The following is a 143337-nucleotide window of genomic DNA, read 5'->3' on the forward strand; positions in this document are numbered from 1 at the left end:
GATGGAGGGAGCCAGGGACGCAGCAATGGGGTTTGGGAGTTGATTTTAAGTAGGAAACTGGGTCAGTATGGCACAGAGGGGAGCAGGGGACAGCCTGGGTGGAGGAAACTTCCTGCAGAAGGCAAAGGCTACAGACAGTGAAGGCAGCTACCAGAGCCAGGAGCATTATCAAGACAAGACAGACCACGTTGACCATCATGTGTCAAGGTCATTTGCATTTTCAGTATCTCAGACTGATGTTGGAATCAGTTTTGTTCAGATCGGGAAAAATGACTGGTGTCATACACAAACTGTCTCTGTCTGAGGCACTGCACATCCTTAGACAAACACTGCACATTATGAATTGGGAAATGTGGCCTGTTCCAGTGCTCTGCCACTCTCAAAGTAAAGAAGTTCCTCCTCAAGTTTAGATGGAACTTCCTATGTTCAAGTTTGTGCCCATTACCCTTTGTCCTGTCACTGGGCACCACTGAAAAAAGGCTGGCCCCATCCTCCTGACACCCACCCTTTAAGTATTTATAAGCACTGATAAGATCCCCCCTCAGTCTTCTTTTTTCCACACTGAAAAAGACCCAAATCCCTCAGCCTTTCTTCATAAGAGAGGTGTTCCAGTCCCCTAATCACCTTCGTAGTCTTTTGCTGTACCCTCTCCAGCAGTTCCCTGTCCCTCTTGAACCAGGGAGCCCAGAACTGGACACAGTACTCCAGGTGCGGCCTCACCAGGGCAGAGTAGAGGGGGAGGATGACCTCCCTCGACCTGCTCGCCACACTCTTCTTCATGCACCCCAGGATGCCGTTGGCCTTCTTGGCCACAAGGGCACATTGCTGGCTCAAGGTCATCCTGTTGTCCACCAGGACTCCCAGGTCTCTTTCCACCGAGCTGCTCTCCAGCAGGTCAGCCCCCAACCTGTACTGGTGCATGGGGTTATTCCTCCCCAGGTGCAGCACCCTACACTTGCCCTTATTTAATTTCATAAGGTTCCTCTTTGCCCAACTCCCTAGCCTCTCCAGGTCACTCTGTATGGCGGCACAGCCTTCTGGTGTGTCAGCCACCCCCCCCCCCAGCTTTGTGTCATCATCGAACCTGCTGAGGGTGCACTCTATCCCCTTATCCAGGTCACTGATGACTATATTGAAGAGGACTGGACCCAGTACTGACCCCTGGGGAGCACCACTCGTCACTGGCCTCCAACTAGACTCTGTGCCCCTAATCACGACCCTCTGAGCTCTGCCTTTCAACCAGTTTTCAATCCACCCCACTGTCCATTCATCTAACCCACACTTCCTAAGCTGTCCTATGAGGATGCTGTGGGAACCTATATTACATCTCAATCCTTTTTTTCCAGCAACCATCCCATCTGATAGGGCCAAACCCCTCTTCTTTCACCTGCATATGCCTCTCCTCACTTCCTGTGGCCTGACTCATCCTCAGACAAGTCTCAGCAGAAGATTAAAATAGTTGTGTGATGAGGTGACATGCCAACCCCCCAGCCCTATCAGAAACATGGCAAGTGGCAGTCTTGTGTGGGAGGGAAAGGGGCAGCTTCCTCCATCCTGAAGGGAGACTTCCCATGCTGTGCAGCAGAACAGGTCGGGAGCAGTGGCTTGCCATGATGGGTCCCTGCATCACTGTTTCCCTGGCCCCTGCAAAACCTTGTATGACTCCTGGATGCACACTGTGCTGGAATGTCCTTGCAGGCTGGCAGCTGACCTGGCACAGAGCTGCCTCCAGGCTCCCAGCTTGGTACTGGAGGGATCAGAAGATGATTTTGGAAGAAGCAGATGAATTGGGGACTTCATGATCTTGTTGATGAGGAGGAAGTGATGTGCTTTTGGGTAACTCTTGGTGTGATGTGCTTATTTTCAGAAACTGCACAAAGTCCTGTTCCCTGAGTGATTGATCAAGACTGAGCTTCACAGTCATTTCAAGCAGGCATATATAGATACTGCTACTGAAAGCAGTGATCGCACACACAAAAGATCAACCAGACTGAGTCAGAACAAAGCCAAGTATCCTATTACTCTCTGCTTTGCCGGTCACCAGCAACAGCAGCTGCACACAAAATGTTTCAGTACCTGATGTACTGTTGTAGGCTGTCCTACAGTACAACTGCAAGAAGTCCAGGCATTCTTGGACTTCAGATAATGGGATAGATTATCTTTACACCCAGAAAGTTGGCAAGGCACCAGAGTCAGCACAGGGTGTGTTCCCAGAAAGACTGTGGAGTTCATACCTTGTGCCCTAAAAGTTTTATGAGGTTGCCCATAACACAGAAACATGATAGCAGAGGCTGTCGTCAGTCCTAGAAAAGTTCACGAGTTTTTCTTACTCAGGAGCACAAGGTCACTGCGAATGTGTTGGAGCCATAAGCAGAGAGCCAGATCTTGAATTTTCTGCCCCATAATAGAGAGTTCCTCTTTGAAAAACCCAAACAAAACCCCAATGTCACAGTGGCAATAAGCAGTTGCTGTAGTAAGCAGAAGGTGTCTCGCCTGCTGGCTGCCTGGTCCTGCTTGCCAGTGCTCACTCACTTGCTGGATGCAAGAGCACGTGAGGCCACACAGTGATCTGACTGAGGGAATTAGTCTGGATTAAAATTAACGAAGGAAAAAAAGTGTGTATGAGGGATCCATTCTCGTGAAGCCAAGGACAAAGATGACCTCAGAGTGAGAAGTGGTGGCAGGAGGTAGGGGAGGCTGGGACATCTTCGTCTTGCAGGGGGTGGCTTAGCCTGTGATCACCAAACCGTAGTGTCAGCTGCTGTCCCCTGCCAGGGCCAGGCTGCAAATCTTTCTCTCCCTAGCCTCACACAAGCCTACAGACCGAACCGGCTCGTGCAGCTCAATGAATGCAGAGAAGTGTCTCTACATGAACCATTTGCTGCTGGTCGCTTAACACTCAGAAGCGTGAACAACCCGCCTTCTGCCTCTGCCCCAGCTGTGCGCGGTACCTGTGGTCTGGAAACAGTCCATCTGGGCCGTGCCTTTCCCTCTGGGTAGCTGCTGGCAATGCAGAACCTACGGTTTCCCCGTCTGACTGGAAGAGTGGGTTACATTTAGTCTTTTTAAGACGTCTCTAGCTGAAGTCGTTGCATCAAGGACCAAACGGGGGTTGTGTGGCAGGTTGAAGCCATTGTGCCATTTTCCTCTGAGCTTGTGCTATTGCAAAACTCAGTTGGTTAAGAGAATTTGCCCCAAATGCTCAGTGCTGCTGCAGGGAAATAACACAACACAGGACAAAAATACTGGCTTGTATTTATCATTTTTCCACCAACGGTCCCTGATTTATTTGGCATTTCAGACATGCAGAGGACAGAAGCAAACTAGTGTGTATTGCAATGCCTGCATGGATGCCTTGTCATCAGCCTTCGCCATCCTGGTGGTACCTCTCCTAATGTGCAGTCCCAGACACAACCCCTTCATCTTGCCTGAGCCCAAGGATGTGAAAGCTTTTACTGTATTTCATGTGAGATGGTTAAGGATCAGTTTCTGAGAACAAAAGCAATGGGGCTTGTGTGAGCCTCGTCTTCTTACTGGCCAGGAGAAGATAATCAATAATTCAAACTTAAAGCAAACACAGTAAGACAGAGAACTTCACTTGTTCCTCCTTTGGACTTGTTAGAGCACTCTGGTCGGAGTCTTTGTCATTTGCTTTGCTGCTCCACGCTGTGCTGCCTGCTGGGGTTATGTCTTTACTAGGTATTCCTTGCAATGCAATAGTGCGTGGGGCATCACATAGTGATCAGGATGCTGTTAGTTAGGTGTGCTTTAAAAAAAACAATTTAATGTTTAGGATTTCTCTCTGGGTTGGGGAGACTCTGGAGCTACTCCTGGGAGCCAGAATTTTCCCTAGCGGTAGGCATTTCCAGGGTGAAAGCATTTTTCTTGAGGCCATAGCTGTCTCTATCTTTGGTCTCTTACTATGCTGAGCACATTACTGGCTCTTAAATAATACTAAAAATAAGTAATGATTATTATTAATTCCTAGGTTCATTGCTTCCCTGAACAAGGTAGATAACAGTGGTTATTGGTGAGTCTAAAGTCTTGCTGAGAGAATTCAGTATAGAATGAATTTTCTATGCAGGAAAAAAGGGATAATCAATGATGCACATCAATGGCTGGGGATGGGAGGGTCCCAGGTAAAAAATGATTGTGTGGTTCAAGAATCTTCAAACACTGTGAAAATTAGAGGTAAGGTGAACTAACACTTCCCTCTGCTCCCTCCACTTCCGAGAATAGTCAGAGGAAGAACTAAACATTGTAGCTCCTGTTGTCAAAATCACCCCTGGAGAAAAAAACCTCAAGACGTATGATGGGCGTAAGGACAATCAGGCAAATGCAGAGCGCAGAGGTGGTAAATCTTTAAATAAATAAATAAACAAACAAACATCCTTGTGAGAATGTCTGCCTGGAACAGGCACTTAAAGAAGTTTCCAAACCCCAGAAAGTCCATGTTTCTCCCACCTCACACATCTCGCTCTGCGCTTCATCGCTCACAGACAGCAACAGAACCCCCTCGCCTTTGATTTACAATTAAATTAAGAATTACTTTGGTAAAAAGTGGCGCTTTTCCCTGCCTGCTTTGTTTTGTGCCTCCAGGCTGTGCAGACCCCTATTGCTTGCTGTGCAAGAGACAGCGTCATACGGCTTGTGAGGAGCTGCAGGAACTGAAACCAGTTCTATGATTTATAGCACTAATAAGCCTCAACTGCCATTTCTTGTGGTTTCCTCCCAAGTTGTGTTTGATACTTTCTACTTGTACGGTGTTTGTTGTTGCTGCTGCTAGGGTTCAGTTGGCAGGTAACTGTTGCACTATTTCGCAAGGTCTACTCTTTTTTGGCTCTCCTGATTAGAATCATAGAATCATTTAGGTTGGAAAAGACCCTTGGGATCATCGAGTCCAACCATCAACTCCACTCTACAAAGTTCTCCCTTACACCATATCCCCCAACACCACATCTAAATGACTCAAACACATTCAGGAATGGTGACTCCATCACCTCCCTGGGCAGCCTATTCCAGTGTCTGACCACTCTTTCTGTTAAGAATTTTTTCCTAATGTCCAGCCTAAACCTGCCCTGCTGCAGCTTAAAGCCATTCGCTCTTGTTCTATCGCTAATTACCTGTGAGCAGAGACCAGCACCAACCTCTCTACAGTGTCCTTTCAAGTAGCTGTAGAGAGTGATGAGGTCTCCCCTCAGCCTCCTCTTCCTCAAACTAAACAGTCCCAGCTCCTTCAACCGCTCCTCATAAGATTTATTCTGCAGGCCCTTCACCAGCTTCGTTGCCCTCCTCTGCACTCGCTCCAGCACCTCGATATCTCTCTCGTATTGAGGTGCCCAGAACTGGACACAATACTCAAGGTGTGGCCTCACCAGTGCTGAGTACAGGGGGACAATCACCTCCCTCCTTCTGCTGTTCACACTATTTCTAACACAAGCCAGGATGGCATTGGCTTTCTTGGCCACCTGGGCACACTGCTGGCTCATGTTCAGCCGCTTGTCGATTAGAACCCCCAGGTCCTTTTCTGCCAGGCAGCTCTCCAGCCACACTTCCCCAGGCCTGTAGCGCTGCATGGGGTTGTTGTGGCCCAAGTGCAGGACCCGGCACTTGGCCTTGTTGAAGCTCATACCGTTAGCATTGGCCCATCGGTCCAATCTATCCAAGTCTCTCTGTAGAGCCTCCCTATCCTCATGTAGATCAACACTCCCGCTTAGCTTCGTGTCATCTGCAAACTTGCTGATGATACACTCTATGTCCTTATCAAGGTCATCAATAAAGATGTTAAACAGAAATGGTCCCAACACTGAGCCCTGAGGAACACCACTTGTGACTGGCCCCCAGCTGGATTTAACTCCATTGACCACCACTCTTTGGGACTGCCCATCCAGCCAATGCTTGATCCAGCAGATCGTATGCTCATCCAGGCCATGAGCCGCCAGTTTTTCCATGAGAATTCTATGGGGGACAGTGATTGTGTTATTATTATTAATAGACATTTATGTTTGTGGAGTGCCAAAAGGGGTCAGCGAGGCACTGTCCCCCTGCTTCCCCCTGTCATGCTTGGTGCTGTCAGAGGGATGAAAGACACACCCTGCCACAAGGAGTTTACAATCGCATGATGACAACCCCCCTTTCCACATCACCTCCATGGCAGGAAGGCTGCGGCCAGCCAGCTCGTGGTGAGGCTGGTCAGTCTTGCTCCAAGGGGTCTAGCTCATATAGCCCTGCCAAGTCACACCAGGATGATTTCTAAGAGTACACTCCTTGACTTGTTGCTGGAGGGTATCACCTCTGCAGGTGAGCAGCCGCGAGGGAGATGTGGCTGGTGCTTTCTCTCCGGCACGGGTTAGCACCTTGGCTGTGAGCTGCTGCAGCAAAGACAAAGCACATCCTCCTTTTCTGCCATCGGCATGACAGACTCAGTAACCATCAGAGGAGAGGTCCTGTGGACAGTGTGCAGCTGCCTGCTTTAATACAAGCTCTTGAACTGTCCCAGCATGAACTTGCAGGGTTGGCACTTGGATGCCTCACCCTGACCTGAGCAGGTCTCAGTGGTGGGGCTAGGTCCCAGGCTTTTGGTGTCAGGACACAGTTGGCATCAAGAGACTGCGATGCAAGAGAAACAGGATCCCAGTGCTGTAGGGGAGAAAAAGCGGTGCTGGGAGGATTGGAAGTGGAGAGGCTTCTTGGGGAACAGCAAGAGTGAAGGTACTTTGCCTTCACTGTAGTCTGCTGGTTGCAGCAGAGTTGGGTGAGAGAGAATCTCTCTGTACGTTCTGATTTATATGTTTCTCTTCTGCTCACTTTTGGACTGCTCTCTGCCTGCATTCATATATTTGGCTCTAGGAAAGTCTGTAAAAACAACTAAACATTATCACCCAAGGATACTGGAGAGTCTGCTGACACTCACAGCTCTGCTTTGATAATTTGCCTGGTAGAACATGTGTGGAGGATTACAGACTACACCACAAAGATGCTGTGCCATTTTTCCTTGCTCCTGAGCAGTAGTAGCAGTCCATGTCTGGCTGCAGCTGTAGAGACCATGGCACAGCTGCATCTGGGTTTCCCCTGCTTCATCCCAGGCTGCACACAGCATGAGAGGGCACTGGTGGAGGTGGAATTACTGCCTAACCAAGAGGCCACACTGGCTGAAAATTTCAGTGCTGTGGAAGAAATAATAGCTGCCCGTTCTGCTCTGCCTGGATCCACGTGTCTGTGAGAGCTGGGCAAGACAACAGGAGGGTTGAGGAGGAAGGTGATGCTCACAGAGATGAGTGCAAAACTCCCTGCTATTTCCCACCTGCAAAGATCTTCAAAGCTGCTGAGGTCACCACGTTGTCCTTGACAATTGGCCTGTCATCTGCACCAGGGCCACAAAGCCTTTCTTTGTCAGACTCTCCCATCACATTTCAGCTGCCAACTATGCGGCAAACAGAGGGCTATTACATGTTTGCCTGAAGGGCAGAGGAGGGCCCTCAGTGTCGTCTTTATCAGGGCGATGGTGTTGCCATCAAAGCTAGGCAACCCAAATGGCAGAGCACCTGAGACTTGGCAGCACCTTGTGCCCAGGAGAAGATAAAACCTCAGAGGAAAAAAAATATTAAAGGCCTTGTAATATGAAAGTCACAACAGAACTTTCATAACACACCTTTCCATACCTGAGCGAACTACATATCTCTGTTTTCTGGACCTTGTTGTGTTTCAGGATGTGCCTGGATTTGAAAGGCTGGTGGGAGCCCAGCTTCGTCCTTTTTCTGTGGTCTGGCTTCTCAAGGCAGTATGGTAACTTCTCTTGGAGCCTTCCTAGGAAGAGGCACAGAGGCCTTGGCCAGTGGCAAGCCCCAGATCCTCTGCCATAGAGCACCACTGCCACTCCAGAGCTACATCTAGGGATAGTTAAGGCTGTGGCCATAGCATCTCATTGAGCCTTGGCTGAAAAGGGAGCTGAGTCAAATCAAGAGCTCTAGGATCAAGCACTTCCAATATCAAGGGAGTTAGATCCATCTGCTGTTTTTTGGAAAGTAGTAAATAATTGCTTCTTCCCCTTCTGCACACATACACACACAAACACCCACAGACTTCACAGTCTGAAGATCTGCTGTCTTTCCTGCTAGAAGGGCAATTTCTACTCTCATTTTCTATGCTCATTTGCCAGTAAAACCAGCTCTTCTCTCAGATGAGATTTTGAAATAATTCTTGCAGGCAGCTAAGAAGGCTTGCATTTATAATACTTGACATGAATCTTCATGACACTTTACTGGGGTTCATTACTCTTCCATACTATCCCAGTGAAGATGAAGTGGGGCATCCGAGGCCATTCAGTAGGTCAGCAACAGGATCACTGTTCATGGCCCTCTAACTTCTCTTCCAGACCATGCAGGAGGCTCTAACCTGGGTTGACATTGTGAGAAGCTTCACTGCACTGTTTCCATCATCCAATTGCTCGTGGCACAACAAGGCTTTTGAGTCAATCTGCTAGTTATTTATACTTGGGAAAGGTGGAGGATGATTTTCCAGGCATCAGTAGGTAGAGTGGATCAGACAAAACTGCAAGTCACTTTAAACCAAGGAAAATGTTCTGTTGTAAAGTTTTTACAGTTCTGATTCATTTTGTTTGGACTTCTTAAAATTAAGAAATGTTCCTCTTTTTTTTTCTTTTTCTTTCTTTCTTTTTTTTTCTTTCTTTTCTTCTTCTTTATCTCTCCTCCTGTTAAACTTTCCCCACTTTGTAACTGAGGAAGTAAAACAGGGGAGGAGAAGAAAAGGGTCAGAATATATTGGAAAATTCAAGTGGCACATGAAAATAAAAGGCGGGTGAGATTCAGCTGCCTTACCGTGGGCAACAAGAGATATATGAGATACTTCAGGATTCCCTTCAGCTGCAACTTTGCAGAGGCATGGTCTCTGTTAGGTTCTCTGTGACGTCCGCTGCTGTGTGCAGATACCTCGGATGATCTAGCACATCCAAAGGGCAACAGACACCCTTGCTTGAGCAGCAAAATCATCTTGGCTTCTTCTACCTTTGTTGAATAAAACAGAGATTTTCTGACAGATGCATGGAATTTTCAGGATTCAAAAAAACACCCACATATTTTGAGGGACTGAAAAAGAACATTCTCCCTCATACAAGTTATGAAATTCTCCTTGGAATCAGTGTCAAGGCAATAACGCATGTCATAACAGCCCAGCTGTATTTGTTGCCATCTCTATATATGTGCCATTAGCTGGCAGCATGCACAGAACAGAGGTTTCCATAAGCTGTTTTTTTTTTTTATAAAATTACCTCCTAGCGTCTTGAACTCATTTGTGCCTTTAGCTTGTAAGGTGTTCAATACAGGAACCTGGCTTTTCTCTGGCGTGCTCAGTCTTTTGCATATATACATGCTTCAAGGTATTGCATATATATAATTATTCTAACTATCATTTTAAAGTGTATTTGTGTTAAAAATGTGCTTGGTGGTGCTCATGACAGGATATTCACTATTTGCCTGAAAATCTCATAACTTAAATAAGCATTTACCATCAACCTAATCTAATCTAATCATAATCAATACCAATACTGTGGGATCATGTAAAACATGACCCACATGGCAAGTTCTGCCACTTGTTAATTACGTCCTTGGAGGCAGCAGTCAATAACTCCCAAGGGTTAGATGGTTCCTACTTAGTCAGGTGTTTTCACGGAGCACCGCTGACATTCAATAAGGACTTCTGCAACCACAGAAAACTTTATACTATGACGTACAAATTAAAAGGCTCAGGAAAGACAGCAAGTATTAAGAGAATTGCTCAAAAAAAAAAAAAAAAAAGAAGCTGGCCATAGATCCCTGCAGGGAACTGACAAGACAATTTTTCTTTTTTGGAAAAAACATTTAAAAGAGGTTTGTGTCTCATCCAAAACCAACACAGCAGCCTGAAGTAGTACATAAGTCACCGCAAGTACTTCTTTCAAAAAAACTGTCCAAACCTTTGGCTTGAGTACTTCAGCATAGCTCCATAGAAGCTATTCCAGCATCTGGCAGACGAGAATCTGCCCAAATTAGTATGTCCACTGGTACTCAAAGCAGATAATCTTGTTCTTTTCTCTACATTTAATACAAAAACATTTGTGGTGAGAGTAATTTATGAAATAGAAAAACTTTGAAGAAGAAAGGCTAGAAGCAAACATAAGCTCACTGCCTTTTCTTCTCCTGGAGAGAAACTTGTTTTTAATTTTGCCTTAAGATGTTGATTTAAGTGAGCGAGTCTTATGAAAAAACACATGCGGTTGGGCTTTTGTGCCACAGTTTGACCACCTATGTTAGTTAGTTTAGAAGAACACGAGGGGAAAGTTGGATGGCTTGCCTATACTGTATATCTATCCCAACATTCAGTTATTGGTGCTGTTGTTCTCTGCTAATTTCATTGATTTAGCTGCTTATAGTAACAAATTGAATTGTTCATCTATGTGACATGAAGGAAAGGGCCCTGGAAACAGAAACCAGGACTGTTCTGCTGGTGGGAAAGCAAAGGAGGATGCATAGGAGAGGCAAAGAGAAGGGGAGCATTGGAGCCTTGGGCTGTGATCCATAAAGACCTGCTCTGAAGGCAGCATGGAATCCCCAGGGCACCCAAGCAGGGGCCACCTGCCCACACGCTGCTGGGAGGGGCAGGTCCCGGCTCTACGCTTCACGTGAGATCAATGTAAACTCCCACCAACCTCTGTCTACAGGCAAAACTGATGCAACACATCAGCCATGTGGGTACTCCTATGCTAATTGCCTTGCTTGCATCTCATTCAGACTCAGCCTACATTCAGATGATGCTGTGTGCCATGATACGGTAACTTAAGCAATGCGTGCCACTGTGGCTGGAGGTGGCTGTCTCACAGGAAAGATGTGAGAACTGTAAGGGCATGTACTTCTGGTCTATTGCAAATGTGAAATGAAATGGGGGTTAGTTTCTTCCTTGTCTGAAACTCATCTTACTTTACAGTACAACAGATTGAGAGTTTGCACATGGCCAGCGACTCTGTCTCAGGGAAAAGATATTTCTCTACTAGGTGTGGTAGCATTTTTAGCCACTCTAGCGTGGTTATAAGGATACGTCTGGTCATGCCCTCGTATGTTTTTCTTTGCCTCATCTGGTTAGACGGTGCCCCTTTCAGAACAGAGACAAGCAATGTGACATTTCAGGTACTACTGCAATCTTAATTGCGAGTCATCCTAGTAGCTGAGGTGACTAATGTAATAAATACTCACACGTGCATTGATACAGACAGCACACATTGCAAAAATGACTTTGCCAGTCATTTCTCTTAACTAACTAGAAAATACTATGGTATGTATTCTGCCACTGAAGTCTTTGCGGTGCCCCTGAATGGCATAAAGCTGGGCCCCACTCTTAAAAATAGTAGCAAGGTATGAATAAGTGCAGTTTGGTTCACAGGAAAGAGCAAAATATCACCTCTGTAGGAACAGAGGAGCTGGGTTAGGTTTTGTTTCTCTCGCTGACAAACTGCAAAGAAATAGCTTTGTTTCATAATGAAAACTGCATTTAATTCAAAATGAAACATTCAAGCACCCAAAGGAGAAGTGAGAGGACTGAGTTAGATTCAAAGGGGGAGTGCGGAGGTGAGAGGGCCGTCCCTCTCTAGTCTAGTGGCCTGGCCGTTAGGGCACAGCCATGTTCATTTCAGAGGAAGAAGTAGGCTCAGCGAGTCGAAGATGCTAACGTGACCCCAACACTGTGCAACATTAAACACTTAAAAAGGTTTGGGGGTTTTGAATTCAGAGACCTCAGCCTACTTGGTTACCATGGCACACAATCACCGGTAGAAGTCTTTTAACCTTTAATTAAAGATAGACAAAAAGGAGGAAAACCAGTTTAAGCACTTGAAAAATAAAGTATTAAGTAAGACTTTCCTTTTTAAAAGCGTCCATTATTCCTCTTCCCTTAGTTGTTGACAGTTTTTATAGCAATGCTTCCTTTATTTAAGTTCATAGCAGCAGTAGCTGTTCTTGGGGAAAAAGAAACACTCATCGAGATAGACGGGATCTGTTGTTACTACTCATTTTTGGACTCTGCTCTGCTCACTTGAAGACACACGTGTGAGCAAGGGGAGAGAAAAGGACAGCAAAGACAAAAAATATGACTTCCTTTTCTGGTGTTGACTTTTACTTGCAGCCTCACTGATAGAAAAAGACAGGCACAATACATGGCCTTAGCCCGCTTGAGATCTAGGAAATTTGTACCAGTGTCTGCTTCTTTCAGACATTGCTTTCAGGTGTCTCTCTGATTGCAGTTCACAGCTGTGTGGCACAACCTGTACCCCTCCTGTCTAAGCCAGTTTGATTAAAGGGAAGGAGAGAGTACAAGGAGAGAAGCATGTGAGGAAACGACAAAGCAACTAAGAGAGAGGCGGCATCAGGACCCCAGATCTCATCTTTCAAGTGGGTTTCCAGGACTGAGTTGAAGTTGGTGGAGCTAGCAATGACATCTGTATGTCTCCTGGCCAGAAACTGGCCGGAAGGTCTGATCAGCTCAGGTAACTAAGTGCCGACAGCGGCACAGTGGTAACTTTGGTCTCAAAGTTAGCAATGACAACTGTCAGGATGTCTGCTTTCTGTCCACCTATTCTGAGCATCAAAATGGATGTCCCCAGAGGATGATAAGCATGCCAGCAGCCACCAGTTAGGTTTAGCTCCTGGCACACCAGTTTTGGTCCATTGATTTTGGCATTCATCTTGTATATCAGCACTACCTTTGGGTGATATCAGAAAGACTTTCTGTTTGAACTAATCTGGTCTTCCTATCTTTAACTTGTGCTGATTGTATAAGTAATTTTCTTTAGCAGACTGAGCTGTATTTTTTTACCTTGTGAGCTCTAGTATATGGGTCTGCCTGATGCAGTGCTTGTGCAGGATGTGCAATGGCCGCTTCTGCTGCTGTGTCTGCCCTTCTGATTTCCCAGGAGAGTGTTACAGCCGTGAGAGCAGGGGGATCCTGGTGAAGGCACTCTGTTGACAGCACTTTCATGTTCCTTAATAGTCCAATGCTCATTAGCACAGATTGGGGAAGCCAGGTGAACCATTTCCATGTGAGGGTCTCAGGTGAGGGTCTCAGGTGAGGGTCTAGAAAGACCCTTCTGCACAGACCAGGACATGTCAATGGCGGGGACTAAGAACAATCCACCTTAGTATGCAGCACAGAACAACCTTATGGTATTCTCCTGGGAGATAAGTGATGCTGGTTCAAGTTCCCCCAGGCAGAGGAGGAAATTAAACCCAGGACTCCCACATCCTTTATGAGTGAATAAAAAGTGGCTGTCTTCCTCTCAGCTTTGTGAATATAATCCTGACATTTTTTTCCAGGAAAGCAATTTGGTAAGTCCACACTGAATTCGACAATCGTTTCAGGACAATGGAAAAAGCATTTTTCAATGAGAAGAACACTGACTAAAAAAAAATTTCACCTGAACATAGTGACAATAAAACAACCAGACGGACCCCATCTCTCTGCCACTTTATATCCAATAGCTGTGGGACAGGGAGGCTCTAATGCTCGCAGGCAATGGAGGAACTTATCTGGCAATGTGAAATCTTGGTAGGAAAAAACATTCTGAGGGAGTTATGAAATCCCCTGGGAACGGTAGATGAAACCTGAACGCTAGTGGGAGAGCTTTGGGTCCTGACACAACTGCAGTGGTGTACAGGAAAAGCTGTGAGGAACAGACCCACTCTATTTGCTGAGATGTGACCAATGTTTTGATTATAATTAGGTATTAAAGGCACTAAAAGGTTCAAACTCCATGTTTGTAGGAGTTTGAAGAGTGGGCTGTATAAGGCCTTGCTGGTAACTGTAAGACTGAAAAAGGAAGCAGAGGAAAAAGGGTTCTTTACTTCTCTGACCTTTTTTACTGAACTCAGAACTGTGTCTACTGGTGGCCTCATCCAACATGGCCAATAAGAACAGATAGAAGTAAAAATTTGAGCAGTGAGACACTCTGCTACTGCAGAAAACCTACCTGGAGAAACAAAAACAAATGTCAAACAACTGTGGGTTGTTTCCCTGGCAGCCTGTCTTTCCAGTCTTCTCTCGAGAGAAGAGTAGATCACTGTGTATGTTTACGTGTGTGTGTGTGCGTGTGTGTGCATACACGCGGGGCTGAGGATGGGCCTGGGAATAAGTAAACAAGGAAACTTTCAAGGAGCAGACAGCATCCTCAGCCTTGTCGTGAGCAAGTATGCCTGTGATGGCAGGCGGTGTCAGCTGGCGGCTGTTACTCCATCCTGCACTTCCCTTCTTGTTCTGAAGGAATGTGATTGTAGACACTCTCCTCCTTCCTGCTCAGATCTCAGGGCTGGGGAGGACAGACTGGTAACCTCAGCCAGAGGGAAAGCTGAGGCTGTGAGTTTGTGTTTGTTGTCTGCTTTACAGAGGTGGGATGAAGCAGTGGAGGTGTTACTCAAATCCTACAGCATGAGGTCATGCAACTGGCCAGTTTTCTGTAGGGTTAGATGGGGATAGAGGCGCTATGCGTCCTCTTCAGGCACTTCGAAAGGCTGTGGGGTACAGCTAGACCATGAATCCATCCTCAGTAGAGGTAGTGTTTTATTAGCAGTGGCCTTACAGAGATGTGAGTCTGTTTGATTGCCCCCCGTCTGGACAGGGCCTGAGTATTCCTTCCAGGGTAACATGACCGAATCAGTATATGGGCTGTCTGGAGACTTACAGAGCCATGGTTGTTGTCAAATACATCATCAGTGCCACTGAGGTGTGATGTGCAGAAGAGAAGAGCACAGGTGCCAGCCTGTGGAGATGGGACAGCATGGGAGACCATGAGGAGAATAAGCATCGATGATTGTCTGGAAATAGGTTATGTCTCAGTAAAAAATGTTTGGTTTTCAGCTAGATGAGTTCCCTGTTCCATCGCCCTGCTAGGCCACCCAGATGCTACCACCGGCATGAAGGAGCAAATTAAATGTGTGGTTGGAAGTGGAGGGGAGGATGGGACAGTTTCTGTTGGTCTTAACCTACATAACAAACCCATCTAGTGTAACCACGTGAACATAAGGTCCTCTGATCCATTATCTAGGACTTCTTCTAAATGCCACGTGGCTTCATAGCTCCTTTATTTTAGGGAAGGAAGGGACTTCATCAGGTGAGATGCAGAGAGAATTAGGCTGCAGATGACCAGGGCACTGTGCAGGAGCACATACCTGCCTGTGGGACTACAAGGTGGTCCTTAGCAAAAGGTAATGGATCTAAAGGCTAGCACAGAAGCTGCATGTTTGTTCTGACAGGCACTTCCCTCACCCCGCCTCCAGCCAACATGAGCTCATACATACACCTGTATGCACACGCGTGCTCAGGTACAATCAGGTGTAATAAGGAGTGAAAAGGGGCAGAAAAGAGAGCCTTGTCTGGCCCCAGTGGCCATAAAAGAGAATTGCTACCATACTGGCTAACACGGGCTGCAGCGGCCAGCCTTTCTTTATTGTCCCTGCTCTTCGCGCTATGCACTGAGTGCACTAAACATTCTGGGTAGAGAAGGAGCAGAGATTTGCTGAAATTGCCTGCTTGATCAACCTGGCATCAAATCTGTGCAGGTACAGCGGTAATAATACCTGGTGTGCTCAGAGCCCCTTACCTTCCCTGTGGACGGTGCTGTCACTGACTGCTTTTTCCGATGCCAGGCTGGGACACAGGGCAGGAAACAAAGACTTCTGTGATCAGACTGTACCTTAAACCCCTTTGAGTCCAAATGAAGGTCAGTAAGGACAGCAAGAGTGCTTGCTGATGCCTTCGGATGGCAAACTACAGCTCTACGAGAGGCAATACACAGAGATACGGCAAAGTCTTACAGCCTACAAACTCAGCCCTGGAGCCTGTAGCATAATCCCTTTGATCAGCAAGACTGGGGTTACTGTAAGGTCAGGGTTGACATAAAACCAACCAATCAAGCAAGACCACCTACATATTTAAATTAACCTTTTTTCTTTGGGGCAACACAATTTTCTTTAAGGATTTTTTTTTTTATTTTCTGCATGAATCTGTGTGTGGCTCGGTTCGCTTCTGCACATCGTTGCTGTGATAGATGCAGGCATTGTTATTCAGGTACTTTGGCCTGTGATACTGTAGATGAGCAATGAGCAAGGTTGCCAGAGGTTTTGTTTTAAAAAACAACTTTTGACCTAAAGGAAGTTTCCAATAATCATTATGTATTTTCATTAAAAAAAATTTAAAAAATCAAAGAAAACAACCCCCAAACGTCTTTAAATCTTACATGTAATTTAAAAAATGCACAAATATTCTTTCATTTCTTTTTGCAGAGGGGGAACAGAATCAATTTGCCATGGCTATGCCTCCTGCCAATTGTTTAGAATTTCCAGGATTTAATCTTTCATCCATGTGTGTATCCACTATTTACCTTTGAATGAGATAATGCATAATGCATTGAGCTTTATGGAAATGAACCAAGAAAACCTACTTTTTTTGAAAAGGCGAAAGTTGTATTCTCCCTTTATGGCCTAGAAAAATTAGTGCCAATGTTACAACAGTGAAGGCATAGGGATGTACAGGTTAACTTAGTAAGAGCTCAGAGGATGTCACACATGAGCGGAAGCATGTAGAGAGCAGTGGTCCTGCATCCTTCCTCTACTTGAGGCTTAGTACCGGTGAAGTAGCATCACTAATGTTAACATAAGCAGATGGGGGATTTTCACTGTCTTCTACCCCCCAGATGGGACCAGGTCTTTGCTAGTGCTTAAGAATCCCAGGGAGGTTTAGACATTGTGCAGTAAAATGGTCAAAATGTAGAAGAAAGGTGTGGAAGGCTGTAAATACACCTGCTACCAGCAATAGGACAGAGGACCTTGCGGGTAACAGAAGATCATAAAATGGAGGGACGTTTTGAGCAATAAGCACCTACGGATCACTCCACAGGTGTCCTCTGGACACGATTATTCTTGGTTTGAATGCTGCTTTCTGCTGTACTTACAGCCAAGAATTAAGTAACCAAAATGGATTCTGGCTTTTTTTTTTTTTTTCCTTTGCAAAGAAGAGGTAGCAGTAGCTTTGATGTAAATTGGGCACGATGCTATCTCATGCTCTAAGTGTCGGGTCTGTCTGCAACCGTCAGAAGAGAGAAAGCAACACTTTGACATGCCCCTCCTCTCTCTCTGCTTCACACGCACATACGTACATCTATGGAGCCTCAAAGAGCCAGAATCAGCAGAGGTCTTTTAAGAGGTTTCCTGTCTAAGGAGCAGTAGGTGTGTGCAGTAAATGGCCTGCTATGGGGAATTTTGCCTCAGCTTTCTTCTCATGCTAAGATTTGGTGCTTTTTTTCCGTAGTTGAATGTTTTTTCCTAAAAACTTTTACGGGCTAGAGCAGGGATTAGACTCTGCCTGAAGCACATGTGCAGGGGAATTGCTCACTTCTGGCCTACTTATTGGTATCTGGCTAACTGTGACAGAATCATAAAGGAAAAGCAAAGAGGTCATGGGCATGGAATTCAGTGCACAGACTGGATCAAACTCCAACATGCTGCACTACACCAGGAGACAGAAAAATTGGCCATGGCGTCCTAAACTAGCTCGCATTCTCTTACTCAGTGCTCATCTCACTGTCCTTCCTTTACAGAGAGGCCGGAGGTAGCTAGAGGTAGTACCAGGAAATGTAGTATTTAGCTTTTAACAACATCATTCCCTTGTGGCCCAAGGCGAAGAAGGAAGTTGTGATGTGAGGAGCACCACAAACACATAAGGAGGGCTCCCTTGAAGTTGTCCCTGTGGGATCAAGACCATGTTGTGCTACATTTTGCTAGAAATGCTATTCCTTTCTTTTTGGAAATTGTAAGTCTGTGTGTCTTTCTCCTCCCTCTCTCCTAGGGAGAACTGTTACAGTCTCTGAGGGAGCAGAGCTGGAGGACCAGTGTAAGAGTGAAGATTCAGGACAACAGACTGAGTTAATTGCATTTTGCCATGGGGCTAAAGGTCCTGACGGAGGTGTATTTTGCATTGAGAAATCATTCATCAACATGTGAATGTGCTGTTTGATGCCACCTCATCATTCCAAATCAAGACGTTGTCTTTCAAAACAGCTTTTATGTAGACAAAGGCTAGAGGAGATGTGAATTTCATCCAAGACAAGAAAGTAACTCTGACCTTCCCGTCATTGCAGAATTGTAACAGGTGGCTCATAAATGGCCTTTTTTCATCCATCTAACTGGGGAAGAGATGGGAACTCTGAGCCAGAGCTGTGTTGCACACAGAGGAACTCCTGCGTCTGCATGCAGCCCTCTTGATTCCACAGGGGATCTACTCAGGCCCCACAAGCTTGTTTGACTTGGGCTTGAGAAAGCTGACCATGGTAACATCACATAAAGGGCTGTAATTTCTACAGGGAGAGCAATGAAGCTGGGGACTGCTAAAGGAAAACACGGACCTTTGGTTCCGGCAGGAGATGAGAGTAACTTGCTAGCAAGGTCTCCCTCCAGCAGGCAATTTAAAAAATGACCTTGGAGAAGAATACAACAAATTAATCTGTTTCTGATAAGAGGTTTTGGAGAGTCTCTTGCAATTTTATGCATGTTGGCTAGACAGCCTTGCCCCAGCAAGTACCCTTGCCTGTGCCAGGGACACAGATAGCTGCTGACTCTTCCATCGAACTTGAGAGGGGCTTTTAAAAAAGGCTGTTATTATGAAAAGATAGATCAAATTGTGAGGGAATCTGGCAAGGCATCCCTATCATGCTTGTCACTGGCAGTTGTAGGCAGAATGAAAGGAGAAGGACTGGTAGACATGTGTCTTCACTGAGAGGAAGTTTGTGATGAGTGTAAGAAAATTTTGGGAGAGGCCTTCAGCATGCTGGGGAGGGGGTTAGCATCTGGAATACTTTCATGCCCAACACAGGTCTAGAGAAAGGAGGTGGAGTGAGTCTTCAAAGGACAAAGGTCAGCCACTTACAAACTGTCAAGGTGGCTTAATCACCTTGTCAAGGTGACCAAATAACTTGGTCTAGGCCTTACTCTGCCAGGCTCCCTCCTAAACATCATGTTTAAGAGCAGTCTGCTTAATACCAGGTATTTTCCCTTCTTTGCATAAAAATAAATTAGTCATCACTCTACGAGAGGGCTTGGGAGTATTTGCTTCTGAAGAAGAACAAAAATTCCCACAAGTAACTTTCCCAAACAGAGGAGAAGCTGGTTTGCAATGGTGTTCAGAGCTCAGATCCCCATGAACCAAGGAGATGCAGTCTTAGCTAGAGGAGGCTGCTTGAAGGCAGCCTGAGGAATGAGCACCGTCCCTTTCACTACTTATTATTATCCTCTTTTTCCCTTCCTGTATGCCTTTGGCTACCTTCTCGTAGCCAAGCACGTACCCTGCAAATGGACAGCAGTCTCTCAGTGCAGCTTTCCCATGCAGTAATCACTCGCTCACTCTTTTCTTGCTGGCAGGGAGTGGGAGGCGGGCAGGAACCCTGGGGTCTGAGCCTGGAATAAGTAGGAAATAAGACCGTTCCTGTAGTCCTGAAAAGAGAAGATGTCAGGGTGGAACCCCTACAACCCTTTGACGCCGTGCACTAGTCAATGACTGCAGAATCTGGTCTCAATCAAGAGTGATTAATGAACTACCCATGTTTGTCCCTAGCAGATGCTCGTAGTAAGTGTGTTGGCTAAGGTTTGGAGTGAAATAAAATACACCATTTAACGGACAGACACACTTGCAATGAAGATGAGTCACACCGCATAACTTTTTTTGGAGGGGGGAGGGGAAAGGATTTATCCCTCACTGAGTGAAGAAGTTGCTGATTTAGTCAAGTCGAGAACAGGATGCGACACAATGGTGTAGTGCATTGACATTTGCATCTCCGAGTGAGAGTGCTTGTTTTCACTGGAAGAGCAGCAAGACTGCCTTTTGAAACATTTAAAGGTAATTAAGCTTTTGGAGGAAAAGAAGTGAACATATTCTGATGGGAAGCTTTGAATCTCTCTGGACCTACCAGAATGGCTACGGAAAGCCTTCAGCATTTCTATGCGTGCATCTTCTAAAACTGTGTGGTCTGTTTGGGGAGTTGTAAATAAATACATTTGCATTTTACTTTCACCTGATCTACGAGTGATTTCAAGGTAACAGGCTAACAGCAAAACATCGCTGATCTAAAATTAAAAGAATGTGTCCTTCTAAAGCAGGGCAGCTCAGATTGAGAGCAAGTATCAGACGGGTAGGAGAGGATGATGTCTTTTCCACTGACTAGCGTGGACTTGGAGACCTCTCTGGTGTACAGTAAAGGAATAAAAAGCATGCCTGAATGCTTAAGTCCTGAATGAATTTTGCATAAAGAAAAAAAAAAAGCCAACTTTTGCCCCTGTAAGTACACCCCTTCTCTCCCCGCTCTGAAGGCCCTTGGGACTCCAGTACTAATTACTGGTGGCAAAGGAGAGAGAGAAGCCTGTCAGGGTTGTGTGGAACAACCCCTGGGCACATCCAGTCTCCAGACACAAGTTCAACCTATGTCTGTTCCTGGATTTAAAAGCAATATAGAAAAGTGCCACGCAGACACAGTCTAAATGCGCTAAAAGCTAATTGGGACATGAAGGAGGACGTAATTCCTTAGTAATGTGAAGGCAAACATGTACCCTTCCTCCAAGAAAAATAAAACAAATGTTATCTCCTTCCATAAGGGGTGGAATCAAAAGCAATCAAAAAGTTACCCATACAGCACATGACAGCAACACAGTTGGATCCCGGCTCAGGCTTTTAGCTCTCCATGCTGCCACGTGGAGAGAGCAGTGCTCAGCCTGGTGACTCCAGGCCCTCATCCACAGTAAGTTAGATTATTGCCATGGAGTCCTCATGAATTTTGCACGGCGGCAAACTCTGAACCTTACACTACATGTGTGCATTTGTATAGGAGACAGAAAGTAAAATTAAACAGGGTATGTAATTAGGTATTTCATGCCACATCATATTCTACTAGGGTTTAAAAAGCATATCCAGCATTTGCTAATGACCCAAACTAAGGTCCATATGCTTCCACCTGTCTGTCTCTCAATTTCCATATGATACAGAAACCTACGGACGTACATTATGCATTCAAGGTTGGGCAGGATTTGTGCCCCTGCCTGGACATCTTTCTTGTTATGCCCCTCTTCTGGAGAGTTACTCCTGGAAACCAGTGGCACAGCTCTTAAAAACAGTGATAGTGAGGCATCTGTGGGCAGATATGCAAAAATGGCTCACACAAGGGTGGCCAGTTAATCACTTCATTGCTAATGTAGGTAGGCAAAAACTTATTTGGACCATGGCTACTCCACAGAATTTTACAAAATTTGGTTTTATTCTATTCCCTGCCTACCAAATAGCATTCATCTTAGCAAAATCAGGACCTAAGGTGGAGAAGCAGCAGGTACAGGGGCTGTTCTAAATGCCAGGACCCCCTGCCCCGCCTGTGTCCTCATCTGGTTGGCAAGGACCTTAAAACAATGTCAAGTACTCAGAGCCATGGGTGACCGAAGTCACCCAGCCTCATCTGGCCTTGGATAATAAATGGTCCTGGGTGCAGCCAGTCCCTACCGAGAGAGCGGCTGAGGATCTTGGGTGTTGCAGCAGGGCTCACAGCATCGCTGGGGCTGTGACTTGACAGCCGTGGTCAGGAACATCATCTACAAAATGTCTTGAGCACAGACAGAGCCTTTGGAGAAAACGTGACTGGGACTGTGTTCCACCAGCTGCCCAGAACGGAACGGGATATGATTTTATCACAAAGCCTTTGCTAGACAAATTGGTTTTCCGTTTTCCGCACCCGTTGCAAGGACCAGCCTCTTCTTGCAGACAGGCCCCTGGTGTGGCTGAGCAACCTGCTTTCAGGTCTCAAGTTTTCCAGGGCTGGATTTCTACCCAAAGCTGGAGGTGCAAATCTCAGGCTTGGCTCGAGCTGGTAAGGGGAAAATGTCTTATCGTCTCTCTAATGAGCTGGAGCTAAACACAATCTCTTCGACAAAGGTGATAACGCAAACGGGGTTTAGCTTCTCTTTAATATGGTTTGTAAAGCTGCCTTATGCAAACCAGTTTTAAAGAATAGTTGAGTCTTGCCTCTGGTAGCCAAGTGAAACTGCTATTGCCTCTCAGGCAAGAAAAGTGTTTATAGGCAAAGTTTTTTGAAAAGTGTTTATAGGCAAAGTTTTTTGAAAAGTATTAATGTGATTTCCCAGGCCAACGTAGACAGTCCCCCCAGGGTTGAAATGAGCCCCATGCTTTTAAAAAAAGAGCAGAAATAGGATGGATGTTCCAGCTGACTAAAGTTTTCAGAAGATTTTAATCAGCTGGGAATGAACAATAGAGAAACGCTTGCACTACATGAGATGGAGAACCGTGCGGGGCCGGCTCGGTTTGAGGAAGCGATGCAGCTGTGTCAGTGCAGTGCCCCATGTCTGCTTGCAACTCCTGCCTTTGAGGAACCCACAGCAGCACTTGTAGCCCGGGTACCGGGCCACCCACCCACTGCGGTCCCAAGCCAGCACAGCTAAAGCTGGCTCGAGGTCTTTCCGCCCCCACCCTGCGGTCCCAGGCCTTGGAGCAGCAGCAGGTCGGTGGCAAGCGGTAGCTGGTAGATGCCAATGCTGTATTGCTAATTTTCACTTGTGCTGTAAATTGGTGTATGAGAGGAGTCATACCTCAGTGCCACTTGGCTTGATAGCATCTTTTAGTTAAGTGACATTTCCCCCCTCCGCACTCTCTCCCCTCATCCTTTTTAAGGGAAAAAAAAAGAAGAAAAGAAAGGCAGCTTGCATTCTGATGCTGGGTCAGTGGATATGGGATAATTCAAATTCAGCACCTTCCTCCAAGCTATGTGGTACCCAAGGGACAGTATCTTACTCTGCTCCTTCCTATCACTCTGTGCACTTGTAGGGGCTTATGGTATTACTGCAAAACACTCTAGACATGCCCAGCATGAAGAAACAAGTTGAAAGGTACGTTTGGATGCTCCAGACTCAAATCAGATAAACTCACAGGATCCACGTGGCCTCTGACACCAGGTGATTGCAAATGGTAATAAATACAATCCAAATTTAGGTTGGCACATGCTTTCCTAGCAAGGGCGAAAAAATAACTGCATTTTAACAGACTAAGTGGTTAGAGAACTTTGTTAATTCAGACATAAACCTGTTAGCATAAAATATTGCCGGAGGTCTGAAATGGCCTCAGACAGTTTACATTTTTCATCAGGATCGCTGTTAGAGACAACTAACCCTTTCTCTCCCTAAGAATAATGTTGCTTTTCCACAAGGCAACCCAAAAGCCAATCTCTTTGTACACAAGAGAAATGCCTCTAATCTAGACTTTATTAGACTGATCATTATATAATGGCTTTAGAAACTCTGGACAAAATAGAGCAGTGGGTTTAGCTGACGGTAATGTCAGATTGCTGTCAATAATCCTCAGCAGATGCAAACGTGTGACCCTTTTTCCCCTTAATTGTTGAATATTTATTTTTATCTTATAATGTTAATAAGGTTTATTGTGCTGCGGAGAGAGCTGATATCACATGACCTTCATCTTCCTGACTCACAACAAAACCAGAAACATTACGCTGCCTGTCACGTCCTGTTGTTTAATGATAATGTGTAGGTTAGTTGCTTTTCTTCCCCACACAATATTATTTATTCCTTTCGGACTGCCTTCCCTTATTTGGAGTCGCCATCGTGCTGAGCAAAATAGTGTGACTGAAATAGGAGGTTCTGGAGCACCTTTTCAGTACGAGCAGTGTGAACAAAATATATATATATATATATATGTAACCAGTTTTTAGACAGCACTTGATCAATTTATGAATGGCATTATAAGATGTGATTGCCGCAAGAGGAGGGGACTGTATTTGATGAAGCAGGAGGGACCTCGCAATTCAGTCTTCCTAAATAAGACCTAGATAAAAGCCCGAGTAACCCCAGTCTCAATAAACAAAAAGAGACTACGCGAAGGACATGGAGGAAAAAAGCAGACAATTTTCATTTTCTTTGGAACAAAATTAGCTCCACTCATGTATATTTGAGATGGCAGAAACCCAAAGTAAAGGTTTGCATCTGGTCCTCTGTTTGTGCTGTGCTGAGCCAGGATCCCCAAACCAGATAACTCATTTTGGATCAGCCATGTTGGTGTTGCATAGGACGCAGGAGCCAAATTGACGCAGACAGAAGAACGCGATAGCTTGGAGAGTGAGGCTGTAGCGTAGGCTGCACCTTTTCACAGCAATGCAAGGAAAGGTGAGGCTCACACATGGGTGGATTAACTGGATCTTGAGTTCACACAACCGGGAATGAATGGTTGTGGCTCCCAAAGCATGGAGCAACACTGCCGCATGCAGCAACTGCTTCCTACTCCCTCCCATGGCAAGGGGAAAACTGAGGTGTGCCTCAGGTCCAGCACCTCCTGCCAGTCGCCAGGGCAGAGCAAGCAGTGCACCACACTACCCGGTTCTTGGCACCATGTCTAAACTAAGCAGGGATGTGGAAACCCCTGTCAATATGCTTCCGAAGAGCAAGCCCAGGGTGGAAGAGGCACAGAATAGCTGGGAAGTTCAGCCCCTTGGGCAGCTGGCACCAGCCTCCAAAAGCGGCCTGGCTATGAGTGGTCTCACTGGAAGGAAGGGGCCTAACTGTGGAGGAGGTCCCCCACCTTCTGCGGGCAGGCAGGGCATGGCTCTGGCATTGCATCAAGAGCTCGGCAAGGGGCGCAGCGGGAAGCCCAGAAGATTTAGTGTATTGTCTGTGCCAGAAATCTCCAGCTGCGCAGTTCTGAACACAAACTTTGTATATCCTCGAAACAGCGAAGATAAGTAATTTTTGGGTTTGTTATACATTTTAAATGGAGTGAGAGCCCTCAGCTATTCCAACACATTCCCTTTGCAGGTTCATTAATGAGACCTATGGGAATTGGATTGGGTTCTTTTTCACTCTGTTATTTGGACTGTGAGAAAAAAAATTGCAGAAAGGAGAAGCTATTTTCAAGCCAGGACTATTTTTTCTATTTCAAAACTGAAATATTTACCAGGCTTTTGCCGTTAAGTCCAGATATTTGGGGGTATTTATTAGAGTTGTGCAGAGGCTAGTCTAGATTTTTGTGTGTGGTTAATTTTACTTAGATCTCTGTGATCAATTATTTACATTGCTTTTTTAAACATTATTTTATGGTATGAAAATAATATTTCATGGTATAAAAATAATATTTCAGTCCATGTGGTAGTGAAACAATATAGTACTTTTATTTTGTTCAGAGTGCTTTGTAAGCATTAGTGAAATGAATGTTAGGGTGCACTTGTGAATTAGGCAGCACATCCCAATCACAGTGACATGAAAAGCAGGTCTTCCTCCAAAATGGTTTTGCATCACTATAACTATTTTGATGAGGGTGGATCATTCTTAGGATAATAAAAGCTCCGCAACCCCCAAGCCTGGTTGCAGTTATAACCAAAAATGAAAGTACTGTATCTGGGTCTGGCTCTCCCCCAAATACTGGTATCAGCACTCTTCCACTGACTCTAAGCTGGCATAGGCCAGGTCTTGGTTTTCAGCCTGTTACATCAATACTGATGTAGCTAATGTGCGACAGATGTCGTGGTGAAATCATAGATCCATTGAAGTCACTGGCAAAACTCCCATTCATTTAAATGGTCCCAAGGCTTTGCTCAGCACAATTTAGGCTCCATGCGCAATACCCAAAACACAGGTCACCCCCAGTTAAAACATGTCTGTTTCACCCACCCAGGAACAAGATGATCAGAAAGCGGGAGTGTGCACAGCTTCGGGATGTGCTCCTGTAACTGGTGTCCTCAGGAGTTTGTACATGGTGGGCAAATCCAGTGGGGGCAATTGACACAGAAACGCTTCTGCCCACCACCTCTCTTCTGCCATCCTGTAACATCCACATAGCACCTACAGAAGTTACTGCAGTGGGCAAGCAAAGCTTTAGCTACTTTTGAAGCAATTTAGCATTGAAAGGGAAAGAAGAGCTGGTACTGCATTAACTTTCAGCTTCCCTCTGGCTACCTACCAGATGCCTGGGGACTGGACACCTGGAAGCCTTGACTCCACTGTGTAGGGTTTCGCTGGTGGTGCAGGCTCAGGATTCAGTGCACAGCCTCTGGGAATCACTGGGAAATCACACTGCAGTCATGTTCCCTGAGCCAGGAAACAGGCACAGATGCCCACGGACTGCCTTGCACTGCCCCTGCACTCCCCTCCTTTGGAGCTGTGTGTGCCTCTGCGTTGTGTGTGTGGTTATGCAAACAAAAGCGTCCTGTGCTGTGGAGCCACAGTTCCAGCTCTGCTGCATGCAGGGACAAGAAAAGCTGTTCCATATCTCCCTTAGGGAAAAAACAATGATTTTTTTTTTTTTGGTGGCCCTCCGTGAAACAGTTTGTGTGCTCTAAGAAGTGTGCTTACTGCTCTCTGGGAATCCACGGCTGATGTTGATTCCTGACGGCGAGCACTGTTAAAGAAGAAATAGCATCCACCTCTGTATGGGCTGACGTGCTGAGAAACAGCACCATGTGCTCTGGGCTAGGCTTTGTGATGCAGCGGTGCTTTTAATAACCAGTTCATTTAAAGCTAGGCAGGGTATCTCTGCCATACACTGTGGTGAGGTGGAAGCCAGAACCTACTGCACCCCTACAGATAACTTCTTTTATCATTAAAAGAAACCAGCCAGCATTATGGGCTGCAACGGCAAAGATTAGGCCTCTGTTTTCAGAGACCCTCCCATCCTCATGCCAGTTCCTACCCCCTGCCTCAGTTGTCCAAAGTGCTGCAACAGGAGAGTTTGGCAGACGGAAGGGAAGGTGGTATGTCCAGCCCCACCGTGTATGAGGAAAGCTCCTTAACAGTGGGAACGCTGGCTGAAGAGTGAGACAGCTAGATCACCAAGGCAGTATAGTCTGGATCACTTAATGAGATGGGTACGAACCCAAAAATGTATCTTTCTATGTAGTCAAACACTAGGACTTTTATCCAGAAACAATATAGACCACAGTCCCAGGACTGTGGGGAACTCCAGATCTGGAGAGGATTGACCCTCAAAAAGATGAGTGTGTCTAACAGTTCAAGAAGGTTGTGGATGAGGTGAGGATGAATCCAAGAAAGGCCATAGAACAAAATGACTAAGTAGTGGAAAATGTGGCTCATAGTGACAGACTGGAGAAGACACTCCATCTGTTTAGCTTAACGAAGACAAAGTTGAGAGGATGACTTGATCACAGTCTCTAAGTACTGACATGGGGAACAGAAATGTGATAATAGAAGGCTTTTCAATCTAGCTGACGCAACTATAATTTGATCCAACTGGAAGTTGGAAGCCAGACAAATTTTGACTACAAATAAGGTGCAGATGTTTAACAGTGAGGGTAATTAACCAGTGGAACTAATTACCAAGGACTGTGGGGACTATCACCAACAACTTTAAATCAGGATTAGATTTCCTCCCTCCGTCTCTCCCTCCCTCCCTCCCTCCCTCCCCCCCCCGCCAAAGATGTGCTCAAGTTCATTCAGGAATGAATTCAGAGATGTCCTTCACCATGTGTGTTATTCAGGAGCTCGGGCTAGGTAATCAAGCCGGCTCGCTCTGCCTTTGCAATATGCACCCTTGTGATTCTCTGGCCCTTGGAGTACCCTGACACTGCACAGAAAACCTACAGCGCCTGCCCAAACCACCTCATGCTCTTCATTTCATACCCTGGGCTGTTAACCAAGGGGACAAATGGGTAAGAGTGGGAGGAGAAGGGTGTGGGCGATGGGATCGTACATCCCCTTCGTGAAAGCCTGTGCGTTATCTCAGTGATTCAGTTACTTCTTAAAAGACATAAAAAGAATGAAAGAATTAAGACAGCAAATGTAATTGTCTGCCCTGCTAAAAGCATTGCAGACAAAATGAGCTTTCAGGAAAGATACTGATAAAGTGCGCTTTGTTTTCCTCTGGCTGTGGCCGTGCTGAATTTGGCCAGGGCAAAGGACCACCCTAAAAATCAGCAGAGGGAGAAGCAGCCCCCGTCTGGAGTGAAGTCGTTCTGGGGAGTGGCAGTGAACCAACTGGTGGGCTCCTGGCCCACCAGTTATGGACAGCAGAACTGCCACCATCCACGGTCAGGTCCATCTGGGCATTCGATCCAAGAAGAGAAAACAAAAAGCCCAACATCAGCGAAGTCTCAGGTGCAGCGGCCAAGAGGGAGCCATACTGGCTGGCTTGGGGACCTGCGGTGGATGGAACCCTGGCCAGGACATGCACAGTCCCTGGTGAAACCCCTGCTGTGCCCCAGCTCTGGCCTGCCTGCCGCTGGGGCATGGTGGCTGCTGGGCCACGTTGACCCCTCAGCTGAGCTCATGGCAGACGGAGGGGAGGCCATCACGTGAGACAGGGTATAGACAGCCTCTCCACAGCCGTGAAATGGGTGAAATCAAGGAAAGACTAGAGGCGTTTGCGGTGTTGCTGTAGCAGCAATTCCCCCTCCCGACACGGTCGCAGCGCTGGCCTCATGGCAGGACACAGGGCCCAGGCAAGGCACAACAGTGGGGGGACTAAGAGACTGGGGGGGGGCTCTCCCAGGCAAGGCACAGTGTCACCCTGGTCCAGGGTGTCCCTGCTGGCCTTCCAGGGCCTTCTAGAACCTTCCGGTGCCTTTCAGAACCTTCCAGCGCCTTCTTCAGCCCTGCTGAGGTTGAAGGTAACTGTCGTGGTTTAGCCTCAGACGGCAACAAAGAACCACGTGCCGCTCGCTCGGGCCTTCCCAATACGGGAAGAATCAGAAGAAAAAGGCAAGACTCTTGGGTTGGGACAAAGGCAGTTTAACAGAACAGCAAAGGGAACAAGCAAACAACAACAACAACACGGACAGAGGCATATACAAACACGATTACGGAACCGCCGCTCCCCGCCGCTCACCGACCGGACCCAGGACGCCCCAGCCCGCTCCAAGCGGCGACTTCCTGCCCCCTCCACCGGCAGCTCAGGGTGGGCACCGCTCACATGGCATGGAATACCAGGAGAAATTAACCCTATCCCCGCCGGAACCAGGACAGTAACCCTCTCAGAAACAAAGTACTGAGCGGACTCTGCAAGAACCCGGTTTGCCCTGCTGTCCCGTCCCCCATGTCCCTTGGCTGTCTCTCTGGCGGGGCCTGGACTCCCGGGAGCAGGCAGGGCAGGCAGGGTTGGGGGAGAGGGAGGCGGGGGGGGGTTTGTCCTCAGCTGCCGGCTCGCACCTGCCGGCCCTCACAACTGCAATTAGTTGCACCCGGTCGAAGCCAAATTGAGGCCCCTTTTCAAACTGCAACGCTGTGCGTTTTGTTTCCAAAGGGAAGTTCATCTTTTATGTGCATGCAAAATGGATAAAACCCAAGGAAATTCCCCCCCTCCTTCTCTCAGTCGGGCGGGGATTTGTTTAAAAAAAGCAACCCCACCGCTGCGGAGGGGAGATGCAGGGCCTTGAGGTTTATAGCGATCCTTCTTTTACGGCTTGGGAAAGGTGTTGGCGTTTGGTTTTTTTTTCCCCAAAGAGTGGGCTCGGTGTGCGGCCTGCTGGCAGTGAGGGGATGCCCAGTGCGGGTGGGCGAGCTGGGTCCCCTGCCCCATTTGGGAAGCCTGTCCCCTTCATCCCCATCGAGGAGAGGACAGGGAAGGGGGGGGATACACCCCGGGGGGACGCAGCAAGCCCCTCGGGGAGCAGGGTGGGTAGGGACCGACCGATGCCAGGCAGCCTTTCCTTCGCCCTTTCCCTCCTCACTCCCCATTGCTTTTCCTGCCTCCACGTCCCTGTTCGCCCCTGTGCCGATCCCCCTCGCTGAGGAGGCTGCCGGCGGCGGCACGGTGGTCCCCAAGCCCTGCTGAACGAGTTCATCCGAAGGCAGAAGCTCCCCTCCGGGTGAGCGACAGGAGGTGCCGGTTCTGTGGTGTGCGGGGGATCCGGCAGCAACCGCATTAAGAGGATTTATAAGAGAGATAAGGCGCAGCGCTGAGCTTTCCTTGGTAATCGTGCAGCGCGCAATTCGGGACTGTGCGGGGAATTTCGGCGCGGCTGACAGGTACACAGCGCTGATCCAATTGTCCTTACAGGCGTTATTAGCCAAAATAAGGGGCAACTGGAATTAGAAATGATTTCTGGGTAAATGCGTAGCTCCGATTCTGAACAATCTCTCAGCAATAATCCACACGTAATCCTCAATACGGAGAGCCTGCTTTAAAGGCGGATCCATTTTGAGCAGGCCTCAATAATGCATGGATGTCCTGATTCACAAAATAGAAGGGAGGAAGAAATGGGAAAGCTGTGTTTGTTTTACAGCCTTTTTTTCTGGGTTGAATAAAATTTAGGGAAGTGCATGATCCCGTACGTACCAGTTATTAAGAGATTACCTGCTTGGTAATTATTTCTTTGGGAGAATAATTTTACACTACAATGATCATGTATGTATGACTGTTTCAGGCAGGTCTGATGTATTTAGAAAATAAACAAATGAACGAAAATCTCCTCTAATGACTTGGTTTGTGATGTTTATTCCTCAGAACACTGTTTTTTTGGTTTGTTTTTTTTTTTTTTTTTCCCTTTCAATGGAGAAAGTCAGAAACTGGGTAGCCACTGGGACTTAATGTGAGGGAACGAGTGTGCTGATAGTTAGCACCGTCTCTCTTCTCCTCTGTACGTGCTGATGTGAAAGACCGCCCGGTCCAGTGGCACCTGTGCAGCCCCATTAGCAGGACACCCGAGTGCCTGGCAGTCTTTGGTGCATTGTTTGGCCTCATCACAGCCCCACGAAGTGAAGCAGGAAAGCGTGCTGCTCCCAAGAGGCACAAATCCCAGAGAGGAGCAGATGCCCCTTCCCTACTTCTGTGACCATATCCTTGTAATCTTGGTCATAGTCCAGCCCCTGGTCCTGCATGGCCCTGACCCCGGGTGCTGTGAGGCTGGGGTTGAGCCCAGGCCCTGGGAGTCTGAGATGTGAAGCCCTGTCTGTGGTCAGCACCATCACTCCAGGCTCGTCCTTCCTCTCCTCAACTTGGCCCATCAGAGGCAGGCATGGGGAACACCATAAAAGAGCAATGCTTCCCAACACAGTCCTCTTGCCCTGCATGACAGTGAGCCCTGCTGTTCCCTTGGAGGGCTGCTGCGTGCAGGGGGAGGGAGGGTTGCAGGCAGGATTCAGGTCTGGATTACCTGTCATTTGCACATATATGAAACTAGAACCATAGACTCCCAGTTAGTACTGGAGTGAGACCAGAGCCAGAATGAGAGAGAGAGACAGTATCTCCAAACCCATCTACTCATTCTGGGTGTCTTGTGCTGGCATGATACCCAGGGTTGGGTTTTCAGAAGGTCTAATTCCTCTTAGCACCTGCTCAAGCACTTATGCCTTGCTATTTATCTCCTTTGAAGAGTGCTCTTCCTACAACAACTTGATTGCCAGAGAGTGGGCACAGAAGAGTTTGAGTCTGCAACAATTACTTGTGTGAGTAATCCTTGGGTAATCCCAAGAGGTTTTACCTGTCTGACTAAGGATTCTCAGAATATCACCAAATCCTTGGATATATCCTCTAAAAACATTTTTGTCCCATTGCTTCCTCTAGGACTTACAAGGGGACTGGAATAGGTTTTGTAATCTCTGGTATACCTTAATTAACATCCCTGCGACATTTTAAACAATAGGCTCAGCTCTTGGCTATACGATAGAGAAATGTTGGAAACGGTATCAGTTCATCGTGAATCATATTCTCCCAGCTACCTGCTACAGAGGGGAAAGGAGGCATTGCCAAATGCCACAGAAAAAAAAAAAAATCTTTCCTTGCTAGCAAATTCTCAAAAAGCAAATAACATTTTCATAGTTTGTTTACTCATTTGTTCCTCAAAAGAGGCAAAGGAGTCTGTGAATCAGAAGAATTTCCATCTCAAAAATTGCTTTGGCAGCCAGTGGCTTGTAATTTAAGATTAAGTGATTGAATTTCATGCAGCCTTGCTTAAAATTCACTATCCCACACACTGTCACCCTATGCACAAAACCCTCCACACAACAGCCCCCCCCCCCAACATCTACAACATCTACTATAAGTCAGTAAAAAAATGTCCAATCAGCTGGGAGGTCACAAAATGTTCTTAATAAAGACGTTGTCTGCATGACTGCTGGATTTTTCCCCTCGTAGCGTTCGCAGCCTATCAGGCAGTTTCCGTTCCGATGCAATGCCAGTGCCCGGGCTGACTTCAATCAGGCTGCACAAATCAGCGGAGCAGAAATGCCTCCTTCCCTCCATCACCTGAAGCCAATGCTGATTCATCTCTTCAGACCCGTTCCTCCTGCCCCTCCTCTGAATTTGCTGATTGCTGAATCACTTCCCCCTCCTCCCTTTTTTTTTTCCCCTTCCCCCTGTACCGAGTGTCCCACGCTGAATGCGACGCGCTTCGTTTCCAGATCTGACTGAAAGGGAATATGGAAATTAATTGGCTCAGGCTGCTCGCGGGCTTTTACATGTGCCTGTACTCCGTGAACGGTGCCGTGCAATTGCCTTTCCATTGTGGCTCCCCACCAGCCACCTGTCTCCTCGCGCATGCTGCCGTGGCTCCTCTCAGCCTGGGTACCAGAGATGGATGTCCCCTTCCTCTCCCCATTGTGCAGGAGGGAGGGCAGCTGGCAGCCCTGTCCTCGTGATGGCTGGAACTGCCCCTGTTTGACTCCAAATAGGCCAGATTTAGTGAGTTCTCCAGCTTGCGGTAAATAGCGTGTGACTGGTGCTTTGGCGAGGGCTGCACAGAGATGTTGTACAGTGCGGTGTCACTTCTGTTGAAATGGTTATTTGTTTGTGCAGCTGGAAGCAGAGCCCCATTGAAAGAGAGCAGCCAGGGAATGTCCCTCTGCCTTGGGAGGGGGATACCGGGACCTTTGCAGGTCAGAATTTAGTATGGCTCCACGGCTACGCTCCATCCCAAACATTTTCACACCTAGATTTCTGTCTTCCATTGGTTTCATACCGAATTTTCTCATTGGGCTTTCTCCTGACTGTGGAGAATTTGGGTTTCCCTGATGAAGTTCCCCTGTGTCGTGGATGTGGGAATGTTATTACTACCATTGCAGAAGCACAGACTGAAGATGGTGTCCCATGCTGAGCACTGCACACTGTCCTGAGGAGCTCCACCTTGGTCCTGTGGAACTTTCTCAGGTTCGCGAAAAAGACAAAGCTGGGCACAAAGAATGCCTGGTCTCCATGTCATGCATGGGGGAGGCCTGAAAGGAATAAAATCAGCCAGGCAGGAGGGCCATGTCAGGCAGGCCAGGAGCACCTATGTAACAGGAGGAAGGAATGGAGAGACCTGTGGCTCAGAGACAACCCCTCCGGGGCTCTGGGAGTCCCCGGTGCTTGCTGAGGGGCAACGGGGTCCTTTGAAGGGTGGGTGGTGCAAAACTGACTCCAACTAAATCCCTCGCTGGAAGAGCAAAGCTGAGCTCTAATATCTGAGAGAACATTGGTCATTTGTGATGATCGTTTTTTCTTTGGCAGCACTTCCATAAGTGGCGTTTAGAGTCCTGAAGGACTTCTGTGCCCAGAATCTTGGCTAATTTTCCCATCTATAATCAGTTGGTCTAACAAAAGATACTGTCTCTACACACAGACTTTGTTTTACGTGTGTCCTTTGTTATGGTCACCACAAAACTACTTTGAGGTTCCTTGTGCATTTGGCAGGAGATCGGTGGCACAAACACTACAGAAGTCTTCAGCTGCCCCAAACCAGGAATAAGAATATTTAGGTAAAGACACTCCCACCTCACCTATGGCGTCAGCCCTTGTGTCCTCATCTCAACAGGCTGATGGTATGAGCCCCACAAGGTGCTTGTGACTCGTTTGTATTTGTAGGGACTGCGGATGACTCAGACTCTTGCAGCACTGGACGTCTGATGCTGTCTGTGATGTCTCTGGCATGATGCCCATCTTTCTCTTCCATCTTTGAACTGCCTCTTGCCCAAGGACTCCTGGTCTAATTATTAATACAATAGCAAGAAATGAAAGAGCAGGCACATTTGTAATGTGGTATCATTTACAGAGAAGACACAATCTCAGGTACGCTGGATGTCAAAACCAAATGAGAAACTTTTCTAGTTTTATCACAGTTTCTCCCAGAGCCACTGCTACTTGCATTCTGGAAATTTACAGGATGGAGGATTTTGTCATGATATCTAATTCTAATCTGAAGTGATTTACTGTTAAGTTGAAAATCAAGCCTGTACATATCCCCCTCCAAGTGGTTTCTATGACAGTTTCTATTAACCATAAAAATGTCACTTGCTAGGAAGTATCAGCCTTCTTATAGGCTTGGCAATCATCACTACCAGATGCACACTTACTGAATGGAATAAATAATAGTCTCGTACAATTAGCCTAGGATGCAGGACAAGTCTAGCTATCTCTCTCGGCTCCAAAGTGAAGTTTTCACAAGCAAACCCATGTATCAAGAGATGAGGTCTATCTGGATTCTCTGGAGTTCTTCAGAACTTGAAATGTTGTAATGCCTTATGGATAAGGCATAGTGGTATATAAACTTAGGCTAACAGTTTTAGTGCATATCTTTGTGGTTTCAGTCTGTATAAGCAACTGAAATACCGATTTTCCATTGTTCTGATCCAGTTTTAAAAAAATAATTGTCTATTCTGTGGTTTATAATGTATCTTGAAATACACTAATGGCTCTGTGGCATTTCCTGCTGTTGCGCAATCACAGTAAACCTGGTACTGTGCGGATGCGTCGTACACACTTTGTCCCCATCTACCCTTCAAGGAAATGACAGGCAGAGCCTTTCTTGAGACTGGGCGTGTGGATGAGGGCTGCTGTCTGTGGGATGTGTTAGCAGTGTTGAGACAGAGATTTGACTGAATCTGGTCCTCGGGTATGAGCTGAAATGAGAGTTTGGGTTTGCACCATGCTCTGACAGAGATCTTAACCATTACACTCAGGGTCTTTGCTCTTAGCGGGGAACTCAAGAAATCAGCCATAATAATGAAAATGACATTTAATTGGTCCCCACATTTTAAGCCATATTCTGAAGAGAAGTTGTAAAGAAAATTGTAACCCGGACCTTCATTGCTGTGTTTGCATCTGGGGATTGAAATCCAGGGGGGCTGCAGAGCTGAAGCGGTGGATTTGGACTGCATGAGACCCGTTACCCTTGCAGCAGCAGAAGCCTTGGAGCCTTGCAGCAGCAGAAGCAAGAAGGCATGTTGTTTTCACCTGCCTAGAAGGACAAAGCCATATTCTGCTGCTCTTTGCACCAATCTGACTACTGAAGGCCGTGAACTTTGACTTGTGTGTCAGGGAAACAAATCACTGTGATGCAGTTTGCAGCTGGCACAATGAATGGAGATACCAGCAAGTTCTACAGAGCATCTGGATCCCTTGATGAAGGGAGCTTACAGAGCCTGCGTAGATCTGAAACAGTGAGGGGAGAAAGGAAGCATTTGGTCACATTTTTAGAGTAAGGAGACTGTATATTTGAAAGTAGAAGCTCTGAGAGGGAGACATGGGCTATAACTTCAAAAAAGGTGGTAACTATCCACCAGTTCCAAGACAGTTATTCCGGTGTGAATGAGAGCTAATGTCCACTCGTAAGGTGAGCACCATTGATGCAGCTGTTGAGAATCAGGCAAATGGGAGCTCCTGCACTGCACTGGGCAGTGCTTGTGGGAGGACATAAGCTACACAACGGAAGGGTTTAGTTCCTTCTCCCCTCTTTGTCTGCTTTGCAAAGGCTGTTGTGAAAGCAGAAAGGGTTTAAAAATCTCTGGAAGAGTGATTTGCAATCTGTCAATCCTGCTCTAGAAGGAGAAGCTGAAGAAGCGTCTATGAAGCTTAAGAAAAAAAATCTTGAAGAACGACATGACTTCAGCGCAGGCAGAAGGAAAGTATTTCTGATGTTAGAATGCCCTTTGCCTTTTATCTACCAAGTGCGTATATATCCCAGAGCAAAAAAACCCACAATGTGTTCCTCGCCCATGGAATTTATAAAGACTTATAAATTAAAGTTACAATTACAGAATATTATACAACATATAATTCTAAACACTCTTATCAGAAGGAAAAGTGCCTGTGGTCTGTTTGTGACTGCAGAACCCATGATGAATACCTAGAATATTCCTCTCCTGGAAGCACTGTTAATTGTTTTTTCACATGATGAAATTGGTTTGAAGCAATTTCACTGTCCCTTGAAGTCTTGTGAAAACAGAAAGCAAATTATATTAGTATGAGAAAAGATGATGCTCACAGTTCTCTGAGAACCAAAAAGCCACATATATTCTTTAAAGTCTGTGGGATGAGGCTGCTTTTTTTGCTGCAATGTTAAAACATGCACCTTGGAGACTCTCATCTCAGCCAGCATCTGAGCATGCTCTTGCATTTCATCCGATGGCTCAGGAGCAAAACCACCAGCTTTTATTCAGCAACATGTAGCTCCAAAATCAATGTCAGCTTAGCATTTTCATTGCTAACAAACTAAACATATTCACAGATATTATTTGGATTAAAACTTGATAAATTGCACTGGAAGACTCTGATGAAGATAAATTCTCCAACCTGTGAACCTTCTTCTGTGACTGGGACAGATGAGAGAAAAGAAAACAGTAATTTTTGCATGTTTTCATCCCTGCTATCTGTGATGTGGCTCTTGAATGGCCGAATGTCACCAGAAAAACAGTGACTTGGTGAGGACTTTGCGTGGAAAGATCCAATCTAAGAAGTGGGACTTGCAGGCCATGCTGAAAGAATACATCACCTTTCCAAATTCCAATTCAGTGAAAGCTTGGGAATTAATTGGGCCAGGTAGTAAGTGACTTCTCCATACTTCAGAGTGATAGCAGGAACACACATACATACTGTGTGCAAAGGCACTCACTGAGAAAAAATAAAGTTGAGCTAATACCTCTGAAAGGTGCCAGGCTGATAAAAATGGGAAATCAAGACTTTCATCTGCAGAGCAGGTATGCCAAAGGTCCCAGCAGCCCGCACTTCTCCACGTCGTGGAGAACTCAATGACTGAGCTTTGTTTCAGGATTTGTCTCCAAGAGAAGGGACAACTTGGTACCAACTGGATGATCCCACCTCACTTCATGACTGAAGCTTTACCATTATCGTGTATTAGATTTCCCCATAGCAAATAAAGAATTGAAATTGCAATAAAGTATTGAAATTGCAGTAGAGGCTATACATGAATTTTAACTACATCATAAACCATATTTTAGATGGCTATAATAATAAAAATGTTTGAGAGCCAGAAGCTGAAGAGCTGAAGATTTTGCCTTTTTTCAGAAAAAATCCCAAACAACCCAAGCCCCCTCACTCTCCACTTTTAAAACAAATGTGTTCATAGCATAGGTCCATACGAACAGATTTAACGCTGACTTTGTCCCTCTGTATTCAGTCCACCAGGGAGCAGGTAGAGAAAACCAGGAGTTCGTTGGCAAGCCAGCCCGCAGCATTTGCCATGGTGGTATTAAATCAGCCTGCTTGTGGAAAGGGGTCCTCGTCTGAAGATTCCCACTCATGTCCCATTGACTTTATGGATAGTCCTCGGGATCTTGTCTGAGCACATCTGAATGTTTGTACAGCACCTGACGCAAACGGGCCACTGTCCTGCTTCATTTATCAAATGATAAATAACATAATAATACTATAATTGAAGTCACTCATACAGACAGTAATCATCTGGTGATTCAGTATAGCACAGTCTTGCCAGGTGGAAGACTGCACTAAGCTTATGCAGAGATTTCTATCTTGCCCATCAGTTTCGGCACGCTAAATATATTCTGAATTTACGAATGTTGAAGTTTTAAGGTGAGATTTTCTATGCTTGGGCTCAACCCAGAAGTGATTCATTTTCGTAATGCCAGCACAAAACCGTTCAGCCACTTTTGAATTATGTGAGACTGAAAGACAAGGTATTGATAACGTTGCTATTAACAGCCGAATCAAGACTCCCTGACAGCATATATAATAATATTTTTTTATTTATTGAGCAAGAACAGCAATACGGGGGGAGGTGGAAGACGGGAAACTTCCGAGAGTTTATGCCTGCCAGTGAGCAACACCTGATCCAGAAATCAGGCTCTGGCGATGTACAGCGCAGGGAAAGTATGCTTGAATTAATGCCTAAGACCTGGCTGATACATACCTCATAGTTAATCTGGTTACGCGGGGTTTATTTCACAGTCGGAAGTTCTTGCGCTGGAAGGGAGTCCTGCTGGGGTTTTCTGAGCACGCGACTGAATTAATGAATGAGCGAATGCAGCTTGCCAGCCCAGATTTAAATTGCTTACTAGATCAAAATCTGCTCATTTTCTCTGTCCTTTTTCCCAGCCTCTCTGTCTTTTATTTATTAATTTCTTGGAGAAAACAGATAAAGAGCACAGAAAGTGCCTGCGGACGTCATCAAGGCAGCAAATGCAGATAAATGGCTGTTTTTCACGCTGGCCTGAATCCTGATGCGAGGCTTTGAGCCACGGTCCTGGGCAGGGAGGTCCCTGGCAGAGGCTGGTGGGTGGCCACTGCTGGCTGAGGGGCCGGGGGTGTGAGGAGCCGTGGCTGCGTGGCCACCAGCCCCTGTAGCCTGGCTGCCCTGAGCGTCTCACCAGGCCACCAGCAACCCTTTTCTGCAGCCCCTGGGAAGAGGATGGCACGAAAGCAGTGAAAGCCTGCTTTGAAAGGGCAAGAAATAAACCTGGGCTGCTTTGCAGGAAGGCTCATGTGTTTTCTGTCTCTCAGATCCACACTACCTTTGGTATTAGGCAGTTGCCAGACTTTAATGGGTGCTCGCAAACAGGATCTCTGCAATATTTTGATTTATTTGGTCACTGGGCAGACCTCCAGCCTGCTGTCTTGACTGTGGTGTTTGTATTTTAATAGGCGTTTTAAGAAGGCTTGGCTAGGGGTATTTAAGGTAGTCCCTGAGCTTTTATGCGGACTTTCTCAGCCCCGATGAAAAACACAGCACTGAAGAGATGTGGCGGCAGGTTTTTGAGAAGGAAAGAGGCAGGGACTCTGTAAGTGTGGCACCATCGGTGCCCTCCCGAAGCCCCTTTCAGATGAGCAAGCTCCTCTCGCACTGTGGCGGCTCCTTTTGCATCCCAGTGTCTGGACTCCTTAACTCCGTGTCCAACCGTGCTGCGCAAGGCCAGGATGTAGGCAGCCCTCCGCTGCCGAGCTGAGCGGATCGGGAAAAGGAAGGATGGATGGACGCCTGCTCGCCCCCATCGCACTCCCCAGCCCCTGCTTCGCAAGGCCAGGCGTCTCCCTGCCAACCCCGGCACTGGGATGCCCTGCAAAGAGGTAGAGTATTACTGCAGGGATGTCGAGGCGGCGAGAAGTCTCCCTGGATTCCGGTCTGCAGGCTCAGGAGCGAAGAGGATGGGAGACAAATGTCGCTCATTCAAGGTGAAGGGCAGTGGTAGCATGAAGGAAAAGCAGCCTGTGCTCTGTGCTGAAGCCTGGAGACCTTCCTGAAGATTCACTGCTGTTCAGTTTTTATGGCATCTTAGATACGAATTTTAGAGCTTGTGGAAAGAAGAGGCTGATAAAAGAGAGATTCTGCCAATATATCCAGGTATCCTGAGCTGCATTGTCGCTGCTCTTCCTCACCTTCCTCTCCCCGTGCTGCCGACACAGCCTGAGCAGGGATGGATGGCTATGCCGCCTGGTGCAGTGCGGGCGTGCGGGCGTCTGCTACTGCAATATTGACCAGGTTTGCTCTCCTCAGCTAGAGACTCGACTGCGGATTTGAATCCAGGTCTCCGGAGGTGCAAGCCCAGTGGGCAAATGCTCTGCCTGCTGTGGGCTTCACCCTGCCTGTTTGGACCCCAATCTCTGAGGAGGACGAGGCAGGGTCAGCACGAAGGTGGACCTCTGCTACGCACCATCCCAAAGGGAGCCGAAGCCCTTCAGAAACGAAAATCTGCTTTGACCTGAGCGACTCAGCTCTCTAATAAGGCTGGGAGCTGAAGAAGTTTGGACTTTGAAGGGGTCGTGGTGGTCACCTACTTAATTCACTCCAGGAGGCAGTTTGGTCATTGAAAACCAAACTGGGGAGCTGTCCCAGGCTCCTCAACCACAGCCTTGAAGCAATTAAAACAAGGACGTCCGTGGTGGATGATTTCAAAACGCACCTCGGAGCCCAGCATGTCAGTAAGCTCTACAGCTGTTTGGTTGGAGGTTTCATCGAGTGTCTTCTGCCCGTGTGAGGCCCTTTAGAGCCAGCGAGCTGCGTGTGGCTGCCCTCCCTCCTCAACTGCCTCTCCCCGTGGGGCAGGCGGAGGGGCACACAGTGAGAAGAAGACAAGCTCGAGGCCCCATGGCAAGCTTGGGCTGCTCTGCTTGGTGTCCCCACACCCACATACCCCACCAACAGCAACCAGCTGCCCCGAGAGGAAAAGGTGTGATCTCAGTGGATTCACGGAGAAGGATGGGAGCACGAGGATAAATACCAAGGCACCTGGTAAAAGGCTTGCCTGGGCGATGAAATGATCGTGAAGTAGCACATTAATTCAGGAGGAAAGATGCAAAAAGCAGCCCATCATAACTTCAAACTTCACCAGCTTGCTGCATGAAGCATCCCTTGAAATGCTAATTAAAACGAGCTGAGGGAGAGGAGCCTGCTAACAGGATCACAGCCTCTCTTGGATTGAGTAATAAACATGTAGTAGGCATCCATGTTTCCCTGTATGCGTGTTTTCCAAGCTGAGTTGACTGTAAATGTTGCGGTTATGCGAAACCCACACAGAGTAGGATGCAAACACAAACTAGAAAGAGAAGGCAAGGCCTAGTCATGAAGCTGGAAGAGAAAAAACCATGACAGTCTTTCACAAATAAATAAATAACTGCTTGAAATGAGGGCTAATTAACTTGCAATAAACCAACTTAACCACTTAGGGGCAGCGTTAACACAGAGTTAACATGCAAAACAAACCTGTATTTTCTCACCTGGTTAATTTAATATGCGTGGTGAATATTCATGGTGTATGAAATCCTGATACATCAACACATGGAATGATGCAGTCTGTCAAAGCCAGGAGCGTGTGGCAATAAGAGTAACTCAGTCGCTGCTCATGCGGCGTCGACTTTGATCAGTTGGTGTTTCTAAACACATTCATAGAGGTAGGACTTTGCTGCTTTTCCGCTGTCAGGGTCACGGAGTATGTTCTATACAAAGATTAAAACCTAAAAAAGGAGATAAAAAAGGGCTTCACTTAAAATAAACAGAAAGAAGATGAAATAGAAAAAAAAGCTGTCTTTGAGAAATGCTGCTCTTGCATGCAGGAGCTGAAAACCCCATTTTATCTCCATGGCCACATTCAGCGTCACTTTACTTTCAGACAATATGTTTCTTCCTCTAACTCGCATGCAAAAAAGTCCCGGTTCCTTGGATTCCTCTGAAATATTTTCTTGCATAAAAAGGAGCTCAGACCCGCTTTAGGTATGTTTACACTCCCCGATCAGAACAAGTAAATAAAGGAAAGGTGGGTTTTTTTAGTGTGGCTTGACTAACTTGAGTTAGCAGGCAGAGGCAGCAGGAAAACCACAGTAACCTGGGTTTATTTATTATTTTTTTAAAGGAGGCTAGCGGCTTGAATTCAGCCTCAGGTAAAACTCATCTTACCTCACTGCTCTTTTAACCTGAAGTAAGAATAGCACAGTTTTTCCTCTCCTCTTCCTGCCGCCCCCTCTGCCTCGACACACTGTAGGGTTTGTGGCTCATGTGTGGCTCGCCAGTGCCCCAGCATCACCTTTACAGCCACCAGGAGCTCCCTCTGCTCTGGCCAGGGCTGGGGGCAGCTGGAGGCCCAATCCCATGATGTGCCTGGTCCTGGGCAGCTGCCGCAAAGTGCCGAAGCCGTGCTCCCCTGGCAGGGAATGCCGGACCTGTGCACCACCTGCTCAGCAGAAGGAATATGGTCTGGACCCGGTGCAGGCATGTGCTCACATTTCTGCTGAATTAGCTGGAGTGCACGGCGGGGAACGTATGCCAGCTTCATGCTCCATGCTGGCCGAGGGAGGACAGACGATACCTGATCTGGCATAAAGTGAGCTCGGTGCAGAGAGAAGATATTGAACATGGCATAAAGTTAAAGTGGGGTAGGTAAACAATATCTGATCTGGCAGAAGAAGCTGCTGGTACAAAGTTGGCCTGTCAGAACCATTAAAATAAATTTGAACCAGCGGAGTGAGTGCCGCGTGGCCAAAGTGTTTTCACTGCGGTACCAGGGAGCCCAGAGCCAGATTCACTGTGCTATCAAACTCTGCGTTCAGGAAAGGGCTGGGAAACGCCTGCCCACCATCGCTGGCATGCCTCTCTGAGGCATGACCTTGGGGCGGATGGGGAGGAGAGGGGCCGGGGACGTTCACCGTTGCAGATACGGACCTTGTCCAGCATTGCCCAGTCTCCGGCAGCTATTGCAAAGTGGATCCTGCCCTGGCAAAGGGCATCCCCTGGAGTGGGATGTGGTGCTGGGGGTGCTGTGCCGGGGCCAGGATGGTGGTGGGGTGAGGTGGAGGAGGATAGGGATGTGTGGCACCACCACCAGCACCGCTTCTGTGGAGGGAGGGGGCTCAGACCCCAGAGCTGTCGCCCTGCTAAAAGCATTAAACCGACTGAAATACGGTCCCGCGAGGAGAGGAAGCAAGCGAGCTGTCAGAAGTGAGAGAGAAACAACGAGCCCACTGTACAGGATCATCCACAGACCTCCCTTCTCCACTGAAGTGATATTTCTCCTTTCACCTGCCTCAAGTGGATGAAGAAAGTCAATGTTTAGGCACTTGCTTCCTTTGCTCATAAAATTTGAGTGTTGCCCCTGCCTTTTCTTCCAGGAGGGCCAGCGCAGCTTGGGGAGATCCAGTCCCACAGTTCCTAGGATCTGGAAGAAGAATGGCGGGGCTGAGTCGTCATGCGTTATGCCGAATATTTACCCCTCATGCATGCTATTTTATTTTAAATCTAGCGTGTAATATGCTTTGCATCTAGTGTGTTGCTCTTGTGTGTTTTTCCCTTGCCCTGCCTGTCTCTTGCTGGCAGCTGCCATCGCGAAACAAAAGGCAGCTGCCAGTTTGAGTGAACATCTCTCTTGCTCGCTCGCTCTTTCCCCTCTTGCTCTTGGAGCTGATGCAACACTGCTTTGCAGACTGGGTGGCAGGCACTGTTGCAAGGGGGGTTTGCTCCCCTTGGGATGCTTGGGCATGCGGTGCATCTGAGACTCACTGCCAGGGCTCGGAGCCATGTTTAAGCTCTTGAACCTGGCTCAGCAATGGCCAAGAGACGATCGGCTGTCGCCCTGCCAGCACAGCAGCTCAAGCTATCTCCGTTGCAGCAAGTGCCCATTTCACAGGATTTGATGTCGCTGCTTCTGGCAAAGGTGGCAGTTTATTAAATACCACTTTGGTCTTCTGCCCCAAGATGAGTAATCAAACGCAGTGATTTCGTGGTCCAAAAGGGTGGTATTCCTACATCAACTGAAAAAAAGCCTGAAAGAAGTGAGATCGAACTGAAGCAATACTTGGAAGAAGGAACTTTCTTGTGTCAAATTAAAGTACTGCAGGGAGAAAGCAGGAAGAGGCGCCAAGACCTAAGCCCTCAAGACAGCTGTGGAACCTCAGATGCTGCTGTTCTTTGGCCAGTGGGACCGCACAGAGTGGGAGCAGAGACCGTGCAGAGAGCATCGAAACTCACCCAGGATATTTATCCCTTGGCTCCTTTTAAGACTGGCTAACTCCATGTTCTAGGAGGCTCTGGAGACCATCTGAAGGCCCAGTTCAGCTGTTTTTTCCAGAGCTGGAAAGTATGGAAGAGATGTTTCTGCTTTTCTTGGGGAGCCTTTAACCTGAGCTATAATGAGAACTTGCTTTGGGAAAACAAGCTGAACTCTTGACTGCTGTAAATAGCCATGGGCTGGGTAATGCCTCTGGGAAGGGAGTGCTTCCTGCTGGGAGAGGGGCAGAAAGGATCTGAAGTTTGCAGGAGCTGTGGTCACTGGCACATCCTCAGTGTTTCCTTATCTCTCTGGGCTTCGGCAAGGGGGCTTGGGAAGAGGTGAGGCACATAGATCAGAAACCAAGCAGGACCCTGAATGATAGTCCAAAAGGAAAAAGCCAAGTAAATGCAAGCCTCAGTTCCAATCAGGAAAGTTAGGAAATGAGATCTGAAACACCCTCCTGGGACTCTCGTGTGTGCTGAAGAAGCATACTGAAATGAATTCTCATGCAAGCTGTATCACTCTGATTGTCAGAGAAACTCAGCCCTCACTCCTTTCCTTTGTGGCAATTTTCTTTCAGACAGCTCCTCTTTTTTTTTTTTTTTTCCTTTCCATAATAGAAATGGGTATTCTCACATCGTTCACTGTAAGCATTTTTACTGAAATTATGTGAATGTGGGCTTGTTCTGAGGCACAGTTTGGAAAGATCCTGGTTTGTCTGGTTTGCCTGATAATAAAGTCCAATGCAGAAGTTGTTTTCCTAAAGTACGAGCTAAGTGAGGAAAAGAAGCTGCAGAGGACAGGTCTGGAGTCCCTGAGGAGCTCTCAGGGCAGAGGAGAAATCACAAATGTAGGTGAGAAGGTTGTTCTTTTTATAAACAAAGAGCAAGTGATGCTTCCCAAGCAAAGACGATTTCCTCTGGATTAAGGAGGGTTGCAAATAATCAAAGAATAAAAGTTTATCGTCATGAGCAAGAGAGGGCATCTAGTATTGCTTCACAGCCTCCTAGATGGGCAGGCAGGCTCCCTGCACTGAAAGGGTGCACCGCAGGAAAACAGAGGCAAGAAAAGAGAGGCATGAACACTTCTGCCTGAGTTATCATCATCCCCCTCACCTGAGCATCTGGACGGAGTCCGCAGGTTTTCTCTTGTACACAGAAAGTACAGTTTATGGAAATGTTGCCAGTTTGATTTATTTAAGCCACCCACTAGGAAGTGGATTGTGAAGAAGCAGCAGCATAAATGAACGTCTGGATGCCTTCAGGCTGCACTGTGGCTCCCGTGATCTTGTGCTCTGTTTTCCCACAGTTGTGCTGCAGGACTCGGTCCCGCAAGGATCTCTGTTGCTGTGATGGGACATGGCGCTCAGAGGTGCTCTAACCTACACACCAGTTGTGCGATAGGTGAAGCATGATCTTGCTCTGACAACCTATATATTTATTTTAACTCCTGCAACACTGATGAGTTAACACAGCTATGACAGAGACAGTGAACAAGGCAGATCCTTTCCCATTGCCACCATCTGCCAAGTCAGGGCCAAATCCTGCTTTTGAATGTCTGCCCTTTGCCAATGCTTTGGCTTCTCCTCTCTGCCACCTAAGGAGCATTCCTTGATCTAGGTATTTTCTTAATAACATTCCCCTTTGGGGAGCCCTGTTTAGCAGCAGTCTTGAGTGCTGGCTCTGTGTCCTCCTTGCTGCAGGGACTGGCTGCTGACGCCTGTGCTGGGTGGTCCTGTGGGGTCAGCTGGGCAGGATTTGGCCTCTGTGCTTCTTTCTGCTGCTGCCCACCCTGCAGGAGGGCAGCCGGCAGCGGTCCCTTACAGTCTAGGCAGGGCTCCCTGTCTCCCCTAGACAGAGCTGCTGGCATCGCCAGGTCTTCCCTAGTTTGGCCTCAGGCTCGTCTGCCGCTCCAGTTCTCCTTCCCCAGTCACAGCTCCCTTCTCCAGCACAAAGTACACTGCTGAAGCGGCCAGACCCTTTGCTTAAGTTATAAGAATCCTTACAAAAGGATTTTAAAACATCCTCGCAAATGATGAAAAAATTAATTTTTCTTGCCCTGCTCTTTCCTCTGAATTTTCCACCCAGATTTTCTGTAAGCTTGCCTTGGTCTATCTTGCTGTCCCTGTTCTCTAGTCAAGGAGTCCCTCCCTGCTGATGGTAGGTGACCTGTTCCCATGCACAAGGCAGCAGCAGCAGGGAAACATGCTCTCTTCTGCTGTGGGTCTGCGTCTGGGACGCCTCAGCTATTGCACCTCTGCCTCATCATCACAATTACTCTACAAAAAGGTCTCCTTGGCCCCTTCTTCTTTCCTAATATCCTCTCCCTGCCTGCTGGCATGCTGCCTGTGCCTCTTTTGCTGGGCTGGGGTGTCTGCCACCCTGTCCTCCCAGTGCACACTCTGTCACCTCGGGCACACAGGTATAGGCAAAGAACAGCCCCAGGCCCCTTAAGCCAGGCTGGTTCATCCTAATGATCTCAGGGATGATCTCAGGCATCAGGGATCAGGAGGATCTGAGGGATGATCTCACAGAGGGTGGGAGAGTCATGACCGAGAGGTTCTCTCACCTGGACCTCTGCCCATTCTGGAGAGACACACTGCTGAAAAACAGAGCAACAAGGCCACCTGCCTCCCTCTCCCCCTGACATTCCTTGCTCAGTGAGAAAGTAGCTTATGATTCCGCCTGTGAAAGGGAGAGAAAATCACACACCGCACTCAGACAGAGAGAGCGACAATGGGGTGACAATGAGGATGAATCAGACTTACACTCCCTAAAACAATTCTGTGGTCTTTCCCTTGCTATGGCATGAACCAAGAAAAAAATATTTCTTCTACAACCCTTTTACTTGCCACTTCTTCAGCTGAAACTAAGGTCTGTACCCAACTGTGTAGAAAGAGCCTCTGCTGAAGTCCACCCTGGAGGATGCTTTCTGGTGGCAACATGCCAAGTGAGGACATGCTAGTGCAGAGTCCCAGCTCACCCTCCTGTTTCCAGCCATGTTCTGGGGCTACTGGGAGTGATGCAGGGTCATTGGGACCCGCTCTTTGCTAAGCTCTCCACCCTGGCAGGAGGAACTGGCAAATCATGCTACCTGCGTACCGAGACACTTTCTGCCGTCCAGCCCCAAACAGCCACTCCACTTGCCAAGCTCTAGGCCTAGGGCTCAGTCTGAAGTTTTGAGGCCCGATTCTTCCCCCCGACATCCCAGCAAAATCAACTCTTGTGCCTTACCCTTCCGTGTTTTCAGCTTTTAACCAAGGCAAGCCAGGGGCAGGCCTTAAACTCACATTCAGTCTCAGGCAGAAGGATCAGAGATCATTACAAGTTCTGAGGGCCCCAAGGCATTGGAGGGGACAACAGAAAAAGACAATTGCCTCAATGCTGGAGGAGATCCATCTGCATTCATAGCAGGACTGAGAGCAGCCAACCATGTCAGCAGGGCAATCCCAAGCCCTCCTTCCCCTTCCCACAGTAATGTCACTTCCAGAGGGGACACTGGGGTGGACTATGCCATGAGTTGTGCAGCTGGGTAAAGCCCAGGCACACAATGAGACTTAAAACCTCACTAGCAAGCCAACAAGAGCAGATATAATACAGGGAACTTGGGACCCCTGAGTTATGGGGGTCTGTACCACATAAATAGGGCAGGTTCACTTCTACAATGTCCCAGCAATGGCGACCTTTTCCTGGTGGGCTTGGAGTTTACAGTGGCAATGTGCTGGCACTCGGAAATGCTCTGCAGTGGGCTGTGAGGACACAGTCCCCCCAGAAACAGAGCAACAGTGAGGAAAGCAAGTCTCAGCCATCTGTAAATCTCAGCAAACCAGGGAAATGCCCTCTTTTTTTCCAGCAAAAGGCTCTCTTGTGTGGGGAAGAGAAAGGCCAAGCTGGCACACTGTTGAAGCCTCCCTTTTAAGGTACCCTATTAACATCCCTTTTCTGCTGTCTCCCCCCGACCTGTCAGACCTGAAGGCCTCCTGGAAATGCACCGCGAGGCTGAATTTCGAGAGCCGTCTTGCGACTTTTACTTGCGTGTCATCCCTCAAAAAGGAAAGAGGAAAAGCTGGGGGGATGCTGAGGGCTAAGATACAAGCAGCCCCTGCCTACCTGGTGCGGGAAGATGGCTAATGGAGGGTCGAAGTTGCTCTCCCTGAGCTGGGCTCACGCTCTGCACAGCCTGGCCAAGTCGAGAGCCTGACCTCTCAACCATTTCAGCCTCCGTAAAGGCTCAGCATCTGACCCGTGGATTTTTCTTTAAGAAGATGAGAGGGGTGGAAAACAAGCCCGCAAAGCCTCCTATAAAAAGCCAGACTTCCCAAGCCAAAGCCAATAAAAAGCTTCCCAGCTGTTCCCGCTCCTCCAAGCTGGCTTGGGCTCCGCAGGCAACAAAACCCTCCCAGCAGCTGGGAAGCCTGCGGGGTGCCGGTGGCCGCAGTACGGGGGCAGAGACCCGAGGCGAGGGGTCCCCCGGTGGGTGTCCCGCCTGGAAAGTCGGGTCCCAGGGAAGCGGTAGGTGCCTGACAGAGGGCTGACTCAGCGGGAGGCAGCGGTTTGTGTAACCTCCAGCAATCCATTATTACAAAGGGGCTTTCAGGAACTCCTCCGTGCCAGGCACAGCGAGGGTTATTGATTGAGGAGACAGTGTAAATGCACAGAGAGGCTCCATCCATTAGGGCCGCTGCTCTCCACCAATTAGAAAAAAATCATTACTCAGCAGCCATCAATGGGCTCTGCGCAGCGCTGGAGTGCATGCATTCAATCTATCTTCTCCCACCTCCCTGAAAACTTAATGACAACTATTAGAGCTCCGCTGAATGCCCGGTGTGTACAGAAGCAAAAGATTCATTTGGTAATCTTAGTAATTACGACGCCATAGGAGGATGCATGCTAAATTCAAACAAGGGTGCGAGGGGGGAGGCGCGGGGGGGAAGAGCCTGAATTCCTCTGTTGTGAAAGCCCTTGTTGTGCTCAGCCTCCCATCCCTTCCCACTCACCTGATGCCTCTCCCCTCCTCCCATGGCCTCTCAGGTGGGCTTTCTGGGCTTGCTTTTCCTCTTCCCCCCCCGTCCCCCAAAAGGGAAAAATCATTTTGTGAAAGTAAATTGAAGTGGGGCGACTTGGGAAATATTCGAGACCTCTGGATGAGGCACAAGCCTGGCAACGCCGTTTGACAGCATTGCCCTGAGCGATCGAGGAGGTGAATTCCCATTTATGAAAGCCCGTAGAACTGCTCCGGAGCCCTGCTGGCATAACACGTGCAGGGTGCAATTTATTTACTCTGCCACAGCGTTCTCTTCCCTCCCTTCCCTCCCCCCTGCCCCCATCGCCACCCAGCCTTTTCATTTACACACAGCAGGACTGAGGCAGAGTGAGACTCTCGTCTCCCTCCTTGCCCATGCATGTCACTCCAAGTTACGGGGAAAGCGAAGTCCCAGGAGGGAATTTTTGGAAGAGCTCAAGGATGGATGTGACATGTCATTGATGTTGAAAGGAGCAGTTACTTATAAGCGACGGTGCTTTTCACAGGCCTCCTCTTCCCAACCCAGGAAGAGGTAAGTCATCATTACATGGGGGCACTGACGGTGTTCATCAGCAGCGAGAGCCCGGAGACTGCTGTCACTCATGCTGGTGTTCAACACCGCCCGTCCCAGCAGAGGAGAACCTACCACGCCACAGGCAACCTTGCGTCTGGCAGATTTCGTCAGGATAAGGGACAGCTACAAGAGCAGCATTACTGTTCCCTTTTTAGCACCCTCTACAGGAGCTGATCCTGCCAGGGCCACAGCTCACACCGCACCAGCCAGTCTGAAGGCAAGGATTGCTAATGCAAGGAGAAGACATGCTGCCAGTGCCTGTCTCAGTTCAAGGTTGCAGGCTGACCTTGCAGGAGGTGAAGAAGCTGGGTCGCCGCATCTCTGTAGCTAACCTCAGTATGTCTGGGCTCAAGATGTTAGCCACGAGCAATACAGGTACAAGAGGTCTCAAAAACAGTCAAGAATGAACAATACTAGTCGTCTTAGGCCTTTGCTTGGACTCCTTGGTCTTTTTCGCATGGACATGTCGTAGGAAGAATGTAAAAGTTCCTACGCCCCCCAGCAGATGGAAAAATATATCAAAGTGAAATGGCACAGACCATCATGGGAAAATTAGAAAAAAAATAAAGTAAATCCCAAAGACTCTACTCAGTTTTTATTTTGGTTTTACTCGGGGGAGGTTCTTTTAAGTTCAGGCAGATTTAGTCAGCCGGAGTGGAGTGAAGGCCTCAGACTTCAGCGTGTTGTTAAGGAAAATGTAACCTCCAAACTTTCTCAGAAATAAAAACAGAAAAAGGAAGACATTAAAGATTATTCAGTGGGGAGAATAGCTTATGAAATACGAGAAGGGCACTGAGGGAGAGGTAACTGTTGTCTGCCATGTTACACAACATAGGGCAAGCACAGGGAGCCCTTTCCTTGTGGAAGGCCAAACAGGCCTTTGAAAACCTCAGATAAACAACATATTAGCATCCATCTTAATGCTGTCCAGCAACAACGATGAAAAAACACAAATGGCTACAAGCCACATGCAAAATGATATTGCAGCCTGCGTGTGCCCCTCATGTACCCCAACTCTCACAGAGGCTAATGGATCACACGATGGGGTCGTACCCCTGTAAGGTCAGCAACCAGAGGTGACTCTCATACTCTGTCCTGATGACCCTCTTACCGTCTGACATTAAGCGGCTTTTAATGTTAAAGTTTATTAAAGGATGAATTCTCAGCCAGGCAAAAGGGCACGCCGTGGAAAAATGCAACAAGAGCAGCGCATGCAAAGAACAGGGAAGAAGAGGAGGTTGGCTTCCTCAAAAGACTCTCCAACGCTTTTTCATGCTCCATGCGCTGCCAAAAGGCACAGCCCATCTCCATCTCTGCTTTTTGGCTGGGGAGAGCCTCTGCAGCAGGGACACTGGAAAAGGAAAGACCACAGCAACCAGATCAAAAGACAGTCACCTCCGTGATTTCTATTCAGCCATCCCTGACCTTGAAGCATCCAATGTGAAATCAGAGCCAGGAAGGGCAACGTGCGAGAGTCCATCTGATCTCCCTCTCACGGGGAAGGTGCTGGCAGCTACCATGTGGGCTGTGGATCCGGCCATCTGCCGCAGACGTGGGGTAGCTGTGTGGTTGCCCAGCTGGCAAAGAGACCGGTGGCTGGCTGGCCCCTGAAAGAGTGAGGAAGGCCTGCAGGTTCAGCACAGATGGCCCCAGGAGACTGTGGCATTGCTTGGGCAAAGAGTTTTGTCTGTGGCCCGTGATGCAATGGAAACCAAACTCACGGGTGACCCTGGTAAGGTGCTTCGCAAATCAGGCAGAATGCTAGATCAGAGGACCAAGCACCATGTTGTCTCTTCTTCTCTTTATGACCTAAAGCCAAGCTAGCTGCTAATGTGAACTATGGAGCTCATTGTCTGACTGCCATAAGACATGGAAACGCTTCCCCCGCTTAACTGGGAGCAGGCGGTGCTGGGCTTCCCACTATAAACAAATGTACTTATCTGCAAAGCCTTGACCACTGTCCTCCAAGATTCCTTGTGAAGACCTCAGCAACGTGGATAGGGTAAAAGGGCAGGTACTGAATCACTGGCACTGGCCATTTACTTCAAACTGCAGGCTTTGGAGGACGAAGGAGGATATATAGGATCCTTTGAGCTGTGGGGCACTTACTGTGTTTCTCTACATTGGTGCTCAGAGAATGGTGTAGAGGATGATTGCCTGGAAATACATTTGCTAAGCTATTTGCTTAAACTACAGAGTCACTTGGGCACCATCAGACAGAAGGAAAGTCATGAGCTCTTTTGCCAAGAGACTATTGATAATGCCCTGGAAGAGAAATCTTAAAGCTCTAGGACCATTTGCTGAGTGTCCTTTTCCACATTAAGTATGATTATTGTATTTAAGGGGTAAGGACAGTAAGATTTAGGGTCACAGTTAAAAAAACTCCAACCCAATAGAGACACAAAGCCAAAGCTTGAGAAGACGCACACGTATTACAACAAATACTCAAAATATGGCTATTTTACAATATTTCCATGGATAAGACTGATTCTTTTTGTTGACTCTCCAAACAAGAAAATGGCTCTAGCATACATCACCAGAGTGAAAACTCTGCTGAGATGTTCCTCAGTGCGTGCCTGGGGATAGTGGGCAATTTCATCTCCAAGGCTTTAATTCATCTTAAATGACAGACGCACATCCTAAATGTCTTCTAATGAGATGACATTTGTCCAGGTTCTCTTCCTGTAATTCCATAGCTATTCAAAGAAGCTGGAAAAAGAAATCTGCCCAGGGGCTGCTTGCAGATTTAATACAGTGTTTTGAAACCGTACAGTGTCCTTTGCTGTTTTGCAGGATGTGTTATTGCTCTGGGTGGTGTATTTTCAGCATATTTATTTACATTTGGAAAAAAGTCCTCTTGATGGTCCAATCCTACCCCATTTGGAAATACTTCAGTCGGAGCCTCTCAGGGCTTCTTTCCAGGGTTCTCTTGCCTTTCATTTTAGACTGAAAAAATGTTTATGGACTTGTAGATGTTTCTTGGTGATTAAGCTGCTCCTTCTGGAACCCTGAACTAGTTTTGTCAGAGAAAAGCACTTCTACTGTTGCAGACCAGGCAGGAGCCTTGCTTTGTTGGGATCATTGCTTTGGTGTCTTCCCCTCACCCCTTTCAGTATTTACGAGCTATCTCTTAGCTGCAGTATCTTTCCCTCTCTCCTAGAAAAGCATGTCCTCTTTTCTATAATTTCCTTTCACCACCTACGGAGTGTTTCCCAATCTGTCAGCCATTTACAACTCCCTCTGTTCTCTCTCATCCCCCTCCACTGTGCTTTTGTCAGTCATTCCTTGTCTTCCCCAGCTCTGTTCTGTTTCCTTATCTTCTGCTTCCCTCCTTCACCGACATGGCATCCCTCTTATAATAGATGTCCCTCTGGCTCCTTCTTTACCCTTTGCACTGTGACTATGTCCCAGTACTAACTGACTGGCCACTGTGTGGCAAGGCAGGTCTTCCTGTCTTCTCTTGGCCCTTGTCTGAAGTACCATTAATACCTATTGTTTCTTCGGATCAAAGGGAAAGCCCCCAGCATCCCTCAATCCTCTGTGTGAGGTGCCCCTCACACAGGGGGAGAGCTGCAGGCTGGGGTGAAGGATGCAGCCCTGTCCCTCCTCAGCATGAGGAAGGACCTTCTTGGACTCGTACCCTGAGGAGAGGGAGAGGAATGAAAGATGGGCTACCTCCTTTCAGGCTTATCACCTCTGCCTTGTTAATGTTCCTCCCTTCCTGGCCTCCCCCAGCCTGCCCTGCAGATGCCAGCTATCATTTCTCTCAGATCGTCCGGCAGATTAGCATAAACCCAGTTGCCCTCAGCTGTATTTACCTTGGTGAGATTGTTGCTTCTATTTCAGACCTGAAGAAGGGCTGGGTTGTTTTTCCCAGATATACTACTTTGTTTAATGAAAGATGCTCCCTCTGCCTACATCCCTTCCACCCTTTTAGGCAAAAACATGCTGGGGTACAATCTTCTACTGTCTCCCCGAGACCCATCTGCTTTGTCTCCTCTCTCCCATTCGAAAAGACTTCTTCTCGGAGAGGACAGGCTTCTCACCATCTTCATGGAAACAACATCCCTGTTCTGTCTTTTCCCATAGTGAAATTCATGTTGCTGGAAGGGTCCCTGCCACACTGTCATGAACGACAACGGGTCACCCACCAGCTCTGTAGAAAACTAGGCAGAGTCTCCTTCCAGCTGAGGTATGAGGACTACCTGCAGCCAAAGTAGGAGACTACTTCCAAAGTCATCGACCGGAATATATTACTGCCAAATGCATCCCAGTACTCACACAGGGTCTGAAGTAGTGATGGTCAATGCAATTGGGCAACAGCGGGGTTACAATCTGAAGTGTTCGCCCTACCCGATGCTACCAAAATTACAAGGCGCTGGGGCCAGGAAGTCCACAAGACTCATTTTGTGCTCTGCTTTGTGTCTCTCCACTGCAGACTCTGTTATTCTACTGTTTTCCCTACCTCTGTTCCCAGCAATAGGGAGACCTTATCTGCATGGAGCGTAGCCTGGGCTGCTCCTCTTTTCCTCGACAAAGCGTTGGAGCAGGGCAGAGCCCGTGGGCAGGCAGGAGACGGAGAGAAGAGTGGGTGAGTGGATTGCCCTGAGGAAGGGAGTTGCCAGTGTCTGAGGGCTGGGGTGTGAGGGAAGGGAGAGGCTGTAGCAAGCCCTCCAGTGCCAAACGCCCCACAGGTTTTGCCGTGGGATGCAGTCCCTCAGGAAGGGTTTCACTGCCCTCGTGTAACTGGACCAACTAAGCAGCAGGAATTAAAGAGGGATAAAGAGAAACTTGCCTTCCCCTGGACTTCTGAACCTTCCCAGCAAAAATCTTTGTCCCAGAGGCTCAGCAAAACTATAATACTTGATGGTGCTGCGGCCCTTCTCTTGGTATCGGTATCATGAAAGATTCAAATGGCATTGTCCACCTCCAAAGCTTTTGCAGAATGAATCAGTTTTCCTATGTGCCTGACTTGACACACATTCCCTGACCACTTGGAGGTCACAAATTTAATTAAACCTCAGTGAATAGTAGCAGACCTCACAGAAATAAAGGCCTTAATCCAATCAAGCCACATTTGTACTGCCTGTATTGCATCAAGCATGGCCAAAGCAGAAGGGACAGACCGTGGCGAGCTAGAAGGGCCCCAAGAAGTTGCTCCGTACACCGCCAATTATGGATGATAATGTGATTGTGACACTCGCAGACAATACGAGCAATTTCTCAAACTGGAGGTCCATGGCTTGGTATTATCACGCCCAGCTAGTGCAAGAAACAGCTCATTCTTGGAGTAAAATGGCTGTGGCTTTCGGGAGAGCTATCATTTGTCAGGTGGAGATCAACTTCAGCAGCAGCTGGTACAAATCTCTCACCAAAGTCACAGGTTTGCTTTGTATTGGTCAGTTTTGGGGGAATCTCGTCCTCTCTTTTCTGTAAAAAAAAAAAAAAAAAAAAAAAAGGAAAAGGCAGAAGCAGCCTGTTGCCCTAGGAAGTGCTTTTAATCAGCCTGTGCAATACTAATTAATTTTGCATAACGTCTCATGCTGCATTCCACCCTGGAGGAGGCAATGCTTGATGTGTGGGCCAGGTGATTCACTGGTGATCAGAGGAGCCGGCTGCAAGTTTTTCTGGAGCTGACAGAAAAGTCTACTGAAATTTTGAGAGGAGGAAAATGTGACAATGTCTTCACAAGCCGGTCATCTTCAACCCGGGCACCTGGGTCAACATTTGCAGAGTGTTGAAATTTTAGCAAGGAAAGGACAATTTCTTTGCTAGAGAATTCACAGTATTCACCCCTGGTATAGAATTCCGACTAACCCGGTATAGTAAATATTATTTCACTGATCAGATTAAGGAAGATGCAATCTGTAAGCAGAATTGTATGGGGCTTTGAGGCATTTTCTGGGTGAGAGGCATGTTGCTAACTGTCAAAATATTAGTAAATTGTGCCTTAACAGTTAAGTAATTAAAAAAACTCCAAAGCTCTGTAACAGGAGTGAGACAGGTATATAGAGGTGGGAACTGGTTCCCGGTGGCAGGTTCTGGTTAGGAGAAAAGGCGCTTGAAGTGTGTAGCAAGGCAATGTTAAAGGATCTTATTGCGAGAGACCTCGAGGGAAGGTAGGAACAAAGAGCTGTGTGCTTCACAGAAGCCTGCATCCATCCTGCTCAGAAACGGGACCAGAAAATGGAGGGGGAATTGTTATGACTCCTTGCTATTCAGACTGAAGTAGGAGATAGCGATCACGCTGCTGATATTGCTGTTCAATGCTGTACAGAGAGTAAAAGAGAGTGCTGGTCCCAAAATGTTTGTAATGAAAAAGGAATAATGACATCGGAGGGAAAGCACAACTTTTGCTTCATGGTTTTTGTAGGTAGAGCTGAAGTTTTGCTGCACCTTTCCTTGCACTGGTGGAGGAGGGGGAACATACAAAAATTACTTACATCGCAACCACTCAGCTTGAAAAATGGGGCTTTAAAAAGGAGAGAGTGGGAGAGAGAGAGAAACCTGTAATATTTTACAAACCATTTCACCTGCCTGACAAGCCACCCAGGATCGTCTGCAATGTGCAGGAGGTATCACCCTGCCCATTCTTCCCCAGGGACCGGCTCGGGGGAAGGCTCCTGCCGCCGGCCAGACCAAGCCGATCGTAGACGCCTTCTGCTCTTGGTGCTGCTTGGAGGCTCTCTGCTTATGCTGGAGTTCAATAGGCTTTGCCCCTGTGCTCATTCAGCTGATTAAAAGTCTTTTTTTTTTTTCCTTTTTTCTTTTTTTTTTTTTTTTTAAGCCACCAGCATGTGAGCCACAAGGATTCGTTCATTATTGCTCAGCCGTGCTGCGAGATGCCGTCTAGAAGTAATTAATTGGGCCATGCTTTGGAAATGTGGAGTAAAAAGATTTTTCAGGGGAAAAAATAATGCAGGAAGGGGGGGGGAGGCTTACATTTTCCCTTTGAAGTGAGGGATCTTTTGCTGAGAGTGAGGGAGGCATAGCCAGAGAAACAAGCTTGCTTGTTATTTTACAACATTATTCGCCACAGCTGTATGGATAAACACGTAACTTCAGCCTGTTTTTTTTTCCACCTCGTTTTAAAAATAACCACAGAAGCGTGACTTTGTTAATGACAGTTTGTTGTGGGAATTTTTTTTTTTATTTTCAGGAGAGGGAAGCCTATTGCAACATTCCGCCCTTCCCCCTCCGCCCCCCCCCACCAGCCGGGGCAGGCGAGGGGAGAGCCCTGGGAGGTCCGCAGGGCTTTCGGTGTCGTTTGCAGAACATCTGCTCCTTTCCAGCCAGCCCTCAAATAATCCTGCAACTTTTAACAGGAACCACAAGTTCATGCAAGGAAGAAAGGGTGGTGAGCCAGCAGCTGCCGGGCAGGCCTATTTATACCCAGGCTGCCGGCACTGAGTGACGTTGGTAATTCCCCCACGAGGTCCCTCACCCGGCACAGCATCGGCTGCGCTGTTCTCTCCGGCCACGGCCATGGGATTAAATGGCACTAAACGCAAACCAACTTTTTAGACAAAACTGTCCACCACCATCACTCGAGCCTGGGGGGGCAGGTTTGGTCAACTCACCCCGAGAAGGTGGCAACTCAGCAGGTCGCTTTGCAGTCACCCTTTTTCATGGAGGTCCTGCAGACCTGGGGTCCACCAGTGCAGGGAATCTGGAATCACTCTAAAAATTCACTCTAAAATGAAGCGATCCTTCATCCCAACAGGACGGGGAATGAAGTGTAGGGAGACTCAGTCAAAAAAAGGGGAGCCCTTGGAGAAGGGAGGGATGTACCAGGAATTATGAGAGAGCTGGAGCAAGAGTAGGACCTGTGGGCAATTCTTCACAGAGGCAGAGATGATGTGTCCAGTTTTGGGCTCCCCAGTTCAAGAGGGACAGGGAACTGCTGGAGCAAGTCCAGCGTAGGGCAACTAAGATGATTGAGGGACTGGAGCATCTCCCTTATGAGGAAAGGCTGAAAGAGCTGGGACTCTTTAGCCTGGAGAAGAGAAGGCTGAGGGGAGACCTTATTATGGCATACAAGTATCTAAAGGAGGGTGGGTTGAAGGAGGATGGTGCCAGACTCTTTTCATTGGTTCCCAGTGACAGGACAAGGGGCAATGGGCACAAGTTAGAACATAGGAAGTTCCATTCAAATACATGGAAAAACTTCTTTACAGTGAGGGTGACAGAGCACTGGAACAGGCTGCCCAGGGAGGGTGTGGAGTCCCCTTCTCTGGAGATTTTCAAGACTCGCCTGGATGCAGCCCTGAGGGATGTGCTCTAGGCAATCCTGCTCTAGCAGGGGAGTTGGACTAGATGATCTCTAGAGGTCCCTTCCAACTCTGAAGATTCTGTGAGTGTATGTGTGAAGTCTCCAGGCAAATCGGGCACTGTGTATCCAAGTGTACAGATAGTGGCACGATGTATTTTGCATGCCTTTAGCAGATTTTGAACCGAGAGGCACACAACCAATTGACTTTCTGTTTTGCAACAGGGAATCCAGGTAGCAAATTCACAGAAGAAAATTGAGTGTGCCCTTCTCACACAAAGACCTCCATTTCCTATGAGTTCTGTCACACCTGCGTGCCAGAGATGGCACATATCCAAAGGCGAGGGCTGCAGGAACTGCTGGGGGAAGGAATTATGGTAATATAAATAATAATTAATAGAAATAATCTGCTGCCACTCCCAGCGTCCGCCCACTCCAGAGCCACCCAGCCTCTGACACAACCCAGCATCAGCGTTTCAGGCAAAACACAAGCAGCCCTCTCATCCGTGGCCCTAAAAGAGGGATAAAAGAGGTCCCTCTGCCTGCCAGCGATTTGGCCCAGGCACCCCTGTCCCACCAGCAGCTCTCCGTGACACCGGGCTCCCCTCACGCACCCTGATAGTAGTGGCTCTGACACATTGGGAAACCAGGTGGGGCTTTGGGATTTTTGAGTTTGTGGGCCATCTTCAGTACCTTTGAAAAAGGAATGATTTGGCATCGAAAGAGCAAGTGGAGATTGTAAAGAAGCTGGAAGGAAAGTAGCATGTATTTGCCAATCTGTGGCTTTAAAGGAGCGTTGCGTTCCTGGCCGAAAGGGCTCAGCTGGGGCTTCGAGCTCAGCATTGTTTTCAGCCTGTTCTTCGGGTTGCATTTAATTGCGCTGTTGCGTGACGTTTTCATGCTGTTTTAAGAAAGCCTGTATACTCATCAAAATTATCAGACACACGCACAGATTCCCAGAAGTACCCCTCATCGCAAAGGAACAGGCAAGCCTCCTCAAATATCCAGGGTGGGTGGGCTGATCCACCTCCCCCTTCCGCCGGCTCCTCGGCCCTCTGCTCCCCCCTTGTCGTTCCCCCCCTCATCAATAATCTGCCTGCTTTCGCTGGCAGTGATGCTCATCGGAAAGGGCAGCTCAGTGAACTGGCAGGGATGGGATCCGAAGGTCATCCGGGGATCCCCAGCTACCGGCCAGCCCGCCCCAAGCCTCCCAGCCAGCCCAGGGGCACGGGGCTGGGAAGCAGCCCCACCGCCGCTTGGGGAGGGAGAAGAATAGGGTAAAGAGAGGGCAGAGAGAGAGAGAAAGAGCACAAAAGAGCGCGAGGTATTTAAATAGCACTTGGGACCGGCTGTTGTGAGGGGGCCTGGGCCCTTTTGGATGCTGTTGCTGACACTTCTAAACGAGCTGACGGCACCGGGTCTAGAGGATTATGTTCAGTAGCGACTTGCTGTCCCTGCCAGTAGGCACAAACAAATAGCTTATTACATCAGGGCCAATGTTATCGAAATGGCTTTAAAAAAAGCAGTCAGCTTTAGTCTCCCTCTGCTCATTAGAAACTGTGGTTAATCACTTGCTGTGAAAAGGCTCACCACCAAGTTGCTTACTCCTCCAACCCTCCGTTTCTGCCCTTCTCACAAATAAATCCCTTATTCAGCTGGTCCATCCCACGCAATCAAGTAATTCCTTATGCCTGCCACCCACTCTGCCTGGATTAACCTCAGGTGGTCACTACATTGCAGGTTTCTTGAAAAGCGCTGCCTCCGAGCAACCTCTTTTTGCTTTTTATTCCTAAGCCTGGGTTTTAAAATCCCTCTGTGTATCTTGAATCAGCAAGACTCTTTCCCCCCAGGCTCTGCTAGAGGTTTAATAGCCTCTTGTTTCTCCTAAGTCCGGGTGCTAAAGGTACTCAGCCTTACTGGTGCTGGATGTAGGAAGAGCGCTGATGAGGAGGCAGCGACTGCTGGCTCCCCAACCCCGCCGGCCACCTTCTCCACTGGCTGCTGGCTCCTGGGCAACCAGGGCTGTTTCCTGCAGTCCTAGGCTTTTGAACGGAGGCAGAGGCCAGGGAGACCGGTTTATTATATCTAAGTGCTGCCTGATGTCAAGTGATGGTGCTGACGTCTGGTGTGGGGATGTTTTGATTGCCTCTCCGGCCTAGCTGGCAAAAGCGCCGAGACAACGACTGAAGAATGGGGAAAGTAACGCTGTGGCCCTAACGTGCTGCTAACGTTACCACGGTTCAAATCTCTGGCCAAAATATACAGATTTTCCTTCTGCAAGGTGCTGTAGGCAACTTCGCAAGGAATCCCTGTGCCCCCAGGCAGCGTTGGGTGTAAGCAGGCAGGGTGGGCTTCCACCCCTCACAGGGTATCCACCGATGCAGAGCAGTCTCTGGCTGGATTTCCAGAAAGCCCCAGGGTCTCACTCTCACCGATTACAAGAAAGAAAACTAGCTCAGAGGGAGACATTAGAAATGCCTCTAAATGGAGAAACCAGCGAGACGCCCACGTTCACTGAAGAGGCAGTAACGTTTCGTGGGAACATGGGGAGTCAGTTTCACACAGCGAAGTCTCAGCTACTGGGACGCGATTTTATCTGTGTCACTGTGCCCTGTGTTACTGCCTGCAGACGCCCTGTGTGCGACGGCACTGCCTGCAAAGGCTTCAGACCCACTGTGTGTGACAGTATCATAGCATCGTAGAATTATAGAACCATAGGGCTGGAAGGGACCTCTGGAGATCATCTAGTCAAACCCCCCTGCCAGAGCAGGGTCACCTAGAGCAGGTTGCACAGGAACGTGTCCAGGTGGGTTTGGAATGTCTCCAGAGACGGAGACTCCACCACCTCTCTGGGCAGCCTGTTCCAGTGCTCTGCCACCCTCAAAGTAAAGAAGTTCCTCCTCATGTTTAGGTGGAACTTCCTATGTTCAAGTTTGTGCCCATTACCCCTTGTCCTGTCCCTGGGCACTACTGAAAAGAGCCTGGCCCCATCCTCCTGACACCCACCCTTTAAGTATTTATAAGTGTTGATAAGGTCCCCCCTCAGCTGTCTTTTTTCCAGGCTGAAGAGACCCAAATCCCTCAGCCTTTCTTCATAAGAGAGGTGTTCCAGTCCTCTAATCATCTTGGTAGCCCTTTGCTGCACCCTCTCCAGCAGTACCAGCACTGGTACAACCAGTACGTCTCCAGGTACTGCCTGCAAAGGCTTGGTCACAAATGGCAGCATGGCTTTCGCTGAATCCCAGTGAGAACAGACAAGAGGAAGGTGCTCCATTTCCCGTTTTTCATTTCCCAGGGGCTCCATTGCCCCCCCAGGGCTTTGGGGACAGGAACCAATTTTCTGCCATGGCTTCTGGCTGCTTTTGAAAGTGCCACTCAGTGTTCCCAGCCGATAGGAACCCGGTGAAGGTCCAGCTGCCACCGGAGGTCCTTTCGCAGGCCACGCAAGGGGTGGTTTGAGCTGGCACGTGAGAAAATCCACTGGCAGAGGGAGCGGGGACTGCAAGTGCCAGCTGTGCTGGGGAGCCGCTGTCAGAGACGATGCCTCTGCCGAGCGCCCTGCAGCACAGCTGGCGCTCCACAGCTGGACTGACTTGTGCTCGGGGCAGCGAGCAAGTGGGCATGGAGCATGGAGAAGCCGTGCAGGCATGGAAAGAGTGGCCAAGTGAGACCTCAGCTTAAACTTTCCAGGGGTTTCAGAGGGATTAGCCTATACGGCAGCGTTTTTAAAGCTGTTTCAGTCTTTCATTACGTGCATCGCAGCGCAGCTGCTCATGGAGTTTCAGAGGGCACGCTCGGCTCAGCACTGACTCTGGAGGCTGGAAAAAAATCACAAAGCACCTTTTTCCATAACTACCTGTACAGGTTCCCTCACTGAATTCACACCAAACAAATTACAGCGCCTTATTTGAGACATCCCCTATAGCTCAGACCAGGCTAACTGCTGCAGCCCCCCCTGAAGCCACCGAGATACCAGCACAACCAGCCCGTGGTTTGCTACCGTAACGCAAGTGGACTGGTTTTGGCGGAGGGAGAAGTAACGCTCATGTGGGACGGGGAGGCCCCTTCCCTTCGCACAGCGCTGGGCCAGGCGTGCGAGGAAGGACAAGCTGCTTTAAGGCCTTCCTCCACCGCTGAGGCAGCTGGGGCTGGACCGATGCCCGGGTATAAACTAAAGCAGCTTCACAACTGCTCTAATTTATGTCCGATTGCCAGCGGCCCCGGGGCATTTCTGTCAGCTGCCGCTCAACCAGCTGTAACAGCATCCTGGTCTCAGCTTCTCCTCCCAGTTGCTCACTGCTTGTGCCGGTGGCTGAGAGAGATCGGGCTGCAAGCGGCCCCGGCACGGGTCCTTCTCAGCCAGACAGCTCTTCAGGGCACCGGTGCTGCTCACCCCGTATCATCTGGCCAGGTTATAGCCTGTGTTTCCACCCCCCTGGATGAAAAGCGCATCCTACTCATATGGTACGTGTGACGGTGCTTCGCTATCTATATCTGTACATATGACGTGAGTGGCAAACTCCTCTGCAAACCGCCCACAAATCACCCTGGAGTCAAAAAGCCCAGTCACAAAGACTACAAAGAAAAATGAAAAGCGCTGTCTGAAACTCAGAAATAGACGATGTACAGTAATTTTTCCCATCTCTCTGCCTTTGCTGGAATTAATCAACAATCTCTGCCTGCAATTGCTGGGAGTAATTTATTTCAAGAAATGCAAAGAAAGAGCATTTAGGATAAATATTTAAATTTCCTCTTCCAGCCCATCCTATTCTCAATCATTGTTTGTGTTCAATTCATTCAGCTATGCATAAGCTGATGCTCATTCTCCTTGCTCTGGTTATTTACATATTTTTTCCTGTACTGAATCTCTGATCCCTAAGTCTTTCCTGGGTGGGGAAAGAATTATGTAAGTAATATTCCCCGGGGGACTGAATTCTGGGTGAGAATACATAGGATCACCTGGGGCATGGAGAAACCCTGGCAGACGGGGCTGGTGCTCCCATATGGATGGCAGTACCTGCCTTTTTTTCACTTACTCCCCCTCTCCCTTGAATGATGAAAGTGGTGGTACTGAGGAGAAGGGAACAGCATGAGGAAAAATGCAAAAAGCTTGGTTCTGGAAGGTGTTTGTGTGCCAAATCATACCGTGCACATAAAAAATGAGATTGGAGTTAGTTGTAAAAAAAAATAAAAGCAAAACCTTTACTGTTGTGGGAACTATTTAAAAATGTTTTGTTGGTGGTTTTTTTTATAGGAAAATCACTTAAATTGAGCTGTGGGAATAATCAAACAAAGGAGCATAAACTTCAAAGGCAGTGCTTCGTACTTTTCAAATTGAGAAGGTTGAAAAGAGGAAGAAGCGAGAGCAAACCATTAATTCTGATCTGTGATTGCTCATGCATGCGTAGGACACGGGTTTCCCCTGGCTTCCTGTAGCCAAATATCTATAAACAAGGTCTGGATGGGCCCTGGCTGACCCCTCGCCTCATCTTGTGCCGCCCCACCGAGGCTGCGCTTCCCCCTTTGGTGAGCCCTAATTAACGTGTGCCGACAGAGGCTTGAACCGGAGCGGGGTGGGGGAAAGTAATACATAAACTTTAAAGAGGGCTCATCCACCACGTGCAATTTGTATTTTACACCTCATGAATTTTAACAGCTAAAGTTATAACTCCACCGTTAACCCTCTGTGCGCCGCCACGTCTGCCTTGGCGGTCCAAGGAGGGAGGCTGTGTCAGCACGCCGCATTCCTTAATTTTTCTCCTAAAAGAGCTCAGGCCACTTATTCAAGCCCTTCCTTTCACACACATCATGCAGGCTGAGTATTAAGAGTTGCAGATGCCCTCCAGATACCGCTAAGCGGCCGCTTAAAAACAAAATAACAAACATAAAAACGCAAATGACTGCAGCATGGAGTTAAAAATCTCTGCACTGCTGGCAGGCTTTGCACATAGCCCTGGCTGGACGGCTGCACACTCGATCTTCCGCAACTGTCATTTAGACTGTCATTAAAAGTTACTGTTGTGACTCTAAAACAACACCTTGAAACACTTGGCGGAATCAGAGGGAAGTTGTGTTTTTTTTTTTATAACATGAAAACTGCACGCGGAGGCGAGAGCTGGGACCTCTGCTCCCCGGTGGTGTTTCATTACGGGCACCGAGACCATTAAACCAATTTCCTAGCGCTCGGGTGTGAGGTGTTTCTTGGATTTCCCCAGCCGAACCAACCAGCTCAGAAGCCTGCAATTCATTAAGCACGTTATCAGGCAACAGCCTCCCCTGCTCTCTCTTCGCCGTGCCTGCAATCCCTAACTTGCAGCTTGGTTTTTTTTTCCCCCGATTTGGTACAGCAGGAGACGGGATTCAAAGTCTCTTTATTTGGAGCCACGGTGCCCCGGGGCCTCACTTATTTGAGTGCGAGTGGCTGTGCGAGCCCTGCGGGTTCAGCCTCTGCTGCCCAGGGCTCTGCAGCCGCCGGGGGTTGGCTATAAATGAATGAGGTCGGGTAGCCGCGGTGGCCCAGAGCTCCGCCGGGGCTGTCCCCCTGTGCTCCACAGCAGGGTTTATCGGCCAAGCCGACAGCTGGGAGCAGCGGGATGTGGATCAGAGCGAGCCTAGATGTCCGGAGGGCAAAGTGTAGAGGTACCCCGTGGCCAGCCAGCCTGATGAGTGCTGTCGGAACTAAGCAAGCTGTCAGCCCCTTAGCTAGCGCGCTCTAGCTAACATCATAACGTGAGACAGTGCTTTAAGACAACATCTTAACATATCTTAAAGGCAAGGCAATGTGTCCCTTAATGCAACCTAAACAAGCTAAATCTGGCTCAGGCTTGCACGTCAACACTCCCTTTCAGAGGGTGGCAGGAAGGATGTCGTCCCGACAGTCACAGAACCATAGAATGGTTTGGGTTGGAAGGGACCTTAAAGACCGTCTAGTTCCAACCCCCTGCCATGGGCAGGGACACCTCCCACTAGACCAGGCTGCTCGAAGCCCCATCCAGCCTGGCCTTGAACACTTCCAGGGATGGGGCATCCACAGCTTCTCTGGGCAACCTGTTCCAGTGCCTCACCACCCTCAGATTAGAGAATTTCTTCCTAAAGGCTGAGGGATTTGGGTCTCTGCAGTCTGGAAAAAAGAAGACTGAGAGGGGACCTTATCAACGCTTATAAATACTTAAAGGGTGGGTGTCAGGAGGATGGGGCCAGGCTCTTTTCAGTGGTGCCCAGCGACAGGACAAGGGGTAACGGGCACAAACTTGAACATAGGAAGTTCCAGCTAAACATGAGGAGGAACTTCTTTACCCTGAGGGTGGCAGAGCACTGGACCAGGCTGCCCAGAGAGGTGGTGGAGTCTCCGTCTCTGGAGACATTCCAAACCCGCCTGGACGCGTTCCTGTGCAACCTGCTCTAGGTGACCCTGCTCTGGCAGGGGGCTTGGACTAGATGATCTCCAGAGGTCCCTTCCAACCCCTATCATTCTGTGGTTCTGTGATTCTGTGATCCCTCACCCTGTCGCTACATACCCTCATAAAGAGTCTCTCCCCAGAGGGTCTTTCTCCTCCATGTCCTGGTTGCCACGGCGCAATTAAAAATTAAAATTTTTAATTTTCAGTCTGTATGGCTTTTCCAGAAAAGGGGCAGAGCCTGAGAACTGCCGCTGAGGACTTGCTTTCCTCTGCTGCGCTGTGAGGTACCCTCAGGAGCCGTCGGTGGGCCAGGGATTCAGAGCCACTGCCTGTAGACTGAGGAGGCACGAGCTGCCACCCAGCCTGGTTTGGAGGAAGTGGCGCCCTGGGCCAGTTTTTATCATCCCTTAACGAACTCAGAGTCGCCTCTGAACTGGGCCCCACACTGCTGTCCTGGAGCCACGGCAAGTCCCCCGGTGATTTGGCAGGAGGCATTGCTGACTCCTCCTCCATCAGCGGTCACCTGATGAGAAGCAGGAAAAATTGTCCCGTGCTGAGGTCTGCGTGGCTGCAGCTGGATGGCTACCGATGCTGGAGCCCACGGGGACACCGCCGAAGCACGGCACCCTCCTGGGAGCATCCCTCACAGGGAAAAATAGGGTTTGGGAGGGCTGCAGCCAGGCAGGGACAGGCTCCCCCTCACCTCCGGCCCTCCTTTTCCCCTTCCTTCGGAAGGGCAGGTGCTGACAAAGGGCCTGCGGATGCTCGTCCATGCCGGGCTGTGCTGTGCACTGATGCTGGCCCTCCGTAGTGCGGGAATGCCTTTTCTTCCAGGGCGGCCTTTGCGTTTGCAATTTGAATTTAATCCCGCGAGCTAAAGATAGCTCCGGCTCGCTATTGTTCCTCCAGCTGGCAACAGCTTTATTTCTTTGATGCTTTCAGTTCTCGGTCGTTTCCAAGGAACTGGCAGAGACACTTTTTAATACAGAGCCTGTCCCAGCACTGTATCACGCCGGTCACCGCGTCCCACACTCCCGGCCCTCCCTTAGGTGCTCTGCTTCCCGCTGGCGAGGTCTCCTGCAGGGGCTGCAGGTCTCCCTCTTGCTGGCACGGGCTTCGCTTGCACGTATCCCTGATGAACTCCCTTCAGATCCCCTGGCTGGCTCCAGGGCTGCTCTGCAATGGCTCCTCCAGGAGCCCGAGTCTTCCTCAGGAACAGACCTTTCATGACAGCCTCACTCAGGTATTTTTTAATTACTCTTACTACCATTACTCCACTGTCAGAAGTAAGTGATGTGATCCTTTCCTATATTCTTGGTGGCTATTGGGGTTCATCTGGGTACTTCTCTAACCCACCCTTTTTTGTGTGTCTATTTGGTAAGAATTTAGTAACATCCTTTATTTCAGGAGCTTTCTGTGTCGCGTCAGCCGGGGAACCACATGCTCTGCAAGGTCACTGAATGCGTGTTTGTCTCTCAAGTAGTTTGAACAATGATTTGAAGCGGATTAATGCTAGTAAGCTCTTATCTCTGATTGCTTAGGTTTGTATTTGGTATATGAGCATCACACACATATACATCATATGCATCATACACATTGTGCTGTGTATGTGATTTGATATCTTCTAATCTCAGGGACAAAAACTAGGTGCTTTTCCAAAGATTGAATTTGGGATTGTTCCATGCTAATTCATGTTGTTAATTAGCTAGAGCAGGTAGCCAATAAAGCAGCATAAATGATTTCAGGTTCCTTAGGAAATGTGCCAATACGAATGCAAATACCGATTTAGACGTGGAATTTTCCCAGCGCCTCGCGGTGAGACTCATTCATTAAATTAAATAAAACGTGAGACGATTGCAGGCTGCTGCTGAACATTTTGTGAGCTGGAAAAGGGAGGACGCTGGATGGGTAAATCCCTCCCTGGGCATATCGGCAGCTCTCATCCCACGGGCAGGAAGGGTGGGGAGAGCCCTGCGGGCAGCAGCCAGCCTCCCAGCCCCGCAAGCCGCAGCGGTGATTTCCTGGCTCTGGCAGGAAGGGCTGCCGGTTCCTACCGCTGGCATGCTGCCGATAGGGTTGCCTGCCGTTGCCGGGCATGGAGCTGTAAGGAACTGCATGGGAGATGAATGCAGAAAAAAAAAAATAAATAAAAAAAGTCAGGCTCCTGAAGCGTTCAACAGGGACGCTTTCTTTCCCACAGAAGAAAAAGCCGTTCCTAGGTGGAGGCAGTATTGCAAAAATCGAACACAGCACAAGGGGAAAATCTGCCTCTGGGTTCCCAGGTAAACTAAGGGGAATACCTGCAGCCTTTTCCCCCTTTTCTGGGGATCGGCCCAGTGCCACAGAAGACTGCATCTGAGTGCATGATATAAATACTGCTTTTAAAATACTTTTCTCCCCCCAACCCTGCCCCAGTTCCTGGTTTGTCACAAAAAGGGGATCTCAAATGAAAGCAGCTCCGCAGAAAAACACCGACTCTTTGGAAAACTGGCTGTGAAGGAGCACAGCTACTAGGGACCAGACTCTCCACCAGAAGAGTGGAAGCAGGATGTGAGAAGTCTTCCAGGGATGGGTTAGTTAGACGGGCCTTAGGGATGGACAAACACCAAAGCATCAGTTATCACAGAACCACAGAATCACAGAATGCCAGGTGTTGGAAGAGACCTCTGGAGATCATCTAGTCCAAGCCCCCTGCCAGAGCAGGGTCACCTACAGCAGGTTGCACAGGAATGCGTCCAGGTGGGTTTGGAATGTCTCCAGAGACGGAGACTCCACCACCTCTCTGGGCAGCCTGTTCCAGTGCTCTGCCACCCTCAGGGCAAAGAAGTTCCTCCTCATGTTTAGGTGGAACTTCCTATGTTCAAGTTTGTGCCCGTTACCCCTTGTCTTGTCGCTGGGCACCACTGAAAAGAGCCTGGCCCCATCCTCCTGACACCCACCCTTTAAGTATTTATAAGCATTGATAAGATCCCCCCTCAGCCGTCTTTTTTCCAGACTAAAAAGATCCAAGTCCCTCAGCTTTTCTTCATAAGAGAAATGTTCCAGTCCCCTCATCACCTTTGTAGCCCTTTGCTGCACCCTCTCCAGCAGTTCTCTGTCCTTTTTGAACTGGGGAGCCCAGAACTGGACACAGGACTCCAGATGTGGCCTCACCAGGGCAGAGTAGAGGGGGAGGATGACCTCCCTTGTCCTGCTTGCCACACTCGAGCACATGTGTTTCGGGCTTTGAATGGCTTGGCAGCCATAGGACTGGGAGTCGGATCTCCCCATGTACAGCTTCTGGGACTTCTCCCACACTTTCTGCTCGAGTGCTTTTCTCCAGGTCCGAGGACCGTCAGACTGAGGGGAGCTGCATTTTGTCCCCGATGGCAAAGAAAGCAGACGCAGGAAGCCTTGGTTCTCTTGACACAGTTGGCGAGTGGTTGTTCATATCAGATACCATCTTAGCATCCCCGGGGTGCTCCAGGAAATGTGTGTACCTGTGCTGCACAGGTCACTGCTGTACTGAGTCCATGCTACACCTTCTGCAAATATATCCACCTGGCACCCCTTAAAAGACAAATAGCACGTTGAAGCAATTTTTTATCATCAGTATTACATGGGGATGAAATAAAACTACGAAGGCAAAGTTCGCCCTTGTGTTTCAGACAGAGCAACACTGATGATTTGAATTGCATGTCCCCTTGGGGGAAGCAATGACAGCAATGCCATTGATTGGGCTTCAGTCTGTGGTCAATAGCAAGCACAAAAACTTAGAGGAAAAGGACACTTCTGACAAAAAGACAAATAAGCGTCTTCTCCTTGTTGTGAGCCTTGTGGAAGACACTGTATTTGAGGAGCTGGTGATGCTGGACAGGCCATGTCTGCTGTACTGGGCCCTGTACTGGGGGGCTGCAGACCCACGTACGCAGCCCAGTGTAAGGGAACATGCTGAGATGCCGCATGCTGTCAGCGTTGCGCTCTGGTGGACATCCTGAACGAGAGAATGTCCCTACCTGTCAGAAGAAGATATATGATTTTGTTTGTTGCATGAGATTAAAGGCGCTCTGGTATAGGAGAGAGACCCAGCCCCTCGATGATGGGATCTGCGGTCTGTGCTGTGGCTGTTCATCTGGAGGCCATCCGATGCCGCGTGTAAGTGGGATTCCCAGCATCCGAAGGGACATAAGAATTTATCTCTATATTCCTCTTCTTATTTTCTATAATTAATAAAGCAATTTTATTGCGCTACCTGCTGCTGTGCTTTTCTTACTGACACCCAGAGAGACCCCTGTGCCTCCCCATGCAGAACGCCCTCTGATTCCCCTTGAAGTCCCGCAGGGGAGCTGATCCACAAGGAGCTGGTCCAGGGTCTTGCAGCCTAAAAAAGACGGGGTTCTGCTCAGACTCCGGACAGAGTGTGGGCAGCTCACTGCCACTCCATGTCATGGGAGGGAGGGTGAGAAGCCGCAATGGGGGGCTGGACAGCTGGATCCAGGCAAGGGGGCCACTAACTCAACCCCTTCCACCTACAAGGAGACACAGCTGCGGCTGCAGCCAGCGCACACGGAAAAACCATTGGCATTCGCTCCCCAGCCTGGGTGATCCTCCCCCTCCCGGTCTGCCAGGATGAGTCACGCTTGCTGCTGGAGCCGAGCCTTGGTCCCGTGCCAGGAACGCGCTCCGGAGGGAGACCGCAGAGAAATACAGAATAATTTGCAAACCCATAAAAAAAAAAAAACCCACCCGGTTGCTTCTCCGTGGGGGTCCCTCAGCAGGTTTTTGTAGCAGGTGTCGCCTGCATGCCCGCCCTCCCAGGAGGGGACAGTCCCCTGCGGCTGGTGACCTGGCAGGTCCGTGGTGTGCTGGGGACAGGCTGGGAGTGCCTGGAGCACGTTGCTGCCGGCGGCTGCACGGGATGGAGCTGTGCCGGCTGCGGGACCTCGTGAGCCGGGTGCCTGGGAGCGTGGTAACGCAGTGCCGCAAGCGAGGAGGAACCCTGCTGGCCATAAAATGGCACGGAAGACCCCCAGGAGTCATGTAGAACAGAATGGTAGAGTGTAATGAATAGTCAGACATATGGTAAAAATGAATTAATGTCGAGTTGCCATCCACTCTGCCATTTTTTTTTTTTTTCTTTCAGTTTCCCCACTGTGCCTGTCTCCTGGCATCGCTGAATCTTGATTCAGGGAGAGGCAGCCAAGTATCTTCCTGTGAAGCCAACATCGCGTCCCAAGTTGGCCAACAACTTGGTAGTGCTTTCTCCTGGCTCCATCTGGCTGGGACTCTCTCTCCTGGCCTGCTGGAGAGTGACCCAGCCCCATGGGCACGGGTCTGCCTCTCCTCCCCTCTGGCGGGGAGCCGCCTGCCCTCAGGAGGTGCCAGCTGATGGGGAGCACAAGCGCCTTCGAGCTGCAGTGAGCACGTCAAGGCAAGTCCCGAGTCTCAGGCCTCACCACCTGCAGACGCGGTGGCCCGATTCCAGGACTGCAGGAGGTTCACCTGGAGCTCCTGGAGAGCTGGGGTGCCAGGGCTTGTCTGCTGTCTGGGGGATGCCGGCTGTTCCAAGCAATGTGCTGGCAGAGTAAGGCGGAAAGGTCCAGCCTGGTGGAACAAACCTGCGGGAATGGCTTTTGAGGGCCTGATACATTGCTACAGGCAGCAGCAGTGTATACATGTGTGTATATATGCCAATGTATACGTGCATGTGAGTGCCCTGAGTAATCCTAATTTTCCCACCAAGAAGAAAAAGAACGCCAGGTGCCATGAGCCAGTTTACGCACTGTGAGGAGCTGCTAGAAAAACTTGCAGAGCCTAGTCCAAGAATTGGACTAAAAAAAGGCAGGAATATTGTACCCACCCTTTGCCTTCCTGCCCCCGCCTCTCCTTCCACAGACAGCTGTTTCTGCACTGCACACAACATGGATGGGCTTTCTCCAAAACGAGCGTGCTGCTTCTTGGCTGGCACCACTGCTGCGTATGTCCCGACTTGAACAGGTCTCGGGAGGTAAAACAGAGGGGCAGGAGAGCAGCTGGGGGACCGTGCAGGTACTGGGGGTGCTCAGGGAGCCTGCCTGCCTGCCTGCCTGTGGGTGCAGCCAGAGGAGCAATTTGGTGGCAGCAGCGCCAGCAGAGGCAGGCGTTTGCATGCGTGTGTGCGTGCGAATGCGTATGCGTGTGTGCGTGCGACAGAATATGGAAATGCTTGTCCTAAAAGAGCGAAAGAGGAGCTACTGCCCGGAGACACGGATTTGACTGGAGCTACACCTCTTCATGCTTCTGGGTACCTCCACCCCGGAGCGGGGAGCATCGCACCCGCTTCCCTCATGGCAACACCCGCCGTGCCTGGGAGGCAGCGCAGTTTTAATCAAGGCTCCTCGCTGAAAGCAAGCCGCCTCTTTCTCAGTCAGAAGTCCTCGCCGACTTGAAAAACAGCTGTTATGGTAGGGCTCCTATTCTTGGATTTCTTGGAAAAAATGGAGTGCTCGCAGGGGCTAAAGGGCAGGAGGCAGAGGTCGGGGACTTGTGCTCTGCCGCTGGCTCAGCCGCTGGCTTCTCGCATGATGGGAGGCAAGTCACTTATTTTTTATATTAAATAGGGAGAGGGCAGAGAGAGGAAGAGAGGAAGGGGACAGTGCTATTAAGCAACCTTTGTGAAGCGATTTGAAACCCACAGTGGAAAAAAGCCGTAAATGTCACATCACATTCATTACCGAGCAGCGGCGGCTGCAGCCACTGCTTGCAGAGAGCCACCGCTGCTGGGCCGGCCTTGGCAGGCTGCTCCCCTGCTGCCAGCACCTGTCCCTCCCATTGCCGCCTCCCCAAGTCATTTCTATTACCCAGCAATCACCCGTGACCCCGAGATATTTTTAATGCCTGCATTTTTAGTGCTGCCGTTCTGTGGGCGCGGGGCTGTTGGGCAGCCCAGCTCTCCCCTGCTGCTTCCTCCTTCTCCACCTCCTCCTCCTCCTCCTCCTCCTCCTCCTCCTCCTCCTCCCTTGGGTGCCCGTGCTCCTTCCCTTGCGCAGGCATCCCGCTCCGGCAGCCCCACAGGAGAGATCAGACATGGCGGCAGCTGGGGAAACAATTGGGTGCCAAATTAGAGCGGCTTTTCAAGTAATTGACTGATGGAGCAGCACTCCTACTTAAAAAAAAAAAAAAAATTAAAAAAAATAGTTTCGCAGTATGACTCACCGAGGCGTCTGTGCTCTGAGCTGTTTAAAAGTCAGCCCACGGTGGAGGTCAGGGGCCAGAACTGTTTTGCTCCGTGCTGCCGAGGATGCCCTCTCCCTTGGGAAAAGCCCTGCCCCGGGGTTTGCCCGGCAGAGCTGTGAGATGCTCCGGTGGTGTAACCCCGGCCCCATGAAACTCAGCTCCCCTCCGACCAGGGGCTCAGCCCCCGGCTCCCACGGGCTGGGGGTGAGATCCCCATCAGCCGCTGGAGACACTTACAGCTTCTGACACACCAGGGGCTATGAGAGAGCTCCCGGAGGGATGTTTTAGTCAAGAAGTCAGGAGGGAGAGTTTCCTCCAGACCTGGGCTAACCTTGCATCCTCTCCCGCTTCTTGCCGTGGAAGCAGCCAGAGCGCTGCAGGCTCTCAGGAGCACCACGGGTCCTGACAGCACTCGGAGCAACAGCCCCGGCCGGGGAGCACCTCCAGCCATGGAGGGCAGCAAATCTGACCTTAATTACTGCTAAAAGATCATATAGATGGGTTTTTCCCCCTGGTCTCCCTCCATCATTAACATTTTAACAGCTTTTGTGAAGGAAGGAGGGTCAGAGAAGACAAGAGAGCAGCGAGAGTTTCACGTTATCACAGGACTCTGGGAGCTGGGGCTGCAATGAAACACCCTGATATCCCGAGACTCACAATAAATAGAAATGATTTCTGAAGCTCATGAAGCACTGTACGGGCAGTCAAAACCAGCAATAAGATACTCTCGCTCATCTTCTTTCCCTCCCTTTCTAGTGGAAAGGAAAAAGAAGATTTCTGCATGTTACAGGTATTGTCATTATTATAAGTGAACCTGGCATTGAAGAAAAAAATGTAGGCAAGCAAATTTGCTTCAGGGAACCGGCCAAAGCCCTCCTTGACTGTCAAAGAGGTGACCCTGAGGATGGTGACTTGTACAAGGGGTGAGGATGTCCGTCTTCATTGTGTTGTGCTTCGTCTTCCAGCCCTGCTCCCACAGGGGTGAGAGATGCCAGGTTCCAAACAGGCTGGCCCTTCTGTGCTCGCTGGCATCAGTCTTCTCCTCCGGAGCAATACTCTGGAGCGAAACACTGAGCAAAAATTCACCCTAAGTTTTCCATGCAAAACTTTGGCCCTGGCTTCTGAAGCCAGGCCGCGAACGAACCGGAGCGAAAGACTATCGTATCGCCGTGGCCAGCACACAGCCATGGGTGTCCCCAGGCAGGACCAGCCCTTTGCTTGCCAGGGACTTTTGCCTCACCCTGCGCTATGTCAGAGCAGCGTGCCCTCACCCCGCTGCCCCCCGCAAGCCCGGTTTCCAGACTGCTCCCAAAGCTCTTTGCAGTTTGAAGTGTTTTATTTTAGGCTTTTTTTTTTTTTTTTTTTTGGCCTGTCAGATAATGCGGGCCACAAAGCCGGGCAGCCGAGCCCAGTTCTTTGTACTCTGCCATTTCCTCATCGCCGATGTCTAGCCCTTATATATTTTTCATGGAAGAGTGTGTCGATGGTGCAAAGGCGCCTCCTTGCCTTCCCCCATGTCTGATCGTTTTCTCTGGTTTTGCGTACAAGGGGGTTAATTAGAAGCCAGCGTCTCCCCCCACCCCAGCTAATGTGGAAACCTGATGAGGAGCCAGCAGCGAGAGGGGGGTGAGGAAGGGATTAGCAAAGCTGGGGAGAGCAGATTTCCCTGTCCATGTCCTCAGCACCCCAGGAGGGTTTGAGTCTCTCCCTGCCCAGCTCCCACGCGGACACCCCAGCAGAAGAACGTGCATCCTCGGCTGTCCAAAACGAGATGATGGCACATCCCCGCGGCTCCTCCACATGGGGTTTGGCTGGTGAGGAGACTTTGTAGTCTCCTGGGCTTGGGTTGCGGGGTGGGGGTGACTGATTTTGCCTCTAGGGCAGCTCCACCAGATCCCTGCCCTTTCTCTTCTGTTCCTGTGTGGATGGGGAGCGTGTGTGTGTGTGTGTGTGAGATTGTGGTGTGTGTGTGTGTGAGAGAGCGAGCGCTGGCTCATGCTATTTCCTCCCTTCCCTTGGGGCTTGACTGGGTCCCTATTTTTTTTTTTTTTTCCTGCTGCCGCTCTAATAAAAAAAAGTGGCTCAGCCAATTCTCCTGAACCTGAACGCAGAAGGAAGGAGACAGGGAGTGAAAAATGTGAAATCAAATAGGAATATTTTTTTTCCCCCACCAGGCACAGTCGCCGGGGAGCGGGGCTGGGAGCACCGTGGCCATCCCCCTGCAGCAGGATCTGGGGGGAGGCAATAGTTATTCATGCTGTAACCAGGAGCAGGAGAGCTGCTCCCCCCATCTGAGAGAACTCGTTACAGCCTCGAGTTTACTTAAAATACAGCTCTAATTACCTGTTTAAACAATAGCTCTGTCCCTTCCTTGGTCTATGAAGACTGCACACATTTTAATTACCGGGAAGACCTTGGCCATTCACCTTTCTGAGGTATTTAATGCTTCCAGTCAAATGCCTGCCCTGATGCACTCTGTTACCATGCCACCTCTCGAACTCTCGCCAGCGGAAAACTGCAGGATATCGCTGGTGAAATGACATTCTCAGGCTGATTTTTTTTTCTGCATAATCATGGTATTTGGGTTAATTTTGCTGTGCCGGGCCCATTAGTCTTTGGCTCCTAAACAAGAATACGCCGGCCCTCCTCCTGCCTTGCCTTTTCCCCTGTGCACACATGAAAAATAGGGCTTAGATTGTGTCTTAATGTGCGATATGTTGTAATGCTATAAATGGATGCCAAAGCATCCAGGATGGGAGCGCTTGTTTTAGAGGCAGTGTAACCGTCATGGGAAGGGGTCTTCTTTTCCTTTGCCCGGATGTTGAGCCGTTCACCCCAGCACCATGTCCCCTCCCCACAAAACTTCTCATTTTGGGGTATTTCTCTTTTCCTAGCAAGCGGTGGGCTGGAAAATGCTTCCGATTGCAGAGCAGTGCAGGGAGGGATCCTGCTGAGCTGAGCGCCCGGAGGCGATCGAAGCACTGCCGTCCCTGGGCGGGCGAGCCGAGCTTGCCGAGGTCTCGTCTGTGCAGCCATGGGAGCCTGGCTGGCAGGAGAGATGCTGCAGCTAACGAGCATCCTTCCTCAGGGGCCTTTTCCTCACTGATGCCGAGCGAGCACAAGCTGGATTGCCCTGAGAGCTGAATCCCCAGCGGCTTCCCAAGCTTCTGGCGGTGGCACAGGGCAGGGGTAGGGCTATGCCCAGCGGACAACAACTTCTTCTGGATCTCCATCAGCGTGGATGGGAGAGCATCCCTCTGCCACACTGGGCCCAGGCAACAAAAGGGTAGCAAGAAGGCTTTGCTTCACAGAGTGCCTGAGAAGGGGGTCAGGATGCTCAGAAGAGGGGAAGCCACATATTTGCAGTCAGAGAGAAGAAGGAGGCCAAACACCGCCCGGCCCATAAGTCGCATCCCCCAAGAAGCCTTGTCCGTGGGGCTCGGTGCAGCCGGCTGGGAAAAACCCAGAGTAAACTCAGTGAGCTGCCCGGAGGGTCTGGAGCTGTAAATCTCAGCAGCCTGGATTTAAAGAGCTGCCAGAACTTTTCACAAGGTTAGAAAAGTGCTGGGGAGGCGGCAGAGGAACACCTGGCCGTTTCATCCTCCCTATACTGCAGTGCTGCCGCTTGGGATCTTTACCTTCCCTTCAGGAGTTGGTGAAGCATAATGGAGCCTTTTGGGACTGGAAGATACTGCTCTGATTTAGGGTAATTGCCTGCGTGTCATGATTCAGCGCATCAGTTAAGCGCTCGTGCACCTCTGGACATGATTAACTGGACATGATTAACTGTAAAGACCACAGGGATTTTCCATGGGACTTACGCATGTGCTTCCCTGCTGTGCTGAACTCGGCTCTCCGTTATCACTACCAATGTCGGTGGGGTTGCCGGAGAGCGAATGGAAGAATTCAGCCCTTTTGTATTAGATCCCCCTTTGTTTTATCTGACCGCTGAAATTGCAGAGCCGGAATATTTCAAAATATTTGCTCAGCTGGCCACGAAACGTGAGGGTTTCTTTTGGGGGAGAACGCCTCATTTCTTCTCCAGCCAGATCAAGCACCTCCAGCTAATGATGAAGCATCACGGCGCGCTGAAGCCCCGCTAATGGCAGCGTCCTGAGGAGTGAAGATAAACAGTGCTTGCCGCAGCATGGGGGGATGCCGATCCCTCCCCTCCGCTGATGACAGAGGATGAGCAAAGGGAAAGGGGAGGGGGGAAAAAAACGCGCTGCTCTGGATGCCCCAGTTTTCTTGTGCTTTTTTTTTTTCCCATTTTATTAATACCTAGTAGCCTTACTGAAGCTAAGCAAAGAATCCCTTTCATCCGCTGGTCTGTTTTCTACCTTTGATGGCCAGCCTTTCATTTTACTTTGAGGTATCCCCCCCCCCCCTCAGAAAGCTCCTTGGCTGCCTAGCCAGCACATTTGTTCCTCTCTGGCCGGATGCAGATGTGACCAATTTGCTTCCCCGACACAATGCAAGTGGAAGCAGGGGCGGAGAGGGGAGGAAGGTCTGCCAAGCCGAGTCGCGCAGCAGAAGGCAGCGAGAAGAGCACCGCGCTATTTATTCCCTTGCTTCCACCGGGGTCTTCAGTGTCCCGGCAATGGTAAATCTTAACTTTCATGCTATAGTGCACCGGGATGCAATTTACTTCAAAGACAGCATAAATCCCCGACTGCCGCTTATATCACAGGGCTGTTACATAAAAAGGGCTTACGCGCTTCGGTCTCCGGAACAGGTTTGCCCCTTTTTCGGCATCTATCTAAACCGAGTGGCCTGCGGTTGGCCTAAAAATCTCACAAAGGTCAGAAAAACTAGGCTGTCCCTGCCCTTCTGAGCCATCGGATTGCCCAGCTCTGCCACGCCAGCCCTGGGAGCACTGTCCCCGCGTCCAGCCCCACCATCACACAGTGGGTCCCCCAGCCCCGGGCTGTACGGAGATGGGGGGGAGGCTCTGGGAGGTGTTTTTTTTTTCACTCTCAGGAAAAAACGCTAGTGCTGGGGAGAGAGGGGAGGAAGGGAGCAAATTCCTCCCTCCTGCTACCACAGCTGTCTTGCCAAAGCAGAAACCCGGAAAGCTCTTTGGTCGGGAAAAGCTGTGAGCGAGCCGGGTGCCCTCGCTGGGGAGGTGGGCTGGGGTAGTGCGAATAACCTGCCCTGCCTGCAGGATGAAGGGCCTGGCCATCAGCTGCTCTCAATCCCTTCGTCTCCATGAGCTACACAAAGTCGTGCCACTTTGCGCTGACCCCAGGAGCTTTTCGTTGCAGTGGCAAATGTCATAGGTTTAACCAGGGGAGTGCTAAAGACCCGCTTAGGCACGTGAAGAAAGTGCATTTTCAGAAGCGATAGAGAACCTGCAGAGCTCAGACCCTAGTGTCAGGAGTGCCATGGCCAAGTAGAGCCCCAAATCATTTCCAGAAGTGGGACTTTGGCTCTGTTCAAATCCTGTTTATCCAACCCTTGGCCAAGAGAGTGGTTTCCTCAGCCCGATTCCAGACAGCTGTCTTGCCTGGGAAGACCGTTCTTGTCTGTATGCGCTAGCGAACGAAAATCAAGCTAGAAAACATCCAGTTAAATTTCTAAGAATTTAATTTCTTGGCTGAACGTGGGAACCTAGACATTTTCTGAATATTGCTTTTGGAGTGAAAGAGGAGAAAAGAAATCCCTTCTGCCCTCTGTAGTTCAACCATATTAATAATGTCTTATTTGCAAAGCTGTTTACGCCTCCCTTTCCTTCTGCCGGGGTGCTGCTGTGGATCTGCCCTCATCAGAGCGCCGCTATTAGCTGGCTTCATCGTGTGGCGATGCTTCACCGTTAGCCAAAGTTGCTTTATCTTCGTGAGGGAGGAATAAGCCGTTCCTCTCAGAACCACCCATATTTCATGGCCAACTAAGCAATATTGCGAAAACATTGAGATTCCTCAATTTCCTTGATCGTATAGAGCAGATGCTGATTTGATGCTAGGAAAACTGATTAGCCAACCCCTTCCCGGCTAGTCTGTCACGGCGCTGACAGCCCCAACGCAGGCAGCTTGTCCAGCAATAGAAAGGCTATTACCAAGTGCATCTTTCATGCAGCGAGAAAGAACCTTTTCTAGCTGCCTCTATGCACTGAAAACAAATTTCCAAAAGCCCGCATAGCAAAGCGCCGGGGTTATAATCCACTTCCGTGCAATATTACCTTGGGATGTGTTATCACTGGAAGTGTAAAATCCAGGCTCCTCTCCTGTGTGGAGCCCCGCTGTCAGTAATCGAAGGTTTTGCCTGGCCGGGGGCCTGTCTGACTTGCAGGGCTGGCTGTGAAACCAAGGGCATCACTGGATGCCGCTGTCACGCACAGCCGTGCGGGACCCTTTTAAGGCAGCGGTGGAGCCGCTGTGGCGGGGTGGGGGAGGGGGGGGAGCCGAAGTCTAGTGTATATAATTTCAAGGAAACGCGTAGGCTTGCCAAGGCTAAAAATCAAGATCAAAAGTTCAGGGTTAAATTCAGCTGTCGGGTCTAGATAAGCTTATCTCCAAAAAGTGGCTTATGAAGAGATCTGCTCTGGGCTGAAATGCTTAACTGGTGACCTGCGGGACTCGGGCGCTGCTCTCCTTCCTACCAGGGCTTACCTCCAGATCTCCATGTCTCCTGCGTTTCAGATGCCAAAGCCGTGGCGGGGAGGCGGGGGGGGACGGGACTGTGTGTGGATAGCGTGTCAGGACAGCTGCGCCCCGGTCCCCCCCCAGCCTCCTGCAGATTTACGCACTTTCGTTTATCCCGGCTGTCCCAAAGAGAGCGGCGAGCGGCGAGCACCGTGGTTTTGTTATTACACAGAGGCCTGATCTGGCAAAAAGGGAAAATTAGAGAATTTTTTCCAAGCATTCTTTTCCACTCAGTGGAAAAAAAAAAAACAACCCACCCAGGCATGCCTGTAATCAGCTGCAGGAGCAGAACAGCCCTCTTAATTTATTTTAAAGTGTCCTTCAGGAGTGTCTGGTTAATAACCACGCTTCACGGTGCTGCGTTCCCCGAGGGGGGAAAGGGATCGCCTGGGAAACTCGTGGGCTTTTTTCCCTGGATAGGATGCCCTCTGCTTCATCCCACTGGAGAACGGGGAAGGGAAGGGTGCACACAAAAGAAGCAGGATGGCGGGAGGAGGATGGGGTCCTGCCTCCTCCCTGTAGCCACCATGGGACCAGCAGGTCCACATTCGGGATGCTGCGGAGGGTTGCTGGCACACAAGGGGCTTCCACAGCTGCAAAAAACCCCTGTGGTGTGTCTAATTCCAGCCCTTCGCTTAAGAGGGCTGGTTAAAGGCATCACAGATTTGAGGCGTGCAGCATTTGCACCGCGTGCGTCGCAGGGCTGTTTGATCCCATCGGAGGTGTTTGCAGTGCACGGGTGCGACAGGGAAGGGCAGTAAATAGGGAAAAAGGTCATTTGATTAATCATCTTGCAGCCTAGTGGCGTGGTGGCCTTTGTAGGGAAAAAAACCCAAATCAATCTCTTTAACCTGTCCCTGTTTTTAAAACCTACGCAGAAGTTTCCGGGATGCGGCGCAGAGACGCGGCTCTTGGTTAAACAGTGAGACACGCAGCCAGCCAGCCTGTTGCCGTGAGAAATTAAGACCGAAGCAATAAAACAAGCCTGGAAGGCTGCCAGCAGCAGGAAGCCACGGCAGCGGGGCAGGACGGGGCTCCTGTTGGGTTATATGTGAGGTGCATGGGTCCCCCCCCAGGGACGGTCAGCACTCACTCCTGCCCCCCACAGGCAGGGTCCCCCTTCGAAGAGAAGACCGAGCTGCCCCATATCTCCCAGGGGAGTCCCCTCTCAGCGCCGATGGTTTCTTGCAGAGCAGCCCCGTAGGCAGCGAGGCTGGAGGAGACATCCCGCAGCACCCAAGGAGTGATGCCGGCACCCAGTGCCACCTCCCCGCCATGTCCCCTTTAGCTGCCCCGGGGTGCCAGCAGCTCCCTCCGGCCCCTGACACAGCACATAGGAGCTGCCAGCTCCAAGAGAATCCCGCACCCAGCTTTTTCCTCACAGTCTATGATTTCTGTGCGGAGATACACGTGTGTGTACGTCTGCCTGTGAGAAAATTACATTTCAGCCAAAAGGCAAAGCGTCTTATATTTGAGATGACAAAGGGACGTATTGAAATGCAGTAAAGTGAGTCATTGCTCTTGCTACCTTAAAACGATCCAGAAACGTTTGAGAGACTGAAAATTAGATGTTTCTTCTTAAAAAAAAAAAAAAAAAGAAACAGAGCTGTTTTACGGGTCTGGGAATACCAGTTTAAACTTTTAACGTTCCCTGCACTCTTCCTTTCCTTTCTTACTTAAAGGCAGACTATGAAATTTTGGCAAGGAGTTTATTTTATTTTGAAAAACAAGCGTTTGTAATATCTAAGAATAATAGGAACATTCTCAAGGCTTTAAAAACCCATTGGGCCTTCACTGATAGTTTCACGTAAAGAAATCCAGATGCTGCAGCAGGGAGATCCTGAAAGCCTAATGGCCTTCAGCTCCCGTGTCCAGCCCCAGCCACACACGAGCCTTCAGCTGAGAAAGTAAAAAGGAGACTCGTGAAATGAAGTAGTATTTTTTTCTCCCCAGACCTTGTAGCTTTTCAAATATTGCCGCGTGGAAGGCTGGTGGAGATTGTTCCCTGAGCTAGTCACTGATTTACCCCACAGAAAAGCCCTAGGAAAGGGCTTTCTTGAAGACAATTTTACGTTGGTGTTGTTTTCTTTGTACTTTGAGGGCCATTTTTTTTTAAATTTTTTTATTTCTGGAAGCGTAAAGATGGTTTATTATGCAATCAGAGAAATCTGAGGCATGGGGTCCTGGGAACAAAACGCCACCCTATATTGCAAAACTTGTGATAAAAGCATAGGATTTGGGACTTCTGTTGCAAGGCGAACACGGAGTTTCCACATCCTGTTCTTCTGAGTGCAATCCGGTGTGCGAATGTCTGACGAGGCACCGGAGCAGTAGTAGTCTCTTCCTGCCAAAAATAAATGGGGAGCGGGGAGCTTAACTCCAGCTGGACCTGGTTAATCTGTGCTTAGATTATCTCAATTGCGCCTAGGATTAAGAAATGCTTTAGCAGGGACTAATCTTACTCCATGAACAGCATGTCTGGCTGACTTCTTAATCCCATCTCTTTGACTCCCGGGACTTGGCTTCCAAGGCAGATGGGCCTCGAGCATCCCTACGTCCAGCCCCTGCAGGCATGGGGCTCTGCCTCTCGGTGGGGCTGTGGTGGGGAGCCTGGGATCGGCCTCAGGTCTGTAGCACAGCATCACTCTGCTTTTGGTCTTTCTTGCTTCCCTCTTTCCCCTCCTTCTACGCCAACCAGAAATCAGGCAGAAGGCTCCTCAGCACATGGCAAGCGCAATGCAAAGCGTTAGGCATAGGACAAGGCAGCGCCACATTAATTACCCTGATTTTCTGAAGAGATGCTGCGGCGGAGGATGAAAAGGAAGACAGCTGACGTGAGCACATTTCTTGCTTTCTGCCGAGTGATGCTTTGAGAAGGTCTCCAGCGATACTTCTGCGGGAGCGTAACAGAGTTGTGTGCGCTGATCCTCAAGACAACCTTCTGGGAAGGTAACTCCATCCCAGCCTCTCTCCCCTGGCGACAAAAATAACTCATGGGAGAGTTATTGCTATCAGAAGTACTCAGCATGGATTCACCAAGGGGAAATCATGTCTGACTAATCTGATAGCCTTCTATGATGGCATGACTAGATGGATAGATGAGGGGAGGGCGGTAGATGTGGTCTACCTTGACTTAAGCAAGGCGTTTGACATGGTCTCCCACAGCATCCTCATAGGGAAGCTTAGGAAGTGTGGGTTAGATGAATGGACAGTGGGGTGGATAGAAAACTGGTTGAAAGATAGAGCTCAGAGGGTTGTGATTAGGGGCACAGAGTCTAGTTGGAGACCAGTGACGAGTGGTGTTCCCCAGGGGTCAGTACTGGGTCCAGTCCTCTTCAACATATTCATCAATGACCTGGATGAGGGGATAGAGTGCACCCTCAGCAAGTTTGCTGATGACACCAAGCTGGGTGGGGTGGCTGACACACCGGAAGGCTGTGCCGCCATACAGAGAGACCTGGACAGGTTGGAGATCTGGGCAGAGAGAAACCTTATGAAGTTCAACAAGGGCAAGTGTAGGGTGCTGCACCTGGGAAGGAACAACCCCATGCACCAGTACAGGTTGGGTGCTGACCTGCTGGAGAGCAGCTCTGTGGAAAGAGACCTGGGAGTCCTGGTGGACAACAGGATGACCATGAGTCAGCAATGTGCCCTTGTGGCCAAGAAGGCCAATGGCATCCTGGGGTGCATCAAGAATAGCGTGGCCAGCAGGTCAAGGGAGGTCATCCTCCCCCTCTACTCTGCCTTGGTGAGGCCGCACCTGGAGTACTGTGTCCAGTTCTGGGCTCCCCGGTTCAAGAGGGACAGGGAACTGCTGGAAAGGGTGCAGCAGAGGGCTACAAAGATGATTGGGGGACTGGAACACCTCTCTTATGAGGAAAGGCTGAGGGATTTGGGTCTCTTCAGTCTGGAAAAAAGACGTCTGAGGGGTGACCTTATCAACACTTATAAATACTTAAAGGGTGGGTGTCAGGAGGATGGGGCCAGGCTCTTTTCAGTGGTGCCCGGGGACAGGACAAGAGGCAATGGGCACAAACTTGAACATAGGAAGTTCCACCTAAACATGAGGAGGAACTTCTTTACCCTGAGGGTGGCAGAGCACTGGAACAGGCTGCCCAGAGAGGTGGTGGAGTCTCCGTCTCTGGAGACATTCCAAACCCGCCTGGACACGTTCCTGTGCAGCCTGCTCTAGGTGACCCTGCTCTGGCAGGGGGCTTGGACTAGATGATCTCCAGAGGTCCCTTCCAACCCTATGATTCTATGATTCTATGAGAGCTGCAATGGAAATTCCCCATTTGGGGGGGAAACAAGAAAAAAAAAAACCACTAAAAAACCCCCAAAGGATGTTTTCTGCTCGTTTCAGGAGAAATGAAACATTCTTTGCACTTTCTGGCAATTTAAAAAAAAAAAAAAAAAGCAAGAGTATTTTGCTAGTAATAAACCACGCAAAAACTCCCCGATTTTTTCGTTTGCAAAATTGGCAGAATTTTGAGCGGCTGAATTTGGGTAGCAAAGTATAGGTTTCGCAAGTACGAAACACTCATATGGCTGGCATCCAGCAGCTCTCCTGCCAGGGAGGAAAAGCCTCTAACGCAGATTATCCGACAGTTTATGCAGCTCAGCTTCAGCAGGGGAGACCTTTACAACAGCAAACCTCCCAACAGCCCCGGTTATGAAACCCCAGAGCTCATCCCTGCGGTGTCCCCGGCACTGTGGGGTCCCCTTCGGGGCTGCCTCCGCTCCCAGCCTCCCTCTCCCCCGGGCTGTGCGATTCCCAAACTCGGACAGTGCCCAAAAGCACCGCTGAGCCGTAATTGATGCCTGAGGTGACAATTACAGAGGCCCTTGAGAGGAAGGCAAAAAGAAAAACAAAAGCCCTGCCCCAAACAAATAAGCAAAGCAGCAGCAACAGCAAATAACCCCCTGCACGACACAAAGCCTTAAAAGAGACAATAAATAAAGCTAATTAGCCCACAGACTTAGCGCCGGCTTGTGTGGAGCGAGCCTGGCGGAAGGAAGGGCAAACCCAAGAGCTGTTAGCCGCAAAAGCATCACTTCTTCCTACTCTAAAAAAAAAAAAAAAATTAAAAAAAATCCCCAAGTGAGCAGAGGTGGTTGAGGTGACGCCAAGAAGAAAGGGGGAGCAGAAGGGCAGGTCCTGCTGGGGAACGGGCTGATGGAGAGGATGGAGCCCCACTACACAGTGTCACAGAATGGTAGGGGTTGGAAGACACCTTCGGAGATCACCTAGTCCAACCCCCCCCACCCCACCCAAAGCAGGATGATGAGGACTTCCCCTCCTGCCCAGGAGGGGCTACCCACCGGCAGGGGGGGGCTTTGCAAGCACTGTGCTCTGGGCCTGAAGGTAACGCCGGGACCAAAAGACTTTTCCAAAGGATGGGGACCTGCTTTGTCAGGTCCCGTGGGTGGCTGCAGCCCGTGTCCCTCCCTGGCCCCGCAGGCAGGTCACGGCTGCCAAACGGGGACACGGCAGGGAGACAGCCGGGTCGTTCAACTATTTAAGGCCAAGGTTAGGAAGGGATTAACACAGTTTTTCCAAGACCTTGAACTCTTCTCCTAATCTGGATTTGCACCTCTGAATTCACTGTTGAGGCCATTCACTGTCCCTCCTCTGTCTTGCAACCCCCATGTCCCTTGCAAGAAATGCCCTTGTTGGCACCCCATAGGTACCTTTGCACGTCCTACCCTTAACAGAAACTACCTAAAAACCACAGAGCTTTGGGACCCAGACACACAATATGCTTCTCTGCTAAACATGCCACAGTGTCTCTTAACTCCTGACAACCATTATCCAGCTGCTGAATGAGCCTTGTTATAAGCAATTTTTGTAAATCATACTGAAAGCATAAAGTCAGAAGGAAAAAAAAAAAATACGGATCTTGGGTCATGAACTGCAGCAACACCTGGCAGGTTGGTTAAAAAAAAAAAGAAAAAAGAAAGAAACGCTAGGAAAGCTGTTGACACAAGATCCTAGGGTGATGGATTACAGACATCAACACGTATGTCACACCCAAGCCCAGGGCAGGGCTTACCCAGCCCTCCAGCTGCAGGGCTGACACCCAGCCCAGCTGCCTGACGCCCCATCTCGCACCTTTCCCTTCTGGGAGCCTCCCAGCAGCTGAGCTCAGAAAGGGCCAAAACCCAAAAGATTTTGAGATGTGACACAAACCTGAGGTTTGGGGGTTTTTTTGACCAAAAAGATTTCCGGTCCAAGGAAGACGGTGGCAGACGGGCTCTGTATCGGTGGTGGTGGTGGTGTTAGTTGGCAGCTCGGCCCCTTTCGCCTCCGAAAGGCAGAGGCGTGCCAACACAACCTTGCTATTGCAAGCAAGCAAGGCGCCGAGCAGGGGAGCGGATAAATGATGCGCGTCCCTGGGCTTGGTGCCTGTGTGCGCTGTGTCACCGGATTAGAGCCGTGCATGGGCCCGCGTGGCAGTTTGAGACATTCATTTTGGCCCTCGCTAATTACGAGCCCTCCAGCAGCGATCCTAACGAGCCAGGTAGCGCTCGCTGCTCTCGACGGGGAGGCGGGCAAGCACCGTACCCAGGATTTGCGTGGTCTCCTCCAGCTTTGCTGGAGCCCCTCCTGGGCTCTGCTGATAACACCCAGCAATTAGCAGCTTTGCTCCGAAGGGAAATCCCGACAGGAAAGGGTGGGAGGGAGGCACAGGGCGGCGGGGCGGCTCCCGGGGGTGGCAGCGTGGTCTGCGGGTACCAGCTCCCTCAGATGGGGAGCGTGGGAGGGGATGGCAGCCTGGGGGAGGCTGGAGGTGTGGGAGCGGGAGGAGCGTTGGGATGTCAGGAGGCATCAAAGCCAGCGCCTCGGAAAAAAAAAAGAAAAAAAAAGAAAAAGGCAGGGAGGAAGGAGGCCGGGGAGCCGTGCAGGTGTGACAAATTAAAGATTAGCACTGCCGCGTGCGGGGATGCTCCGCGCGGGCTTTGCAGCCGCCGGGGGTTTGTCTCGCTGGCGTCTGCCGCTGCCGTCACTACGTGCGGCACGTTTCCGACACATCCTCCGGCTTCGCCCGAGCAGCGCAGCCAGTGCCCTTGCCACGGCGCAGGGCCGGCTGTCACCCCGCTGTCCCCCAGCCTCCCTCGCCAGCCCTTCCAGCTACACCCTCTCATTAGCGGCTCACGACTCGCAGCCCGGTCTTTGCCTGAAATCCTGCAATTACTCAGTGCGCTGGCTCAGACCCGGCTGCCGCACGCACGGTAGCCAAACAAAGGCGAGTGGGAACAGGCAGCCCAGCTGCCGCTTGCCCCGCAGCCATCCCCGGGCAGGCAGCTCGGCGATTTTGAAGGGGGGGAAACAGGTACGGTTCGTGTTTCGGGCTGAAATTAAAGCAGGAAGGGAAGGAACCAGATTGCCCATGAGCTGTGAAATCCGAGGAGGTTTTGTTTTATTCAAGGCGAGGCCATTTTGGCCAGCGGAAAAGTAGCTATCAAAATGGAGACAGAAAACAGTTCTGCCTGAAAACGCTGGGGCCAAATTGGCTTTGAGACTTGCGTAGTCCTGAGCCAATTAAAATGTCATAATAATGCAACCTCAAAAAAGAAAACCCCACCCAAACCAGTGTCTGCTAGTTATGAAAGATACGGAGGAAAAGAAATCGTTCCCCAGCTAGAAGTGTTTCTCCAAATGGCTCTCTGTGAGGAAATCAGTGCGTGAAAAGGGAGAGGGAAAACCCCCCAAAGCAGCAGTAGGCTAGGTGCAAGCCTGTACTCTGCTCCACGTTTGCAGCACCTGTGCTGGTGTCCCCGGAGCTCCCTGGGGGTCCAGAGGGGTCTTTGCAGGTCTGGGAAGGTCCTGCCTGCGCTGCAGGACTGGGGCTTTGGGGTGGCTTCATTGCAAATGACAGTTTTGGCCTCTTTGTTGAATTTCCCAGCCTTGATGAGTCTTTGGGAGACATGTGTCCCCCAGGTATATCAGCAGTAATGGAAAGTGCCACTGTCACTACAGGCACTAACTCATCATCTTGACGACCCATCGATCCCCGGAAGAGTCGAGCGGAGGGTAAAATAAATGTGGTTTGCTGGGACAGGAGGGGAGGAGGAGAATACTGAAGACATTTTGCTTCACCAGCCACTGAAATCAGTGCAAAACCAGCCACCAACTTCAGTGGACCCAGGGCTGGACTGTGCCCGTGATCACCAAAAAACAGAAGAGAGGTGCTGAAAGGCAGCCCCCAAACACGGTCATCCCCCGGTGGAGGGAATCCCAGCTGCGCCCCTCCAGAGCTGCCTCCAAACCTGCCCAGAGTTGCCAAAGCTCATGCTTGGTACCACCTTGCGATGAGGAGCATCTTGGACCTGCCCGCTGCAAGAGGGGGATTCCCATGTGCTCCCCAAACCACAGGGGACCTTCAGGGCTGGCAGAGAAGACTGAGTACCCCCCATTCCTGGGCTGGCGCTGCCCTACGGTGGGCACTCCGGAGCAGGGGTCTCCTGGAGGGATCTGGTGCCTGCCGATGCCGCGGGCTGCAGCAAGCCCTCGAGGGCAGCCCCACCGGCTAGCTGCCACAGCCAAGCACGGTGCTGGAACTCATTAGCCGTGCTGTGAGGGAAGTTAATTAGCTCGGGGAAAACGCCGTGCTAATTTGCCTAACCGGCTTTTGGGACCAAGGTTAACCCCGCCAAGCAGGCTTGGATGCACTCCTTCTGGCTGGGGCTCTGCCTCCTGCATCCGTGAACGCAGGGGGGGATGCCCATGGGCTCCACAGCCGCTTTGGACGTGTTATCCCTGCTCTTTTGAGGCCGTGCGATCTCAGGTCTCCCGGCAGGGAGGACTGCCATCCCTGGGACTGCTGTGACGCCAGCTGGTCCCCCTCATCAGGCAGATCCGTGGGCATGGCGTGGCGAGGGCAGCCTGTAGATCTGTGCTGAGCAGCCGTGCAGGATTTGCTTGGCGCAGGATTTGCAATGCCTGTGGCCGTCCCTGCCCGCCCCTCTCCCCATTCCAGCTGCCCCCTGCCTCCAAGTTACGTGCTGACCGCCCCACCGGCCAGGGCTTTGAAAGGGCGTCCTCTTTTTCTTTCTTTCTTTCTTATTCCCCCTGGTTTTAGACGAGTGTAGAACTTGGACAGGACGATTTGAGCAGCATGTGGAGCATATGGAAGCAGGTCCCTGGCTGTGGCCAGGTGGAGGGAGCACTCAGCAGGCGGAGGCCGGGCATGGCAGGCCGAGAAGCGTCTCCTTGGCTCCGCAGTACATGGCTCCTTCTCTACCTAATGCTAAAGAAGTTGCTCTCGATGGCTTTAGAATCACTGTTTTTGGCATGCAGGAGTGTGGCTGTCCTCTGCTCCCCTGACCCCACGGGAAGCCGAGCTTGGTTCAGCGTGACTCGCAGTGAGGGAGAGGAAGCAAGAGAAACGCGCAGAGCAAAGAGACAGGAGCAGGGTAATCTCCAATGCAAGCTTGCAAGCTTGTCTAAAAATAGAAGGCGAACCGTTCCCTAGTAATTAGCCAGGAGACAGTTTTATTTGCAGCAATGCGATTTCAGCAGCAGCGCCTTTGGCAGGAGGAGATGGGAATGTCCCAGCAGCTCTAACCTTGCGGAGCAGGAGAAAACTCGCCTTCCCCCGCCGAGGGACGTTTCCCACAGGCAGCAGGCGAGCGTGGGCTCAGGAGCGAGCACAAGCGCGTCTTCCTCTGCCCGCCGGGACAGAGGGAGCAAGAGACGAGGTGTCCTCTCCACAGCAGCCTGCTGGGATTAGATGCTCCTCAGCCTTTGCACTGGAAGAAACGTTAAAGTCCTTTTGTGGGGAGGAGGGGCAGAGGCAGCAGCATCCCTGCATTAAGGGCTGGATCCCTAAAGGGGTTCGAGCAAGGACAAGCATTGCCCGAGGTCTCGGTGGGGAAGAACGGCATAGGGACCCAGGACTGGATGACAGCGAGGACCAAGCCCGAGGCACTCACTCGCCTGCAGGTGCCTGCTGTATCTAGGAGAGGTGCTGAGGGCTGTGCTCCCCCCCCGGGCCCCGCCTCTGAAACCAGCACATAGAGTCAAGGCCCCTTTTGGATGATGGGTGGTGGGTGTCAGGCTGGGCTTCCCCAGCCAGTCGTGGGGAACGCTGGGTTAACACCAAGGCTACCAGGTATCTTCCCTTCAGGCCTGCCTTTCTTGTGGCAGCAAGGGCAGGGGGCTGCACCCTCCTGCAGCCATCTGTCAGAGGAGGCAGCATAGGGCAGGAGGGGGGCATCCCCACGCAAGGGATCCTCATGGGGCAGCTGGCATCTCCTTGCAGGAGTCTCCCTGACCTGGGTTGCTAAGGGCTTGGTGGAGGTGGGGAGAGTGGTAGGACTGTCCCAGTCTGGGTCACGAGTGCCTCTGGGGCACTGGGAGGAGGGAGAGGCTTCCCTTGGGAAATGCCACCAGCCTGGAGGAACCCAACAAAACCGGGAATAATATTAAAAATGTGGAAACTTGACATTTACATCCTGCTGCTGCTTGCAGTGGGAGTGGGACTGGGATGGAGTCAGCCTGGAGTCCAGGTTTTATGTATTTTATGGGTTCAGATATTGCATCTTGGCTACAACAGAAAACAAAAGCGTGAAGAGACCCCTTGTCACCGTGCTGGCCCTCTCCTGCTGGCCCAGCCCCGCAGACCCCAAACCTGCCCACACCCCACCAGAGGCAGAGAGGAAGGACAGAGGACCTTCCTCTGGGACCGAGGGTACATTTTGAAACAGGAGGTGTGAATTGCCTGCAGGAAACCTTGCTCTGCAGCCTGACGGCACAGCAACAGCCCATCCGCAGGGGATGGCCACCACTGCCCCACGCTCTGCAGAGATGTCGGGTACCATCACCTGCATCCAGGAGGACTGTTGCTTTCCAGACCCAAGAGACAGGTTATGACTCCTGATACAAGCATCCGGTGAAGAAGATAACGTGCTATCTGACCTACAGCCAGCAGCTCTCCTCGAGCCGCGAACGAATCCATTGCCAAATGAAAGAAAATGAGCTTTACATCCCATTTCAGGCAATACCCAGCCCCTGCTGTCGCCCTGTTGATTTTGTGCCTCTGCAATCAGGTTTAACTTCCCATCTTTCCATCTCCCCCATTGCTGCCTGCAAGGCCTGTGCAAACAGCGGGGGAAGCGGGCTAATTGCCTCTGGAAGAGGAGCGGTGATAACGCTGGAAAAGCCATCACAGGCCCGCGGTTTGCAAACTGAGAACACAGGGAAAAACACGCCCCTCTCCCCTGGCCGCTCTTCTGAAGGATTACTTGTACCCATAGGAGGGAGCGCTGCTATGGGGCACCGGGCGCGGCTGATTTGTGAGTGTCCCCTCTACCGGGACACGATTAACTGGAAAATTTACTAGTCGTGAGATCTCTCCAGGAGCCAGTTTAAACCCGGCAGTTCCTCTGGCTCGCTCCTGCCTGACACGGCAGCTGTTGACACTGGATAAAAAGTGAGGAGAGGGAAGAGGGATGGGAGAGGCTGGAGCATGCTCCAGAGCTGGGCTTCAGCTGCTCCCATCCGGCAGTGGGGATGGGAGTGTGGCCGTGGTGGGGGGCTGCCTGCCTTGGAGTTACCGGAAAGCCTCTGAGATGTGCCTACCCTGCCCTTGGAGCTGTAGGTGGTGGGGCAGGAGGGGGGCTTGCCGTGAGCCCTCGGATTCCAGAGGTTATGTGGAGCTTCGCTGCCCTGCCATAGCCACCACCGGGGACTGCCAGCTGCCTTCTGCCCCATCCCCTCTACCACCCTGTGTGTTGGTGCACACGCTCTCGCCCGCAGGCAGGGTAGGGGCGTGCAAGAGATTTGCCTTAATTTGCCTTAATGGCAAAGGAGGATAGCTGGTGGAGCCAGGCGTGCACTCACCCGGGGCGTGGAGAGGTGATGCAGCTCACCTGGGACATGGAGAAAGGAGCCATTTCCTCATTACCTTTTTTTCCCCCCTCCTCCCTCTGCCCATCTTCTGCCCCTGCCACATCAGCCCCATATGTGTCCCCAGCAGCCAGGGCCAGGGGTGCCACTGCCGTCCCCATGCGCATTCAACCCCTTCCTCCTCAGGGATTCTCCTGCAGACAGAGAAATCCTCCGGGGATGTACGTTTTACAGAGTGATGCATGAAAGCAATCAGCCCGGCCTTTCCAGGAGCACGGGGAGCATGTGGAGAGGGGACGCAGCCTCCCTGGGAAGATTATATCTGAGATGCATTAAAAACGGTGGTGGGGATTTTTTAAACTGGAGATCAAAAGCCAGCTTGGGAATAAAAACCAGTGATGGACAAAGAGGGCAGGGGGAGGCAGGAGCTGCCCCAGAGCTGGCCAAATCTGTGTGACTTGCTGTCCCATGAGCAGTGAGGGACAAAAGCCATGCTGGAGCAAAAGGGGAAACTTGGCCTAGAGTACCAACAGCTGAGAAGGACTGGTCTCCTCTGACCTGCTGGGTGGCAAAGCACTCATTTCTCAATTTCTTAAAAAAAAAAAAGAAAATGAGTGAGAGAGAGGGCCAGGAGGGGGACAGAGGTAAAAAAACGCAGCACGTCCCATCCTGGTGCAAGTTTCCCCTGAGCTTGCGTGCGTGCTCAGCTCTGGGAGTTAGAGAGGTGGCTCCCAAACATGCTCTGGCTCCCAGACCAAAGCTTGCCTGCTCTTTCCAAATGCACACAGGGAAGGGTGTGAAGTGTAAACTGCTGGGCTGCTGATCCAGGCTTCTTTTGCTGGGAAGAGGTGGGGTGGGGGGAGAAAAAGCCGACCAAAATGCTGCCAAATTAGCAGAGCTTTACACGTCAGGTCTGGGGAATGCCTGCAATCTCAATCCATGCGGCGCGTCGTTTTAAGAGCGATTATTACAAGCAGCTCTGTAGGAGGCACATCCCTTCCCTGCCTGCGATCCCCTCTCCTCACCCTCCTTGGCCTTTTGCTTCCCCCGGCTGCACCAGGAGTATCCTGACCTTAGCGGCTTTTCCCGGTGCTGGTTCACATTTTGGATGACAATCAAGTCCTGGAGCAGAAGCTGCTGCTGGCATTGCTCTCATCATGTGGCTGGGGCGACGCCAGCGGCAAATCTGGCCGGGATTGTCTGCTTTTTCTTCAATAAAAGGGAAGTTAAAAAACACCCAACCCCAGCCTGGCATGGCAAAGCGTAGCCGTGCCCCCCTGGCAGTGCCAGCCGTGTGCTGCCTGGCGCAGGCCAGCCAGCGCGGAGGACAGATGGCTGCTGCCCATGCTAGCACATTGCTATTTCGAGGAGGGACTCATGTTTTTCCTCCATCCACTTCTGCATTTCAAATATCAATCCTCCACCTACTTCTGTGTATTCAGGTATGAAACAGCCTGCTAGGAAGCTTTGGACTGATCCCAGAGACATCTCTCTCCCCAAAGGTCAGGAGTACCATATGCCACGCTTCCAGCCTCGGAGACCAAGCAACTTGCTCAGGGCCATGCTGGGGCATGGGTGTCAGGACAGGGATGGGATGTCTGGAGCAGCAGTGCCCAGCTCTGCTGCCGGAAGGTCACAACCACTTGCCTCCTTCGGTCACCCCACTGAAAACACAGCGGTGAAGTTCGTGGCTCCCTGGGCTGGGGTCTCCTGAAGCCATCAGCATGGAGCTCCCTTCTGCAGGATGTGACCGTGGGGGCGCAGGGTCCAGCCCTGGGCTCGCAGCGCGCGGTGGCACAACCCAGGTTCAGGAAGGCGTACGGGAGGGAGGAGAGACCTGCACCTCCTTTGCTCCTCCTTCCCTTCGGGGCCACCCATGCCAGGACACTGGATGCCTTTCGCCGTGACCTTCCTAGTGTCCGTCAGCGAGAGATGGGACGCAGTGAGAGATGGCACCCTGGCACCCACGTTGCAAAGCTAGAGCAGCCGCAGAAGAACGCAGAAAGCCCGGGGATGTTTCCCTTCCCTCCCTGCTTTTCCCGCACACACGCATGTGAGTGCTTACACAGACGCATGCACAGAAGCACATGGATGCTCTGTGGGGCAGGAGCAGTGGCCTCAGAGGAGGACGGCAGTGGGAGAGAGCACGGTGGGCAGCAGGCAGGGGAGCTGCTGGGCAGCGCTGCCGTGAAATGGGATTAGTCTGGGGGAGGGAGGGAGAGGAATAAATGATGCTTCAGGACTTTCCCTGAAACACTCTGGTAAGAAACTAATAAAAACAGGGCCTGAGTGCAGCAGGAACAGACTTGCTACCTGCTTCCTAGATGGCCACAGCCCAGGCAGGGCGAGGGCTATGGGAGGCCGGCTGCTTTCTTCCCTCTGCATCCTTTGGAGGCCCTCCACGTCTCTGTGTGGGACACTCGGGCAGAAGAGTGACGCTGCTCCAGTGTGCCTGGATGGGGACAGGGATGAAGACAGGGGCTGCACCTCCTGTCCCCCTGCCCAGAGCCCGGGCACTGGAGCGTTGGGTGCTAAACTGGAGCTCAGTGGGGAACCGAAACAGCAGCCCCTCACCTCCCTCTCCACTGCTATGCAGTGGAAACCTCTCTTTTGCCCCGCTCTCAGGCTATTCATCCTCCTCTGCTTCAAATACTGCTTGGGAACATCTGGGGTGGGTTTGGGGTCTCTTTCTTGGGACCCCATCTCATGGTATGCAAAGCCAGCACCCGCAAAGCGTGAGTGAAAGCCCAGAGTGAGGGATGGAGACCGGCTCAGTGATGCTGTGAGGGGTTGGGACCCTCGTCTGGCAGTATCCCTGGCAGTATTTAGGTGCCGTACGGGGTGTTAAGTGCAGTGGCAGAAGAGCAGCAGGCCAAATCACATTCCTCCGCCAGTCCTGGGAACATAAAGCCTGAGCCTGACCCAAGGGCTGCCTGCCTCATGCATCACTCGGATGACAGCAGAGTTATTTTTTTCCTGACAGGACCCAGAAACCGGGTCACTCCGCATGTAAATCTATAACAAATCTGCCTGGGATTAGGCAGGCCACTGAGAGGTGGCAACAGACGGTATTCATCAGATGTGCCCGTAGCGAACGGCTCCGCACCACACACAGGGAAAGGAGCGGAGGCACATTTTTTCACGAGCAGGGGGGTTGCTACGCCAGAAGCTGCCGTCCTGGGTTGGAGGATTTGGACCATGACAGCCTCAGCAGAAACAAACACCGCATTCCGGGGAGGCTATTCCTTGCGAGCGATTAAAAAATAATAACGCGGTAGTAATAAGCAGCACAATCAATCCCTCCACAAGCTGAGGGACCCTGGGGAGAGAGCTGGGCTTTTCCCAGAGCAAACTGGGACCAGCTCTTCTCCAATATATACAAATAATACTAGCAATAAACGTTAGATCTCGGGCCAAACTTTAGCGAATGACACCCTTGCAGCTTGCAGGATGTATATGGGCTATACACACATGGCTTTAACTTGCCTGTGCAGTGGACACGGTCCCGGCCCGGGGGCAAGGGGGGAGAAAAGCAGTGTGGGGGCTTGCGAGCCGCTTCCCACCTCCCCCCTTCCTTCTGGAGGAGGTGAGCACAGGCGTATGGGATGCTTATAAACCAGATCGCAACTCTCCAAGCAGCGTGCCTCTCTGATCCAAACTAACCAGCTGAGCCTTCAAGGGTTAAAGAATAGCAGCACTTGTCTCCATGGGCATCGCAGGAACCTCGACCCCTTTGGCTCAGTTGCCGAGGGAAGTTTTCAGCTGAAAATGCCAGGGCTCTGGGAACTATTAAACCCCGCAAACCCTAGATTGCTTTTATGCCTGCCCCAGGCTGCAACCTCGGATCTTTTCTTTTCCCCTCTGCAAACTGCTGGGTAATGATCCCTTTCGGCGTGCCAGCTCACCTCCCCTTCTCCCAGCTGGCAGCCCAGCTCCGCCACCATGCCCTTTTGTTCCGCCGGTGCTGAGATCTGCAAACTCATTGCTAATTACTGCATCTGGGGCTTCCAGCTCCGGCGACAATGCCAGGACTTGCGGCAGGCTCCTGACAGGCCAAAGTTCATCCCCCTGCTTATTTCCTTACCAAAGACCATTATCTCTCATTTACATCTAAACTAGTTTTTTATACCAGTTTAAATGCTGCCCCTCCCCCTGTAATCTCAATGCAAATGAGTTAGAAGTTCATTCTTCGGATGCTCAAATCCTGCGCACTTTCTTTTTCGTTTCTTATTTAAATCACACACTGTTTTGAACTAAACCTTTTATTTCCTCCCAATTATTATTTCTGGTGTGTTTTCCAGAGCCTTACAACACGGCATCTGATTATACACAAAGCTTCGGAATAAAGCCCTGTTTTTTCCCTTCATTAAGGACACAAAGGATTCCTGTGTGAGCCAAGCAGCACTTTGGACATTAATACAGCTTTACACCCCAAATCATATCCCGGCTCTCTGCAGAGCAGGTTGGGGAGTGGATCCGTGCCTTTCCTTGCTGCTGCCAGCACCCTTCGCAGGCTCCAGCCAGCTCCTTCCCTCTCTGCAATTAGCATCCGATTAAGAGGTGCCAGCGTGTTCACCTGCGCGCTCCCAGCCGCTGGCTCTGCCTGCATCCCAGCTGTGTGTGTTTCCTGGATAATTCTGCCTGCTTGGGTCCCCTCTGCTTGCCCCCAGGTTTGGGATCTGGGGAGCTTGGTGGGCCCACCCAGGATTTTGCCGCTGTTGACTTGGTCCCATGGAAGGGAGTTACAGGGAGTTGCATGTAAAGTTCTGGGAAAGCTCAGTAACCTGTAAGCCACGCAGCCCTCCCTGAAGCCTGAAATTAGTGAATTTGGGAATATTTCGGGCTAAGTGATAAGCCCGAGGACATAAAGGCAGAGCTGCTTTTACCCCCACATAGGCAGCCGCCGCGTCCCTCCCGGATCTGAGATCTTGTCATCTGGAAACCGCCTGAACGAGACCAGAAGCACAGGAAACCACCCCGTCTGCAACACGTTTCCCTTATTTAACGTCATCACGCAGGAAGGAATAATGTATTGCTGTGTTTACCAAACGAAGAGGGCAGAGCTTTTTATCAAAACGATGCATTACTGAGCTGATTAGCTGCACAAGAAGTCTCTCCAAGCAAATGTTTTTTTTTATCCTGTTGCATATTCCAGCATTTTAGAAATAAACTACTGATTTCTATTAAGTATTAAAAATACTAGTGATGGCAAAGAAGAGGTTTGGTGGTCACCTGGAGCTGACAAGAAGCGTTTGGAATTGTAGGGGTTCGGGATAAGTTTCAAAAGCAGCGCAAAGGCTGTGAGAAGCAATTTGCCAAATGGACACAGGATGGGAGTTTGATCACTGGTTTCCCCAAAGAGAGACTTCTTTTAATACAGAAAGGTTTTGCCTAACAGGCTTTGCATGTGTCTGTAAGGTAAGGATACTAGACTTGCAGCTCTGATACCACACCACGCTTCTCCTTTGGGACCTTGGGCAATTCAGGTTATCCCTGTCTCTCTTAAAATCCCTATCTGTAGCACAGAGATATTGCTGCCTGCAGTAAACGTCTGCAAAGTGCTTGAATGTGAGGGTTATTACTGTTAAATATCTGTGCAGCTTTCACCTCCGCTGCCCTGAGAAGCAAGCCAGTGCGAACGGTCCCTGCAACGCGCTCGTCAAGCGGAGCGGGAATCTCACAGAGCAGGAGTGAACACGGACTGAGAAACGTGAGGAAAGCCGGAGCTGCTCCATACCGGGAATTTTTTTTCCCCTCGAATATTCAAAATCCGATGTAAGGAGCTGCTCTGGCCGCTGTAGGCTTGCCTTCATTTTAGAAACAGCTGAGCCAGGCCATGTGGTGCCTTGAGAGCCAAACTGCCTTTCCGACCTGCTGCGGAGCAACTCGTCTGTCCCAAATGCCAGGCTGGCCACTTCTCTTACATCGAAAAAACCCCTAACATCTGAATCCCAGTGATCCAGGTCAGACTGACCTTTGCAGAATACGCCCAACCAGGGAGGTCATGAAACACCACAAAAGCCAAGAACAAACCCACTAATTGGCATCTTTTCAGCCATATCCCTGTGGCACCAGTCTTGCCCTTCTCAAACCGCCCCGTGCTGCCTTCAGACTGGCGAGACACAGCCTATTTTTGCAGAGCCAGGACGGTTAGCGATACTTTGTGTTACTAATTCTGTAATTCATACTGTTTGTGCTGGCAGGGAATTCCCCGCGACGTTTTATCTCAGCCAGTCTCCTCTGGCTGTTTAAAATATTTGGAGTTATTATTTCTGGCTCACGGGTCCACCCTAGGTCGTGGCGGGATTATTCCTGTGTCACACATAAGCCCATGGCAGCGCCCCCTCCATTGCAGGTGGTCCGGAATGGATAGGACATATAGGATATACAAGACATGCCAGGGGTGGGGTGGTGGGGGCAGTGCAAACTTTTTGGTTGACTGGGGACTGACAAAATTAAGGCAAATGGGCCTTCAGGTGTTGTTCTGGCTTTTCCTGATGCCACTAAAAGAGGTTGCCCCTGGGCTGGGGGACCAGGGAGGGGAAGGCCCATGGGGAAGCTGGTGGGTGGGCAGGGGGGAGCAAGTAAAGCTGCAGAGCAATGCTGGGGGTGCTCCTCTGGGGTCTGGGTGCCCTCTGTGGAGGAGAGCTGGGGGGCGTTGAGCTGTTCTTGGGGCCGGAGGGTGGTTTGGGGACGGGAGGGGTGCCTATGTGTGCATGGGGGTCTGGGGGGAGGACGTCCTCTGCTCAGCTGCGTGGTCTGTGGCGGCTCTGCTGGCACGCTGCGGCCCTAAATCAGCCGCCTATATTCATAACCAATGTGCACGCTGGCCGCCGGAGCTGGAAGGCATATCACAAAGGGCACATTTTTAACACTTCTTTTTATCTCGCAGTCCTGCACATTTAAGCCTGAACTTGCATTTGAACCTCTGCAAATGCCTTTTACAGTCATGTGTCTCCCCCCAGCCCCCCCTCCAAACCACAGCCTGCTCCAGAGAGAAACTAATTAAAGCTGCCCGACAGGCTGCTAAATATTAAGAGCCCAATAACGGTGCAGACACAGGGACATCATCATCTGAATGACAAAAGCTGGTAGCCAGTGGTTACTGGTAGAGGGACTTGGTAAAGGCTTCTGCAGCGGCAGACATCCCTGCCGGCTGCTGGGGACAGGGATGCTGCCCCAGGAACACCGTCCCTCTCACTAAAACACCATCTCGGGGACATCCCTCCAGCACTTCCCGCTCCTTATCCCACGGGATTCACAGCCGGGGTGAGGCCGAGCTTGCTGCCGATTCCCATCACGTAAAGCCGGCGGGGAGGGCTGGCCGGGGTGGGGGGAGCCGGTGTGGGCTGTGGGGTCCCGACCTTCATTTCTGCCCTTCCTCCAAATATTCTGCAATTACGCGTTGATGGCCGGGCAGGAGGAGAAAAGCAAACACAGAGCGGCTGCGGCTGTTTGCTCTCGGCCGTGGTGTGTGGCGTAGTGGCTGTAGCACAGGTAAAGAAGCAGAGAGGGGACAGGCCGAGCCTGTATTTTGGGGTTGCTCACATCGTGGAGATCCCAACAGACCCCCCAGGACAAGAAGCCATAGGCACAAGTTCCAACCAGTGTTAAAAAAAAAACCCAAAAACAGGCAAAAGGGATTTGAAATTAATCTAAATCACACTTCTCTCTGAAAATTTCGTTCCTGCAATTGTTCCCAGTAACGCGTACGATTACTCTAGCTGAAAGAAATGATAAAAAGCATTTCGTTTTCTCAGCTCGTTTACTTTCTACATCTGGCAGCGTTTTGCGCGCAGGCAGTTTCGCCGTTTTCCTGAGGTAGAGCGCCTGGAAATGGAAGCTGAGGAATAGCGGCGCAAGATGTTTTTTTAAACTGTTTTGCAAACGCTTCTGCTTCTAACGACCAATAGACAAGCTAAAGCCCTTGGCAAAAATGATATGACAATAAATAACATAGCAGTTTGCGGTGTTGTTATAATGGTGAGAAAAACCTTCGCGCTCCTTATTTAATATCCAGATACTACCTTGCAGTACAGTAGAGAACAATGTGCCGGCAGTAACTTTCCTAAAGCAAAACTGCCCGGCGACTTATTGCTGTCCCCAGCTGTGCTGTCACGAAGTGGGTGGAAGGCAGATGTGTTTCCCATGGATGCTTCCGTGGGGCTTGCCACTTGCCCTATAGACTGGTCCAGCTCCTCAAAGCTTGATGTCCTCCAGGGGAAGGGACATTAAAATGAGCCAGGAAGCAGTGCACTCTTCTGATTTGAGTGGATGCTGGGGACATCCTCTGTGATTTAGGGTCTGATGGCATTTCAGAGCAGGATGCTCTGAAAGGACCCAAGACCCAGCGCACGTCATGCGTGCCCACGAGATGTGCCAGGCTGTGTGTTGCCAATCAGTCACAGCGTGGAGGCTGCTGTGCGAGGACACCGTGGCTCTGGGGTGACGTGCGGGTTCAGCGCCACGGTTCCCACCTGGGAAGGTTTGCAAGGCTTTATTTCGTGTTGCTGGTTTCCCAAACAGCAGGGGAAAAGGTAGGATGGGGACGAGCAGAGCAAAGCTGTGCAGCTGGGGGGTGCTTCTAAGGTGGAGGGATGCAGCCCTCTCGGAGTCCTGTCCTCCTCCTCCCCTCCTTGGCGTGTCTGCAGCAGACAACAGAGGCACAAAGGGCACTGCCATTTGAAACAGCCATGGGCGTTTCGGTGTAATGAAGTCAGCTGTCAGGGGGAATTATTTTTCATGCTGATGTAACAGGTCATAAAAAAATTCCCGTGGGGGAAAATTCACGTGAAGTTTATCTGTCCTTTAATGTGCAGGTGTGAAAGATCACAGCTCCAGTCCAAACTCGAGGCCCCCTTACATGATGCACTCTCCCTCTTGAACATACGTGTAACCAGCGTCCCATCCCCTCGCTGCATCATCCCGTTCTCTGGTGCAGAAGAGGTGCTGATGGAAGCAGGACAAACCTGCTGAACCACCGTTTCCCACATGCCCTCTCTGCACACCCCACACATTTCCATTAGTGTCCCACACCAGCTGCCTGGGGGGCTCAGCGCACGCATATTGGTTTAACCCACCCAGGCTAAGTGACCACGGTGCTCCCCACATGTTCTCCAGGGATGGCTTACAAGCACTGGACCAAGTGAGAGCACATCCCACCGGATGAGAAGGAAGGGGAGAGGACGGATCCCAGGCGTGGGGCTCTTGCTCTCCGTTCAGCCCCAGGTCCCTGGGTTGGTCAGCCCAGCAGGGTCCCCAGGACCTGCAGGTCACGTATCATTCAGAGCACGAGGATGTAGCCCAGCGTGCTGGCTACAGCTTGCTCAGAAATTTTTGAATAAAATGGCTTTTCCATGAGACAATGCAAGCTCATCGGAGCTGATTTGTTCCCCAGGAGTACAGCAGCTGCTATAAACTTTCACGGGGAAAAAGGATGGAATTTCTCCTTAAAGCCAGACTTTGGAGGAGGATATAATATCAGGCCTGCCTGGCCAGTAGCCAAATGATTAGGACAAGGAAAGACTGAGTACAAATATTTTAGCTGAACAGAGGCTGAACAAAGCTTGCACTTGAACCTGGGTCTCCAACACAGTCAGTGGGTGCCTTGGGCCAGCTCAGCATTGCAGAGCTGTCCTGAAGCATCTAATTTGCCAAGAATCTGGATGGTGGGATGGGGAAGGCAGAAGAAAGCAAGAAACGTTGCAGAAACAAAAGCAACCCCCCACCCCACCCCCAACAGAGAGAAACTGGAAGCTGTCATCAGCCAAGGAAAATTTCCAGTTACGAGCCTACTCCCAGCTATCCTTACTATGAGCTGCTCGGCTGTTAGACCCCCTGGGGTATCTCCAAATTTTCCTTTTCTCTTCCTCCTTCTTTGAATACATGCATTGTATTCAAATGCCATACATACATACATACATACATAGTAATACACAGAACATATTCCAAGTATTTTACACACAAACTGCATGTAAGCTTTCCGTTACACCTTCTGGGCTTTGCGCTGTACACGTAAGAGAGTCTGCAGCAAATCAGAGATTTTACAATAGAACCCAATTGTGCTCCACACAGAGGCGCAAAAATGCTACAAAAATTAAGATTTTAATTTTAATGTGATCTTAAACGTTGGTCCCAATTAGGCGTATGCCCGAGTCCCATTGGAGTTAAGCACATCATTTCTTTGCTGAACAGGGAAGGCTGCTGAATCAGGACTCCAGACTGTAAAATTGCTCAATTGCCTTCAAATTTCTGGGGGAAAAAAATAGTGCGCTCTGAAAGCAATCACAAAATACATTTGGTATTCAAAGAGTATAAGTGAGTGCAGGGCTTATAATTAAATCCTTATCTACGAAGCTGCTACTGAGTGACTGTACATTCTGGGTAATTTTTAATGGCCTGAAACTCAAAAACCAGCATAACCAATTTTTTTCTTTTTTTGCAGAAGACACAGTTAGTTAGCTATAATTCTGCAACAAATCCATTACTGCAAAACAAGTCCCTGATCCTGCAAGCATGAATGTGCTTACTTTTAACGATGCAAGCCGTACCACGGGAAGCCATGGCAGAAGCTACCGCCGTTAATACGGAGCAGCAAGCGAGAGTGGGGCCCAAATGAAAATAAGGATGGGGTTGAGCCCTGAAGCGTGCAGTGGAGCTCTAGCCCTCCTCTTTGGTGCCACGGCGGCTCCTGCCAAGGGCCTGCGAGGAAGCCCATGGCAAGGTGACATGTGTGACACCGGTGGAGACATCAGCTGCAACCAGCCACAGGAGGGCAAACATTTCTTTCACCCGCCTTCCCCCTCAACTCCTTAATGATGACACATTTTCTTAGAAATAGCCTGTCCAGACTTTTCACCGGGGTGAAAAACTCAGTGATGTCGTAGCAGCAGTTTAGTAAATGAAGTCCAACATTAAAGAAAGGATACACACAGCAAATTTTCACATCTGGGTAAATTCTTTGGGTTTTTTTAAAGCCTGGTAATTTAAAAGACAACTTGTCCAATTTTTCTTGACCTTTTGGGAATATTCTCCACACTTGAAAGCCAAACAAGGTTTGCATCCAATAATGACGTGGAGCTAAGGTTCAAAATGGAAACTGTGGGTTTGCTTGCTGGAGAAAGGCTGCTGTCCTTCCCAAAAGCACAGTGAGACCGAGGACAAGCTCTTCTTGGGTGTCGTTTTCGTAACACTGTATTCTTTAAAAAAAAATAAATCATGCCACAATTACAGGATCAAATGCGAGGTCTTGCCTGAAATAAAACGTCGCATGGCTTTAACTGCAAATAAGTTTTATAAAAAGCTCTTAAGCAGGTCAAAGCATAGCAGGGACACTCTTTGTGGACCAGTTTCCCCCCTCCCTCCTCCTTGGGCAAGGAGTGCGGCTCAGCCCCACCGCGGTGGGGTTTTGGAGCCACCAGGCAGGCTGCTCCTGGGGGTGGGGGGATGCCACCATCCCTGGGGAATACAGAGAGCAGCCAAAATAGCCCCTGTTGTTCATTTCTGTGGCCAGTCTGGCCCAAATCACTTATAGACGGGCTCCTCTGGGTTCCCGGGTCTCAGTCCCACTGCCTCCGTCGCCCTTGGCCGCCCAACATGGGGACCTGTGCTTCTTACCTTCTCCACCCACCTGCTGACACCACCCTGGCCACGAACCCAGCTGATCCTTCACCCAAGCATTACCAAAGTGCTGCCCAGGGCTCAGACACGACCAAGCCATGGCATAAAGCCGCAGATGGGGACAGGTGAGAATTCGTCCCAGGACCCTGGGGCTGGTGTCACATCCCCCCGGCTCACTGCGCAGTCATCAGCTCTCCTGCTTACACCACTGTAGGACTTTGGGGATATGGTGTCTGAGCTTGTCTTTCATGGTCCTGGGCTTTATTTCCACCATCCCCCCGCCCCCGATTTTGCCTATCCGTACATTTTATTGGCTCCTGTGCATTGGTTGCTAGGTAGCTCCCACTTCTACTCCCTTCTGCTCGCCCTTAACTTACCGCCGATCTCTCCAGTAGTTCCCGCATCCTTTAATTACATTAATATCTGTTACAGCCAAATGAAAAAAGGAAAAAAAAAAAAAGGAAAAAAAACTGCTCCAGGAGCAAGCAAAGGCCAGTCAGCACAGCAGGCCTCCATCTTTTGGCTTTATCTTAATCCCCCCTTCCTGCTTTTTCAAGCAGACCCCCTCGAGTCCTTTTCCTTCTCTTGAGAAAAGCCCAGGCATCTCTTGAACTCATTTCTGCACTTTGCCTCAACCGTCTCCCCCGTAACTTATTCCATATGTTTGCTTGGCTTTGCCTTCTGCCGTTCCCTGTTTACCCCCAGCTCCTGAACCCTTAGATCCTATCACTGGGGCTCTTTGTTGACTTAATTGGATCATCAGCCTGGCTGCAAAGCTTCCCCAGCCAGCCCTGCTCCCCTCTCCTGGGCTGCTGCCCCGGCCTTACGCCCGGAGAAAAACATATTCTGGCACTGGATGTATAAATAGGTGATGCAGGTTAAATTTAAGATATATTGAAGCTGATAACCACAGGTGCAGGGGCTGCAACTCATCTACTGGAAACAAATGGCTCTTTCTGGCAAGGCGACAGAGGAGAGGGGGGTCCCCTGTGCTCCAGCGAGCGAGGAGTGCTCTCCCCTGCCTCCCCTCCTGCTCCCCTCCTCTCCCCTCCTACAGACCCCCACGACTGCTTAAAAAAAGGCCGCTGGCTTGCGCTGGGAGAGGCAAGAGGTTTCAAAGGCCCCGCAGAGGAGGTCCTGGCTCTCCTCCAGGCCACCAGATCAGCCAAAGGGCAGCGCGTGGGCAGGGCAGGTGTAGGGTGGATGGAGATGGGTACCCCCACCTACCAGCCAGCCCCCCGGGGCTGTCCCGCTGCCTTCCGCCCTGGCACCGAGAACCAGCTGGGGCACGTGTGTCTGCCTGAACTTGCTCAGTCTGACGCTGACGTTGGGACTGGGCTGCAGCTTGATGCATCAAAGGCAGGCCAGGATGTAGCTGCGTACGCCCGGTCCCTGAGATGCTCCCCTTGCTCGCTGCATCCCGCCGCACCGCGATGGCTGGGAGAAGCACCCACTGCTTCTTCTCCTCAGTGTGGGCACCTCGGCCTGCCACCCGTGGAAACCTTGTGCTGGTGCTGGTGCGATGAGGATCCCCCAGGCCCCCTGCCATGAAGGCATGGGGGAGAGCGGCAAGCAGCACACCCCTGGCCAGGGGGCTTCAAACCTACCCTCCTTCCACTGAAAATGAATGACAGGTGTCCTCATTGAACTGTGATAACTACAGAGGCATTACACAGCCGTAATGCTAATAAAGACCATACACTGGCAGGGAGGAGAAGGAGACGAACAGGAACTTAAGCCACCGTCTTGTTGCGTTGTTCGATCCACGGCATGGACGGTTTCAGAGGGAAGGTGCTGCAGTTGGGGGAAATTTTTCTTCCTGCAAAAAATATTAAGCCCTGCCTATGTTTATCAACAGATGAAATCTCAGTTGCAGCGTAATACTATTAAAAAAGCTTGCTCGCTATTGTGTTTTAATTTATGACGTGGGAACTTTGGAGGTGGCATGGAACTCTGTGTGTGGGGAGTCTCGCTGATAGCTGGAGCCCAGGGCAGACATTCCTGTCCCTTTGCCACGCTCCAGACCTCTGAGGCTCCAGAGGAGAAAGCACTCGTCCTCCCCTCATCTTGGACAAAACCTTCCTTGTGGATACACATATCCATGTGTCCTCCAGCCCTGAGCAGGAGGCTGCCAGCTGCAAGACCTGCTCAGATCACACTGAGGCTTTGTTCGAACCGTAGCCATGCTGTGCTGGGGAGCAGGTCTCTCTTGCTGAGCTGGTTTGAAAACGTTGCTCAGCTTTCTGCTCCTCTTTCTGCTCCTCAGTCTCATTTGAAACGCTGCCCATCATTCCTGCAGAGTCCATCTGGGAATGGAGGGCACCAGGACCCCAGCACGTTGTCAGCCATAGAATCATAGAATCATAGAATTGCCTAGGTTGGAAGGGACCTTTCAGATCGTCGAGTCCAACCATCAACCTAACTCTGACAAAAACCATCACTAAAATGTACCTCTAAGCACTATGTCTACCCATCTTTTAAATACCTCCAGGGATGGTGACTCAACTACTTCCCTGGGCAGCCTGTTCCAAAAGGCAATAGGCAATTTTCAAAGTCAAAAAGTCAATAGGGAATTTTCCTCTGGTTAGGTGCTCATGGGTCTCCTTTTGTAGACACACTAGCACAGTGACAGCCACCATCCGAGGATGGCCACAAAGATGATCAGAGGGCTGGAGCACCTCTCCTGTGAGGACAGGCTGAGAGAGTTGAGGTTGTTCAGCCTGGAGAAGAGAAGGCTCTGGGGAGACCTTATAGCAGCCTTCCAGTACCTGAAGGGGGCCTACAGGCAGGATGGGGAGGGACTCTTCATTAGGGAGTGAAGCGATAGGACGAGGGGTAATGGTTTTAAACTGAAAGAGGACAGATGATTTACATTAGACATCAGGAAGAAATTCTTTCCTTTGAGGGTGGTGAGGCACTGGTACAGGTTGCCCAGGGGAGTTGTGGATGCCCCATCCCTGGAAGTGTTCAAGGCCAGGCTGGATGGGGCTTTGAGCAGCCTGGTCTAGTGGGAGGTGTCCCTGCCCAGGGCAGGGAGGTTGGAACTGGATGGTCTTTAAGGTCGCTTCTAACTTGAACTGTTCTGTGATTCTATGATTCTGTGATATTACGGTTTTGTGCTTTGTGCCACGTGAAGGTTTTGGGTTGCAAAGAGCTGAGATACAAACCCACCTGACTGGACATGTGCTTTTTCTCTGCTCTTATCTGTGTGCCACCGGCAGAAACAATGGGGCTATGATGGTGTCCCTGTGCTTCATAGACCACATACCTCCCCAACAGCATCTTCCCACAAATACCGCCCAGCTGTCACCTATATGCTAAGCAGTAGCACCATTTAATGGCAACTCTGGGTGTGACGTGGGGGCAGCAGGAGGAGGAAAAATATGGGGCAGTTACATAATCAGGACAGAAATAATTAGGTAGATGAAATCCTAAGAGAAGTAATCTGTCTTTTGAAATGAACTGGCAGCTTGAAAAATTTAGAAATCTTCATCAAACTATTACAAGCCTAAAGCGTGCGTGTGCTTTGTTTTATGGGTTCTTAACACATACAGGACATGCAAGTATAATTAAAGGTTTGCAGTCCATCTTCTTGATATTGGAGTTGGACAATAGATACCACGATAAATAATCTGCAAATGATCCTTCAAAACCGAATAGTCTATCAATTAAAAAAAAAAAAGTCTCTTGGCATATAATTAACTCATCTACTTAATGTTGTCCCCTTTTGGTGCTGGAAGTCTAGATTAAAAACAGAAAACATAGAGTTAAAACACGCCAACTGTAATATTATCCAAGGCAACTTTTATTAACTCCATGCATAACAGGAAAGTAACAGGACTAGAAAATTATTTCACCTGATCAAAGGCTAGAAGAGTGACAAATGTTTGCTTCCGCTAAGAAAAGAGTGGTACAGAAGTGTTAATTGTCACGTTGTGGCAGGTGTGCATCAGACCCATGAAAATACTCACCCGTATCTCCTGCCTGACCATAACTCATTGCTCGTGCTGGGTATGAACACAGAGGTTTCTCTGCACAGGTCCCCCCAGCCCACGCTCCTGAACACGGCTGTTTGGTTTTGGCTTCGCTTTTAAACAATTATCACCTAAGACCCATCCTCACAGCGCTAGCAAAGCGGTGCTTGAGAAAGCGCTATCTTCTCCCACCTTGACGAGGAGAGGAAATGTGTTTTCCCTTATTTTTAAGCTTGTGGTTTGTTGAGCATACTTCTGACTTGTTCTGTAATATCGGCTAGCTGCGCTGGGACGATGCAACCCCTGTGCTGGCGCCAGTAGCTACAGCCTGGCCAGTGTCAGCCTGCAGAACTTGACGTGGCTCGGGCCGTCAGAGCCCCGCTCCCACTGCTGAGCTAAAAGAGAACCTCTTTGGTTGCCCATACAGCTCATGGTGCCCTGTTTGCAGCAGCCTGCTCCTTAGGGAGCTCCTTAGGTTCCGTGGAACCTCAAGTTCTTCTTACCAGAGGTGCAAGATGGGGGGAAAGACAAACATACAGAAAATTCCATGCTACAAGATGTGCATGGAGCACATCAGCCCCGAGCAGTCAGCCCCAGCACTTCGGTTGTTGCTTTGCTCATATGACTGTCCCCCTGCTTAAAACTTCCTCAGTGGCCTGATTTGACACGCTGCTGGTGGTTCCATATGTTGGAGGGCAGGTTTCCCTCCTGGCCCGGGGCCACAAATCCCTGGTCTGACTCTACAGCCTCCCCCTGCCTGCATCAGCTCCTGGTCAAGCAGGGCTCCCCGCACTGTCGGCATTGCACAGGAGCTGAAGCAGCCCCAGCTTAGGACTTTCCTACGTGGGCCATGGTCACAAGCGCCCAAGTGGTGACTGTCCTCGGGAACTTCAGCAACCCATAACCCACAGCCCCTCCCGTTCTCCCCTCTCCTGCTCCAGGGTCCAGATACTCCAAATTCTCTCCCCCAGGCTCTCAGTGCTCCCATCCCAACTTCTCCTGCCTGAACTTCTCCCCATCCTGGCCATCTAAGCCCCTCTAGGGCCAAAGGAGTGTACACCCTTCCCTGCTTGCCTGGCATGTCCAGCCTCGGTCCCCGTTGTGCTTTTGGAAGTCCCATCTTGCCCCAGCTCCCGGCATGCCTAGGGCTCCCAGACAATCCCTTCCAGCGTCGCCGGCTGCTGGCAGCTGAGGGGTTTCCTCGCTTTAATAGTCACATCTAGACTGCTGCCTGTCCAAACAGCTGCAACAGACACATGGACACATTTTTCAAAAGCTTGGGCTGCCTGGGAAAGCTTGATTCTCAAGGCTCTCTGCAGCCATTCCCATGAATATTGCAGGCACCGGCTCTCCGCACCACGCCGCGTTCCTTGGAGCATCGGAGATGAGGTTAGGTTGGGTGAAACTTACTGTGATTTCCATTTTTTTTTTTTTTTTAACAGTTGACTCCAGCCCTTGAAACATCTGTCCAGCTGGAAAAGACCACGGAGCTCACGAGACTCATTTTTACATTAGCCGGTCCCCAGTAACAGCACCAAGCCCCACCTACAAAGGCCAAGTCATCCCCATCTGCAGCCACCTCCCCTCTCCTGCATCTTGCGCAGGCAATCATCCATCTTGTCCGCTTCTTGTGATTTTTGGGAGAACTCTGCCACCATGGCAACAGCTGTGTCAGACAGACTGACACACACCCATAACGCTGGAGCAGATACCTCAGAGTTTCTGCCATTATCAAATCCTTCCACTTCTCTTGCCCGTTAACTCTTTCAATGCTGCCATTCCCCCGTTTCCAGCAAAGCCTCTGGTCTGGAGACCAGTTAGCTCTGCTTTCCCTGGGAGAAGTGCTGGAAGAGTTCCCAAATCTTTTATCCGCTTGTGAAGCTAAAATGTCAGGGTTAGTTTTGAAGGAGGTACGAGAGGCTGGAACATGAGTTTTGAGGCTGGTGACTAGTGGCTTGACACCATTCAACAGGCAGGAGCCCATGCATGGGCTAGCTATGCATTTTTAGCTATTTCAAGAGCGCGTTAGCTGGTCCTTATGGGATTGTTGAACTATTGCATCCTAGTGATTTTTTTTTAAACAGCTAAACCCTTTTTACTTCATACCTCTCAACAAAAATTCACTTGGATGTACAATGGGGTCAGGGACTGCACATCAGTAGCTGAAGCAGCCTTTTATCCACCTCTTTTCACACCGGTGCCAATGACTGGCTGGGAGTTATGGCCAATTGGTTTCCAGACTTATTTGGAAAAAGAGAGCAACCTCAGCCTAACAAATGGCTGCAGACCCCCGTCTTGGTGTTGGGGGAAGCCAAGGGTGAGGAACCAGCTGCTCTTTCCATATTTTTCCTCCTCCTTCTCCTCCTCCAATATGTCTGGGAGGAGAGGTCTTGCCTGGGATGCCAGTTGCATTCTCCACTGTGTGCATGGGGACAACTTTGCTGGACAAGTGTCCAGCCTTCCAGTGGCCAAACACCCAAGAAACGTGGTGTGCCCATGTCTTCTCAGCTTCTCTCTTCAGTCCCAGCATCACAGACTTGGAGATCATGCTGGACAAAGGCAGACTTAACTCAGGGCATGGTGACAATCACGGGGCTCGTGTAGAGAAGCCGAGAAAATGAGCTGAGGCTGACGGCTCTGGTGCTGAGGATGTGCATCTCCTGTGGGCGAGAGTGAACGCAACGTAGAAAACGATGCAGACCTTAAAAATGCAAATCTTAGGGCTATAAATTTACTACTCTACCCAAGGCAGTTGTTAGTTTTCCATATTTATTTATGATTCATTACAATCTGGATTTTTATAGATCTTCTACTTTAAGCTTTATATTTAATTGAACGAGAGTCCTGGTATCTTTCTGCATGCGTTTATGTGGTTTTCATTAACTACTGTGCAATCTAAGAAAGATCTTTGTTAACCAAAAATAAGGAATGTTTGTTAATGTTTAATGGAAACAATAACAATAAAATTACACAACGATAATTAAAACCACCCCAACCGTAAAAGCTCCTACTTAATGAATCATATTAAGAGAGGGTTCAAGCATGTATTTATGATCTGGGTTGTGATTTATGGGCTAAATCCTGCCCTCGTATGCCTGCATGAGGCTTTCACTGATTTCCATGGGGGCAGCACGTGCAGCGGAAGGAGGCAAATTTTGGATGCGTGCTGATTCAGTGCTGCCAGAAAAGAACATTATTTTACCCTGACACAGTATATGCAGAACTAAAATGTAACCCTCCTCCCTCCGCCATTAAAACCAGAAAGAATATGAAGCATGACGTTGCCGTGTGCGCTGGCGCGCTCCTGGTAACTGGCTATTGGGAGCTTTTCCAACGGACGGCCCAAACTCCCAGCAGTGATTTATCACTAATTGTCGCAATGGACCTAGAGCTGCAAGCGGTTTGCAGGGGAAATAATAACTGACGTTGGCAAAACCACTTTCTCAGGCAGTTTGCAGGACCCAGCCTATTGCACAGCATCGCACATTCAAGACCTGGGTTCTCTCTTATGCTGAAATTTCTCTCTGCCATGCTGGGAGCAGAAAAGGCTTGCAGTAGGTGCAGCCCTCGCTTGCTTCTGAGGCTGATTGACTTTTCCTGCATGGAGTAAATGGGCCTTAGGGCATAAGCGAATCAGACCCAAAATGTTTCTGATTTGCGCGGAAGAGTCAAGAAAGACAAGGCAGTATTCATGAAACTAATAAGACATTATGACATTAATGATTTTTAATTAGTCAGATATAGATTTTTTTTTAATCTGGATACTTTTAGGGCACAAGCGGGTAGATGTGCAAGTAATATCACCAGGCATAGCACTTTGGAGGTATGTACAAAAAAAGACTGTTTTTAGAAAGATGACCTATCTCCATCTATTCCAGAGCGAGCAGAACTGCAATCTTATTTAACAAACTCCCTATGGCTGCATGGCAGAGCTGCAAACTTGCACCAGGGCGGGGGGGAATTTAATTTTAAAAGCCTGCGAGCAGTAATGAACGTGTCGCACAGGGCAGGCTCCGTGTCTCTCTAAGATCTCACGTGCCTCTGCCCGGCCGCAGAGCGCCCTCTCCATCCCTCCCTCCATCCCCAGGAGATGCTGGGTCCCGGCTGTGTCCCCCCACCGAAGACAGCGTCACCTCCCCCGGCTGAAGTTATTTTTCAGAGCGAGCCCTGGACCCGAGCGCGAGCGAGCAGGGTGGGGGAGGCTGCAGACCGTGCTGCTTGCGCTTGTTTGCACAGGCTGCCAACGCAACTCGGAGACTTATTTTTTAAAAAATGGAGCCCCCTAATGTCTATTTAAACCAGTAAAAATATACATCCCCTTCAGCCTTCCAGCCGGAGCCCTGGCCCCTCAGAAAGCCGCTCTGGGCTTCTTCAATTAGCAAATACGAAGCAAGCGCCCTCCTTTCCCAGCACAATGCAGGCTGCCACTATTATCCCTGGCCTCCCAATTATCTCCGAGAATCTTTCACTTAATGAAGTTTCTCTCCCTCCCCTTCCTGGCTCCCCAGACTCAGGGAAGCTTGCCGAACCAATTTAGCAAAACGTTGGGAAGAATAAAATGTAACTGCGTTTTCCTTTCTTTCTTTTGCCGTTTGGTCGGCAGCTCCCTGCTCTGTTCTCAGCTGTGTCCTTCAGAGCAGCGCAGATCAGAGCATGGAAATGCATATCTTGTGGGTGCCGGGAGATGTGAATCATGAAAATGGAGACAATTCCTTACCCTTGATCACAGTTTGCCCACTTTTTTATTAAAAGGGAGCCTTAAATAAAACTCTCACATCCGAACACCTCCAAAATTGGGAATCGGATCTAGGTTTTGATTGTAATTCTGCCACCGCCTATGACAGTAATGGGTCAAGCCAGGCTTCGAAGGCGAGCCATTACCTGGTGGTGTCCTGTCAAAACCCCAGCGTAAATCAGGCTGGGACTGCAGTGCCTCCAGACCAGCTTCCAGCCTTGCAATGTCACCTGGTCGTCTTTTATTTCCCACCCCCGCATCGTTCCTCTTTTCTGCTTTCTCCTCCCTTCTGTGGTCATTGCTATATTTTGTCTGCTTTTTCAACTTTAACAGGATAGCTAACACTCCTTCTACTGCCTTGCCTAAAGATTTTTCCTTTCCAGGTCACCCCACTCTCTAATAGCTTCTACCTATGCTTTTAACAGCATTCCCATGATTAGGAGCAAAGAAGAAAAAGAAGTGTGCTTAGATTTTTTTTTTTTAAATATGCCACGTTGCTGCCATCGATCTTGCGTGTTGGCAACACAGTGTGTCTTATTTAACACCACATCTTTCATGAAAAGAGGCAAAGGCCTCCTTCGTCTTAACACCCCCTCCTCGCTGATAATCCTGACAAGGATTTGAGCCCCCAAGAGCACCTACCACGATGCAGATTTCCCCGGTTTAAAACAAAGGCTTACCACCCCCAGGGATGCAACGTTTGTGGCATCTTCATGAGCTAGCCCTACGGAGGGATGCACGCAGCAAGGTCTGAGAAGAACTTAGCGTAGCCTGAGCTGCCAGGCCCGTGGGAGATAACAAAATTGGGATGGAAATTTCCTGAAATTTTATGAAAACTCACTGGAAAAAAAATAACTGGGCAGGATTGGTGGGAATCAGTTTGCAGACCTGGATGTCAGTGGACAGCTGGGTTTATGGCTGAACATTTTTCACCAGAAATGTCTTCCTCCCTGTGAAAATGCTGTGCTCTCCCTGAGAAACCAGATGTGCCACCCCCCTAATTTCCATTTGTGCTTTCTGACCCTGCATCCCTCATCTCTTCCTTGCCTCTGTGGTCCATCCTCTGGGCACAGCCCTGTCCCTGTCCCTTTCCCGTGGGTTACTGCTGCTGCAGCCATGACACACCATCCACCATCACGGGGCACCGAATCGAGCCTGGAGTCCAGCTGGAAAACAAAAAGTGGGTTGAAACATGGGGGTGAGAGCTCTGATCAACTCCCTCTTCCAGGACTGCTGAACTTAAGCACTTGGGGGCCATTCTGGAGGACAGAACACCTCTTTCAGAATGGGGAGAATAAAAAATCACACTGAAAAATTATAGCTGGGTGGCAGCTCTTCCTCTCCTGTCCCCAGGGAAATCCTGACGTCTTTCAAATCAACCAGCTGGGCAGGACTTTATCTGAGGGCAGGCTCTGACCTTACCTGAGCCTTAGAGTGTGCTGCAGAGAGCAAAATAAAGAGGCCGAGTCCCCAGCTGGCCTTTTCAAAGTGTAAGGGACATACTCCAGCCCAAAACGCGTTCCTGTTGCAGTTTATTCCAAACTCGGACCACGTGCAGATGCTGCCTGTTGGCACCTTGGACGCGTGGGTGCCTTTTGGAAAGTGGTGCTGGGGAGCTGGCAGCCAAAGCAAGGAAGTGATCCAGCACCTGGGAAGCCTGCGATGGGATCCTGCCGCTATTCCTGAGCCTGGAGACACAAGATGATGCTCCCAGGCTCAATTTTTGCCCGTCCTAGCTCTGGCTCTGCAGAAGCGGGAGTGCAATTTGCATGGGGAGCTGAAAGGTGGAAGTACAATAAGGGGATGTCAGGTACCAGCCACCAGCTGAGACCCCCCGAAAGCGCTGGTACACAGGGACAGCTGCCACCCCAGTGGGCTGCCGGCTGCCCCTGCCAGGGAAGGTGAAGTCCTCTGCAGGCAATCTGGGCTGCTGAAACCTGGGAGAAACTCCAGCTTAGGGGAAAAGCATGTTGGAAGAGGAGGGAGGAGAAAGCACCAGAGAAAGCAGTCCTTGATGAGCACATTTCCCGCTTTGATGGCCCTGGAGCTCAGCGCTGTGCCGGTGCTTAGCAGAGCAAAGGCAGGGAAATCAATTTGGCTGGAGCCAGTGCTGTTCCAGCCAGGCTCTGCGATCCCTTCCATCTACTGCCAAGGGTATTTTCCTCCTTTTCCTGCCACGTTGTCGAATGTGTCTCTTGATTTCAGTGCTCCCCTCTTCCCGGTTTGATTCCTTACCGTCCATCTCTCCAGGCTGCTTACCCAGCTCATGTCTCTGCGATGTAAAGGAGCCCGTGTTCCGAGTGTGCTGCCACCCCTGCCGCTGGGAATGGCCATGGGATGGCCATTCACTTGGTGGGCAGCTGCTCAGTGTCTCTCTCCATCCCTGCTGAACGCTGGGCTGCTCACGACGTTAGCTCCCAAACACTTCACTAATGGCCAGCAGCTGAGCCCCGTGGGGATTTTTGCTTCTCTTTGGAAAGGGCTGAGTCCAGCGGAGAGAGAGGAAACAAAACGATGGCAGATTTTGTCTCTACTTTCATGGCCAATTTGAACACTCGGTTTTCCCTTGTATTTCACACTTTGTATGCCCAGATTACGGCTCCCCTGCTTCCTGCCACAGCACAGAGTGTGGACCTAACCCTTCATCTCGCAAACTGGATACTCCACAAACAGAGACTTCATCACCCAGGTCCTGGCAAACCTGTACAAATTTTGGGTTAAGCCACTTTCCTAGCATTCAGTCTGAGTTCTGTGGCGGTGAGGGATACAAATTGGTGTGTCAAGCCTTTTGCCTTTATCCCGTGACTGTGACATCTCCTTCTGTCATCCTCATGACCAGTGGCCACTTTGGGCACTGAAGGATGCAGCAGTCCTGGTTGCAACAGCCTGATTCTCTGCACAAGCCCTCCTGCCTCTGCCAGCACTGTCCGTTTGGGTACCAGGGGATGGCATCTATTTCCCATTGGCTTTTCAGGCTTTTCTTCCTCTGTTGTGGAATGGCAGCAGCATTTCTTTCAAGAGCAGAAATGGGCACATGTCCAGTTCTGGATCAAAACTTGAGTTTTCCTTTTTTTTGGAAGCACCCATGCGTTTCCTCTTGTGATTTGATCGCTGGACCAGTAAGGGGGATTCAGAGAGCAGAGAAACCAACCTCCCTTGTTTTCCCTGCATGATGCTAAGGAGGTCCAGCCCCCAGCCCCCCCGGCCATGAGGGCTGAGGAGGTCTTGTTGCCTTTCCTGCTTTCCCAGCATCTTAACCCAGAAATGAAGCCTACATCAGTATTGCTAAATAAAAGCGTGCAGGGTTTGATTCATTTTCCCAAGACAAGGGGCATTAAATTGCTCATATGTCAGTATTTCCTCTAAAGCAGAAGGGCTGTGCCTAAATAATATGGCCTTGGGTCTTCTCTGGGCCTGGAAGGAACCAGCCCTCGTGGTCCTAAAACGTGACTATGACCCCTTGCACATTTTTTTTCCCAGTTTAAAGCAACTGAAGTAACAGGAGGGATGTGTTTCAGCCCACCAGAGCTGACTTCTATGGTGTGAAAATTTATGCCATAGCACGAGGTACAGCTTAAAGGCTTAAGGGGTGGCTGAAGGTGCAAGGTTTGCTGTGGTAGCAGTGAAGATAGATAGTGGGGATAGCAGGAGGACCCTAGGCTGACGTAGTGTTTGTCATCCCACCTTTTGGTGGTAAGCCCTGAACCCCTGTCGGTCCCCGCTTTTAGGAGCGATCATGTTGTGCCCCAGCAGTGCCGTGGAGAGCTCATACATGTGTATGCTCCGGGTCAGAGTCAAGGAGCAGAGGAAACATTCAGCAGTGGAGGTGATCCCGTGCCCCACGATCCAGCTCACTCCCTGGCTGTTCCTTTAGTGGTGTGCTTCTACCCCGAGGCAGCAGACCCACCTGCACAGGTCATTGGATGGCAGCCCTCCCTTTTGCATCCCCAGCATGGTCCAGGTTGCTTATTTTTTCTAGTTGCACTGTCAGCAGCTTTGGAAAAGGAAACGGGAGAAACTCCTCTGCAAACAAAGCTCCAAGCAGAAGGAAGGCTTGCCAACCTTTAAATGGTGCTTTGGCCTAGCAGAACTTTTGGCAGTGATGTCCACCAGCTGAGATAATGGTGTGGCTAGTAGCCGTAGCAAACCGTTCTTCACCAGGCGAATCAGCATCTGGAGGGATTGGAGATACGCACATTGCCATGGGCTGAAGGTGACCATGGCCTCTTAACATGTGCTAACCAACCTCTCTCCCCCGGGGTTACCTGTGTGGCTTTCATCCCCATCTACTCCTGCTCCCTGTGTTAATGCCCTTTTTCATCCATCCCAGCTTGGGGGTGGAGATGCCTCTTTTGCATGCTAATGCTGGACACTTCCCATTCTATCCAGGCAGTGCCAGGAGGAGCATGGAAAACCCATGTCATACCATCAGTGTTTTCATCTCCAGCATCCAGCTCCTTTGCTGCCTTTGAGAGCCCAGAGGAGCAAGCGCAGGGAAAACCTGGCTCCATGGCGCTGCCCTGGTGCCAGGCCTGGCAGACCAGCCTGGACCTGAAGCCACTGCGGCCACCGCTTGCCCCAGGCTGTGCTGAGGCAGGGATGAAGGTTGCCCTTCAGAGAGTTAGGGCATACCCACACTTGGGTAAATTCGCACAGGGACAGCAAAATATGATTCCTTTTTGCCTGGCAAGTGCTGAGATCCCTGATCCAAGCCCTGAAAACACTCAAAAGAGGTGCTGGCAGAATGGTTTTAGCATCAACAAAACTGAAGTATTTTCTTCCAGCTCCATTCTGAGAGCCAGCTGAATCATTTTTTGAAATGTTTCCCTAAATATTCAGCCAGAGATGTGGAAAGCATCTGGGCAAATATGTAAAAAAGACGCATGAGAGGACTCTGATGTGTAATGCAGTGTCTTAGAGAAGGTTAGGTGCAGCTATCCCCACCTGCTCCGGCTCGACCGCACAGCTCCAACCTCTGCTTTTGTATAGTCTGGGTGTCCTTGACCAACACAGTCAACCTGCGGATGAAATGTCGTTATTTCTGCCACGGAGCAAACATTTCACAGGCTCGCTGTGACACTCGGTCATTTGTGTAGTTCTGAAGGATGGAAAGTGTTACACATGTGTTATGTATTATTATGAACTCAAAGAGTTTCTGATTTCTAGTACCATGAATGATAGTCACAGATGTATAAGGTTCCACATAGTTTATAACAGAGGTAGGCTAGAATAAGTATATCTTGAACTTTCTATCGGCTATTTTTAATTCAAAACCAGATCTGGAAACGAGGTTCAGCCTTTGCTCTTTAGTTATCCAAATAATAAAATTAATACCAAACCCAGATGAACTTAGGAAAAGTTAAGGTTCAGATCATATCAAAGACTATACCTCAGGCCCAAATTTAACATGCTGATACTTTTTTCCCCTTGCTTTTAATCTATGTGAGGGACTTCCTCCTCCTTTTTACAGAAACCAGGTGTGTATTCTTTCCTGGCTGGCATTTCACTGCAAAGTGTATCCTGGTTTATGTGCCTGATCTTCGTTTCACAAAGCAAAAAAGGAAAAAGAAGCCAGTATTGCTTGCAAGTATTAAAATGGCAACGGTGGATGGGAGCGAGATTCAATGCAATAGAAAGCAGATTAGATTAAGCAAACTGTTGAAAATTTATTCTTCTGGTTAATTTTATCTGTAAAATTGTCCTAAAGACTAATATTGTCAATTCTCATTTGGCTCTGTAGGACCCTGCGTGAATCCAAATCCATCCTTTTTTGGCAGGCCTTTTTATCACCAGTAGTACAGTGACATCTAAGTGTCAAGAAGATGGGCCAGTCGGAGCATAGAAAATTGATTTGAGCAGCACCATCCCCCCTTGGCTGGCTGCAGATAAACAGTTCAGCTAATACGCTGCTCCCGACCTCTTTGGGGCTGTATTTGAATATGATCTCATACGGCAGCTGCTTCGCTGGAAACGCTGAAAGTAAAGTAGTCCCTGAGAAGTTTTGCTTTACTCTTGTGTTTTTAAAAGGTGGGGTAGAATATTTAAAAGACCTGACTTGCAACCATGAGGGCCTGACACGCGAAAGCCTATGTGCCATTTGCTGCTTCATGATTTTTTTTGTTAAACACTGAAGATAAAGGAAACTAGCCTACATTAGACATAAAGGTATGAAAGCACAGTTAAGCTATCTTGGCTCTTTTTCTTTCCCAAATCTCGCTCCCCAAACCACCCAAGTAATTGATATGCTTGAGACATTGTTTTAGAAACAATTTGCCTGAGTGCTGACAGCAATGGCGTTCCATCCATCCATCCATCCATCCATCCATCCATCCATCCATCCATTCCTCCCTCCCTCCCTTCGAGCTGCTACCTTCCTGGCCGCAATCCCTCTCATTTCCACCATCGGAAAGGAGCTGAATGCATACAGCAGGAACCAAACGCTGCCCGTGAGTACTCCTCCGCCAGCCAGCTCTTGAAGTGAGGGCTGCAAAGGGGATGGGGAGATGAAGGCACCTCGTCCGTGGGCAGATGAGATGCTGCAGGGCCGCCACCGCTGGGGCTTGGAGGCCATGCTGCACTCGCAGGGGCTCCACGCTTTGGCCCCATCCCCAGTGTCAGGCGAGCCCCAGGCACAGGGCACAGGGACATTGGGGTGCGTCAGGCGGGCCGCTCCGAGCGGCGACATGCCAACGGCACGGAGGCAGCTCTGCTCCCTGCGGGAAGGAGTGGGATTTCCTGTCTGCTTTGGGCCTCCGCCTGGTTTTGGATGAGGGAGCGATTGAGCACAGAGGGAGGCAGGGAATATGTAAAAAGGCAGAGCCCGCCGCTCGGCTCTCTCTTCTTTTCTTCCCGTTTTGAGATCAGGGGACTGGAGCGCTCCTGCCATTCATCTTCCCTCCCGCCTGCTCCCAGGGCTGCTGTGCTCCACGCAGTTTCTTCGAGTGCTGTCATCCCCGCAGCATCCGAGTGCCTTCCAGTAGGGCATTACGCGAAGTGACTAACATCTGTCACATGTGGCTCATTCTTTCCCTCAATCAGCCTCAATCAGCTTTTCTGCAGGCAGCACTTCCTATCTGCAAATAACAGCCATCACGGCGGCTGGCAGGATGGATGCTCTCTCCTCCGCTTCTCCTTTCCTAGCTTTATCCTGATTTTCTCCCATTGCTTTTCATTCCCTGTTGTTTTCTTCCTGCTCACCACCACTGCCATTATTTGCCGTTGTCTTCCATGTCCCCAACAAATCTCTCCTCTCTTTTCTTATCCCATTCCTTCATCCCTTTCATCTTTCTTCTATTTCCCCCCACAACCACCTTCCTCTTCCCCTCTTCCCACCGTGCTACCACCCCTTCGCCTCCCATTTTCACCGTGTCCTGTACTGGGAGAGCTGGACAGTACTGCCTCCGCCCCAGGTTGTGTTGTGCTGGTAGGAGAAACCTTGCAGCCTGCTAGGTCTCCCCAGCACCTGGGACTTCTTCCTTTTGTCAATGCCCTTCATACGCTGGTTCAAACGAAAGGCACGTGGAACCAGAGGTAGCCAGGTGTGGTCACACGCACAAGGTTCTACCCACCGTCTCGGAAGCAGACCATGATTAGGAAGCAGAAGGCTGTTTGCACCCCTGGCCTGCTCCTACCGTGCTGGCGGCTTTGACAAGGCTCCTTGTCCCCAGTGCCTTGTTCTTGCCTTCTGTAAAATGGGGACAGTGCTACTGGCTGCTTGGGCTGAGCGTTTGAGGGTAGACGAAACCCTGAGGGCAGAGCACAGATCCCAAGCCCTTCTCCAGCCATGACCAGGATAACACTGCGGGTGGCTGAGTCGAGCTAACTCAAACTTAAATTTGACCTCCCATTCCAAGCAAAGCAAATGCCTCAGTCGCTTTCCCTGCCTTCAAGACAGAAAACAATGCCTGAATTAAACATGAGAGCAGAGGTGCCCTCCTCGGTCATCACATTCAATCCCTTGCTATGGGCGGACGAGGTGCCCTATAATCCCTTTCACAAACGTATTGAGTTGGATGTTAAAAACAGGCAGTTATTATCCTTCCCCCACAAAACAGCTGATGCTTCAGAATTTAGATGTGTGAGAAAGAAGCACAAGATGCTTTTTTTTTCTCAGCTGAAATTTCAGCAATAAGGGAGAAAATTTATCGGAAAACTCCAATATCCTGCTCTTACTGAGCCATCAGAAAAGTTTGGATTTGAGATGCGGGTCATTTTCTTTATTAAAAAAAATAGGCATATAGGCATACAGAGAATTACTTATTTGTGGGTAATCTGTACAGTTTTTCTACAATACTATCTTAGATGGACAAATAGCGAGAGAGAGCCTATTTACTGGCAGATGCTTTAACAAGAGCATCGCCCGCACAGCCCTCTCGTTTAGCAGAGACATTTGGTCCCACACCTGCTCGCTTCCAATCTATTACACAGCATCTTAGCACTGGCTGCAATTTTTGCAGGCTGAAGTTGACCCGCTTGTGCCGACTTTAACCAACGGTCAGCCAAGAGGAGACAGTTTTAAAAAAATCAAAACATTTTGTGATTACAAACATTTTGCCTCTTCGTTTTAAATGTTGTCTTGCTTCCAAACTTGCTTGTATCTCCCCTTTCCCCGTGGGAGTTGAGTAGAAAGCCCTGCTTGCTGGGCTGAGCCTGAAGGACATGTCCCTTCCCTCACCTTCAGTTTTTTGTTGTGGATGGTGAATCAGTGAAAACCAAAATGTTCCCACAGCTCTAATCTTTGTTTCTAAGTGGTGTGCGCTGAAATGCAGATGCCTGGCCTCTGCTATAGCTCGGCACTGCGGTCCCACAATCAATGTGAGCGGTTGTACATCGTTTCCCGTCCTATCCCCTGTCTGCGGTGGGTACAACCATCATCAGTCTGCACTTGTCGGGTTTCCAGATGCTGGCAGCAGGACGAGAAGACAGGTTTGGGAGTATCTATTTCTGACCTACTCAACGTTTCCAGTGAATTCACACCCAGGAAAATCACATCTCTCGCGCTTAGGGCTGATGAAGACTTGGCACAGGTCATCCCCCCGCCGGGATGCAGCAGTATCCTCAAGCCAACTGGAGATGGTGGAAAGCAGCCCCCAGCCAGCCAGCTGAGGGATGCAGCCCTGAGCTGCGGCATGAGGCATTGCTGCTCTCTGGCACAGGGCGGGTGCCTGAGGGGGATGCCCAGAGACACGGAGCAAGTTGGAGGTGCCTCCCTTCAGCAGCCAGCACCTTCCCCCTCGTTCCTCCTCAGCTCCGGGCAGCTGGCCTCTCTCCCAGGGCTTCTTTCTTGCAAGCCCACGGCCAGCTGGTGGTGAGTGGGGATCAACAGGAAAGCAGCGCCTGGCTCTGTGCTTTGGCACCAGACTCCTGGTGTCTCGTCAGCTCGGCCACTAGCAAGCATGCAGGCGGCAGGGAGGAGCAGAGCATCCCCTGGGAGCTAAGGCTCCTTTTGGGCAGGTACCAGTCCCGGCACTGCCACGAGCCAGGCTCGCTTGGGGAGACGCCAAGAGGCAGTGGGGAAAAGCACGGTTGCCTCTTGTTCTTCCTTTCCCAATGCGGCTGCGCTGATGCCGAATTCAGGGTGTCGCTTCAGCTGGTGCAGATACCATCTCGATGGAGAGGCTCCTTCCTGCCGCGCAGGGAACTCGCCTTATTAGACTGATAAGATTTGTATTTGTTGTCGCTTTGTCACCTCCGCAGCGGTGCGGGGTGGCGGGAGCGGGCTGCTCTGCTGTCGGAGGCGGTGGCACTCCTCCCGTTGAGGCTACATCTGAACAGGTGTGTGCCAGATGCTGTCCCACACGCCCTCCCTGCGCCCACATCCTGAGAAATCCTTATCCGTACAAAGAGCCCATGGGATGCCAGGAGACCTGTGAGGCAGCAGATCCGTGCCTTTCCTGGGAATCTAGGAGTCGGGGCTGCCACAGCCTGATCCTTCTCACGCCGCTTGTGTAAGACGGTGTAAATCCTCTGCTCTTACGGAGTTAGAGCACCGCAGAGCGGGGACCGGGGAGGGGAGAAGCGAGCTTAGCACGCTGAATTACGCTGCCAGCGCCACGCTCGCAGCATGACAGGCAAAGGGACTCGCTCTTACGCCTGGTTTCTCTCCTCGGCAGAAGAAAGGAGTGTCAGGAAAGGAAATCAGGGTTAATCCAGGCAGCCGGCTCAATGGCTGGCACGGGTGCGCGTCTGTCCTTTGTACTGTCAGCTTGCAGCAATATCACACTCGTGCAGAGGGTGTTGCTCTGGGGCATCGGTGTAGAAAGAGCCAATCAAACCCTATTTATCAGCTTTGCCTTCTCAAAGGCCGAGCTGACGCAGCACTGGATTTTTATTTTACCGATTTAACACCAGGATTTATGGGTCGTATCCAACCGCACATTGCAGGGCACCACCTAAATAAGTATTTATCACATTGGAAGGGGCCCAGAAGGCAAGCGGTGTGCTTAGCACTGTGTAGCCCCTCGTCCTTAAGTCAGCTGCGTGCCGGCAGCCTGACTGTCGCAAGGAGAGCTCACCCCTCAATTTTACATTGCTGCGGATGGGCTGGTGAGTGGTCTGTGCCAGGGACACACATCCATCAATTCAGCAGCCGTCGGGGATGCTCTCCCTGTGAGCACCATGCCTTGAGGCACCCAGGGCTTCGCTGGGAACCTGAAGCCATCCACAAACCCACTCCAGCCCAGCACCAGGCACCCTGTATCTGTGGCAGTGGTGTAAACGGAAGAAAAGCTGGTTGATGTTGCTTGAAAATGCGTGGGGTTTCCTCGTCTGCACGGGGAGTGAGGCTTGTGCATGAGCTGTTGTTTCCTCCTGACTGGGGGGTTGGACTAGATGACCTTTAAAGGTCCCTTCCAACCCAACACATTCTATGATTCTGTGATTCTATGATTGACTGTGCTCCAAGGAAGCGCTTAACCACCTTTAGTCTGCAAGGCAGGGAGCTGCTCCTGGAGGAGAACGGGAATGGGGCAAATAAAGGCTTGGGGAAAGCCAATACAGCTGGTGTGTGTGGGGGTTGTATTTTGATGCCTGACACATAGGCTGCTGATGCATTTCCTCATTTACTCGGCACTATCTGCTGTGCGTCCCAGCCTTCTCACTGCCGACTGATGATACCTCCCTTTGGCCATCAGGCAGGCAAAAGATGAAAATTGTCTTATTGCTTTTGATATATCACTGTGATAGGATTCCGTGGAGCCTTTGCTGGGGAAGAACTGGTGGTTCACATTTCTGCTCTCTTCTTTGTTTGCTCTACTTAATGGGCATTAAGACATGAGCTAAATTGCTCTCCCTGTCCTTACGCTCCTTGTACAACTTTGAGTTGCTGCATTTTCCCCATGTGCAGGATACAGTGGAAAGCAGAAGTGAAGACCTCCATGCTAATTTCCCAGTGAAGAAGATAGGAGCATGAGAAATTCCTGCCTTAAAATGAAAATATCCTTCTCCCTTCAGCCACATCATTTAAATAAACTACTGCTCCAGCTTTCTGTGCCTATTTCTTTGTTTCTGCTCTGTTATTTACTGGCCTAGACCAGCATGGGAGGAAGAGGTGTCTGATATATTGAGGTTCATTTCTTTGCACAGATAAGCATTTCTTTCCTTTATTCCACACTCCCCCTTTTTTTATACCCCTCGAGCTTTCTGTTCTCCCAGTAATAAGAAATCCCGCAACAGACTTTTGTCTTTAAGCCTTTGGTTACACCTTGCATCCTCTCCAACTTCAAGGATACGACTCAAATGCAACGCGGGATGGATTCAGTCTGAACCAGAGGAAACCAGTTGCGATACCAAGGTGCCCTCCCCCAGGGATTGATCCGCAGCTCCAGTGGCCATCAGCATGCTCAGGGGGTGTCTCCTGCTAGCCCCCGGAGTCAGAGCCCAGGGAAAGGGCAGGAGCGATTCATTAAAAACCCACCACCGTGCGCTGGCGCGCAAGCCTGAATGAATGTCACCGTTTTCATTACGGAAAAAGAGAGACCAAAGAGAAAACGTGACAAAGTACATCTCGCCTGGCTGTTGATCTTTAAGCAACAGCGTGATTAGCAGCGTCTTCCCTTTACATTTCAAAGCGCGGGAGCACAATGGCAGGGAGATAAACATCCAGAGGTGCTGCCTGCTGAAAGACATCTTTCTGACAGCGCTTACGGCTCCTGCCTCCCTCACCGGAAAGAACATGAGGTTTTAGTCAACGATGAAAGAGAAAAAGCCACACTTTATCTACGGTAAACAGTTGCCTATTTGTATTTGTTTTTCTCCTAGTGAGTTCCATCTTTGAAACGGCGTTCCCTTGCCATCCTTGTGCAGCCGGGAGCCTGAAGCCGCTTTCCCACGGACTTACAGGGCCCCGACTCCTTCTCCGAGGGAGCTGCAGCTGCTGGGAAAAATAAAACATCCCTGACTCCTCTCTTCCCCTTTACTGGGGACTTTGCCTTTCTCCCCTCCGCCTCCCAGGAAGAGGCCGAAGCTGGTCCCACGAGGTGGGCAAAAGCCAGCAACCCTTCATGCTTCCCCAATCAAGAAAACGCAGCCCAGCTCCCTTACTCGAGAGTTATTGGCTATGACAGCTGCATCAGCTTAGACAGGATTAAAAAAAGAAAAAGAAATAAATAGGAAAAAAGAGAAGAACCCTTCCCGCTTCGGAAATTACTCGCAAAGTCACCTTTTTAATGCTAACACACACAAAACGCGCTCAGCCACTGATTTCAGCAGACCATATGCTGCCACTGCTGCTGGCCAGGTCCTAAGGGATGAATTTTTTTCCCCTACAGCAAGCCTCCAGAAATGTCATAGAAATTTATATGCTTATTCACAGAGCCGATAAAGCAGAAAACCGGTGTTTCAGCTATTTTTGTTTTGCTTTGCAGATGGACAGTAAAAAGCATAAATCTCCTTCCCACCACCCTAACACCCTGCCTTGGCTCCCTCTTTTGTGCCGAACCACCGGCCCAGAGGGACTTGCCCGTGATCCGAAAGCCAGCCCTCCTCTTCACTCAAAGAGGAGCAGCAAGGCGAAGCAGCGGGAATCTCCCACGACGTTGCCAGTGCTTCCACTGCTGAGCTCAGGGCACAATTTTCTGCGCAGCCACCAAGGTGGGACAGCTTTTTTCCCCCCCCCCCATCTTTCATGGAGAAAGAAAAGCAATCCGCACGCCCTGGGGCTGTCACTGTTCCAAACCCTCCCCGTGTTAGTGCCCCAGCTCTAACAAAATGCATGCCGTCCTCCCATGACGTTATCTGATGTATGTCCCGATTACGGCCCTGGGCCGCACACCTCCATAAATCAGGGCAGAGCCTTGCGGGGAGCCCAGCTGACCCCCTCCTGAAGCACGTGCGGGTTGCAGACCCAGCTGATATTTTTAGAGACGTTTGACGTTTAACCTCAGGAAAAGCAATAGGCGGAGGGGATGGAGGGGGAACCGCGGCTGAATCTCCCTCCCAGCTATATTTACAGTCACAGCGTGGGATGGAGCTTGCAGCCCATTGGAAAACCTGCCTTGCACAACACATCACCAGGGAAATTTAGGATTAGCGAACGAGGCCTGTTGACTTGCTGGCTGAAGGAGGCGGCAGGAGGACTCATGGCTGAGGGCAGGAGGTGGTTATATTTCAGTTGATGGCCCTGCAGCTCCCAGGGGAATTTTCCTGGGAGTCGTCCCCTCCCTGATCCAGCGTTTCCCACGTCGTTGCTGGGAGCGTGGCAGGCAGCATTTTCTTCTCCAGGCAGGGCAAGCTTGGGTCCCGCTGAAACCCATCAGTACCAGCATCAGCCTCGGTGCCTCCCCATCGCTGCTAGAGGGGCTCATTGTCCCCCTGCCCTGGTAGAGCCCCTCCTGCGCGGATGGACACCGGGAGCTGGGAAGCGGTGGCAGGGGCACTGCTCATCAGCCATTCAGCTTTGAGCCTGGTCCCCGGGGCTCCAGGTGTTATTGCGGTACCGACACCCCCGGGGACAGAGAGGGTGGCACCGCTTGTCCGCACAGCCGCGGCAAAAAGGTGCTGCCTTCAACAGGCGCACCATGCTGGAGAGCGGGGAAATCAGGAATAAACCCAAACCCAGCGGGAAGAGAGGAATGCACCTCTGTGCCTCACGCAAGGAGCCTGGCGGTTTAGGCAGACCGCCATCCCGACTAATAACGGCAGGCCAAATATTTAGCTAAGATCTTACGATAGCGAGGAGCTCAGCAGAAGGAAGCCTGCAGAAAGCAGGCGCTTTCCCTCCAAAGTCTGTTTTCTCCTTATTTAAAACGGAGGAAATAGGTCAGCTGTCGTATCCGCCAAGGTCAGAAGCTCAATTTGTATTTCGGAGCCCAGGAAAGGTGAATGCACCAGAGCTACATCCCTGATGGAAACAATCACTCATTCTAATAAGGCTGGCAGAGGCTGGAGCCTGCCTTGTTCAGATACAATTATTACAGCCCGGGTGTCAGATTACTGAATCTATTAGCCGGGAATCAGCTGTTATTTCAGAGTAAGACAGCTATCCTACCCGCAGTTGTGATGTACCTCATGCATGACGCCCGCGTCCAGCTTATCCTGCCGGTACGGAGAGGCAGGAGGGGGGCAGGACCACCTACGCCGCTACGGGAAAAGCCCATGGTGGTGACCTCTGGACTCAGCCACATCTATCAGATCGTGACAGCGGCATCGTGATGATTGGGGAATATTGTTACCGAATGACTCGATTTTCCAAGAGGGAGGAGATCCTGAACTTGTGGTAAATGCTGCGCACGGATGTGGTGCAGGCTAAGTGTGTCCCTGAGTGTGTCTGGAGAGAGCTGGGGGTAAGGACCTGGTGCCAGTGCTTGTTTCTGCCCCAGAAGCGTTCAGGGAAGCCTGAATGGGGAAGGAGGGGAGTCAGTGGGGAGCTCTTTGTGCGGGAGCTAAAGTAAGAACCACCTGTATCCAAGAAGAAATACAAATTGCTGGTTAACAGAGCATTCCCACCCCAAAGCACAGTTTAAAAAAAAATAATCATCTGTGCTATTTTAGCAAGGATAAGTACCATGCCTGCGTGTCTCTGGTGAAGCCTCTCTCAGAGCAAGCCCAGCCACCCTCAGAGACAGCACGGAGCAGGCGGATGCCCAGGGCCCCCCCCCGCTCTGTGTCTCTTCCTGGCAGCAGGCAGTTTTGCTGGTGATGCCCTCCCAACCCCTTTTTATCTGTCCCCCAGATCACCTTCCACTCTGCAGTATGCCACAAACCATTTTAGCTCCATCCCTGACATCGCTGGTTCAGTGGGATGTATCCAAGCTCCCCGTCTCTGTCCCATCAATGCACAGATGCTAGAAGTTGCAAAACTTGATGTTTTATGCTTCTCAATCCCTATCTTCATTTTAAGCACTCTCTTCCTGTCCTAGGGAACATGGTATTTTCCACGCAACCCAAACTCTCACCCAGTGAACCTCGGTGTCCCTGTTGTGGTTTAACCACAGACAGCAACTAGGACCACACAGCCACTCACTCCCCCCTCCCTGCAGGGCAGGGAGAAGAGGGAGAAAAGGAGAGGAAAGGAAAAAAACTGGTGGGTTGTGATAAAGACAGTTTAATAGAACAATAACAGAAAAAGAAAATAACAACAATAATAATAATGGTAAAAGAATATACACAGAATCACCAAATCACAGAATGGTAGGGCTTGGAAGGGACCTCTGGAGATCATCTAGTCCACCCCCTGCCAGAGCAGGGTCACCTGGAGCAGGCTGCACAGGAATACAAAATAAAGTGATACAACACAAGTCACCCCCACCCGATGATCGTTGCCCAGCCCATCCTGAGCAGTGATCGTGGATTCCTGGCCCCCCCGCCAACCCTCATTAGTACACTGAGCATGGCATCTATGGTATGGAATATTCCTTTGGCCAGCTTGTGCTGCCTACGCTCCCTCTCAGCTTCTACGGGAAGCTGAAAAAGTCCTTGACTAACGTAAACATCACTTAGCAACAACTAAACCAGTATGTGTTATCAGCATTATTCTCATGCTAAGCCCAAAACACAGCAGCTACTAGAAAGAAAATTAACTCTATTCCATCTGAAACCAGGACAGTCCCCCAGGAAGGGCACAGGGAGCAGGAAAGTGACAGGAGGAGGAAGTCAAGTCAGGGTCTCTGGGCTGTATGTGCTAATTGTCACTTCGCTGTTTTTGCCCTGTTAATTCTCCATGTTTGCACCACTGCTCTTTTATTTTATTACCATGAGAAAGCGCTCATCATATCGAGAGGCTGGCTTTGGGACAGGTTTCCCACGAAGCTGGGACAACAGCAGCCTGAATCATGCAGCGCAGAGGGACTGTAGGTGCTCATGAAAAACCACCACAGCAAGGGTAAGGCTGTGGGGCGCAATCTATTCACTTATGTAATGCAGCTGTGGGCGAGGGGAACGGGATCTCTGGCTGGGTTAATGGCGAGGAGCCGGCCGGAGGATAAAGAAAGTTGCTCCACCTGCTGACAGAGTGATTAAAGGCCGTGGTAGTATCCGCAGATGTCTAGGAAGGGCACATCAGGCCTGTCTCGGGAGGTCGTTTCATTGACTGCACGAGCAACTACATCTTGGAACAACTAGTTTTGGCATTGGCACAGTAGAAGACAAGTTTCAGGTTAGTGAGATGTGACCAGTGAGTGTCGATGGAAATCCTACACCACCTCCTGCACGTGGCAAGGGAGAGCCGTGTGCAGGTGTGGCTCCTCCTGGACTGCCAGAGAGGCAATGCCATTTGGAAAGGGGCTTATTTAAAGTTCACCATTATAAAGAAAGTCATCAGCAGCAGGTTGAGAACCAGGGATGAGTGGAAGAAACACGGGCAGAGGAGTAGACAGCTTTGGCGCTACTAATCCTAAAAATCTTGGCATCCTTAAAAGAAGCGTGTCAGGTCCGAAAGGCCAGAGCAGTGTCTTCTGGATGAAACTTGCCACCCAACCACATATTGCTCAGGACACAAATCCCCCACACCTCCAAGCCTTGCTGGACACCAACGCTGCCTGGGGGAAGCAGAGCGGGATATGAGGCTGGAGAGGAGGATATCCTGCCCAGAAGGCATTGTGCAGCCCTGGAGCACCTAAGGCAGCTGACAACGACACCACCACAGCAGAGGGGTACTTTCCTTTTAGCGTTTTCCTAAGAGGACAAAGCAGCCAAAGGTGCAGAGGACAAAAGGGTAGGATTTGTGACCTAACTGCAGACACAGGGAGGTGGGACAGGAAGGACCCCAGATCCACAGCAGGTTCTTCTGCCTTAAGCCCCAATGAACTTTACAAAGTTGACTGAAGTAGCCTTTCCTGCTGTCAACCGGCAGCTATTCATCTAACCAAAGGGAAAAGGGGCATTTGACCCAAAGAGGCCAACACAGGAGGCCCCAATTCTGCAAGTTTAGCTGCCCATGGGACACACCGCAGAGGTGGCAATGGGAACCTGGCAAAGCAGGTTAACGTTCTGTCTCCTGCTGCACCTGCACACAGGAAGGGAAATGTCAAAGTCCGTGAGATCAGCAGTTACAAGAGTGTCTCTTTATTACAGCAGCATCTCCCTGGGTGAGGAGACCCTTGGGTGGTCTGCAGAGTGCGCCATGCTGAGCACCTCTTGTCCATCCAGCCAAACAGCGCGACTCCCCATTTTGGCCGGGTGGGACGCTTTGGGAAAAGTCACCATTCTGCATTACTCTGCCCATGGGGGAAAGTTTTCTCTCCAGCCCAAGCACTTCGCCGTTGTCTTGTGTCCTGAACCATGAGGGTTAATATCCCTTGCACGTTTTTACCATAGAAATGAAAGAGAGAGGGTATTTTTGGATTCAATGGGAAACAAGTGAATAATAATTCTGTGAAGCCATGTAGTGGAAAGAGAGACTTTGAGCGCAACAAGAAACGGGATTTTAAAATTTCATCTGCACAGCAGAAGGTCCTGCCAATTGAACCGTTTCCAGTAAACAATCTGCTAAGTCTGACAGTTTGAAGGAATACCAGACTGCCAGGACTGAATAGGCTGGGATTTTTAAGAGGTTTATTTTTCATCTGAGCACTTTTGTTTGTGAGCAACAGCTTAAAAAACAAAATGCATGTGCAGCGGCGTTAGCAGCCAGGCAGAGGGCTTCCCCGCCAGCCGGGGCTTCAAAGGCAGCCGAGGCAAAGGGCTGTGCTGGGGACATGATGTGCCCGGCGCTGCCTGGCATGTGAGGCTGTGGCCCTGGCACCTCGTACTGCTGAAACAGGCTGCTGTGCACCGGGAGAGCCCCTCTGGCGTCCCCGTACTCCTGCAGAGAGGTTTGGGTTGAGCTCAGTTCCTGTCCCCACTTTCCGCTGCCTGCTGGATGCGAGCATCGGTCCCCAGAGGGATGCCAAGGGCAGCCGACTGGGATTTGGGGACAGGAGGGGATGCAGGGAACTGGCTGGAGGTCAAGGCTTGCAATCACAGGACTGGGGCAAGTGTGGCAAGAGGCTGATCATCCGTGTGGACGCACTCCCCCGAGGCGGCTGAGCAGGGACTCGCATCCGAGGCACGCTGCAGGTGCTGCCTTCTCCAGGTGCAGGGGAGCTTTGCTTCCCCCCGAGAGCACGGGGATGAGGAGGCGGCGTTTTACCACCAGGTAAAACACCTCTGCAAGGAGGTATTTAACCTGGGAAGGACTGCCCCTGCCTAGGTTAAGCCAGAGGCAGGGATTAAGGGGTTGAGCCTCCATGAAGGACAAAGTCAGCAGTGGCTTTCTGTGCACAGCTCCATGCCGGCTAGCTCTAGGAAAAGGGCAGCTGATGAGAGAGGATATGTTGGCTGGGGTTACGTGGGAATTGCCTGGAAATGCACCAGGTGTGACAGGAGGTTGCGAAGTCAGCACCTTCCACGCACACGATCCACGCAGCATCCAAAAGCAGGGACCGTTTTGAAGGTACGGTGCTACCCGTCTCACAGCCAGGATTTGGAGTCAGGCACGGAACAGGATGTGACTATTTTGGGCCTGAAAATGTTGATGTCTCAAACCTTTCCTCTTCTCCCTCTCAGCAAGGGAAGAGGAAAAAGGTCTTGAGAAGAGTTGCAGACCCAGCTGGGATTAAGAAAAATGACTTGAAGTCTGTTTTCCCAGTTCAGACCAGAGGCTCAAATCCATGAGGGGACAGCCCTGCTATCTTGTTTTGAGGCAGGATCCTCATGTTCAGCCTAGGCCTACGAGAGTTTTTTTTCTGATACAAAATTTCATCTTAAGCTGGTAAAAACCCCTGTGGATTCCTCAGGATTTAGTGCCTAATGTCTCCCGACAAACACCACCCGTGCAGGGGGGAAGGGGCTTTCGTGGTGCACAGACGACAACACCCTTCTCTTGCGGAGCATGTAAAGCATTTCATGTACGGCTCAACCTCTGCTTGAAAAGAGCCCATTTCTTCATCCCTCTGCTGCTCCTACTTGGACGCTGCTCTAGACTCCCTCAGCTTTCCTACTTGCTCTCTTTTGTAGAGGGATTTCTAATTGGATAAACGAGGAGTTCCTTAATCCTATTCCTTTCTCAGCAATAGCCCCGCAACATGCCCCTTCCGCTACAGCAGAAAATCCCTGGGTCATGAGAATTGTCAACCTACTTTTCCCAAATGCAGCTCAATAATTATCCCCCTAAAAATCGGGGCGCGGAAGGGTTTTGGCAATCATTTGCATTTCTGGGAATTAAATGGAAAAAAAGAAGCTTGTCACAAGCCAGCACGGCGGAAAGTGCAGCCGGTGCACGCAGAGACGGCTGAATGCACAACAAGCTACCAGCGTGGCAACAGACACCTGGAAACACAGCCCTGGTTGTTTGGTGGGGAAATCTTCCAGTCCAGAACATGTCTGACATGCAGGGAGATGTGGGCTGCGCGCTCCTCTTCGTGTGGCAGAAGCTGGTTGTGCAAGCACCAGGGCTTGCCATCCTCAGTGCCGCTGCTGCAGCTGGCTGCACCTCACCTGGGCTTGGTGTTGGAATGGCCCAACAAATAACCTCCTCTGAGCCCAACTGCCTGCCCTCACACTGCTGGGGTCCATGGGGTAGGAACTGACCCTTTCTGCTCAGAAATACTTGAGAAGCCAGGGCTAGAGACTCGGCAGGGATTTGTGGGCTGGGGGCCAGGCAGACGGAAACACTGGTGTGCAGAGGTCTCAAGCAGTAGCATCTGGAAACAGCGACAGTAAAGCTGAGATAAGAGAGGCTCTTTCCACAGCTTCCTGCAAAATGCGGATATTCGCAGCTGTGAAGTCCAAGGCTGGCCCTTCTTTTAGCATGGTGACTCCCTCCTCCTCTGCAGGTGGGGTGGCAGCCTGATGACACGTCACCTAACTCTTCACCGGGTGCTCTGCCTGGGGAGTTGAGAGTTTGGAGCCACGGACATCGCAAGGGAAGACCTCAGTAGTGTCGTGTAACAATTCCTTCCTGACCATTGGGTGTAAGACAAGTGTGGGAGATGAGATCTGGGTTAGGAGTCCCACACCTTCACTTTAACACACCTGAAGTTGCCCTCTCAAGGCTTTTCATGGCCAACTTACGGTGTAGGTTATTCTGCATCATATGCTCTTTTGGGCTTTATTTTTGCGTGCTGCTGCCCTTTCTTTTTTTGCTTCAAGCATTAAAGATTAAGCCTGAAAAAATACATTTGGCTGCAGTACACTATAGTAGATGAGTTGGGATTTGACCTCCACAATTCAATTTTCAAAGTATAGGGCATGTGGGGTGTCTCTTGTGCCTCATCCCAGTTAGCAACCAGCTTGCAAACATGCCAAGCGTTAAGCAGAAAGACTTAGCGAGAATCCCAAAAATGAAAGAAAGTGAAAATACCGGGCACTGCTTGGCAACGCTGTTAGGACTGACTCAAGGTGTCATTGTCACAGGAGAGTGGGGCTTCTTGCCCTCTATGAGAGATGGATCAAAGCCAAATGGCATCTGCCGGTCCCCGTTGATGCCTTTCTCTGTCTCCACCAGGGGAGAAAAGAGGCTTAAATTATCCCAAGGCACTGTCAGGGTTTGGGGCATCCATCACCGATGCCAGTGGTGCCCCACCACAAGGAAGGAGATGGGTCCTGGGTGCAGGTCAGGGGGAGCCTGCCCTGTTCCCCCCTTGGATGAAAGACCAGCCATCGTCCCCAAAAGTGCCAGGGCCAACATAAAGAGTGCAGGGGGCTGAGGCCGGGTAGACTGACGGGTGGATGGCTGTGAGAGGTGCTCCTGGAGGAGGCTGCATTGAATCAAACTTCCCCTCCCCACCACACACGGGACTGCGTGCGCTGCTAAGGGTACTGAAGAGGATAAAGGGGCAGGGAAAGTAAGGAAGGACCAAGAAGTGAACAGACAGGAATTCAAGGCAGGAGCAGAGCTGGATGCTGAGACCAGTTGCTGTAGGAGGAGCTCAGAGGAAAAGCTCATCTCGAGCTGCCTTGTCACGCTGGCACCAACGCAATCTCAGCGGTAACACTAAAGAGCCTTGTGCCTATCTACAAGGCCAGTAACTGCCACCGTTTCCCAGAGCTAATGTAAATTGAGATCACATTTTTCTAATTTACTTCCAGACTCTCTCCTTTTTATGTTTTCAATGTGAATAAACAGGTCTTTCTTTCAAATGTATTATACACTGTATGCTTTCAATGTCGCCAGTCCGTCCCAGGGCCCAAGTGTCACGCATCAGTGTTCCAAACCACCAAATCAGTTAACACTTTATGAGACTTTTTTGGAAAGGTGCTTTCTGTGATCGCCGCTTCTTTGGTACCCTTAGGTTTCTGTCCTAGGAGAATTTAATTCTTTGTTGTTTTTTTTTTTTTCCCCTCGTAACAAGGAAGGCAAGAGAGATTTCCAGAAAAGGAAGGCTGAAGTTCTTGCTGCATGTGGTTACTTTTTGGAGGAAAAACCACGGTGAAGTGTAAGGCTGGTGATTAACTCTCAAGGATTGGCAACTGAAGTCACGAGAGGTGCTTGGTGCTCTGCAGGGATGCTCTGAAGCGCCCTCCTGAAGGGGTGCCAGCGTTGCAGCTCTCTGTGGGCCAAAGCACGAGAAGCAGCCGAGTCATCAGACCAGGGGTGAGTCTTCAAGAGGGGGTCTCCTCTCTTCTCCAGTTTCCCTGCATCACTTAACCAGGACCCCAGCCCTGCAAATGCTTGATCACACAAAGCATTTTACGTACTTGATTAGTTCCCCTGAACTCCGGGGGGGAAGCTGGCGCGCTGAAGTACACGGAGGGTTCGAGGCGACAAAGGCAAACAAAGGAGCGGAAAAGCTAATGGGTTGCCTTCTCCCTCCTGCTGCGCTGTGGAAAGCTTTTATCTGTTGGACTCTCCCCTCTCCTTCCTTCACAAACAAGCCTTAGGCCAGAGAGCATCTCTACACAAGGAAGAGCGCTTCACCAGCGTAGGTATAGCGGCAGTACTGTGACGGCAAAGCGCTTTGACACAGCTTGTACCAGTTAAACCCTGTCGGTAAAAGCCCCACTTCCCCAGCATAAGTTCCCCCGTGCTAAAGCCTTCGTCTGGCACAGACATCACGCGCTCCAGCAGTGGTGGCGGTATTTATCCACGTAGGTTTCCAGAGCAGCAGGGCTTCTTGTGGAGGTGGGGAAGGAGTTTACTTCTGCCTCCCCAGTGAAAATATCATGCAAAACTTCTGGAGTCCCAAACGGCTTTTCCAGCTCCTGTTACTCATCTGGGTTTCCCTTGCGCTCCAGAGATGGTGTCACCGTGATGCCGAGACGCATAGCTCACCACAATTTATATCCGGACTCAGCCAGCGCAGAGCCTCAGCCCTCTCCAGCTCGCTCATTATTTACTGCATTCTGCTTGCTGACTTAATAGTGTTTTGTCCTGTCCTTGAATCCTGCGTGGATGGATTCAGAAAAAAATCAATGTGCCCTGACCAGCAGGCCTTCTTCCCGCAGCGCAGGGGAATTTCCAAAGTGCCACAATTCCCAGTATTTATTTGTTTCCTTTAAGTTATTAGCATGATGGGGCTAATTGTGATGTTCCAGGTACATTAAATCTTGCCTTCCACACTCTTAAAGCAGTCGGGGAAGAAAAGAGCAGGAGTTATAAAAACAGAGCACAAACAAATAGTAGCTTCCAAAATGAAAAATAATGATGCCTCGAATAAAAGGCACACTAATCTGCACGCACCTTTCTTATTTATAAAGCGCTACCATTGTGATAACAGGGTACTAATGCAAAATGAAGGAGCAGGAGCAGGGTAGCTGAAGAGTTCTCCACTGTGGCTTAATTAGGCAGGCAGCTACGGCTTCCCCACCTCCACTGCCGTAATTAGCAGGCATTGGTGAAGAGCAAGCATCGGTGTGATGAGAGCTCGGGCCAGCCAGGGCTCTGTCACTGGGCTGCGCCGGCACAAGGTTTGGTCTGTCAGAAGGATGTGGACCTCTGCAAGGGACCGTGCTGTCAGGGTGCCGGGCTGGGGAGGTGTTTTCTTTATGTTCCTATGCGACATGGCTGTGCTGGGCGAAACCTTAAAGCAAAGCCACCTCACTCGGTGGCCTTCATGTCCTACCTGTGCAATACTGTCTGCCCGCTGGCAACGAAACCCCTGTGTGCCGTGGGGGCTGTGTGCTCTCACCTGCTGGTGCAGTGCCTGGGACACCGAGCGCTAAAGCATTTAAAGACATTTAACAGTAAATGGACTCATCTAGCATTTGCAACTCTTTTATTCAAAGCACAATATTTATAGTCATTACATCGCCTTAAATCTAGGGCGTAAAGGCTATCCCCTGACAAGGTTTACAGACTCAGTGGCTATAAAGAAGCAGCGGCGCATTTCCAGCGGACAGGGTGTGAAGGCTTTGCAGCTCTGCTTTGGTGCCGGTGCTTTGCCAGAGGGGAATATCTGGAGAGTGGTTTCCCAGAGAGCCCTCCTTGGTGGGTAAAGACCTTGGACATCAGGGCTTGGTGTCAATACGCTGCAGAGATGCCTGCAGCTGAGCTGTGGCTGGTGGCTGCCCTCAGCACTGTGTCTCAGCCCATCTCTGGGCTCTTCAAGCCCTCAGGTCCAGGCTCCTACTACAGAAAGCACATGCAAACTGCATGCTGAGTTCTGTGAATATCCCATGAGCCTCTCCTTTACTTACTCTCCCACAAAAATAAGATCTTTCTGCCAGTTTCTTCCTTGCCTCCCTGCCCCAAACCTTGTCATCCTGCTCTGCATCCAAAAGCTCTGCCGGATTCACCCAGGGAGGAGAAAGGAACAGCACTGCCACGGGGAAAGATAGCGGAGCAGGTTTTAAAGAGGCAACAGATGCAGAGCTGGGTCCCCTGCCAAAGCAATTGTCCCTGTCCAGGTCCCAGCACTGCCTGGAAATAGGGAATGGGTGGCTTTCATCTCATTGAGCAGCCAGGGCTCATGTCTTCAGTCTTCAGTTCTGGAAAACATAGGGTGTCCGAGATCAGGTCCCTCCTGTACCACTGCTGTAAAACTGCTGGGTCCCTCCCACAAAAGGAAAAAAAAAAAAAAAGGAAAAAAAAGCAGCCCTTTAGGATGCTTGTACTCCTCTCAGGGACTCAGCGGAGCAGCCAGAAAGCAAGGCAAGCCGAGGCATCGCTCGTAACCAGCTGCGTGCACGGGCCCTGGCTGAGGAGGCGGCAGCAGCAGCAGGGTGTGAAGGGTTCCCCGGTGCTGGTGGCAAGTCAGAGTCCTCGCTGGCCTCTCCTCACACCGATGCAGAGGTGGCCTCGGGAGCCACGCTGCCTCCTGTGTGGGTCTTTGCCGTCCCCATGGCACAGGCTGCAGAGCCCTGCTTCACTGGGAGGCTGGGCAGATGCACAGCAGAAGTTGGCGTGGGCTTCACATTGCAATCCGTGAGCTAAAATCTCCTCTCCTGCCTTCCTCACGGCATTGCAATGCAGGCACGGCACGGTCTCGGGCTGGGAGAGCAGCCTTCAGGAGAGGATTTTTCTGTCCCCTTGCTTGCAGTGAAGCAGGGGCACAAACAATCAGCTGGTATAAAAATGAGTTCCCCATCCCTGGACTTTTATAAGAAATGCAGGATTTTTCGTACTTGGCAGGGTCTTGCTTCGGCAAAGAGGTTTTGGCCACTGGAGTGCAGAGCAGATGAAAGGAAGAGGCTGGGATCCTCGCTGAAGTGGCCTCCGTGCTGGCATTACCGCGCTGAGCCAATCCATCTCCATTAGAGTTCACAGCCTCTTTGATCAATCTCATCTTTAAAAATACCAATGCTCCGGAAGGCTGGGGAACTGCTTAATGTTCCTTCATTATTTTTCAGGCCATTAAAAGCAGAAGTATTAGCTGCTGAATACTTTTTGTCTTGTTTTGAAGTAAAACGGAGAAGAAGTAGAATGCTAAAAAAGCAGATTAAAATGATTAAAAATAACAGAGCAATGAAAGTCAAACTGTTGGCTCTAAAAATGTTGATGTGTTGCGTTGCTGTGGGCATTATATTCATATGAATGAGAGCGAAGGGCCCTGCTACCTGCCTCTGTGATGAACTGCGTGTGTCATTACACATGGCTGTTGCATTAAATCTGGGAGGATTGCCGTCTGTTTGTGCGGCAGCGAGAGCTGCTGCTTTGGTGATACAATACAAGGTGATTCCTGTATAAAGCAGACTCATCTGGGATCAGTTTTGGGGAAGAGGAGGGATTTTTTTTTTTTTTTTTTTTGGCACTAGCCTATTTTCCTTTCCAAAGGGTCCTGAGAATTGTTAGTCTGGACTGGCTGTCAGGTCTCAAACCTCTCCCAGGTCTGCAGAGGTGCCCCAAGCCCTCTTGCATGTGCTCATGGTTGGGCGGCATGACATGGATGGGGCTCATGTTTTTTGTTTTCGGAATCGGCCAGGGCTCTGCTGACACACGTACGTGTCCACCCAGTTCAACGCTCACGGAGGCTTGGCCAGAGCTGCAGGAACCCACTGCTGCAGTCTCGCTTTTCTTGCTCTGATGAGGTCTGCACCCCAGCAGCAGATCGTATGTCAGTGGTAGGGCTATGGGTAACCAGTCCCAAGTCTAACTTCCATTTGAGCCGCCAGCAAGTGCGCTCATATATCTAGCAAGGATTAAAAGACCTTCCGAAAGCTGTGGTGTTTCTTGTGAAATGACTATGTGGTTTTAGGGTACTTCTTGATGAATAGCTTTTACTTGCAAGCCAACTACACGTTTAGCACCATTACGGACAGGCTTGGTAGGTACCAAATGGTCATGGAGGCTGAGTGCTTCTCCTGTATGCCTGATGAATCCACATCCAGTAGCTGCCAAAGGCTGTTTGCCCTGGCCACTGCTCTGTTTTGTGGTGGCCGTGCTGGTGCGCTCCTTGTTTTGCCTGCCTGTTTTGCGTCAATCCCATCCTTGCACTGGGATATGAAGCAAATATTTATTAACTCCTTCCCTTTCCACACTGTGGCAACTAACCAGAAGAAACTGAGGACACTAGGTCAACGGAAGATGGGTTGTCGGAGGATCAGGTCGTCACTGATGGTGGCAGGACCAGCCTAGACACCAACAGAGAGGGTCAGTCCCCTGTCCCTGGGGTCTAACACTTGCGAGCAAAACAAAACCTGCTTAATTTTTTGCTGGTGAAACACAAATCTGTCACCATTTACTTTCTAGGGAGCATTTGCTGGCATGGCCGCTTGTTTCACAACGAGGTCCAAGGCTGGGGCAAAAATCATTTCAGCATGTGTAAAGGTGTAGGGTTTCTCCCTGCCAGGCACACTCTCGCCTTCTTTTCCAACCCCTCTGCTGCGTCTCTTGCCAGGCTGGTGCTGAGCCAACAGCGAGAAAAGGCTGAAATTAAAAGAGAATTTGGATGCTTCGTCAAAGCTTATCTGAACTCCGCTGGTTTGCAGAGCAGGGCTGTGGTGCCAGCCCTCGTGAGGCTTCTTACGAAACGCTGGCTATTTCTGGCTGCTTTTTTTCCAGCCTTCCCAGATGTGAGCAGAGCTTCCCCGTGCGCTCCTGGCACCTCTCCAGCTGCACGCTGGCTGCCTGAAGACGGAGCGGCAGCGGCTTGAGGTGGGGCAAGGGATGAGGGGACCCGGCTTGCTGGTGGGGCTGGGTCGTAAACGCCTGGGATGCCTTTACCCCTGCGTGGGAGTTGCAAAGATGGTTAGACGAGGCAGCACCTCACTTGACTGAGGACTGTAAAAGGTAAACACAGGTCGCTGCAGCCTCACACACAGCAGCAGCCTGTGCATGCTCCTCTGAACCTACTGGGAATGGACCAACCTCCCCTGCGGCTTCGTGGGTGAGGATGGGCAGGGGATGCTGAGCCATGCAGCAGCGCCCATCGCTAGCAGCCGCCTCGGAGGGTCTCCGTTTTGTGAGCGGTCCCCTCCCACAGCTCATGCTCTGAGGGCAGTGCCGCAGCCCTGTCCCCTCTCCTCCTGGCCCATTTCCCACAAGCACAACTTGCTCAGCTTGTTGGCCAGTCGCCGCCGAGGCTGGGTGACTGTAGCTGGCAGGATGCTCACAGCACGGCGGCAGGCTGCGGCGTGGGGCTCAAAAAGCATGTTAGAGAGGCTTGGCTGAGACCAGCAGGCGAGATTTGAAAAATGGAGCCCTGGAAGATCCTGGAACCAAACACCTCTGAATTTTAGGGGAGCTGGAGGGAATGCGGAGTCCAGCCCTGATCCAGGTCCGTGGATATATGGCAGCAGCTATAAACGTGCTTAGGATGTGTGGATTACAATCTGAATGTTAATATGGCCCCTTTCTTCCAAATGGAGACATTCCTGGCTTTTGCAGAACAGTAGGATATTAAAATGGATTGGATTATTATATATTGGACATAGCAGCAGCTGGGGTGTATGGCAGGGCAGGTAAATATTCCTATCTGAAAGCATGGCTTCTGCCTATTCATCAGTAAAAGCATATTTCTGACATTCCTTCTGGAACAGCTTCATAGCAATACCCAGCCTTCTCTGTGGAAGCCCAGATATACAGCAGCAGCTCCCAGAACGGCAAGTCTGCCTTGTTCTTCCTTTAATTACCTCACTGCTTAAGGAAAAAAAAAATTGACACACTTTTCTTGCAAGTGGAGATTAAGCAGAAATTCAGCTCCAGCTCTAAACCATGTAGCTTCCAGCTCTGGTTTTAAACAAACAGCTAAAGAAATCCCTAAAGCCTAAAGCCAGCAACCTCAGACCATGCGGAGGTTCCCCACATCACTAGCCTGATTTCCCAAGGTGATGAGCTGCAGAAGGCCCCCTAACCCTGACATGAATTATCTGTAATGGGGGGGGGGAGGGGGGGCGGGAAAGAAAAGAAAAATGCAGTGCAGAGACAGGACCCCAAGCCTTGGCTTCCGCTGCGACTTTTACTCAGCGACGAGTCCAGTGGATCTCAGTGGGTGACCAGTGCTGGAGCTGCGAGGGACTGGAGCCAGACCCGGGCTTGCTGGGCGGATGCTCAGAGCTGGCTCAGACTCCGCCTTAGCAGCCAGATCCCCTGTGATCCCGCAGCTGGGCTGGAGCTGACCCGTGGCTATCTGGCTCCCAGGCCAGAGGTGGCTCACATCTAGCCAGCCTTGAGCACGGCTGGAGCAAGCATGGGACTATCTGTACCTATCTTCCTGGCTGTGCCATGAAATGCTTTGATTAGCCAAAAGGATTTACCCCACAAGAGTACACCTATTTCAAATCTCGCCCTGGAGTTTTCCAGATTTATATGGAGACCAAGAAGCAAGGGTCTGGCTCCTCAGATAAGGGATCCAGAGCCGGGTTCACAAGAAACAAAAGATACATCTCTGCTGCTGTCACCAGAACAGTGCAAAGACACCCCATACCCTAAATACGTCAGGAGCTAAAAATGGTGGATTAAGGTTCACAGGTGAAATATTATGGAGCGGAGTTCAATTGTGGTTTTTCTGCAGAAAGAGACTGAAACACAGTATTTCATCCTGCTGGACTGTGTCCAGCTATTAGCCGGCAGCACTTCCCAGGGGGATGGGGGTTACGGCGTTTCCTCACCGGCTCCTGTGTAAATAGCAGCAACCCCACGGAGTCAGGGACAGAGCGTGAGGGACACGACAGCCTTGGGGGGAGAACATCCACTTGGGAAGGTGGAGTCCCCACATCAATGAATAGTTAATATGCTAATATTATTTAGTCACTGATTTGTATTTAGCCACTTTGAGGGCACATTATACATATGCATTTGTGCTTTTCCCTTTGGAGAATGGTCCTTGAGTCCCCTAGCGAATGATACTTGAATTTCTCTCCTCCATAGAAATATTTTCTTTTGGAAGTAACGATATGAAATACTTAGATATTAATGAATTTTTAGAAACAATTTCTTCATACTTTTTTTCCTGCCAAAGCTGTTTTCCAGTTTAAACTTCAACTGAACTGAATAATCTTGGCTTCCTACAAGCCGCATTTCTGCGTGAATAAATAATTTTCCAGTTCTCCCTCCTTCAGATCTTATGTCCCATGGTATGCTTGGAATATCTCCGCATAGATGCACGGCATCATTTTCCATATGGATCTGCGCTCAGTTCCTTTATAGTTTGACATAAACGATAGCACAAAATTAGTGCCTGAATACGGGGAGCGCCAATGTTCCTTTGCATCCTCCCTGGGGCTCTGCAGCACTGTGATCTGGGCCACCAGCTCCTCACCACGAAGACAGTCGCTGGCTCTTGGTGCAGACGATGCGTGCTGCTACAGGCACCACTCTCAGCCTAGGTGAAGGCCACCCCCCACTCCACCCTGTCACACTGCCCTCCTCCTCCTCCTGATGAGAGATGTCGTCTGTACCACCCTGCCAGTCTCCTGACAGCGTGGGAAGCCCGAACACAGATGTTCCTCTTGATCCCAGCCTCACACTTGGCAGCACAGCGTGCTGCGCTCCCTCCCAGATGTGCCGCTGGGCCAAAACACACACACGGAGTTTTATTTTTAATTCGGCACTTTTTGTAGCAGTCTAACTTGTGTAATTCCTGCCCTTTCCTTTCCCCTTCTCTCCTCTTTTTTTTTTGATAGCAGTGCACACTCAGTTTACAACCAGCCCGGGCATATCGTGGTATGTAGCTGTGACTCTATTTTTACACCTCCTCCTAGCTCAGCTGCTAGCTCCGTGGTTTTTGATGCCGTAGGCAAACTAGAAAAAGAAACACCCGCTGTAGCCCAGAGCCACACGCAGCCGGCCATTCCCAAACCCCTGCCTGAGGCTGCCTCGGCTGCTCTGCCTGCCCGAGGCCACCGCTGTGGCCCGGCTCTGGTCATAAGGGCTTTTCGCCAGCTGGCAGCACGGCTGCCCTCCGGCTGGGCCAGCCTCTTCAGCGATGTCTCCCCCGGCTCCGCTCCCAGTGCCGGGGAGCCCCTGGCTCCCTTTGCCACCCGACCTCCGAGACTGGGTGAGACTCCGAGGCTCTCGCCTACCAAAAGGCCACTGGCTCTTCTCCAGAAATAAATCCCCCTCCTTGTGACACCTGGGGGCTGCTTTGCTTCGGCAAGGTTGTGCTCGTCTCCTCTGCGGATGCTTTCTCGTTGCTGCAGCTGGGCGACGCGAGGCAGGGCACCCTCTCCGTGACTGCTGCACGGAGGGGAAAGCCGGGCTAGCAGAGCCAGCAGAGGCTTTTTTATCACTTCTTCGCACGCTTCTTGAATTATCCCTGCTCCCTAGCGGCCACAGTCGCTGCAGAGAGCCGCCGGGGACGCAGACACGCAGGCACTCGGCTATCCCTCCTCCAAATCCCAGGCTACTTTAAGTATTCACCACCTCTTGGGGATGCCCCGGGATCGACACCTCCGATGCTATTTCTTCACGTCCGCCTTGCTCCTCCAAACCCCAGGCGCCCAGCTGCAGTGTCGGGCTGCACTCGCAAGAGGCAGCCTGCCCTCGCAAGCCGGCAGCCGACCGGGCCGGGGGCTCGGGCACCGGCGGGTCCGACAGCCCGCAGCCGAGGCCGTCGGGCTGCTGGCCCCCAAGGGAAAGGACCGCCCCCAGCCTCCCCCCGCGGCTGCCGGGGCTCTAGAGACCCTTCTACGTGACGCCAGCTATCGCTGTCGCTGAGCTGATGACTCGAAAGCGCTCGGCGCGGGGTGGGGGGGGGGGGAGAAAAAAAAAAAAAAAGGCAACTGCAATGTAATTAATGCTGTAACAACTTGTTTCCCCCTTGGAGAATTATACCATTAGCTGCTTCAATTGTGCATGAAATATAAATTACATTACTCAGAGGCATCATGTCTAAGCAGACACAATCCTAAGTGACACGGCTTGCCACAGTGTATCATGCTCCCTGGTCAAAATTAACAGAAGCCCGCTTGCCTGAGGCTAGCAGATATTCATTCGGATATCAAAGTTATAACCACGGTAGTTCAACCGCCTTCCTGCCTAAGGGAATTTCCCAGGGGAAAGCAACGTAACCAGGCTCTATTGTCCGATGAGAGCAACTCACAGGTTCAAAAAACGCTGGCGTACCCCTGGCAGCTTCGCCTTTCAGAGCCCGGTGCTTTGACAATTCAGGGATGTTTTAGTATCGCCGTCCTCACGCTCACCTCCATTCTGCACATGCCTAATTTCTGTTTGCCAGCAGACAAAACCTGACTGGGATCATGGCTGCTAAACTGAAGCTGTTGGTACTGAGAACTTGGCAAGGAGGGCTGCCGAGCTGTAAAAGGGATCCCAGGTGGCTGCCCACAGTGGAGGGCAGGAATCTTCCTCTCCCGCTGATCAAGGACCTGTTTTCAGGAGGCAGGCAGTGTCAGATCTTGTGCTTCCCTGGCTCCTGTACTTTTGGGGTTAGCAGTAGGCTAGAAGACACATGTTATTCTCCTCTGATGCCCATCTATAATGAATGATTGCAACCCCGCAGCCTCGATTAGCTGTGTTTGTGAAGAGTAATTTGCTCCACTGTTGGAATAGCATCCCAATTTTTTTTTTCTTAGTCACTTAGTATGGACCCTTAGAGCTGCAAACGCTGAAAACACAGATGGAAAGGGAACTGCAGTTTCTCTTCTCTGTCTCCAGAAGAACAGACTTTGCCTTTGCAAAGTTGAAATTGTAGACAAACCTCTTCCTTGGGAAAAAAAAAAAGAAAAAAACACAGAAAAAAGGACACTCTTGACAGTCAGTCAGAGAAGATCAGCCAGTATATGCTGACACAGGGCCAAATCCTGCAAGGTGCTGTGTGCCTTCAACTCCCATTTAAATCAAAGGGGAATGAGGATGCTCATCACTTTCAAGGCTGGGGTTTTGCCATTTCAGCATTTTACCAGTGACGTTGCCTGAGAAGCACCAACGCAGACTTGTCAGAGACAGTCCACCGTTGGTCTCACACCGCGGTGAAGGCCTGATCTTATGCAGAAGGTGGCTCAGGCTGGGCACCACCCACAAGGTATACTTTAGGAATTGCAAAAACTGCAACACCATTTTCTTTGCAGGACCCATAT

Source organism: Larus michahellis, chromosome 1, assembly GCF_964199755.1.
Source record: "Larus michahellis chromosome 1, bLarMic1.1, whole genome shotgun sequence".
NCBI lineage: Eukaryota > Metazoa > Chordata > Aves > Charadriiformes > Laridae > Larus > Larus michahellis.